This window comes from Corvus cornix, chromosome 13 (genome assembly GCF_000738735.6).
Source record: "Corvus cornix cornix isolate S_Up_H32 chromosome 13, ASM73873v5, whole genome shotgun sequence".
In the NCBI taxonomy this organism is placed as follows: domain Eukaryota; kingdom Metazoa; phylum Chordata; class Aves; order Passeriformes; family Corvidae; genus Corvus; species Corvus cornix.
The window spans coordinates 8,030,670-8,173,456 of NC_046343.1; the positions used below are offsets into that span (position 1 = coordinate 8,030,670).

At 44.2% G+C, this 142,787-nt stretch overlaps 2 protein-coding genes across 11 annotated transcripts; both read left to right on the top strand.

Moving 5' to 3' along the window:
- The first annotated feature begins 12,389 nt into the window (after positions 1 to 12,389).
- On the top strand, positions 12,390 to 88,928 carry RASGEF1C (RasGEF domain family member 1C). Of its 7 annotated transcripts, none has more exons than XM_039559490.1 (16): positions 15,030 to 15,229; positions 17,224 to 17,379; positions 55,646 to 55,828; positions 57,431 to 57,553; positions 57,784 to 57,849; positions 60,072 to 60,209; positions 66,016 to 66,228; positions 68,309 to 68,383; positions 71,750 to 71,845; positions 72,933 to 73,035; positions 73,136 to 73,215; positions 73,856 to 73,951; positions 78,369 to 78,464; positions 78,614 to 78,737; positions 80,742 to 80,814; positions 81,207 to 88,928. In XM_039559490.1, exons 3-16 carry the CDS (start codon positions 55,652 to 55,654, stop codon positions 81,229 to 81,231), a joined length of 1,485 nt encoding a protein of 494 aa, XP_039415424.1. In that variant the 5' UTR covers positions 15,030 to 15,229; positions 17,224 to 17,379; positions 55,646 to 55,651; the 3' UTR covers positions 81,232 to 88,928. The 7 variants fall into 7 exon arrangements, with proteins under 7 accessions (XP_019141606.1, XP_039415424.1, XP_039415421.1 ...); XM_039559487.1 differs by having other exon boundaries at positions 17,224 to 17,337; XM_039559488.1 differs by lacking the exon at positions 17,224 to 17,379 and adding an exon at positions 36,699 to 36,861.
- A 4,950-nt stretch (positions 88,929 to 93,878) lies between these two features.
- CLK4 (CDC like kinase 4) lies at positions 93,879 to 104,483 on the top strand. 4 transcript variants are annotated; one of them, XM_039559619.1, is made up of 14 exons: positions 93,879 to 94,003; positions 95,915 to 95,974; positions 96,587 to 96,744; positions 97,781 to 98,006; positions 99,179 to 99,269; positions 99,652 to 99,718; positions 100,975 to 101,091; positions 101,192 to 101,358; positions 101,496 to 101,590; positions 101,935 to 102,064; positions 102,389 to 102,471; positions 102,953 to 103,032; positions 103,958 to 104,045; positions 104,128 to 104,483. In XM_039559619.1, exons 2-14 carry the CDS (start codon positions 95,921 to 95,923, stop codon positions 104,263 to 104,265), a joined length of 1,494 nt encoding a protein of 497 aa, XP_039415553.1. In that variant the 5' UTR covers positions 93,879 to 94,003; positions 95,915 to 95,920; the 3' UTR covers positions 104,266 to 104,483. The 4 variants fall into 4 exon arrangements, with proteins under 4 accessions (XP_039415553.1, XP_039415554.1, XP_010398105.1 ...); XM_039559620.1 differs by having other exon boundaries at positions 93,879 to 93,996; XM_010399803.2 differs by lacking the exons at positions 93,879 to 94,003; positions 99,179 to 99,269 and having other exon boundaries at positions 95,914 to 95,974.
- Positions 104,484 to 142,787: the final 38,304 nt, after the last annotated feature.

Genomic DNA, 142,787 nt, shown 5'->3' on the forward strand with positions numbered 1-142,787 from the left:
CTTGACAGCTCTGGGCTATTTGTAAAGACAACTGTTAATTCAAAAGATTTGTTTCAATTTTCTCATCCTGAAGTAATGATAATGGCACTGTTCTTGTATCTGGTATATTGCTGGGCCAGTGCTGAGATTTCAGCATCTGAGAAAAGGTTTTCTGGTGCAGTTCCCTGCTCTGACAGCAGAGATTTGACGATACGAGTGATACTCCCTTTAGAGGTCAGACAGCCTTTATGTCTGTGTGCTCACATCCCCTTCAGAGCTGGGTGCAGAAGTCCATTTGTTATCTCCAGGCTGCCTTTGTGCCAGCAGTAGGTTGGTTTCGTAGCAAACCTTAACAGATTTGCTAAATACAAACTGAGTTCAGGTGGTATCCTGACCCACAGGCATGAAGCTGCAGTGTGAAACCACCTCCAGATTCCACCTCCTGCCAGCACTGGAGATGTGGAGCATCCTCAGTGAATGCCTCCTGTACAGCTGCTGATAAGGGAGGACAATGAGGGCCAAAGGTCTCACTGAATGCTGATAGAGTGTGTGAACCAAAACCCCAACAGGGTGAGTGTCCCCCACGATCTGCTGAGGCAGCAGGAATTTGAGGTTACTCACTGTTCACTGGCACACCAGACAATTATAAAAGCCAGGATCTCCATTAATTCCCAAATCTTGCCTATAGACTGCCCTGCTCCTCCCAAACAACAGCAACAGCCCTTAGGTGACCACCTCACCTCTATTACATGTTGGACTGGCAGATTCAATGCTTATGGCTTTTTTTTTTTCCCCTCCACTCTCTATCTTATTTATCAAATAAGTGTTCAGATGCAGATTTGGGAATACCCTGTGTTTACTTTTAAATGCACTTGGTAACATTTGTTTTCTTAAAAGCCTATCCAAGGACTGAACAAATGGGCTCCTGAGCCAGTCTACAGAAGGAGGTGGCTAGGGTCAGTTTAATATTTGCCATGAAAAAACACACACTGCTGAGTAAATACAGAAAGGAATTATATGTTATTTGACTAGCTGCTAATTACGGTGAGCTCTTCCTGACTGTGCTTGCTTTTCAAAAGATGAAAGTCAGATCCCTCAAAATTCTTTTATTTAGTTCCTTTGGAAAAAATGGTCTGGTAAATAAAACAAGTATTACTTCTCTAGTTTGTATCATGCTTCTTTTGCATGCTAATCCGAAGTTCCCCTGAGATAATTTGACAAGAAGGCCATTAATGCAAATTTAAGCATGACCTAGAAAGGACTTATTTTTCATGTACCACATTGATTCTCTGCTATTGTTATTTGTTCTTCTTTGTTTTAAAGTGCCTGGTGGTTTGGAGTTGCCTTTCCTTCTTTTTGTTTCCCTTTTTTTCTTATGATTTTAGTAGCACAACGTGGAAGAAATACATTTCAAATAAAATGCTTAAGTCAGATATGAAAGTGCTGCATGTAAAGAACAGAATTTATCTGGCAAACACGAGATACAGTTTGGGAAAACTGTTTTTGTAGGCAATTAATAAAAGTTGACTTTAATTTCTTTCATTTTACTGGAGAACTTGTGTGTAAATTTGCGTTATAGATACCTGAGCTCTCCCAGCAGGTGTGGTCTCAAAGCCCTTCATTGCCCAACCCTGCCAATTGGCCAGCAGAATGAAGTAAATGCTAACAAACCAAAACTATTGCAGATGTAAGGACTAAACATTCTCTTTTCTTCAATTGTTTGTTTCAGTAATTTCTAGGCATAACATAATTTTGGGGAACTCTAGCTCTGGCACTCATGTAAGTTATCTAATGCAGAAGAAAGCAAGGAATAGACCCAAACACTTGAGAATCTCAATGCTTCTGGATTTGCTTATACCTTGTAAGGAATAAAAAGGTCAGAGCTACCTGCTTCCCTTTAGCCCTTTACAGGTCACTTCAGGACTCTTGCTATTTTTATAATAGAATATATATGGAAATAAAGTATGTAATGTTTCCCAAGGGATCTCAAAGCTCCGTGCCCTCTTCTTTCACTAAGTCCTTGAAAAATACACCATCGCTTATGGTCAGGAAAAGTAGATCTAGCTGGTTTCCAGATAAAATGTGGCTTGTTAGTCTGTCTCAGTCGGTGGGGCTTTCCTGCCTGGGACAGGTAGTGGCAGAAGGAGAACGTTTTCCTTCCCTATAGCTCCCAGCTGCGCTGGGAGGGCACTGCTGGTGCTGGCCCCGGGAGCGCGCACACAACTCGCTCCCGGGCTAGTTAATATTTTTGCTTTCCAGGTCGATACATCTGCTTAATATTCGGCTGGAGAGAATGCAAAACACTTCCTCGTGTGGCGCAATGGGGACAGCGCTCAGTCCTGAGGCGGAGGGAAGTTCAATGCCTCGGGGTTACGGGGTAATTGAAGCGAAGGCTGGCGGAGGTGCAGCCCCGCTGGAGCCGGGGCCGAGCCGCCCCTGCCCTGCCCCGGGAGCGGAGCCAGGCAGCGACACCGCTGACACCGTGCCAGCTGCTGCTGCCGGAGAACGCATCCAGTGTCCAGCCCGCTTGACCCCCTGTCTGAGTAACTTGTTTTGCCATTTGTCACTGCCAAATGTTTCTTTATTCTGCCTCAGTCACTTGGTGTGCCACTCATTTGACTCCCTGCATAATTAACTTTGCCAGCCAATTGACTCGCTGTGTAATTATCTTTGCCAGTCACTTTGGTCTCTGCATATTAATCACGGTGTGTAATGGGCCTCGGGGCAGGCTGCAGCTCGGTGGGCTGGCAGCAGGTGCTGGCCAGCCCTCGCACCCACCGGCGCTGCCTGGTGCAGGGAGAGAGCCCGAGGGCTGCCGGCACAGACGGGACCTGGCGGGGCTGGGACAGCTGCAGAGACATGCTGCCACTTGCTGCTTGTCTTCCCTGACCCGAATTTAACTCCGCTTCCCAGCAGTGCCCCCTTCCAGCCCTGCCCCTCCTCATTTAATTGCTCTCATTTCGTATCTCATCCGTCCGCCTTTGTTGGCGTCCCTGACACACTTCCCCATATGCTTTATCACACTCTGGTTGTGCAGCCTTAGCCCTTTGCTCCCCCAACAACCTGCAAGGCGTCCACAAATTCTTTGTTCAGCTTCAACTGGGGGGCCGTTTCGGCAGGATGCCTTGGAAAAATTATCTGACCTAGAGTGACAAGTGTGAAGAGCAGTTGCAGACAGTTTATACATCCTCCTCGGGGAAAATAAACCTGTTAGTGTGCTCCATATGCTACAAAGAAGTGGCTCTCGGCCACGAAGCTGAAACACTGGAGCCCTTCCTTGACTCTTTGTCTGCTTGTCTATTTGTCTTCAAAGCAGGAGCCCCTTACAGCAGACACTTCTTAAGTCCTGAGTACCAAATAGCTGCAGACTTTGTAAATAATGCAGATGAAAGTTTTGGATGTTGTGGGGAATAAATAACATCATGTCTAGATTAATCACAGGATAAGGTCCTTTGGAAAACTATGTTGCCTGCCTACCTTTCAGAAAGGGCTGTTTTTCTCCACTGGTACGTGGAGAAAAAATCTCTCTAGTCTGTGCTTTGTTCTGCCCTTTCCGAACATCTTCAGTCTAGCCCCTGTATTGCGTGATTAAATTTTGTACAACTTCATTCCCTACTGGATATGCTTCCGCTCTAAAAACACAATTCAGCATCAAAACCAAAGGCTTCCAATCTAATTTTCCCGGACAACGTTTTCTAGTTTGCCTGGACTGATAAAAATCCATTTCTAGGATTTTGGCCTCTCTGCGTCATTTTGTATTGACTGGTTATTTCATAGTCCAGTTATCCTCCTTGCTTAGAGGATCTATAACAAATTCTTGTAAGAGCTTTTTAAAATCCTCTCCCATTGCTCAGAGTTTTGCATCTCTATGTAAACAACAATGTTGCGCAGAGCTTATTTTTCTCAAGTGTCAAGGAAGTTAAACTCCCAAATGCATTTCTGAGATACAAAGGCACAGGCCCATACGGTGCAATCAAGAGTGGTGGTGTTATCTCACCGAATTTTAGTTCAGGTGGCTCCCCAACAGGAGCTTTCCAGCTGCTGGGTTAGTGTGGCTCCAACCTGAGGTGCTTCAGCCCCTCTGTCCAGCCCTGTGCAGCCTTGCTCAGAGGTTTCTGATGGGCCTGGACATGGTGCCCTGTGGGGTGAGTGATGTGAATGTTTTGCTCATGTCAAAGGGAGGAAAGTGTTCCCTCTCCTCCCAGCTTGTCTTTCAGTCTCCAGCCTTTACATTCCCTGACATGTTCCTTGGAGAGCCTGAATTATTGTTGGTAGTGGTTTTGTTTTGCAAGAGCAGAGTTCCTTGGCTGACTAATGCACAGACAAATCATCTGTCCTGCCTTGGTCTTCCCATAACTTCTGCATAACAAAAGGAAAAGGAGCGATCCCATCTCAGCTGTCCTGTGCTCCCATGCCTGTGTTTCAGTCTGGGGCAAGATAAAGGAACTTTGTTGGGAAGAGATCTGAAGTTCACAATCTGGAGTCTTTCTTCTGAGGCTTAGCAGGTTTTTTTCTTTTTCAGAAGAAAAAATGAGTTCATGTGTGAAGTATGACTGCTGTTTATTACTATTTTTTTTCCTGGAGTGTCTCTCCTCTGCCTCTCCTGACAGCTTTGAGCTGCAATAAACCCACTCAGAACTGCACCAAGAGCCAGTTCTGACTGGTGCAGACAGTGAGGCTGCTGAAATTCAATTTCAGCACAGGAAGTGACATGACTGGAGCAAATTCCTCAGCTTGACATTTAAGAGCAAATATAACATCATTGGTGGTTTGACTGGGGCTGCTGTTGTTTTGGACGAGGCTTGGGTCAGTGGGAAACACAGTGACAGAGGGGACGAGCTAATGCAGCCTTGTTACCTGCTCAGGGACAATCTGGGGGACAAGGGCACAGCTTTGCATTTTCCCCAGGTCAGTCCCTGCCTTTACGGATACACAAACTCAAGGCTCCGTGCACAAGGAACTCCAGCAGAAAGGAAGAAAGAAACCCAGTCCTGGCACCGAGCTGTGGCTAAAGATTAACCTTGCTGACTAATTGAATGCTGGGTATGAAAAATCTTAAAACAAATAGACTAAAAACACAGGGCTGTATTTTTCCTCTCCACTGGCTGATGGAGGGCAGTGTTGCCACCTGTTTGGGCCAGCATTTTTAGATATTAAATAAACCTGGTCTCCTTCTGTGATACAGTACTGAGATGTTGATTCAGCTCTATTAAAAGTCTACAGCACAAAGTGAGCCAATAACAACTTTGAGTATGTCCTTAAAGCTATGTTTCACACCCACCCAGAACACAGAGATAACAGTGTTTACTATCACTTTGTAACTCTGGGTGACTAAATCAAAAAGTAATGAAATGCAGCTGCCTGCTGTGTTCCTCTTTTCTCTTTCATTTATTCATCTTTCTGTAAGAGAGCCCAGGGTCTGTGATCCCCTCCTCTGGGAAAAGCAGGAGTAGGTTCCCCTCTGGGGAAAGCCTGGCTACTGCTGGGGAGATGTGGAGGCACAGAATGCTGCTCTTGAGGGATTTCAGCTGTGGTGACAGATTGGGCTTTGCTCAGGACTCTGAGTTTAGCCTCCTCATTGAACAATCCTGCCACCCTCCAAACTCAGTGCAAGATCTCTCTCTTTACCTGTATTGACAACAGATTGTCAGAGCGAGGGAGGAAAATGATACAACAGTAGAGGAAGGAAACAGGGATGCTGTTGGAAATCATTGGCCTTTTAAGACCTTTTTTAAGTCTTTCTATTATTGCAAAGATGAGCTTGTTATAAACTCCAGAATGGACAGACAGAGCCTGATGTGCAAGAGAATGGGCCTGAGACAGTTTTCTATTATCTGGGAGATTTCTGTCTTAATAGAAGCTTTCAGAGCCAGCATGAGAGTTGAGCTCTAAAATTATGCCCCCACAGGAACATAGTGTGTTCTGATGGAAAAAGCAAATAAATTGTGTTTTATGATATTGGACACACACAGTATTATTCTGCTGGTTCTCAAGTCACGCAGACTCCATCACAGACATCGAGCCTAAATGTCCTCTGTGGCAAAAATCAAAATAACTTTCTGTTCTCACTGAGAAAATACTCACATGAGGCACTGCCTAGTGAAGGTGGCTGCTGTGTTCATCTCGCAAAGCTCTTCAGAGAGTTTTCTTCTCTGCTGCTCAGCCCTTTCTATTCTTATGCACACATTTTTCTTCTAATTTTTCTTTTCACAGTGTCTACTTACTCAACCTGTAAGTGTGAAAATCAACATTTACATAATTTGAACCAGTTAAAACTAATTAAAGCAAACTGTCACTTTCCAGGCTGGGCTGAAATGGAGAACAGTCCGTGCCCCAATGCACACCCACCCTTTCAGTCCCCTGCCTGTCACACAGCAGGATAAAATGGTAACAAATCAGAATGTCAACTCAAATGAAGTTCTGCTACCACACTGCTACTCTGTCCTGTGGTTTCAGCCATCAGAACAGAACTCCCTCCACATTCAAACCTGTGGTTTATGAAATAGATTTTGCACTTCCAGTCTTGCCACTACTTTATTTACTTTACTACTTTCTTTACTTGCCACTTGTGGGTGGTGCCTCCTTTGGGAATGCTGGCATAGCTTCCATTACTGGCTGCACTGTTTATCATAATTCCACATTATTTTATTTTCTGCCAATGGCAATCATATTATAGCAATGGATTATTTACCTCCTTTCAGCTTAAATATGATCTATATATTTCAGCCTGGCTTAATAGCTCTTACATTTACAGTGCATTTTTTGAAGATTTTAATCAGATGTATGTTCCAATAATTCCTACAACAATATATATTTTTCTGCCAAAACCCAGAATTCAATAAAGAGGCTGTCTTCATGTTTTACAGGTTTTTAAAAGGAAAGAATCTCATTAACAATTTTTGGTGTTATACTTGCTTTTAATCTGCAACTAAGGGAATATAATTACTTTTCACCTTGTGTTCTGTTTGCTTTTTGCATTCCACTTCTGTGCTTGGAGTATGAATCATGTTTTATTTCATAGTTGGAAAGCAGGCATGGGTGTGCTGCTGATTCCATGTCTGGGCTGTATTTTTGGTAGAGACACTCAGCTGCTACAAATCAACAAAGGAGTCACTGAAGCCAAGTTGGTTTAGATGAGCAAAGGATGTAACCTTTGATCTTCTGCAAGAAAAAGCTCTTGACCCTACTCCTTTGAAAAATCTAATTTCAAACAAAAAGTACATGACTGTCAATCAAACACATACTATTCTCTGGGTGAGGGTTTGCCCTTGCAGGCTTTTTGCCTCCTCCTAGGAATGCAGTCGATAGAATTCAGATAAAAACCTGATAGCTGAGAAAGACCCTTCAGCAAAATGTTTGTCCAGCAGTGTTAGAACTTGCCCCTGGATGATGAGTTAGATCCACCTTTGTCATTCCCTCATAGCTTTCATGCAATTAGGCAGCTGATTCCAGCACTCGTTGGAATTCACTGAGAATTTCCAGCCTGGATCTGCTTCTGCTACAATCAGTTTGACACTGTTGGAGCAGAGTGGGCCTGGGCCCATCTCTCCCAGGTTACCTGCCTATCTTCTGTTCCCCCTTCCAAACCTCAGGCTGTCACTGATGCAATAACTCTGTAGGCTCAGCCGAGCTTTCCCTTGAACCTGCTCTGTAATTAACTCTGCTTTAGGTTCTTATCTGTAGATTAACTTACTGCAGAAACATTCTGCATTTCCATAGCTTCCACGCCACATAGGAACTTGGCCACAGCCTTGGCATTACTCAATATGTCAGCTGAAGTCTTAGAAGTTTTCCAGACCTTTTAATCTTTACTCCTCACATAATATTGTTCCCTTCAAATAGATGTCATTCCACCCACAGACACTTTGCCTCGTGGGGCTCTTAATCAAGCTGGGTTGAGTAAAGACCCATTTCACACATGGAGGAAAACACAAGAAAGAGAAGGCTTCTAAATATAAACCTCCATTTAGGAGGACAATAAAGCCCATGCTTAAATCCATTCCTGTTGTAATTATTGGTGTTATGAGAGCTATAGAAACTACAGCCCTGTTTGTACTTGATGTTGTACGAATATATAATGAGGAGGAAGTGGTGTGCCCTGAAAGTCTGCCTGGCACTCTAAGGATGAAGGCAACAGGGAGATCCAAGCAACAGACGGGAGCACGGGAAAGTTGACAAAACCTTTATCTACAGAGGGATTCACTGGCCAAAACAAATTACCTGTTGAACAGCACTGTGATCTCTGTGGGTATTGTGGCATATCCTCAGCCCTATGCATGTATTTAAGGCTAATTGAAGAAATTGAAGTTCAGCATGTGCTTCAGTGCTCTGCTGAATCAGGGCCATAAAAAAGACTGTGTGATATCAGTGACATTCCTCAGCGGCTCCCAAATTGGGGACGTTGTGTCCAGCCAGGACAACTGAAGCCCCTTTCTGTGCTGTGATTTTCAACTCTGATTAAACCATCTCAATATACATTCCCAAGGCCACTGATGTAATAAATTCCCTCCAGAGAAAAAACTGTGCAAAGCAACACTGCCAGGAAACGGGAGCCCTCACACTTAGTGCCTGTATTTATTGTAAATATCCTGACTGAAGTCTTTTGTGTGACAGTTTGAGAAGCAGCTTGTTGTTGTCACCCTCTTCAACTGCACCATTGTCCAAGTCTGAAAAGAAATTGGGATCTCATCTGTGGTGAAAAAAAATCCATCCTAGAAAAGGAGATGAAATACAGTAAAGACAAAAATAGCCTGAAAATGGGTTTTCAGTGGGAATGTAAGTTTCCTGGAGTTCCTGTCAAAATAATCTTCATCAACAAAGAGCTCTTAAATGCTATGGGATTTTCAGCTTTTTTTTTTCTGTAATAGTAGATTCAACACATGAATGCTCATTCCCAAAAGTGGTGCTCTCCCTGACCGTATGGTCACAACATGACCCCCAGTTTGCTGCCGCAAACAAACTCAGCAGCTTGGCAGCCTTCTGTGCAAGGGGGCAGCTCACCTCACCCTTAGTCAGTTCCCAGAAGCAGCAAAATTGAAGGAGAGTTTTGCAACTGAGGTGGATAAAACCCTTGAGTGTTTGTGCTGGGCACTCCACCATGGTCATACCACAGGCTCGAGAGCTCTTCTGCTGGAATCAACAAGCCCCTTGTCTCAGTACTCCAAATGTGCAAGGCTCCTGCATGCATTAAAGCAGCTAAAATTTAGACAAAAGAAGCAGCCGGGTTTTTGGCATACTAATAGTATTAAATGTCATTATACCGTTAAACATCAAAGAAACCAAGCTTGGACCAGAGTTCTCCCCTGCTGAAACCAGTTAGTGACTGCAGGCTACGGCATCTGGGCAGGCCAGCACTAACCAGAGAGGTACGTCTGCTGGCTGTGCCTGGCTGGGAGTCCTCAGCCACAGAATCAGCATCCACAGCTGCTTTCCAGCTACTGCTGAAACTTGTGGGCTTTCCCACAGCCCTGACCACTCGCCAGATCCTCGTTAAGGTGTCAGAGCTAAAGGCAAGGAATGTCAGGTAAAATGTGGGGCAAGGATAGGGCTTAGTCACCACGAAGTGCTCCAGACTTTGACCCTGGGGGCACGTGGGGACACTGCTCCAGGGACGGTAACTGCTGTGGTGGCTGTGGACAGCCACACCGCCCTGTGGCTGCCGACAGGCCTCACCTGGTAAAAATTATCACAATTAACAAAAGAGTACAGCTATTTACTAAAATAGAGAGGGGAATGTCTCAGTGAAACCACACAGCTCACTGGGTGTGCCTTTCTATTTATAATAAATCCCTCAGTGGAAGCATCATCAATCTGCCACCACAGGTACCTTTCTAATTAAAGTGAGAACATCCCACACACATTTCTCAGTGTCCAGTGTTCTTTCTTCACTTGCAGTGCTGGTTTTGACCTAGGAGCTCCTTGTGTGATTTGGTTGAGGGCTGCCTTGGAGTATGCTCCTTCCCCCTCCAGCCACCACAGCAGCAGAAACCAGGGATGCTGTGACAGGGACTTGCTGAAGCCAAACTTCTGATAGAGTTTTGGGCACTTCTATCTTACTGGAATTCATTCCCCTATTGAGTCAATAAAATCTGGATGTTGAAGTTAGCACAGAGTGTAACACTGAGCCATGTGAGTGAGAATCAAAGTGTGTATCTTAACTGAGGAAACCATGCTGGTGACTGCCAGAGGACACATTTTCCTTTCACAAAAAAGTACGGAATGAATCAGCTGCTGATGAAGAAAATATACCCCTTTGCCACCTTTTTTCTTTCTATCTGAGTCACATCTGCATGTCAAATGATGATAAGCGATAACCCTACCCTTCCTTCTGCAGCCTGCTGGCAACGGGGGAAATGTGGCTCAGTTGTCTAGAGAGACAGAAGTGATGAAGATGTAGAACATCTGAAGTCCAGAGACGTTTCTCTGGATTCCTTCCATGGTGTTTTACAGATTCTACCACCATCCTCCCTCGCCTGTGGGAGAAGGTTATGATGTGACAGGGAACGATGTTGTCACACAGCTGGGCAAAGCTGCACCTTCATGTGCTACTACCAAAAAGTTCTTTTGTAGGAAGGCAGAACTAAGGAGAGATTGGGAAACCAATTCAAAAGTATTCTGGGATTTTTGTGGTTTTGTGATGTTTCTTCATTCTCCCAGGTGTCTCATTAAAAATGAATTAAAATGAGACAATTAGCTGCTACAGAGAATTTACAATGCTGCTGCATCAAAGTACTTTGGAGTACTCACTAAATAAGAGCTAAGTAATTGGTACCTATCTCTACTGCCTGTCATAAAAACAATGGACATGGCCAGAGTCCTGGAGAGATGTGGTCTTTATTGAAGAAAGAAAATGAAGGCTTAAAAACACTAATTATAAACAACATATATAAATTAATATGATTAGCAGTAGCTTGACTGGCTTTTTCTTTTATCTTTTTTTTTTTCCCCTGCTTCCTTCCACACATTTTTGTTCTGGCTGGCTGTAGAATGAGTTTCCTGGTGAACAAATAAGGAAAGGCAGAAATAATATCACTTTCACAAAACTAAGGTCGAAATGCCCTTGTGCTTCTTAAAAATGGAGGCATGTCAGCTGAAACCACTGCCTGACTGGCCGCAGGACAGTTGCAGTCTGTCCCCCTCCCACCTTGCTGCTTCTCCTGTTAGTTCTTGAGCAGAATTCAGGTCTTGACTACTATCAGGACCAAAATTAAAGGCCAACATTTCCCATGTCAAACGTACTGTGAGTGCACCAGCAGTCCCCCTGTGTGTGGGGCACACACAGCCTGGATGGGTCCCCCCTCTGGCACAGGCATGTTTGATCCCTGCAGGCAGAGCCACCAGCCTGGGCTGAGGGATCCTGCCAACCCTCTGCTGTGAGCCAGGATTTACTGCTTTTCCACATCTTCAGAATGGTATGGCTGCTTCTGCCTCCCCAGCTCTCTCCTCTGGAGGATTTCACCCCAGGAAAAGGAGGAAAGAAACAGAAAAAGCAGTGAGGCAGGGGAGTGGCAGGAGAGAATTTCTGATTAACTCGTTTTTACAGGCTCCATTTTTACTTGAGAGTATACCAATTCCAGTTTTCATAACAATGCATTTTTCCTTTGACAAGTGCTTATTTCATTTCATATAGTTGTCTAAATAGTTATCACACTGCTAATGTTTCCAGCCAGAAATTATTCCCCAGTGTGCCAGATCCAGACCTTCCAGTAATTTGTGTATGTAAATTTAGATTATTATTATGTTCACATGTGATACTACAGGTAACAAAATGAAAGAGCAGGTACAAATTATCTGCATAAAAATCTGCATAAAATATTCACATAGGGAAACCCAATTTTTCTTGTTTGTAGAAATGTCTGAACATGTGAGATCTATTAATCAGTTGCACCCATACAGCTCATATTTATTGTGTGAGTCCTAACACCATCTTCCAATAGTTCATAAAATACGATCACTGCTAGGAGCTGAGCAGAATTCAGAACTGTATGATTATTTGGTTACTACTTTGGGTCTAAAATGTCTTTTTTTTTTTCCTCATTTGACAGCCAGCTCAACTATAGTGATCTGGGAGTTAGCAGCTGACGACTGTTCAGCACTGCAGGATGCTTAATGCAATTAGCAAAGTTAATAAAATGTTGGACAGGTGCCTTATACCAGGGGGGAAAAGGCGTTGTTCTTATTTGTTCAGGATCAAACAGTTATGTTGCCTTGTTTCTTTTAAGAAAGCATTTATTCTAAAAATGGGATGAAATAAAGAACAGAATCAATGATTGATTTGTTACCAGTTGAATTTTACAGTAAGTTTCCCTGTTTTCTGCTTCCAGGAAAATACAAGTACAATGCTTTCAGGAAACAACACCTACCTATTTGCAGAGGGGCACAGAAACAAAAAGTACACTGAAAAGGGCAAAGCCTGGAGAAGATTGCCCTGGAATATCTGAGGAACAAGTTCGAGCCAGCTCTGAACCATCTACCTTTAATAATGGGTGGAGGACAGGAAATATAAGAGAGGTCAGAGAGGAGTGAGTTCTCTGCTCCTCCTCTCTTTGACGGAGTTTATCCTTGGAAATCACACACTTATCAGCGTAACACCTGGAAAGAGGGCAGAGAAACTCAGTCAATGAGAGAGAGCTGAAAAGTACCTCTCTGTAGAACTGGGGGGAGCAGAAGGCTCCTGCTGAGAAGTCAGCCCATGAAGCATAAGAAAATCAAGGATGTTGCCAATAAGGTAAGTGTGAGAGTCTGCTTGTAACCTCACTGGAGAGCTCACAAGCTGGAGGACTCCCCCATTTAAGGTAAAAGTTCTGCTGCATCTGCCCTTGAGGGAAAACTAAACTAGGGTTAGTTAAACTAGGTAGTTCTCCGAAGTAATTTCTGTGTTGGTTTTAATGGAAGATTGGGAAGTCTAAGTAAGAGCCTGTAATTATGATGGGCTGGATTTTTAAATTAAAAAAATTAATATTTAAAGAAAAGAGCTTGAAAGAGAAATTGCAGAGTCAGTCTGTCAGGTTGCTTGTCCTCCGTTTCGAGTCATGTTGTTCCAGGTTGTATTGCTTTTGTGCTTCCCTCACCTCTTCTATATTTACATCCTTCTAAGAAAAGATTCTATTATGGCTGAAGTGAAACCAGAGGAAAAGATAGTCTCAGTTTCTTTATCCCCATCCTGCCTCCTAAGACACCCCCTGCAGAGGCATCTGCTCTCAAGGAATGCACACAGCTGCCTTTGGCACTACACTTTCCCCATGCCTTCACCTCTGGGGATCAGAACTGAATCAACAACAAAAAGCAGACATGAAAAAGAGTGGCTGGAAGACATAGTATCACTTATATCTATGTGATTGTGTTGGATTCTCTGTCTTCTGAGCAGCCATGGGGGTATTAGAGGGTGAACAAAACCTCAGAGGTCCGGCTGAAGGCAAACTAAGGATGCTCCAGGCCCTGCCCACCTTGTGAAATCCTCTGTCTGCTTTGGTCCCTCAGAAATCTGCAGAGCACAGGTGTGATAACAAGGAGCATTTTACTGTTCCTGCTGAGGCACAGGCAGAGCTCCTTGTGCTGGGACCAGGATTAATGCTGATGTAGCTCCAGTCTCTGGGCGGAGCCACATCTTTTACCCTTTCCATAGGTACAAAATGGTTCTCAGTTCACAGGTGTCATCTTGGTACCACTGGTAAATATAAAATGGGAGCGTGACTATCTTTGTGGGCTTGGGCTGAGAAGCTGGTAATTGCCTGAAAGAACTGTAGTCGCTTGCCTTCACTTAAATTGATAAGAGCTGGTGGTTAAGACCCTGGACTGGGCAAGAGGAGTGGTCAGGACAAGCTCTCTTTTGGGCATGGGGGAGATGACTTCCAACCTGCACTCAGTGTTAACAAGGAGGACTGCCCATCCCCCTTAGACACTTATTTATGAGAGAGGTACAGATGCATCAGCTCTCTGCGACTCCCCTCTGCAACCCTGGGCTAAAAGAATTCCCTAATCCTGCTTATCTGAAGTAGTTACACACCTCATAGTGTCCAGGTGTCAGCAGGAATCGCATGGCTGGGTTTCAGCTTTGAGTCATCGGGTGAAAGCAGTGTGGTCTAGGGCCTGTAGTGACTAGAAATCATTACCTTGTGTTGGCTGCTTGTCCTCTGCAAGATGAATTTGTGGGCTTGATCCATTTTCCCCGCATAGATGCATAAAACACCCACACATCTGGCTTGTATTAGCGTGTCCTCATTGGCAATTTCCCTAAAGACAAGCCAAGCTGGGGAGAACTGGAGTGTTTTAACCATCTGCAGCTCACGTGGCCAGTTGAGAGCACAGGTACAGCCAGGGAGCTACACAGGGGGTGCTGGTCCTGCTCAGCCGGCCAGGCCATCCTCTGCTGCTGTGCTCCTGTTCAATAACAAGGTCCTTCCCCAATGTGTGCAATAACCTTTCAGTCCTTACAACCACGGTGTTTCATCCTCCCTGCTACGGGCAGCCCAGTTAGAAAGCAAGCCCATGCTCTCTAAGGACATGCACTTTAAGAATCAAGTCAATAAGCGTTGCCCCTCATCTTCACCTGCTGTGAGCCAAAAGCTTCTACTGAAATCGCAGGTCTCTGAACGCGGCTTTTCGGGAGCAGGGCCCCGGCCATGCGGGGTCCCCAGGGCAGTGCCCGGGCGCGGCGTCGGGGGCGGCCCCGGCTCTGCGGTGCCGGCGGGGGCAGCGCACGGCAGCCGCGCGGGGGGATTCGATCAGCCCGGCTGCCAAAGCCAATTATCGGGGAGAGGACGATATAATTATATTAGGGAACATCTGTACTTCATTAAAAGCCCTCGCGGGGCGGATTCGCGCCCGGCCACGTTACGCACAGGCGCTTCCAGCCGCTCCTCGCCCCTCGCTCCGGCAGCTGCGCCGCCCCGGGGCCGCGCCCGGCTCCGGCTCCGCGCCGCCCCCCGCCCCGAGCGGCTGCACCTGCCCCCGCGGCCGGCCCCCCCTGCGCCCGCCGGGAGCCCAGCCCATCCCATCCCATCCCATCCTAACCCATCCCATCCCGGCGCGGCGGGCAGGCGGCGCTCTGCGGCCAGGCTGCGCGGGGCTCCGGGGCGGTGCGCTCTGCTCTTCCTCCTCCTCCTCCTCGTCCTCCTCGTCCTCCTCCTCCGCGGCGGCGGCGCCGGGCAGATGCGGCGGATCGTGGGGCGGCTGTGGCCCGCAGCGGGCTCCCGTCCCCCCGCCGCCCCCATGGACGGCAGCGGGGGCAGCAGCAGCCGCGCGTAGCTCGGTGAGTGCCGGTGCCGTCCCCTCCCCCGCGCCCTGCCCGCACCGCGCTGCCGCAGCCGCGGGTGCTGCTCCTCTCCTGCGCTGCTCCGTCTCCTTCTCTCCTCCGAAAAACCACCCCCGGCCCGGCGCCCCACGCGTGCTGGCGGCGCGGCCCCGGCTGGCGGCGGCGCCGGGGCTGGGCTGCGGGGACCGGCTCTGCCACCTGCTCCCTGCGGCGGCTCCGGCTCCCCTCGGGCTGCGGGAGCGCCGCCACCGCCGGCTGCTCCCTCCCGCCGGGACGGGCTTTGGGGGAGCGCTCCCCGCTCGTGCCGCGCCAGCGTCCTGCCTTCCTCTCTATCGAGAGTCCCGGGCTGGCGTTGCAGCTGGGCTCCCGAACATTTGTTTCAGGGTAGGACTTTACCAATATCAATTTTGGAGTTATTTTGTTTCAGTTAAATTTGATTTCAATTGACTCAGCGGTTGTGAGACGCTGAGAGGAAAATGTCAGTTTGAGGATTGTTTTCTTTACCTTCCATTTAAAGATCTCTCTCTGTATATTCGGTAATGATTTATTTTTGTAAAATGATTTTGTTGTGCTTTATTAACTCCTGGAGTTTAACAGTCCTCCAAGACAGACAGGCTTGTTAGAGGCTGAAATAATCAGCTCCAAGGTGCAGCAGTGCCCTTGGTTGTAACAGGTGCAGCGTACATATTCTTATGAACAATGAAATGGTTTCAGCATTCAGGTTTATTTGTATGCTCTGCATTTCTGTGACTCTGAAAAAATTGTCATGCCGTGTTATGTCAAAGATGTGCTTACGGCGTGAGCGTGTCCACAGTACCCAATTACCAGGACAGTGGAGCAGCTGCACAGACCTCCTCAGTCCGTGGTGCCTTTAATGCCCAGGGTACTCCTGGGTGACATCGCATAGCGTTGGGTGTTTTGGTGGCTGTTTGAGGACCCACAATGGTCACTGCTCCCTCTGGCACAGCATTAAACACTGGGAGATGACGAGGAAAAAGAGAAGTGCAGAGGAACCATTTATGCTTTGATTGTGTTCTCTAGGCTTTATGGTCCCTGTCCATGTGTTGAGTAGGGTGGTGATGGTACATCATATGGTGTTACTGAAACTTAAAATACTGACATTTGTATTCCACGGGAGAAATTTCCTGGGCAGGTATTTTCCAGATAAAAAGACTGTCATTGTTTTAGTAGCTTCTTGGGCTCCTTATTTAATGCAAGCATCCAGAGTGATACCACAGTTGGGAATTGGCTTAATGGGAGTTATCCAGGAGTTAGAGCTGTAGATCAGAAGGAAATTAGACTGGAATTTAATTATTGTTCTCAAGCCAATGTAGCTGAAAAGGTGTATTCCAGCAGTCCTTGCCCAGGTTCAGCTCTTGCTGTGGGATACCTGTGCTCTATGGTGCACCCAGTGGCACCTCGTGCCTTGAGGTGTGTCTGCCCTCCTGAGCACTGAAAGATGCCCCTTGCTGGTCCTCTGTTTCCCAGGACTCTTTTAATCTCACTGTTTTGTTAGGGATGGGAGAAGGAGTGGACTGCCTTGGTGGGATGGGGGAGGATGACTGGGTAAAGGAGTGAGGATGGGGGGTGCATTTCTTTGTTACACTCTGGCTCTTTATGTACTTCAGCAAAGAAGTAGTAGAGCAAAGGAAGAGTCAAGGCACTAGCCAGGGGAAAGTGCCTGGTAATAAAGTCCTGGGTGATATTAATGGAGGCACTGAACAAAGCAAAGGCACCAGAGATGTCTAAGAGGTCTGAGCTTACTGTAAGAGATGCCCTACACTGCACAGGCTTGGAGTTACTGCCTTGTAGCTTACCCTATCATAGGAGACAGTGCTTCTTCCTCCAGGAAACTGGTGAGAAAGAAAGTCATGGAGGTGTCCTCTGGTGCTTTCAGCCCTCTCCAGAGAGTTTCCTCAGTGGTGGGTGGGGTGGTCTGCCAGGTTATGCTGATAAGCTGCAACAGCAGTGAACTTTGTGTTGTTTTGTAGTGTCTACAAACCTTGGGACAGCAAAGTGTCTTGCAGAGGAGGTGGAGAAATATAACCAGGATTCCTTGTGATGTCTTAACTTCCCTTGGACTTCTTACAGCCTCACCCAGCAATGTAATTCCATCCCTCGTGCTTCTTGGTTTACAGCAGGTGAAGGTAGGGATATGTTCTGCCTCCTTTGAGTCAGGGCATTTTGTGTAGTTCTAATTCAGCCAAACAAGGAAGATAAACACCTTGTTAATCCTTTGTAAGGTGTGACTAGTACAGCTCCCTCTGGTTTAGTATTTGCTGTGTACTGGTAAGATACAACACGCTTCTCAAAAAGCCATTACTTAAGAAAATGGTTCTTTCATACCATCAAGTAAATGTCATCTAACGATGTTTAATTGAAAATATTTATAGCATTTTTTAAATCAAATTTGAGGTCAGTAATCTTAAAGGATTCTTTAAAAATCCTTAGAAATAATTAGCAGCCTTGTTTAACTTCTTGGACAATTTATGCTGGTGAGAGAGGGATTTGTCCTTTTCACGTTGCTGTGAGTAAGCTGGATAATGTTTACAGGTCTGCAACAGCAATGAAGCTCTGCACAGTGGCCCTTTGGTTGCCTGAGGCTTTTCTTCCTATACATGCTTGTTTAACAGGGTTTTGAAAATCATCTCTGGAAGCCAGTTACATGTTTATGCTGCAGATGCTTGTCTGGCCAGGGCTGCGTCCACGCTGCAGCTGTGGTTGTAGCTGGAAGTGCTCTGTTCTGCAGAAGTGTCTGTGACTGCGTGGAGCTCGCTGCATCCTAATGCTGCAGGTCCCTGCTCTTGCTCTGCTGAGCTCACCTGCACAGGAGGAGCTGTGTCCTCACTCCACAGACCTGATCCATCTGCAGGAAAGGGCTCAGGATGACCAGGGTCAAGGTGGGGTTGATGCAAGAGCAGAGACTCCTGGACACTCTGGCCAGCTGATTTAGCAGACGGGTAGCCTCAAGCCATTACTTAGCCCAGGAGTTTAGCAGGATGTAAATTGAGTTAGATGTTTCAGATAGTGAGGATGAGAGAGCAGCATGTGCTGAAAATGAACAAAGCTTTAAGGGGATCCATTGCCTTTTGCTCAGTATTGTTCCTTTCTGATGCAGAATTATGAGAAGATGCTTTCTAGGTGCTGCTGATGCCATATGGAATTTGTGAGGACTGGGTGGCAGTGCCTGTCCTCTGAGAAAGGCCTCTTCTCTCACAGTAGACAGTTAATAAACGAATGCATTCATTTGCAACTATAAATTCCTAGTCAGAAGTTCAAATCTGTGTGGTGAATTTCTTAATAAACTTCATTTATTCTGTTTTCTGATTTCCTTGCTCAAGGACTGCTCTGCCTGTGTAAGAATAGTAGGTCACATGCTCTGGGGTGCTTCTTTCAAATATCACCATGTTGGTTATTTTAGAAAGGTTTTGTCTAAGCAAACTCATTCTGGACACTTTTCCCACCTGCAGGTTTCCTCAGGGATGCAGGAGCTTAGCAGGTGTATAGTAAAGGCTTTTCCTTTGCTGGCCAAATGTTTGCTCATGTCCTAAATATAACTTCTGGGAATTTGTGTTTGTTTTGGAGCTGGGGAACACTTTTCTCTTTTACTCTCTTTATAGATTCAGAGAATTTAAGCATATGATTAACATTAAACATGTGAATATTCTCTGTGGACTCCTTTTTTGGATCAAAGGCAGAGTGCTCAGTCTGTTGAGAGGATGGAGCCCACAACCACTAAATGCAGGGAGCTGATCTGCTGCTATGCTTGTCTAAAAGGAGTATATGATATGAGTGCTTTGGATTTGTGTCTGTCTGTGCCCCAAATCCCTCTGCTAACTACTGTCTTGATGTTCCTTATCTACAAAGTGCTTACAAGCGTTAACAAACCTTTTTGATGCTGCTGAGACATGTTGTTATCCCCCTTTTCCATAAGGGGATGCTGAGAGAGTTTGGTGATCTCCTGAGACCACTGTGGGTTCAAAGCTGGGCATTGAACCCGGGGCTTTGAATTCCCAGCCCGGTAAGGCAGCAGGAAGGGGAAGCAGCACAGCTCTCTGGCAGTGCTGGGTTTAACATTGTCTTTCACACTGTCAGAATGCTTCCCAGATTTTCATCCTGACAGAGAGGCTTCTCATATCATCTGCTGGATCAGGCTGCAATGCAAAATACAGCCTGTCTGCAAGAGTGAGCAGTGGCCTGTTAAGGGAAGGAATCTCAGAGCAAATTGTGTGTCCGTGCTGGCTCTCAGCCTTGCTGGGTGCTACAGGCAGAGCTGATGCGTCAAGATTCCTCTAATATGAACTTAGAGAAAAGGGAAATTTTCCATCTTCTTTAAGTACAGTGATTCTTGATTTCTTGCTGATTTAAAAATACTCAGAATGCCTCTACAGAGCAGAGAGCCTAAGTCCATGCATATAAATACAGACACATTAGGTGTGTGTGCCTATGAGCTGGCAAATGAATCAGTTTCCAAATCTGAAGTTGGCATGGTGTCACTTTTGGCTCCGAGGTGCTTTTCTTCTTCTTCCTGGTTTTATTGTGTTTCACTTGCTTAAATTAGAAGAATTTCTTGAAAGAGAATGGGCAAACTTCGAACATGGAAGAACACGCTTTGTGCTGATCTCACTGTGCTTGTGCAGAGGTGAGAGGCCAGCACCTGCCTCCCTCCTTTGGCCCTGGTCCATAACACCCTCCTGGACCACTGCAAGATGCCAGGACACTGGGAAACTGTGGTGTCCAGGCAAGCTTATGCTGGGTCCAACAAACTGTGACAAAGGAAAGCTTCTGTGGTTTTTGAATTTTTCCTTTAGGAAATGCGTTTCATCAAAATCCAGAGTTTTGTAATATAAGGCTGGTGACAAATTTGCACCGATTCTCAAGTTTTCCACAAGACAGTCATCTGCTGTACCTGCACACACAAACATGTGAGGGACAGACAAGCCCTAATTGGGAATTTACTACCTTTGTGTGCTGGGTGAATGAACCCTCCTGAGCTTTTGCATGTATATAATGGCATCTTTCCTTTTATCCTCTGTAGGGAACCTGTGTTCTTCTGAACTAATGTTCCCTTCCATAAATGACCCAACCAGCCTTCATCACTGCTTGTTAGATCAGAAACCTTATTAGTTAATAGCAGTACTGTTCTTCCTTTTAGTGCCTACTACAGCTAAGCTCATGGCATTTACAGACAGACTTGTTAGTCATTAATATTCTTTGTATTCTTCATCTTTGGCTTCAGAAGAGAAGGCCTTTCATCTTTTGCCTTGCTTTGTTTTTTAGAAGAAGCCAAGTTTGACTGGAGGAAAAAAGAAACCAAAAAAACATTTCTCTACTGCTTTCTTCCAAGCTTCCAAGCAGTCTCCCCTGCTGACTTTGTACTTTTGCAGTAGACAAACATTGACTTTGTTTTCACAGAATATAGCTGATTTTTTTTTTTTTTTCTAGTTTACCTTTTTGGTTATGCCTCAGTAGCTTGACAGGACAGGATTAATTAGTCAATGACTGCGTCTTTAGCTGAAATTCTCATTTGTTACTCAGTTTTTCCATCAGGTTTATTGTACCTGAAATCAAGTTGGTGTAGGGAGAACCTAAGATGTGTCTAAATTTAGCAAACTTGTGAAGGGTTTCCCTGGTTTGGAGACTAAAAGATTACTGAGATCGATCTGTGGATTCTTGTTCTTATCTTTAAAAGAAACCCAAATGCTGATACCCAGGAATGTGTTTTAAGTCTGTGTACTGGGGGTGACATGTGCGTGGGCAGGACGATAGCAAGCCGTGTTTCTCAGATGGGGAAGACTTTGTTAACATCACTAAATTCTAACCACTTGTAAGTGGTCAAATCCTTTGTTAATCTGCAGTGCTAACTAAAAGGAAAATACAGAGAACAGCATTTGTTGTCTGTGATCACATGAAATCTCACGCCTCATTTCTGAAGAGCAGGATCAGAAGATAAAAAACTTGGTGCCTGAGTTGTGTGTTTTGTTCTTGAGGTTCGATAAATGCTTTTTTGAGCGTGCCAGTAGTTCATATCCATTCTGCTCAGGTTTCCTCACTCCCAGCTCAAATGTGGTGCACATCACAGTGTGATCATTAAGTGTGATTACTGCATTTTTGACCTATTTAAAAGTGTCTGGCTGTGAAATTCCAAAGATTCTAATTTAAGCTATAAAACAGATTATTAATGTGCTGCTGCTTACACATTTCATGGCTCATTTCCTGATTACAGCAATTTTGAACTTGTACGTGTAGGCTGTTCCAATGCATGTGTATAAACATCCTACACCATGTTCAGCCTGGTCACCTGGCTTGGGGATCACGTTCCACGTACCTTCCACAGCTTAAAAACAAATAGAAGAGAAAGCCACAAGTTCAGGAAGCTGGGATGTTCCACATCGGTGCTGTCAAAAGGCCTGATGCTTTCTGCAGGGCTGGAGCTCAGGACAGGATGTAGGAATGAGGATCGTGCAGGGGTATGGAAGCTGGGCAAGGAATGTCTTCAGACAATCCCTTGCTGTGCCCTGTGGACTGGAGAAGGTGCCCCCTGAAAGTGTCAGGGCTCGATGGCTGTCCCTGGATTGCTGCCAGGAGACTTCAGCTGTGCTGAAACTGGAACACAGACAAGATGCTGTGTGTAGTCAGTGGATGTGCAGAGAGAAAAGATGACTGTTGGGATCTTCAATCTTTTCCATCACTTCATTCAAATCTGTCAACTTGTTCATGGAACTGAAACTCTGAAGAGCTTCTTTATCTAGGTGCGCAGAAAGGAGTTTGGGGTTACGGTTACGTGAGTCCCTTATGATTCAGCCATTGGGATGACCCAGCATGGAATAATTCACCAGGGTTACAGGTGCAACTGCAAACAGCGGGTCCAGTAGAGAAATTCAGGTAGAAAGATCAAGAGTAGGTGAAAGTGTTGTAGAGAATATCCTGTGAGGCAGTTCTGTGCGCTTACATTGAGTCTCCTCCTGGTGAGGACATAAAGAAAAACTTGGCTTGCTGTGTTTCATAGAGGATTAGTTACGTGCTGAAAACTGCACCTTGAGATTTCTTCCTGAGCTGGGAGCATGTGTAAAGCTAAGTAAGTGTGTGTCTGGCTGAGTTTGGTGCTTTGTTACAGAGGGGCTGACCCTGGTCCTACATGAGCTGCCAGATAGGGATATCTGCCTCTGTGTGAAATTAGCAGTGATTTTACACAAATTTGGGATGCAGGATGAGAGCAAGGTCTGGAGAAGGTGTGATGCTCTTCTGCATCAGGGGTGGGATTTGTGCTTCTGCTCCTGGCATGTGCACACACTAAGCAGCATTTCAGTGTGCATTGCTTCAGAACTTCATGAAGGCAAAGCTGCTGCGATTCGTTACTCATTTGCTGGAACTGCTTTGGATCCTTTGGATCCTTTTGTCTGTCTCTCAACTGGGAGGCTGGAAGCGAAGCTGGCTAAGTGCTGGTGGAAAGTATCATTGCATAGGGTACACAGCTGGGAGAGCATCAGCTTGTCGTTTGCAGTTGTCTTATTTCTTAATGTGGTGTAGTAAATTATAAATGTACACAAACACCTACGGAGTGTTTCATTGATGAGCTGCCAGACGGCAGTGTGCTTTTTGAAAGTGCGGGTTTGGGGGTTATTTTTGTTTTGTGGGGTAATTTCATTATCTGATACCAGGCATTTCCTAAAAGCAAATTGATCACATGAGGACCATGTGGCCATTAGTGATTCCACTAACAAAATTTTGGGGTTTTTTCATTCCATGAAAGACCTTCTGCACCACAGCCTTTTTATGCTCTATGGCAGTTACTAGCTTTTGTTATGTCATTTTAGGAAGGTCATTATTTGCTAATGGGTGTGATGTGGGGCTTGGAAGCATGTGCCACAACATCCTGTAGGCCAGCAGAAGTATTTGAAAGTATAGATTGTTAGGAAAATGTGCAGGAGGGTTGTATAAATAGGGATGGTTATGAGGAGTCCCTCTCGTGGCATTACTCACATGCCTCTCTCCTGGGCTGTAGCAGTGCTAACAGCGATCCCATTTGTGTATTAAAGCAAGGATCTTCTGAAGTGGAACCACAAATGACAGCAGAATTATGATTAAAGGGCGGTCAGTACTGATGGCAAGGCCAACATAACATACAAGCCTGGCTGCGGTTAGGAGAATGTGCCCATCTAATAAACAGCTGAACTTGGTGTATTACTGTGAAATAGAAAGAACCATGGAATATGTGATGTGAATAGTAGGCTGGATTTCCCTGTCACTTCGTATTTATGTTCCTGGAACTGCCCTGGTTTTGCCACGGTTACTTCTGAATTGCACCCGAGGGAATGAGAGGTGGCAACACTTTTCTTTTTAATCTGGAAACCGTACTATAATTTCTTTGGTTTAGCCCTAGATTTGAAGTTTTCATAAAAGATGAAATGTGTGCTAAATACCTTAGCAGTAAGAGTAATTGGTCCAAATGTTTTATTTTTCCAGATCAGCTGCTAACTGATACAACTTCATCCAACTCTATTGAAGAAAATGGGCGTTGTTCTTTTCTCACTAATTGGAGTTGAATTGGGGCATTAAAGGTCAATTCCAGGAGAGATATTAGCAAATACTAAGGCTTGATCCACAGCACTTTGCACTCAATAAATCAGCAATTGCCGTCTGCACAATAGCAGATCGAGTGTCTTTGAGATTGAGAGCCCTCGTCTTGAGTATTGCTTAAGTTTCCTGGAATCAGTTAAATTGAGATAAAGCCAGTGACTTCTTCATGTCTGTTGGAGTTGCTGAAAATTTATGTTCCTCACTGAGAATAGACTGTGCTCTGCTGTGCCTTGGGGAAAGTGGAAACTTTTTCCCTTGGACTGTTAATAGCCTGCTGAATATTTGTATTCTAAAGGTGTTCAACCAGCCACTAAAACGGTATTTCCAAATTGCCTCAAGTCACTTCCTGATCGTTTCTGTAACAGGTATCCAGGTTTTACTTTTTGTAGGCTTTTACATGCGTGAAGTTTCCTTTTAAGACTGTTGCGTCTCCTTCCCCTCCCGTCAGGATTCTTCTTTACATGCCACGTCCAAATATCTCAGTGGTATGTTGTGGAAAGAAAAGCCTGTTGAACCAGGCTGTGTGTTTGGGTGTTTCAGCAAAAACCACAAGAAACCAGAGGTTCTATCCTGCACACCTTCCATCTTGATGTTTTGACAAGCCCCATTTAAAAGCTCTTATGACAAGTGATTTTTATGAGCACGTGTGGAGGGGAATGTGTAAAGCGCTTGAGATGGTAGGGACTGGAAGAAGCATGACAACTGCTTTGTGTAAGATGATCTGTGTTCGGAGGAACAAATGGTGCATTGAGATGGCAAATGGAGCGGCAGAGGTGCAGCTGGGCTGTTCCGTAGCGGCGGTACCGCCAGGCAGCTCCATGGAAGGAGTTTGTAGTCGATACCAAAAATTTCCTGCTAGCTTTGAGCTTTCTGATGAATTAATGATATAATTCTCATTGATTTAATTAAATCAGGTTCCAGGGTCTTGATTTGCAGAGTTTTCTGGTAGTAGTATTGCAACTAGGTGGACAAATAAATGGCCTTTATTTTCTTGCTTGCTGGGTGGGGTGTCTGGTGATAATTACTGCATTTATCAAAGCGTCCTTCCACGTTGGAGACGGGCTGGTTTCCACTTGTGATAGACAGAAGCAGGGACAGTGAGATTATGGGACTCGTCCAGCGGCTGCTGTGTGACGTGTCAGAGCACGAGAGTTAAATGCCTGGCACCCTAAAAGCCAGACGGGTCCCCCGAGTCGGGCATCCTTTGGACCGCACTGCGCCTTTGGGCGCGCAAACACCGCGCAGAGCCGGCGCTGCTCCCGCCCCAGGGCGTTATCGCCAATTCAAGCTCAAGTGCAAGGACTCGAGGTTTCGGTACCATCCCAGCTTGGCTTTTCACCTGCTGAGACGACGTGCTAATGTCACATTGCTCTGATGAGTTTTGGTTTCTCTCACACGAGTTTGAATGTGCGTTGGCTTTTGTCAGGAGACCAGGAAGGAATTAAAGCTGCATTCTACTTAATTGTTCCTCAACAGTTAAATCATGACAAAATTGCTCCACCCCAACTAGTAAAATAACAATTAAGACGACTTAATTAGAGTCAATATCTGAATGTTATTAGTATCTATCTTTTTATTTCTACTAATTGCTGTGCTGAGTAACAAATTTAATAAGACCAGCTTGTAAGATGAATGACAGTAAAATCATGGGAAGAAAAGAATATTTGGGTTTTTCCTTTAACAGGATTGGAGGAATTTGTATCCGTGGGTTAGATTTGCAAAGCCTCTGACCCTCCCCATTGGTATTTTTTTTTCTAAAAACAAAGATGCTGTCAGCACAAGTCACCATGTCTCCAAGTGGGTCGTTTACCTTCCATAAAAAATAATAAAGGCCTGTATAAATACTCTCCGTATGCTGCTGCTGGATTGTATTAGTGAAATATGTCCGTGTTTGTGGCGTGTGCAGCCCCACATTTCATGGCACCAACTTGAAAAATGCAAGACATTCCAGTGAGTTATTTGGAAGACAGTGACAAACCTATTTGGCAAAGCTGTGTCCTAAGGAGAGCATTTCCAAGCACCCAGCAGAGACAGACGTGTGTGACCAGTGCTGGGGGAGCTTCAGCCCATGTGCTGCTGCAAGGATAAGCTGTGGGGCTTTCCAGTTTGCTGGGTTTTCCCAGTGTGACCTATGGGACCAGGTGCTTACAGGCACCAAAGCAGATGGCCATGAAGATCTTTCTGCATGGCTTCCAGAAATTTGAAAGCAGGGTGGTTGTTTTGGGGATTTTTTTGACAGCTTATGTGCTGTTGGGTCTCTACCGTACCTTGGCATTTCTTAGCCATGTCTTGACTGAGCTTCTTGGATAATCTGTGTGTTGCCAAGATGTGCTGCAGAGCTCAGCAGACACCGCAGAATCCAAGGTTGTGGTCAACCTCTTAAGAAACTTCCACCTGACAGTGCTGGCTGGAGCAGATCAAACCCCTGTACATCTGGTGCCTCCTACACCTGGGTGCAGAGGTTTGCATTGGTGACCAGAGTTGTTTTTTCTTGAGCCAGAGGAACGAGGGTGCTGAGGGATAAGCTGGATTTGGATTTGGGTTGCAAGAGTGTGCCATGGGCAGTTGAGGAGGAGGTTACCCCAGCCACCCTTCCTGCTGAGGCAGTTGTGCTCTGCCTTCCCCATCCAATACAAGAGTGACAACTGATAGTAGAGAGCAAGCAAGAAGCAGATTTTGCCTGCATCTTTTTATTATTTTATCTAGTCCCTGAGCCTTCACTGTATTATCTCCTTAAATCTCTGTGCCTGACACTTTTGCTTTAGCACAGTTGAATGTATTACTGTCCTGGGTTGTAAAAGAAAAGCGTGTGCTTGCAAGCTTCCCTAGGCTTCCTGGGAGGGTTCGGAGTAAATCTCCCAACATGCAGCTGCCCGCTTCAATGCTCCCTTTTCATGTAGCTCTTTTTTTAGCAGTGACCAGTTGCAAGGATAAGTTGCTATATGCAAATTCGAGATTAAACCTTTTGTCTTTCCAGCATTTTCTGTTTGAATTGCTCAAAAAGGGGTTGCAGGTTCCCAGCTTTGGGCTCTGGCTGTGCAAATGCCCCAGCTGAGGGCTGGGAGTGTTGGTGCATTCGGGGCTCAGTGTTCCTGGGACAGTGAGGGATGGAATTGATAAAACCCGTGGGTGAGTGATTTGTGCTGCAAAGTGGGGACTCTTTTGGCTAATGAATATTGAACTTCTCCTGTCTAACAGCACGTTGTGTCCTGCTCTGCAAATGAGCATCCTTGCGAGAGGCTGAGCTGCAGGCACAGGGGCTGCTGGGGAATTCATTAATTCCTGTCTGGGTGACGAGTGTGCTCCAAACAGGGCTCTGCTGGTCACCCAACAGTTGGTGCCATGCAAGATGACTTTTTCTTTTTTCAGTTGTTCAGTTCTAATTATTTTCCTCTCAAAAGTCTTTTCTCAGGGCTGGCTGCTTTTCTCTGGATGCTTTTCTTTAGCTGCCCACATTGCATTTTCTACATGACAACGTCCTCAAAGAATTGATGTAATGAATTTGTGCACTCGGCAGTCCCTAAATTCAGCTCTATTTGTGGCAGGAGTTCCAAAGGGCAAATGCATCTCAGAAGCATTGTGACTGTTGCATGAAATGGTAATTGTAATGCATGGAAGATCAGCTGCTGATTTATTTTTATTAGTGCAGATGAAAATTACTATGATGTTTCAAGTAGGGCGTAAAATAATATCTTTAATCTCATTCCAGGAGGAATATTAACTTCACATTTTGTATTTCTTTTCTTTCCCAAACCACTGAAAAATGCTTAGTATGTGACTTGAGTGTCTGTTCTATCATGTTTATGTAGGAAGGTTTCTCTATTTTTTTTTCATGCTCATAATAGGAAAAGTGTATTTTGATTCCTGTTGTGTTTTATGTAGTGTAGAAGTTCCAGTTCCTTTGATCAGAAAAGTCTCAGTTTTTAAGCAGAAATGTGCATCTGTCCCCGTAGACAAAAGTAGGAATTAGGAAATGCTTTTCCAAACAGAACACTGCAGGTGAACTTCAATTTAAAATCCACCTGGAGTCAAACATTTGCTATCAGCAAGAATAGCTGGGTAGCCAGAGCTTGTGGAAGGGACAGTTTCTACTTCTGGTTTCCTACAGGTGAGAACTAATTTGATCCTGGAGATTTGGTAGTTACACAAGTAGTTTCTTGGAAGGCTGACTGTAAATGGAGGGTCTGAGCAATGTCTGGGTGCTTGAGTCTTCTCTTTTGGAGTTTCCCCAGCTATCTTGGCACAAGTTTCAGGGAGGATAAGCCCTTTGTAGACTTCAGCTGTATCCTGTCTGTGATGGGTTAATCTGCTGCCCGTGCCTCGAGGTGGTTGGCAGCATGAGACCAGCCCTGGAAATGGGAAGTAGTGCTCCTTCCTGCTGCCATTTCGGGGGTGGCACATTACAGGAGGTCAGGGCCATGATGTGTCCCAGCAGCTCTAGCACCCCTGCCTGCTGTGCTGCTGCTGTACAGCCCAGGCCATTCTGGTAGTGTTAACTGATGGCACTGGCCATGCCAAACATCACTGAATAAAGAGTGATGATTCTGCTGGCATGACTCAGCACTCCTGCTCTGATCTACCTCAACAGAGGAGGGTAAGTAAAGTTGTGAATATCTAAGGGTTTTCATCCCTGGATAAGTTAGCAAAAACATGGTTATGGGCAAGCCAGGACTTCGTACCTGCATGTGAGAAGGTCAGTGTATATTTCTGTGACATTGTCCTGTCTCTGAGTGCTGTTGTAAGAGCATTAGGTAGCAATGGTGTTTCGGAGGGGGTTAATTGCTAGTCTAGATAAGCATTGTGGGGAAAATTGTAAAAGGCCTTGAAGGAATCCTTAAAGGATTCAAGTATTGCTTGAAGTATTAACAGAAGATGCACATGTAGGTGTGTGCATGCATGTGTGTAATTGACAAAGCAAAGCCTTTAAATTGGAAATCATTGGTACAGAAATACAGTTAAGGGTTTAGAATGGAGTTAGTTCAAACAGCCATGGGGAGAAGTCAGGGTATTAAAGCAGTAAAAGGATGTATTGCAAGGCATTCAGTTCTTTATCAATATATTGATTATACCGAAGGTGGAGTGTGTGCACAGATGGTAGGAAAGGAAAATGTATTTTGGGAAATGGAGAAAATCACTGAAAGTGCTGTAAGATATTCTTAATACTTCTTTCTAAGAGTCTGGAGATGATCTTTGAGAGCTTTGCTCTGTGTTCCAGGAAGTTGAAGACTGTCCTCTGTCTGTGAAAAGCTTTGCACAGGTGAAGAAATCAGTGTGGTCTAAGACTCCACAGGTATAAGAGAAAGAAAGTCATGATATGAAAATATTTATAATGACAAGAAATTGTACACTACTAAAGTGACACTTCTGCAGTGAATAATTTTCCATAATAAAAGTCAAGAGCTGGGCATCCTGGTGAGTTGACTTTGACTGTTTGCAGTGAGAGGGCTCAGAGATGTTCCTGAGGAGGCAAGGTTGGTGTTTATTATTCCGTAGAACAACTCAAATAGTCTTTCTCTATTGGTAGCACATAGTCTGCTAAGGGTACTGATCAGTGGGAACAGGTGGAGAGTGTGGTCAAGATGTTGTCTATCCCAAATGCCTTACCTGCCGTGGAGCCCTCTGTATGAAGCGCTGGTGAGCGTCCCCTCACCTGGGCTGAGCGCCCTGTGGGTGTAAAGCTTTTTGTAGGCAAACTTTTGGGAGGAATTTGGAGGAAGTGGCTTTGGGAGTGTTACAGGTTGAGCTGTGCAGAGACCTTATAACCCACACTGCTCTTATGACTGGTCTGTCTGCTGTTGACCTTGCTAGTGTTGCCTCTGCCCTCTCGCAGCAGGTTTAGGGTGTCTGGGGGACTGTGATGGAAGGCTGCCATGTCTGTGTGCTCCAGAGTGAAGTGGGAGCAGGTATCCCTTTGTGGTCTCCACCACTGCTGTTTGTTCAAGCCATGCACTCGCCCACTTGTTGGTGGTGCCCAAGTCCACTGTGGATTTCTGCATAGCACTAGGGATGCCGAGCCTGTCCTGTCCATACCCTGCAGAGGACACACTGCGCAGGTGCTGTTAACTCCATCCAAACCAGCTCACAGTGCTCACATGAAGGTACACAGTGGCCCCCAGGTACTGAGACAGTGTGAGAGATGTGATGTCTGTGCAGTGCAGGGTATGGAGCCAGTTCATTGCTTTTTACTGCAGAGCATAAACCTGCCCCGAGAGCCTTCTGGTCTCAGGAGGCAGCTCATCCCTCTGTCTCTTGAGCTTTTGTATAACCAATAGGCTGAGCTACTGTGGGGTTTTTTACTACTAAGTGCTAAATCTTTGAATGTACCAGCTCCTGTAGGAGGTATTGGTATTTTTAAGGATTGCTTGGTTTCCGCTTGCAAATACACTGCTTGTATTCCTGGATGAAGATATTCTTGGAATACTTCAGTGTGAACCCTCCAGTGGGCAATCTTTTATTCCAGAATAATGGGCCTTTGTCCAATTTAACATAATGTACTTTGGAAGTGGAAGCCTGTGGTTTGTTGTGCAGGAAATGCACTCATTTACCAAATCTCATTAATTAACTGGCACCTATTTAAGGGAAGTCTCTTCTTTCATGCAGTGTTTAAAACCTCATCTATCATAAAAAGTAGCTCTTTAGTTTTTTTGAACTCATCTTTGATTTTACAAATGATTCCTTCTGCATATTAAAAGTAATTTTTCTGCTGCTGCTTGTTATGAAGAAGGGACCTCAGCTTTGAGAATTACAGTTTGAGCTGTTCAGAGTTGTGCGGCAGCTCTGTGCTTGCTGCCAGAAGCTGGGACTGTGCTCAGGACACTGCGTCTCTGCTGTTCGACATAATATTCTACGTGATGAAAAACTAAAGTAGCTATTTTTTCTTCTGTGTGTAGCCCCCACCACCTCTGAAAGGCACGAGATTAATCTTGTGGCTGCCAATCTACAGAGCTTTGCCCACAGCAGAGACATCCAGCAGTGCCTGCACTGCACCGACTGTGTCAGACAAACCTCGTTGCTTCTCCTCAGCGGGCTCTGTAGAAATAACCGTGCAGACGTTTCTCCTCAGCCACCTCGTCTTTGCTCCTTCCCTTGCATCACTTTGTCATTTCCAGGTCACTTCCCTTGCCTTTGTCAGCATGTTTAGCATTGCTCCGTGTGGGCGCTGCCCTCAGGAACACCGTCATGCATACTAAATCCACGTCTGGGGCCACGGCGTGGAGTGGCCCATCCACTCGGGAGTGAGACACAGCCATAGGGAAGAATAGGCAAGCTGCTGACCTTCTGGAGGTCAGCTCTGTGCAGCCACACGGGCACCTTCTCCTGTCCTCCCAGAGTCAGAGTGCCAGGGTGGCCCTTGTGTGGGTGGGTGCACTGCTTCTGCCACCCCTGGCTGCTCTGACTTGTCTTCAGTGGTGCCTGAGCCAATCTATTTCAGTAATGCAATTATTCACATTGAGCTTAATCAATGAGCCACAGAGCAATCTACTGGTGGCTTCAATCAGTGGAATTACTCTGAAGGATCAAAATGAGCTTCTCTTTCTGAAAATGAAGCTGTCGTTCACACAGAAATGAGTTCAAGGGAATCCTGTTCTTTATGCAGGGCATGCTGTGACTCAGAGTACCTGTTCATGTAAGTCCTTGTCTTGCTGTAACGTAGGAGTAGGGGTCTGTGTATGTTTGGGAGGATGTGGATCCCAAAGCAGAAAGGCCAGGGTGATAACCTTACTGAAAGAATATGAGTAAAGGGCTGCAGAGAATCCTGCAGTTTGCTGTCTCCCTGCCAGCAGCACCGGTGCAGTAGATTAAAGATTGTTTCAGTGGGGCCCAGCTGAGTGTCTTGAGGACCATGTGGCACAGCTCAGACTGTGATCACCACCCAGGGTGGAAATTTGTGCAGCTGTCCAGCTGTGAGCTGCTGTGTCTGGTACTGCTGCCATGAGCCTGCTGTCCCCATGCGAGTGTTCCACACACCCTCAGCACCAACCACTGAACACACAGCATGTGGGTAGCTCCTCCTGCCTCTTTCACATGTGCTATTCCTTCCAAATTACAGGGATACATGGAGGATTTCAGGGAGTGGGCAGGGATTTGGTGTGAAAGCTGGCACTCCTCTGGGCTTGGCAGGACCTCGTCCAGGCTCACAGCTGTACTAGGGGAGGCCAAATGTGCACCCCTGTCTGAGCGTGCCTCGGCACAGCTGTGGGGAGGAATCCCGCAGATTGTCAGCCCCGTGCTGTGATTTTTATGTGCACATCTCTGCCTGCACTGGTTGTGTGTTGCTCTGCAAACCTGCCTGTGTCTGCTGAGTAGACCCGAAATGCCACAGCGTTGTCTCCTCCCCCACATGTGTTGGATGCCACTTGCTCACTGAGAGCATGGCTTGAGGGTTTTACCCTCCCCGTGAACTGATGCCAAAAGGGAGTCTCTTTCCTCTTTTGGAGCTGTGAATATCCTCCCTCTCCCTTGCCTCAGGTTTGCACATGGTGGGATTGACAGGAGTGGGCTCCCTGGGCTCATTCTGTGGGCAGTGTTCGGTTTTGATAAGGGGCAGGGCAGTCCTTGGAGGGGTTTTTACCTCTCAGTGTGTTCATTTTCTGCCAGATCAGATTGAACAGACTCATCCCACTTTCTGCCAGTTGCTGTCTCTGTTGCAAGGGAAGCAACAGGCAGCAGTGGGAGAGCAGGATTTCTTCTTCACTCTCTGCATGGTCACACCACATTATGTTTAACATCCAACTGCTGTCTTGCCTCCTTCTTACCTTGGATGTGCCTGCAAGTGGAAACTGCTGAGCTATTATATGATTATTTTTGAGTTCTGAGTTTCAAAATGCAGCTGCAAATAGCTGTCTAGCTCTATAAAGCTAAAATGTTGGGTGCATGTAGTGATTATTTATTGTCAGATTCTTAATGTGACTGAAGTAAGTGAGAAGCTGATGGTGGGATCCAAATACTTCCACGCTTTCAGAGACTTCAGTTCCCAAGTTGGAGATTAGGTCCAAATGTTCATGGTGATCCTTCCCAAAATGCCTAATCCCAAAGGGCATAACACTCCCTGCCCATCTTTGGGCCTTCAGCTCAAGTTCTTGAGTTCACTTCCTGTCCCTGGTCATCCGATGCTGTCCTGCAGAGAGGTAAGGGGAAGACAAACCTGAAGGTATTTTGAATTGCCAGAGCCATTTGTATTTTGTATATTTGAAATCTAGCTGGGGAGGAGGGTTTGCTCTACACTACATTACTGTTATTTTAAGGTATTGGTTTGGGTGCTTTGGACAGTTTCATGCTTTATTTGTAATCTTCTCAATATATGTTTATGTGATACAGAAAACCTAGTCTAGGATTCCTGCTGCTCAGTAAAAATAAGGGCATAATTGGAAAACGTCCAGCTGGGTTCAATTTTTCAACTTAAATCAGATCCCTGATTAGGGAGCACAGAATGTGGATGAGAAAGCCAAAGTGCACAAGTAACCAATGTCTCCAAGACACCAGGCTGTCTCTGAGCATGTCTCTGGCATTGGCGTTTCTCTTGATTTATAGGAATAAGCGTGGTCACGCTGTGATATTTGTTGGCAAAATGGTAACTTCTCGTGGCAGCCTCTGCAGGCTTCAGGCATCAGTTCAGGAAAACACAGAACCATCTGAGCAACTCCATCTCTGCTGGATGGGACATGTATATGTTTACTAAATTTTGAGCACGAGTAGCTTTGTTGGCTGGTGCATTTTGAAGCACACATTTAAGTGATTTACTGACCTGGGGCCTGCATGCAGATGTGAATATTAGAAATGAAAATTAAAGCATCCAGTCCAGATTGCAAATCCAAAATACATCTTTTCAAGGCAGTCTTGAGGATTTAAACAAACATTTTCCATTAAGTTTAATGGAAGATACATGCCTTAACTCCTGTAGACTGCTTTGAAAAGCATCAGTTGGGTGTTCCAGTGTGAAGCCCTGAATGCTGGATGCCTTTGCATTCCAGATATGTTCTCAGCTCTAAGGGTCTTGTAACATCTCCTGGTCACTATTTTGCACCAGGATTCTCACTGCCCTTGTCACACTGTGTTGCCAGCCCCTGCAGTTTTGTCTTTAGCTTCATGGTACTTAGTTAGTTTTATCTGAAATAACAATTCCTCATTCTGAATCAGTACAGCTTCAGTTTCTAGTCTTATTTCTACTTAGCATGTGTTGCAGGGGGAGATGAACATTTACAGCCTTTTAAGTTCCTGAAGGAAGCACTTGAAACACTTGACAGCATTAAGCATAAGTGCTCAGAATCCCGAAGGGAATAGGGATTTGGTAGACTTGTGCATGTGTTTTTAAATCTGGGGGCTTTAACATTGGTCTCCCGACCTGTTGCATTGCTGGGGGAGCATTTGGTGCCAACCTGGCACACACAGTCTCACAGCCTCCCACATGGGCATCAACCAGACACATGCACTGGGAGACTGGGTCTGTCCTGCTGTTTTTAGCATGAACCCCAACTGGATGATTCTCTTACCTGTCTTTCTGGAAAGCACTTACAGTTGTCCCAGCTTCTCATGATGGTCTGCCTTCTTTTTAGTGGTGCTCCAGGGATCCCAGATTGGTGCAGCAAGTGTCATTTCTGTGTGCTATTTGTAGAACTGCTTTGGTTTTTTGGAGGTAAAACTGTTTTCCTTCAACTCTGCCTTTTGTTCATAGGCACGGTGCTTGAGGCAGAGCATTTCATTAAAGATTTATGTAAAGCAGGGGCTGGTCTCTGAAGCAGGAGGATAAAGCTGTGCTTCAGAATGCTAATGGAGAGCTGGAGACGTGCATAATGCAGCACCAGTTGGCACGACCTGATGTCTCATGCAGGAGAGGGAAACTTGCACCATGTTGATCAGTAACTTTGAGGATCATTCAGGATTCAGTGTAGGTGAGGGAACAGAAACACCCTGCAAGCAGGCCCTGCCAGGAGCCCTGAGAGTGCACAGGCTGGGAGGAGTGAAGGGGGTTTGGCTCTGGAGCTGGGGTGGCAGCAGCCACTGCACTGAGCTGTAGTTGTTGGGAGGAAACCACAACCATGTCATTTAGTTCTCTCTCTGCCTGATCCTCCCTTTTCCAGCTGGCATGAGCAGGATGTGGAGGTGAAGCTCAGCTTATGTTTCCTTCACTGAAATCTCTCTGATAACTTCTGCAGTGGCTGAAATATATGGAGAGTGGCCTTTCTTGTGTCTCTGGTTCCCCAGTGCTGTCTTGGTAGGGAATCCAGGGAGTCTGTCAAACATTGAGACACTCGTGAAAATTTACAATGCACCCAAAAGTGCTGGTGTGGGTGGCTTCATTGAGTACCTGGCAGCTGCTGCAGTGCTGCTGGAAACCTGCCTTGTGGGAGAGCACACGTGTTCCTGCAGAGCCAGGAGCAGGCACTGTCCCAGCCCCATCCCCAGCAGCTTGTGCAGAGCCAAGCAGCCTCTGTCTGACAGCACTAACCAGATATCCTACAGCATATGGAGCTTCCCCTGGGCTCCACAGCTGTGCATAGGAACCCATCGTACTCTTTCAGAACAGTGTTGTTTACTGTTCATGGCAGGTGCAGCTCCTGTTCCCCACTTTGCAGGCAAAGCTCCTTCCTATCAGGAGGCACCCAAAGCTCCCAGGGACTTGCCAGCCTTCAGCCATGCATTAATGTGTTGCTGAGCTGTTTCTTTGGATGTAAAGGCACGACAGGAAATGGGGCTTGTATTCATGGAAATGTAATTATGTATGTTGTGTAAACTAACTAGTAAAAGTAATTCTGGAACTCATAACAGGACAAGATTTGAATACTTATTAACCAAAACAATGGCAGTTGCTGTGTAGGTTGGAATAAACATCTCTATCCAATAGGAGAGGCTGTGTTGTCCCATCCTCCTTTATAGCCCTGGCAGCTGGAAATGACCATCCTGCAGGCCTTGTGTAGGAGGCTTTGGCAATTGTAGTCTTGGATTTTCTCTGCTGTATGGAGACCCTGCAAGTTACAGGATAAAAGACTGGAACAAGCTTGCCTGCACAGGCGGTGCCCTTCCAGCTAATCTCCTGAAGATAGGATCTATATATCCCTTTGAAGTCATTCATGGAGAGCCATGATAATGTGGAAATCTCTTGGACTGTCTCCTTCTGCCAGCAGCTCCAGCCGGGATTGCAGGCCAGACTGCTGCCTTGAATGTGTAAGAAGCAAATGCTGCTGGAGGACTCTAGGCATGCAGAGGGTGGTGGTGGCAAGCAGCCTTGTTAAGGGATGAGTGGGGTAGGGTTTGACTTGAGGCTGACATGTCAGGCAGAGCAGCGTTAACAGCTCAAGTGTGAAACAACTCTAAGTTGGAGAGCCCAAGGGTGTGAGCTCCCAGTTTACATCAGCTGTGTGAAACAATTGCACTGCCTGTCACTGGTGTGTCAGACCCCAGGACTGAGTTGGTTTCACTGATTTCACCATGTAGCTGAATTAATATAGTAGACTGCGACCACTCTCATTTGCAGTTTGTTTTTGAGGTAAGGCTGTCACAAATTGTAAAGTCCAAGCCCCAGTCCTCTTCACATCAATCATCTGCATGGAGGACACCAGCCAAGTGTGTATTTTAACAAGAACACACCTGGAGAAGCGTCTAGTGGTTTTTGTTCTGCATTTGCCAGAGGCAGGTAATGCCAGCTGATAGCTTTTATAAGGGAAAGTTCTGAGAAACTTGAGTTATTCTGGTGCAGACCAACTTGGTTGCAGTGTGAGTAGAGCTATAGATAAAGATTGGCCAATGTTGCTAATCCTAAGCAAGGGATAGTTTTCTATATAGTTCATTTCAAATCACTCTTTCTATATAGTTCTCCTAAACTGTGGAATATGAATTGAAAAAAAACCAAATCTATTTCTTCATTTTTGTGGTTTCCATTTTTTGGCAGTGCCTGTGATGTAGGACAGCTGAATGTCACCTGGCTTACTTGTTGTGTCTTCAGCCATGAATGCAGGCAGCCATCAGCTCCCAGTGACTTTCAGCATCTCTGCAAACAAGCACTGGAAATAGCTTTGCTGATGTACAGACAATGTCGGATCTACAACTAACAGGTTGGCAGTGACAAGTTGTTGTTTCCCAGCAGCTTTGGAGGACAGGGTATACTTGAAATAAATCTATCAGGTAGGATTTCAAATTGGCCAGGGCTGTAAGTAACGGTTTATTGAGCTTATTTATGATGTGGCACCTAGGAAATGAAATGGAGAAATGTCAAGTGCTTTCAACACCAGCCAGCACAGTTTAATGCCCCCTCCCCCTTGCTTGGAAGCTCTGTCTTGGCTTCATGCCGGAAGCATATTATTGTAATAAAACACATTCACATTCTAGGTGGTAAATGGAATTTACCCGATAATTAAAACTAGAAGTAAAATAAATTCATTCATCATCATCATCTCCATTCCCAGCATAGCTGACATTCTTATCACTATATATGGTATAAAAATGTGCACCTTGGGCTTTTTAGCTGTTCATGGTGTAATGACCAAATCCATCTGTGACAGTCTTGGGAATTGAAGCTGAAGCAAAACCACACAAAAGCTAGATCTGAGCAGTTCCCATAAATGATGTTTCCATAGTCTCTTCTCCTGAATTTGGACTTTGGCCCGGGCTGAAGCCCGTCTTCCTTCCAGACTGCTGGTTGTTACCATTGTGTAAAGAACAGCCTCAAGTTCCTCAGCTGAGTAACCATCTGTCTGCCCTCCCACACAGACACCTGAAGATGAGATAATGTTGAAAAGAAAACAAATAATTTAAATAATTTTAAAGCCTCAAATGCATCTTTCTGCAGTCTTTAAAGTTTCCAATGTATTTTTTTTTTAATGTGTTAATAGGATAGGTATATTCTTAGAGGTTAAGTTTGCTTGTTACATTAGAATTATGCATTCAGTTTGATGGAGTTGTTTCATAATTGTGCAAAGGGTCTGTGCAAACGCACAAATGAGTTGGATTCAGTCCTGAGGGCCAGCAGCCCTTCTGCAAACCTGGGGACTGGGAAGAGTGATGTGAGCCCGGCAGTCTGCTTTGCAAGTTATATCTCTTTGTGCAGTCTTACTGAGTAAAGCCTTAGTAAGCAGTCGTATAATCCAGTACCAAGCAGCACAACTGAGCACAGCAATTTCTTTTCAGAGGAGTGCTTGCTAATATTAGGATAAACTCACACAAAATAGAAAAATTAAAGACAACTTTGAAATGAATCCTGAAATGCAGCTAGAGGGGTCTTGGATTAAAAACCTCTTGTGTGCTGCTTTATGAACAAACAACTTCATCCATGATAGATTGTGAGCCCTGAGCGTACATAACAAGGCAATTAAGAGAAGGCACAGTCAATGGAATAATATTGCAGTATCTTTTTGTTTCATGTAAATCCTGTATCTCCTTTCCACTGCCAGTGTGCTGTAAATTGCACCTTGTCATTAATAGGATTATTGATAACTCTGCCAAACAGAGATTCTGCAGAATTTAGTGTTTGCTAAAATGCCTCCTTCACCATTTAACAGTGTTACTAATATGCTTTAAACATAAATCTTGTACAGTTAATACTCGAGGTTACAGCCAGCAGCAAGTAGAGCTCTGTGGATTACTAAAGCTGAAAGACAGGGACGCATGCCTGCTGAGGGATGCAGTGTGTCCAGCTGGTGGAATTTTTTTCAAGTCTGTAAATGCTTAAAAGTGAATTTGCCCTTCTCCCATGGGGCAAATTCAGGGGCGAATTCCACCCTGGATAAATTGGCTTGTGCCACAATCGCCAGACAAGTGGCATTTTCCTTGCTTTCACTCTCTCCTGCAGCTTCCTTGGAGGCAGCAGCTGTGGTGCAGGTGGCCCCAGGCTGTGCTGCTGGTGTTGGCTCCGTGGGTGGCTTGTGCTGGCCTTGGCCATAGGGACACAGGTTCAAAGTCTGATAGCCTCTGGGTTGGCTGAAGGACGTGGGTTCATGTTCAGCAACACAAAGCTCTTCATCTCCTGCCAGTAGTGGGGCTGCGTGTCACACATGTCACATGCTGTCCCTCTGCCTGGACCCAAGGTGGATGACTGCAGGGCATGGGCTCATTTGGGGATAAAAGACAGAACTGTGGCTGGAACTTTGTCCAAACCACTTGTCTTTGCAGAGTAGCATCACATCTCTACAGCTTGGGTCTGGGCTTCAGCCAGTCGCTTCCCGCCTTTCGTCATCCTGTCCTGTGAGGGTGTCATCGTGGCACCTGTAGTGTGGCTGTGCAGGAAAAAGGGCCAGCGGTGCTGGGTCTCCTCTGCCCTTTGACAGCTCCCCAAATCCTCCCTGCATGTTGTGGTCCCACAGGTGCTGAGTGGGATTCTAGGACGGGGCTTGATAGTAAAGGTGCCATTGCCCATCACTCCTGTTTATTAGGAAAAGTTATCTTGCAGGATTATCCTGGAGTACTTTGCTCCTGCTGGGAAGTGCTTTATTACTGACAGGTCTGAAAGCTGCAGAGGATTTGTAGGAATGAAAATAAATTATTCTCCCATCTCTGGTGAGAGTCAGAGATCACCTGTCATTGCTTTTGGTGTCCCACCTCCAGCTTCAATCCAGGTTGTTGTCTGGACTGTGGTCTCATTCAGGTGATCATTGCTGCACCCAGCGTGCCCTGTCTCTGTGTGGTACTCCAGTGCACAGTCCAGCTCAGACTGAAATAACACAACTGGATTTAATCGTTATTTGCTGGAGCTGTGTGGTATCAATCTGGCATCGTAACAAGACACAAACAGATGTGCTGTGGGACCATCCTGATGTCTTCAGGAGAGTGACCAAATTCAGGCCAAGCAAGGATGGTGCAGAGCAATTCCTTGAGATTTTCATTACCAATGTGGTGATGTTCAGATACGGTTGAATTCTGTGGCCTGCATGGGGTTAGAGCAGTGACCACCACGTGCTCCCATGGCCCCTTCTCTAGCTCATGTAAAGCAGCCATTGAGGCCTCCTGCTCAGTCATTTAGAAGATGGTTGTTCTCTCAAAGCAGCAGTTTGTCAGACTGTAATTTTAAAATTACACTGTGTTTTTCTAGGACTTGGCAGAATTTCTCCAGGACTTTTAAAATAGTACACCAGAAAAGCTCATTCCTGGTGCAATAAAAAATGAAAAGGAGGAAGAGTGATTTGAAATGAACCATTTGTTTGGGAGCTGGATTTTTGTTTTGGTTCTTTCTAAGAGAATGCTGCCTGAAACTCTTGCTTTTGAAGATGTATTCCCATGCTGAGGTGCAGGGTTCCTACAGAAGAGCCTGGCTGGTGTTTTAGAGGTCGATATTTGTTGACTATTTCAGTGATGTTGCCGGTGCACGGCAGTGGTGTCTTGCAGATGAGGGCTGCAGGCATGCCCTGAGATAAATTGATTCAAAAGGTAGGCACTGCCTCTTGGCTGCTTTAATTTTCCTCCCGCTGGGTTCACTGTGCTGGTGTGATTGCAGCACACACCAGGCTGGAGTTGCCATCTTTCACTGGGTGACAAGGACAAACATTTTTGCTTTCAGAGAGACTGAAGGTTTCTCTATTGTGTGTCACTGTGTCTGGGGAGCACATAACTGCATGTCACCTGTGACAAACACAGCATTAGAAATAAGTCTGCTGTGGGTTAAGAGCCTCTATCTGGAGGTTATGTGGCTGTTATGCTACTAAATGTCACTTTAACTTACAGAGTCTCACTCCAGCCTTATTTCTCAGTGCTTCGGTTGGTGAGCACATGGTTTTGTTGCTGCTCCTCATGGAGTGCATAACTCAGTGTGAGTAAAGACGCCCATCTGAAACCATAATGTACAACTACATTAAGCCCCATTAGTTAAGAGTCAGACTGGTTACAAATGAGGCTAAAATGCCCAGTTCATTGCTGCATCTGCCTCTTCTCTGTGTGTGTGTGTGTGTTTAATTCTTTGAACAAAGGGTGGGGAATTAAGAGACACCTCTGTGATACATTTGGTGCCATTTTGAGCCAGCCCAGATCTGGGAGAGCAATCGTATTTTAATCATCTTTGTGAGTCATCACAAAAAGTGCCAGCTCAGGTTTGATTGCTGAGATCGCATTGTTGCTGAAGTGCGAGACATGGAGTAGAACACAACGTGGCATTTAGCTGCAAGACTGTGCTCAAGATGCTGACAGTTTGAAAAAGCTCGGTTTTGACTTTGTGTGCCAAACAAATTTACTGTCGGAAGAACACATTGGCCACGCGATGATGTCATTTTCGTAGAGTCACTTTACAGATGGTGCCCATGGCTCAGCAGAAGGCTGAGTACAAAGACCTCTTCGGGATTCTTCTAAGTCTCCTGGTTGGAAGAAAGCCAGTACTGATGTGATACTGAGATGCAGGTAGTGAAACTGCTCATCCCGTAAAATTCCTGCCTGAAGTCACTTGCAAATCAAAAGTGTCATTGGACTACCTAGAGAAGGTGAAAATTATCAAAGATTTGCAGATGTGTGAGAGAGGAAAAAATATCTGAGGATTCTACAGAGGCTGGAGACATGGTGCTGGACCAAACCCTTTCTTTGTGGAAGGGTCATTTGAAACTTGGAAGCACCTGGAGACTTTTGTAGAAATGAGCATTGAATAATGATGGACTGAGCTCCAGAATAACCTCTTGACTCTGGCTTCTCATGGTGTGTGGTGTGGCAGTGAAGCAGAATGAAGAGCTGGTGTGACATGAAAGGCTTTAAAAGTGGAGGATTTGGGAATTTTGAAACTGAGTTCTCACAGAGGAGTCACTCAGCTGGCAAAATGGACTACAGTCCTGAAAAATGGTGGTGGATTGTACCAGACGTGAGATGGAACTTTTCCCCCCCCAGGTTATTGTGGTAGCCATCTAAATGCTCACTATGGTAATACAATTTTTAAACAAGAAAGCAATTATATATTTATGAATGGCAGGCACACACTGAAAAATGCCCTGGACAATCAAGAAGAATGTTGGTCATTAGTGTGGTAAAAGATGTATAATAGGCTAAATCACTTAATTTCCCACACATTTCTGGATTTGGCCAGTGGGAAAGATTTCACTGAAATGATCACAAAACAGACTGAGATAATCTTGGCCAATATCCTCCTTTTTGACAAAACAGATTCTAATAATAAAATCCTGTGTTTGATCACTTATCCCAGTGAAAGGCTTTTCGTGGTCCTTCCTTTTCATGGTGTTTAATAGGCTGTAACACCACTGCCAACCAGCCCGGAGCAGGAAGGGAAGGAGAGCTTTGTGCTGGCCTTGGCAGGAGGGTCAGGGCACAGATCTGGCCAGAGTGCAGTGGCATTTGCAGGGACCAGCTGGGGGCTTTGTTAAATGTGTGGGATGGAAGTGAATGGGAGCACTGGTGTGAAGGGGGGGATCTTCACAGATATCTCTATTTAGAAGATAGTTCTTGAACAAAATGCTTATTACAGCATGGAGGGCATTCAGATGTGGGTGAATTCCTTGTATTTCCCAAAAGGGTTCCCGGGCTGGGACTGACAGGGACTCTTGGCCCCACTGAGATACACTGAGCTCTCCAGGTGAGATGATGTGACTTGCAGGTGTGCACTGCTGAGCAGATAAATAGCTGTACATCTCTGCTTTTGGACACTGCAGCTTCTCGGGAGTTTAATCTGCTAAACCTCTTTGAAGAACTTAAATATCCAGAGCTCTGTCTAAAACTGAATTATGTCTTGTCCTGTTCATGTAGCACAGCGTGGTGTTTTCGAGCACTCTCTGAGTTGCTGGGTTGGTTTTTTTTTTTCACTGACTATTAATGGCACCCTGTCCTACCATGTTGTTTTAAAGCTTGAGTATTCCAATTTTGTGGATATTTTAAGCAGGGATCCTTGAAATCCCTAAGAAACCAGCCTGTTTCTCTGAGTCCCAGGCATGTCTTCTGAAAACACTGTAAATGTCATAAGAAGCGATTTTACTGTACGGCTGCCCAGAGCAGACATATTGATGTTATTTAGCCTTCACTTGCCAAGCTGAGTGTTAGGATTGGGTTTTCACATGCGAGGCAGCTATCAGCTTTACAGATAGCCATATTTTCATAAGCTGCATTTGGCTGTCACACCTTCTTCTGTAGTTTCTTGATATGCAAACAAGTCTCAGTTATATATGCTCCTGGCGTATAAACTGATATCCCTGAAGAGTTCCTGATTATCCTTCCATTAACTTTTACTCTCCTCTGTCTCCCTCGGGGAGGTAACAACTAGTCGTTCCTCCATCGTGGGTTTCCAGCTGGTTACCTCCCCGCTTCCCTCCTAAATAGATTCTCTCAGTAGGGATGTACAGTCTGTGAAATTTCAGTGCCATCTAAAAGTACAGCAGGGACTGCTGAAATGGGAATTTGAAAATTTGAAATGCAAGGAGAGCATCCTGGATCTGAAGGTGCCCTCCCAAAGAACAGAATAACCATACACCACATCTAAATGCAGAGTTGTAGTGAAGCCAGGAGCAGGGGCTTTGCTGTTTGTCTGTGGTATTTCAGCTCCTGAGCTGTACTGCTGGAAGCTTTAGTGGAGGCTTGTGTGAGGCTCTGCCATTTTTACATTTTCTGGTCTAATTAGTATTGTTTCCAAACCAACATTCAGCCCCACCTCTTGGTTTCACTCAACACCACACACTTCACAACATTCCTCACTGCCATGGTTTTCCCTTTGTGGAGTTCAGATTGTTTCTTAATAGGATTCCCATACGCCATGTCCATCAAAGCTGCAGCTGGGGACATCCTAGTGCAGCATTCAGCAATGAAATCTTCACCTGTCCTTGTCCATCCTCCTGCAAACTCCTGCAACAGGAAATGTTTGTGTGAGTACAGCCTGAGTCCTCTTCCCAAAGACCCAGGTCCATGGAGGGTGCATTGCACCGGGAACCCACCCATACAGGTTTTGGCACATGCTGCTGGTTTGACCCCCTATCTCTATGATAATTTAAATTCTAAGTATTCCTAAAGTAGTCCTTGAGGCCACTCTGTGCTATCACATATTCCTACTTGGTTTATATCCAGTTGATGAAGGGCTGTGTGTATCTTCTAGTTACTGCTTTAAATTGAGCATAAAGCAGAATTCTTGTCAATATTCTTTGTTTACAGCAGGATGCTGGCTCAGCTTCTTTAGAATTATTCAAACTGAAATAATTTAGTTGAATAAATGTTTCAAGACAAGTTGCACATTTCTGGTTTTGCTATTAGCACTCTTAGAAAATTTGCAAATACCGGAGACTGGGTTTTTAAATGTGATCTCTAACCTTGTTGCTGTAAATGTTGAGGTGAGCCATCAGTTGCATTTGGGGAGCAAAGATGACTCCCCTTACCCACATGAGCAGAAGCATACTTGTGGAATACTCACACTGATTTCAAGAGCTTTTTGAGGCCACAGAGCAGAATTAAGATGGCAAGAATCTGGCCCCAGCTATGAAGTGATGCCAGACCTAATTTGAGCATGTGATTCATCCGATTTCCCATGCAGAGTGGAAAGTCGAGGGTTTTCTTCAATTGCATGTGTAAATCTACAGGCTTGAGAGATTACAGGTGACATTAGGCTCTTCCTTTTGCAAATACTCTGTGTTTGCATATCTATGGATGCATAGTTTTACCAGAAACTCCCCTGTGGAGTTTAAAGTCCTATGTCTGTGTCTGTCTGTGCAGGTCTGGAGCCTGAGAAGATTAAGTAAGGGTGAGACATTTAGCCACAGGGTAACAACTCTGGTGTACATTCAAATTTTGTATCAGCCAGTTTGTTATATTATTAAAATAGTACCATTTCATAACAGTGAGAGTTGCTGCTTTTAAAACCTCCCTGTTCCTCAAACATTATGCAAAATGAAGGAATGAATATAGTTTTTATATATTGGGTGCTATCTCTAGACACAAATCAGGATTTTCACTGTCCCTGTACAGCATATTCTTTTCCAAGCACTCCAGGGGGTGTCTGTGTCCCCATCTGGGCTGCCTAAACCTTAGGCAAGCTGCTGCCCTGCAACCTTGGAGGCTGCGGGGAAGAAAAACCCATGTGTGTTGTTTGGGGCTTCTCAGGGCACCAGAATAATGAGTAATTAAAGCTCTTTGCCTTCTGACGGGTCACATATCTTTTTGATCTATAGGATTTGCACCCTTGACACCATCTTTTGAGGAGCACTTCCAAAAACTATGGAATGAATGTAGATTATGTGGGAAATATCTCAGTAGTGTGCTCACACAGCTCGAGTCAGCACAGTCTCCCACTGTTAACTGGACATGTCCTTTTTGGAAATTGGCTTTGTAGCCCACATTTCAACTGCTGAAGAGTTATGAGGTCAGCAAGTGCAGTTCAGAATTTAGCTCATTTTGTGTATATCTTGGACCATGTTCACCCCTGGGTTTTATACCACAAAATTCAGTGGAATGATGCCAAGAAAAGAATTCATCTCCTAGTATTCAGAATCAGCTCCTCTGACATGAGTGTAATTTCACTGAGCTCCCTACCATAGCTCTAGGAAGGGTTCTGGTGCTGGTTCCTGAAGGTTATGATTTCTGCATGGGCACTGAGAATCACTAACAAGAGCAGGTTTTGGATGGATATTAAATCTTGTGCTTCAGGGTACGAACTATTCCCCTTATTCCCCTAACTGGGGAGCAGAAAGAGGCTGCTGTTGTGGGCAGTGTTGTGTTTCTGCCCCCTGCAGTGCTCTTGCCCTGTCTAAGATGCACCCAGTGGTGCCCAGCATGAGAGGCAGGTGGGTGAGCTGGATGGACCACAGGCAGTTCCCATGTTTCTGTGAGAGCCAATTGTCGATCCCAAAGCTGAGGCATCACATTGCTGGTGCTTTGATTGGAAGCTAAGAACTAATGTCTGCAGTCCTTTTTAATGACAGACTTCTAGCAGTGATCACAGAATTGTCTTGCAGAGTTAATTTTGGCTAATGAGCAATTAGTTAGCTCAGCAGTGACTCTCCCTTGCTCGTGTCCCCTGGGGAAGGGGTGGTCAGGGCCGAGCATGGTGCTTCCCTGGGGTGTTGGGAGCCCCCAGCATGTGGGCCCAGCACCCTCACTTGCACTGCTGCTTGGGCTGCAGCTCAGATTTCTTCCTTCTGAAGCAGAGGGATTTATTTTCCAGCTACAGACTTGCAGTGTTATCCTAAATGTCAGGCAGTCTCTTCTTTTTTTTTTTTCCTTTTTTTTTTTTTTAAATACTTAATGCAGCCAGAGAAAATCTGTCAGCCAAAGACTCCTTGCCTGCCCAAATGAAGGTTGAACTTGTATGGGCTTGAGCATATTCCAGCGTGAATGTGCTTAAATTTGGGGACAGCTATGGATGCTGCTGCTGCTTCCTGGGCTCGTGCGGGAGGCGCGGGGCTGCCTCGGGTCACGCTGCAGCAGCGGGTGGTGGGACTGGGAGCAGACACAGATGGTGCTCCAGAAGGGGAAATCCAGAAGCTCACGAGCTCATTTCTTTTAAGGAGATGTGTCCATATGTCACCCATAGAGGATGAGAGCCTGCTCATCAGTCTGGAGCACTCTGAGGCTGCTGGGATGAAATAACCTGAATCTGTGTCTAAGCTGGGCTGTACTGATGGAGCCCCTGTGCTCTGTCCACCTTCTCTGCCAGGGAGGGAAGTCCTGAGTGTCTGAGTGTCACCAGTGCCTCTCCTGCCCAGGGCTGAGAGGGGGGACTTTGCTAGAGAGCCTGCATGGCTGGATCCATCACTGACAGGCTCAGCTCTGACCTCTCAGTTTTCCTGCCCACAGTCCTGCACACAGCTCCTGGAGCTGAGTTGAGGCTCGGGGATGTGAGCACCATAAATCAGGTGCTTGGCAGTCTGTCCCCTCAGCCAGGCACTGCACACCAGAGCACAGAGATGCTCCACACAAAGGATACCTTGCAGCTGGACATAAATCTCGGGGATGCCTCCAGACCCTGGCAATTGGCACAAATGTCTCTTAAATGTTTGTTCCTTATCTGGTAACTGAGCATTGCTTGAATACAGTGTTAATGAACAGTGGTGATAAATTGACACTGGTGACAGTCAGAGCTTATGCTGCTCTTCAGAATGTGTTGATGTTTTCTGAGATAAAAATGAGACCCTCTTCCATTTAATATTTTAGCAAATCTGGGGAAGAAAAGAGGTCAACAGAAATGTTGTCCCACTCAAACTGGAGCAGTGATAAGGAAGTTACTTGAATTTCTGTATTTACATATTGAGGAGGAGGGGTGCACTTACATAAATATGTGTGTCTCTATATAAATGCATTTACGTATGTAACACCCAAAATACATCATTATGCATTCATATTCACATGTGGAGTCTGTCTGAGGATGTATGTGTATGTACAAAAATATGATTTATAGGTTTTTAAACCTCCCTGATAGACTCCAGGAGACCAATTTCTAAATGCCAAGATTTTTGACTAAGAGACAGGTAGCAGTAGGTGCTAATAAATGAAAGAACTGCAAGTAAAATGTTGTGACATCCACCTCTGAACAACCTGCAGAGCGCTGGCAGAATCATCAAACCGAGCTGAGAGTAATCAGCAGGGACTGATAAAGCTGCTCTTGTAATTATTTGTTTGATATACAGCTTTCCTTCTTCCTTCTGCATAAATAGCAGGATTGCTTTGCTTAGTGTGGGAGGTTTTTTGATTCCTGTCAGGGCTTGTTCTCACCAAGATGTCGTGAGAGGAGGACTGAGATCTGCATTTTTGTTTTATTTACGGGCTTTCCATTGTAATTCTGACAGCATGAGGTGGAGACAGCGTTCATTTAGCTGGGGAGAGGCGTCCTCGCTCCTGCAAAGCTGTCGGTGTTGCGGGGGCCAGACTCTGCCATGCTGCTTTTAAGGCTCTCTGATTCCTCCAGGTTTGGCCTGGAGGAAGCTGTTCCTGGGAGGAGGCGGCTGCTGAGGCCTGAGGGCGGTCGCGATGTTGCGCTCGTGTATTTGGATATTAAATACAATTCCCACAGTAGCTTTCTTGTTTTCAAGTGTGAGTTTGATGATGCCACAGCCCAGGCTGCCCAACGAAACCACACAGCCCTGCAGTTTGACAAGTATTTGTTATCCTTAAATAACTTCCTCTCCTCACCACTTCCACTACTGAAGCAAGAAAATCCAAGCATTGACTGATTTCCAGGCAGTCACAGTGGTGGCCCGTCAGCGACAACTGAACTGAGCCAAAAGGCTCCTGTTGATGTCAGTGGTTTCTGGGAATGCTGCCTGCATGGTTTTGTTCCGGGATTTCCCTCTCTGTCCATGCCTGCTTGAGCTCTGACTTCACTCAGGGCAAAGTTTGCAATTTTGTGTTCAACAAAAGGTGCAGTAATTCATTCCCACCCTAAGCACTCTCATGTTCCTTTTCCCATTTGTGTTCTATTTAGCCTCTTTTTTTCCTTAAAAAAGGGAGGGAAAGGATAGAGGATATTTCCTTAGCAGAAAAAGAAAGGATAACTTTTACTCTGAAAAAAAAACAAACCTGTACACCAAAATAGTTTTAATATTGTCCAAGGGTTTTGCCAGGATAACAGGAACTCAGGAGGAAGAGGAGGCGTACAGGCAGAGAGAAGCACATTAGAGCAGAAAATAGATTTCCTAGCCTAAAGAGAGAAATCCAGACTTGCTGCCTTTGGCATGCATTTGAATATTGTCAAGGGCATCTGGAATATAGCTGTTCTAATAATTCTAAATTTCTGCTAATGATGAGGCACAGATTTGCCACCGGCCGTGTCTGCCATGTGCACACACAGCACTGGGAAAGGGTCTGAGACATCAGAGGCTGCTCTGCTCTCCTGGCAGGGTCAGCACCAACTCCCTGTTACTCAGGAGAAATACTTCAGACTTGAACCAGATTAATGAAAATAGAAATTGCTCTGAGACTAAGAAAAAAGCTTTACACCCATTGCAGTGTTGTGGGGGGTTGTTCTTGAGCGATTACAGCTCATCCTTTCAATGCCTTCTGATTCCAGGCAATGATGGCATTTTCAGATAAATAACGTGTTCATGGCTCTGCTTGTTATTGAAGGGCTTTTATTATTGCTGATGTTACATGAAAAAGAAAGTTATTAAAAAAATGTGGCACTAACAAATTGAAGCCCCCAGGGAACTGTTGCCTGAATGGGATTTTGATTGGAGTTCAATTTAATTGGCCATAAATCTTCTCTTTTCTGATTTACATTCTACTTCAGACCAGTCTACCAAACTCATGATAATCAGGTTTTCATTTTTCTCTATTGAGCAGAATACTCTGACATGAGCATAAACAGAAATATTCCTTCAGCAAGGTGACCTTGTTCTTGCTTGCACCGTGCTGGTAATTGATTTAATGCCTCCTTACCTGTAAATTGGACCTCTTTCTGAGGCATGTCCATCAGATTTTGAGGTAATTGGTTAGCATGGTTGTTTTCCTGACTGCAAGGTATTTCTCATAAACCTCTAGTACAAGATCATTTTACCTCTAGGATCATTTTACCGACGTGATGGAATAAATTCATCAGGCAAACGTACACTGGCTCTGCTGCAGCTTTGAATGCACCTATATGCCTTTCTTGGAGAATTACAAAAGATCTTGTTCTAGCCTGGAGTAAATCTGTGAAGTTGTAGAGCCCAGTAATTTCTGTGGAGTTCAATTTTGCAGAAGAAAAAGAAGAAAAGTTTTCCAGGCACCCTGAGGCTCCTGGCCCACATCCCCTTCTCTGTCGTGTTGTGCACCACAACACATCATAGAGCTGTCCTCTCCACTCAGCTCCCCTTCCTCTACCCAAGGTTGCTTTTTATGGTTGCTGCTTTAGATTTGTGAGTTTTCCTTCCCCTCCTCTCAAAGAAGGCTCCACTGGGTGAACTCTTTAGGGAACTGATATGTGTGGGCAGATGAGTCAGAGGTGAGAACCAGGTGGGATCAAAGGAAACAGAATTGTCATCTAATTCTGATTAGATATCCAAAGCCATAAATTCACTTGCTGCTCTTGCAATCTCATGCATGGGAATCTCAATAAAGTCCTCAGCTGCTGCAAGGAGTGGGTAGGAAAGGGAGGGAACTCCTTTTTTTTTTGAGATGTAATCATTATTATTGAGGTTGCAGAATATTGCAGTTAAATGTTTTTCCCCACTGTTCTTATCCCTTGTGCTTCCTTTGTGTTTCTAACTCATGTAGGTACTTCATTGTATTGCTCATTTAACCATTTCCAACAGTACTGGGATTGACAGGTTGAGTTTTCAGCAATCTCACAACTTCATAAACTGTAAGTTGAATGTTTCAGGACCTGGTGAAAAGGTGATAAGAAAGTTACATCTGCTACCAGTTTCCTAATTACATCAGCATCAAATACATTGAGCTTGTTAATGCCAGGTACTCTCACTGAAAATACGTTTATAACCATGGCCTTGGCAACTGGAAGCAATTACTTTGCAGTGGTTTTCCTTTTGTATTCTGAAACACCAGAATTCTTTTCTCCTTTCTTCTGCTTCCCTCCCTACAAAAGAAGCAGAGAAAAATCTGAATTTTAACTTGTTATGATTATGTTCTGAATTTTTTTTTTTGTCAGCAAAGATGAATAGCTGGAAAATTACTGAAAGTAATGTAAAGAAAAATGAGCATCTGTTACTGAAGTTTCTGCTGAGCTCAGTGGTATTTAGGGCTTGTGTGACAGCAGTGGGCAGGTACTGAGGCTGATGAGATAGTGTGTCTTGTGCTGTCCTGACAGGGACTGTGGACAGGGTTTGTGTCCCATGTAATGATGGCTGGGTAGTAGACCTGGTTACTAAAATTGGTCAAGATGTTTTTTCCAAAATGTTTTATTGGGAGCCATCTTCCTTTAGCTATGGTTTTTGTGATTGTTTGATCAGAAAAGACTTTTTCAGGATTGAGATGGGATGGGAGATGTCTCCTATCTTGATTCCCGGCTCCCTCTGGATTAGGTGTGTTTGTTAAAGTCTGTGCCTTGCCAAATTAATGCTTGACCTTGGGTCTCCCATACCCTTGGTTTGTCCCCTGCCCCTGCTCCCTGAATGCTGGCTTGCTTGAGTGACACTGGACCCTCCCTCATGGCACATATGGGTACCCCAGCCTCCACACCTTCCCTTACCACCCTCTCTTCCTCCTGTAATTTTGCTGAGAGATTGTCAAGATCTTGTGCCTTTCATCCCTGAAGTGGGAAGGCTTTTATTTATTTGGTTAATCCGAAAGTTGAGTGGGTGGGAAGATAAGTCGGCAGCCCCACTCCTTTCGTCACATGTTACCAGCTCTTTTTTCCCCTTGAGAGAGGCAGAGCAGATGGAAGGCAGAGATGAAATGAAGATCAAAAGTAAACAGTGTGATTAAGTTTTTGATAAAGGATAAAACACTTATCACATCAAAGGCACTGAAAACCACATTAAATGTTTCCTGAACATTTCGTGTCCACGTAAGCATTAACTGCACTTGCCATGGGGACGCTTGTAACAGCAAGTGGTGGAGCTGGGGGATGCTGGTGGGTATGTACCCTCGTGGCTGTGCTGCAGGTCACCTGCCTGGCCCAGAAAGCAGCCTGCAGCCATCCTCTGGCTCCTTGAACCTCTCTTGCCACAGATCAGTGGGCCCATGTTATGTGCATGCTTAGGACTTCTGTAAGCCTCCTCAGTCTTCCAGGTTTCACTGGTCTTCCAGAGGTTTCAAGGCACTTGCAGAGGTAGATAGGTGCAGAGTTAATGGTTAGCTTTTCTCCCAAGCATTGGTGATCCTTCGGTTGCATGCTTTAGCTCACTGAATCAAGTCCTGAAATATTTTTGTGTAAGCAGCATAATTTGTGGTGAGAAGTGTCTATGCCTCTTTTCAACACTGTGTTGAAATACTGAGCGGTGCTGGCCAATGGAGAAAGATGAAAAGGTGTATATTGCCATTATTTTTAAATGGTGGTGCTGATTGCTCTGGGCCACTGCTGGTGGACATAACATTTTGGTAAAATTAATACAAAATGTTACCAGCCCAGCAGCATTTGGTGTTCCTTTTTCCAGGTAGTGCTGAGTCCAATCTGCTTTTGTTTCCAATTTATCACCTTGTTTTTCTGTAGGCAAGGAAGGAGGCACATGCCCTGCCTTTTGCCACATGGGAGGTTCTGTGTAACAGAGACCAGTCCCAGAAACAGTCTGCCCCTGGATTTTCTTTTTGGTTTTTTTAACCAATGCAGAAACATTTTCCTATCTCCAGGTCTCAGCCCTTCAGAGCACAGAGGTAGTTTAAATGCCATGTGTGTGCAGCCACCTGTATCATCAGTCATTATGCATGTTGGGGGTGGAAGTTTGCCCTTCACTAACGTCTCACCAGCAGCACTTCCTCCAGAGCACCATTTATCAATTGAAATTGGCATCTGATTTGCTTCTGAAATGAGAGGAACAGCAAAACATTGTGTGTTGAATTGGTTGAAAGTTCATGGAAGCAGCTGCTGAATGTTCACATGCTTAAATCTCATTGACTTCAGGTTAAGTCCAAGAGGTTTTCAAGTGAGGTTTTGAGTCATTTTTACCACATTTGAGCTGTTGTTTCCAGGAAATGTGGAAAAAACTTTTTATGCCAAGATGGACTTCTTTACAAATATTTAATAATCTGGACTCATTTTTTACTTGCCAGGGTTTATATTAAAAAGCTCAGAAATGGGGCAATACTATGAATGGAAATATGCTAGAATCACAGAGAAGCTAATCAGAAGGGACCTCTTGCGGTCATTAGTCCAAGCTCCCGCTTGAAGCAGGGCTTGAAGTTTGCTCAGTGTCTTGTCCAGTTGAGTTTTGAAATTCTCCCAGGATGGCAATTGAACATCCTTTCCAGCTCCCTCTTCCAATTTCACGCAGTGCACAGGGGATGATTCTTGCTCAGCTGTAATTTCTCTGCTGCAGCCTGGGAGTGCTGCCTGACATTCTGTCACTGTGCTCTTCGGGGAAGGGTCTGCCTCTGTCTGTGGTGCCTGCCTTTTCCATCATCCAAAGAGTTCAGTAAGACAAATCTCCTTGGTTGTTTACTTGTTTGTTTTCCTCTCAGTGCTTCCCTTGTTTCTGTGTTCTGTGAGCAGAACCTTGTCTGTGTATTTGGGACCTTTCAAAGAAAGATCTTGTTTCTATTTAGTACTCTTGAAAAGAGAACTTTGGAAATGTATGAACAGAAAAAGAAGTTAGGTGGTGCAAGCAGAGAAGTCCCTGTCCCAAATTCATGTCTGCCAAGTGCTAATGCTAGTTATTTTCAAGCTTAGTAGTGCAAGAGGCTTTTATCCTTTGTACAGCTGGCCTCATCCTGCTGTGAACGTCACAGTATCAGTAAAAGCAAGCAAAAAGACATCTGTTAAAACCTTCAAGTCTTCTTTGGTGGCAAGTAAGGTGGCAATCATGCACCAGCTCAGATATGACACAGGCCTTGCCTGAAAACTTGAGGTTAGACCAGGAACTTCGTAATAAAAAAGTCAAATTTAATTTCTTGACAATACCCAAGACAGATATCCCAGTCACAGTTGTACAGCTGTTTTATTTCCTTTTAAAAAATGTAACTTTTTCTTAAAAAGCATTACCTTGTATTTCAGCAAGATTTCTAATTTAATAAGATGCAAAAGTTCAGGCAATATCCTGTTTAGATGGTTTCTATTTGATAATAAAAATGGCATTGACAGTGAGGGATTGCACCGAATAAATCATTACTTGTGTGTTCTGTTTTATGCTGCAGCCAGGATATGTCCTGTAAGTTCACAGCTGTTTTAACTTTTTCTTTTCCTCATCTAGACAGCTGTATGTCCATGAGATTTATTTCTTGATCTGTGTGGACATGAAATCCTTCTTGGGATTATTGCCATAGAAACAAGCCATAACATAGAGCGTGTTAGAAGTAACAAATGGGATTTGGCAGTCCTTCCCATTTACTACACAGAGTCTGAGCTATGTAGTACAAAAAGCAGCAATTACTTGCTCTCAGAGCTTTATTAACAGGCACATCTGCACATTCATTAAAACTAGATGCTTCAACTTCCATCCTGGCTGGGATGGCATTTACATATTCTGGTCTTTAAACTAAAATCCAGCATCTAGTTTATTTTCCAGTCAAGGTAGGAATGGTCAGGCTTGACTTTTTGGTTGCTTTTGTTGGTTGCAAATCCCAGAGGCAGCCCATGTGAGCCTTCCAGAAGTAGATAAGTGATCGAACTGCTGGCTCCAGGGAACGGTCCCTCCTTTGAAGGATGAAGTCACCCAAGTTTTGCTTGTAAAGCCTGATCTCCCACGGAGCTGGGGCTCAGCTCCCAGCCTCTCCCAGGGCTTCCCTCCCTGCCTGGCTTATGGGAATGATTCCCTTCTCGGTGGCCCAGGGTGGCTCTGAGCTGGTGAGGTGCAGCAGCCTGAGCTGGGGGAGTAGATGGGTTGTGCCAGGCAGGGAAGGGTTTTTTGCAGGAGTGAGCACAACAAGCTGTACCTGGAGCTGAAGCTGAGCTGGCTGTCTGGGTCACAGCACAGCTGCGGATACACGAGGGAGAAAGGCAAACTCTAAGGCAAATTCTAAGCCAAATCCATGGGTCAGCTTTTGAAATTGTATGGGATAGTAGAGGCAGAAAAGCAGAGGGAACAGAATACAGAAAAGGGCAGAGAAATATATTAAAACCCGGGGTGTGTCTGCTGGCTGTGTGTGCCCGAGCCCCGGCACTGCTGTCCCCATGGCCCTGTGCCTTCTGCTGTGGGAGGTCCATGCTGGCTCAGCAGGGCACAGGGTGCAGATCTTGCTTGGCTCTGGTGCTCTTCTCTTATCTCTTTCCTATCCTCCCTTTTATGAGGTAAAATCTGACATGGAAACAAATAGGTCACGGAGGGGTCCCTTTCTCTGGATGATGCATTTGCAGACCTGGAAGGGAGCACACACTGTTCTTTTCCCTGACCATATCCTGTAATGCTGTCTCTAGCTGAGAGAGGAACAGCTTCCAGGGGGGATTTCAGAGGCAGCTGGAGATGCTTTAAAGCTTTCAGGGAAAAATCTCTCATCCCTCTACAGCAATACAAAAACAAAACAACTTTGCTCAACAGGGGGAGCATTCAAAGCTGATTGTAAACCATGAAATCAAGATGAAACCTAGAATGCAACCTGAAAAACCCAGAGAACTGAAATATAGGGAGCTTGAAATTGGGCTGCGTGCTCAGTCTGCCTGGCCTCCTTTTCAGAAGTGCTGAGAACTTGCAACTCCAGTGAAGGCGATGAGTGCTCAGGATCTCTTTGAAACATTTATTTAGTACCTAAGTATAGATCTAGGACTGACTAACTTCAGGCTCCAAAAATAGGTCAGGTGTCTGTCTTCTCACTCTTCCTCATTTCTCTTTTCCTTGCTATTTAATCTCTTCATCAGCTCCCACATTCTCTGTTTCCTCCAACTTCCTTAACTTTTCCATCCTCCCCCAGTTGACTTCTGCTCCTGTTTCTATCTCCTCACTCACTCTGACACCTCTGCTGTCCTGTGGGACCCATTCTCCAAGGTCCATCCCAAGCAAGCTCCAGGTGGCACCCCTTTTCTCTCCCTCTCACCCTAAATTCTCCCTGTCTTATTCTCAGGAGGGCAGAGGTTCAAACAAGCTGCTTCATCCTGTACAGGAACCTGCTGAATTCCAGTCCCGAGTATCTCTCCTCTCCTGCATGTGCCTGACCAGAGATGGCAGTGAAAAGGGAATCATCACAGACACTTTTGACTGGGGGGGAGCCCAAAGTAGCTGCCATCACTTTCTGGCCCAAAAGCATAAATCAAAATGTCCCATTTTCTGTGTTCTGCCAGTGCCAGCAATGAGAGAGACGTGAAGGTTATCAAGAAGGGATCATGTTAATTTTGTGAACAGGAAGCTCTCGCTAGTGGCTGTGTTGTTCAAGTCAGCCAGAGGACAGATGTGGCTGTGGATCTGATGGATCTTGTCCTTGTCTCTGTTGCAGGAAGGCATGCCCCAAACGCTGAGTTCTACCAGTATGTTTACCCCATGTGGCTTCAGCCCTCATCTACATACTTCGAAAGAAGGTGAACAAGGAGGACTGATCTTCCAGGATGGAAACCTTACCTCAGCATCTCTGGATGCTCTAATCCAGCATCTAATACCTACCACTGATTACTACCCTGAAGTAAGCAATTCACAGTATAATAAATGGTTTAATTTTGATGAATTGGGGAAGCACTTTATGCAAAAGTGCAAATGTGTTAAATTTTGAATTAAGAGGGCTAATTTAAAACCTGCATACAATTAAAGCTTGGTAAATTGATGCATTACTTTAAATGCTGTTTCACTGCTCTATAATTGTTCCCATGAAAAAGCAGATCCCAAAGATGATACTGCCTTTAAATAAGAGAATGAGGTAGGGGGGATGTCATGGTGATGAATTAGTGATGTAGCAGTTGGAGCACTTCAAAAATAGCAGTGCTTCCCAGAGAGGTTTAGAGGAAACCTGAAGCAAAAAACTCCCAAGTCTGAACTGGCATTAAATTAGCTGAATTTCAGTGGCTGCTGAAGTCATCCAGGTTTGCCTGTATGTACAGAGCATTCCCTTGATGACAACAGAGATGCTTCTTCTGGTGGGTTTATAATTTACGTGGGGTTGTATTCACAACTGTGCAGTCACTGGACAGCATAGTCTAGATGCTGGTCCTTGCTCCATCAGTGGAAATTAAGTGTTTCCTTACCAAGAGTGTGAGGATCTAAACTGGAAGCAGGGTTATGGTCCTGCAGTCTATTGACTTCACTGGATTTTGCACATCCTCAGTGGAATTCAGACAGAGTTTCACTGGAAGACTTTTAAGTGCTAATATATCTCCACGGCTTGTATTTCAAAGCACAGAGGAGCGTTGACTTCTGGGTACTTTAGGAGACTGGGAAAGTTATCAATGCAGAGCAGGCAGCATGTTTTAAATTACCTGGAGCTCAGTTTCTGATCAGCTAAAAATAAATAATAAAGAAGCATCTCAATTAAAAAAAAGAGAAACAGAAAGGCAATAAAAATAGGTAATGGATAGATCAGGCTGTGAGATTTTTATTAGGCAATGTGTGATATGCAATATTATACCTGCTGCTCAGGAGCATGGCTAGGGCTGGGGGAAAGGAGATAATCCAGGTGCAAGGAGGGGTCAGGATGCAGACAACTGAGACTTCATGCATGTATTTTAAATTCACTGCTGGAATAATTTCAATAATCCAAGGATTTATCCAGCAGACCTGCTTCCCACAGCTTCACAGATGTGGAACTGCACATGATATGACTTGGCTGATAGAAATGAAATTTGGGGAGTTAATAGAATAAATGCAATATTGCTTAAAATAGACTGGGTGAGATTTGCAGTGCAATAGCAAGATGTGGCTGACACGGGAATGTCTGCAGCTGACAACCCAGCACAACACAGAGATTCCTGCCCATTTGGCTTTACTGTCTCCAGCATCCCGGCTGGGCTGTCTCCTGTACCTGGGCTTGCTCCTGCACACTGGCTTCACTGGATGTTTGCCCAGGGTTTAGGCAACCAAGGGCTGGAAGAGGATGCTGTGGAGGAAGGAGATGCTGCTGCCTCCTGCACCCAGTGTAACCAGTTCCATACTCAAGGTCAGGAATTGTTAGGTCTTTTAGGTAAAAAGGACTTGCCAAGTAAAAATGAAAAAATTGTGAAGTTCAGGGCTTTTACAGTCAATATTACCCACTGTGTGGCTGCTTACAGTAGGTTTACTTGTCTTTCTCCTGCAGAAAGCCTATATCTTTACATTCCTGCTGAGTTCCAGACTCTTCATCGAACCCCATGAGCTTTTGTCCCGAGTTTGTCACAAGTGCATTGAGCAGCAGCGGCTGGATGACCCCGTGCTGGACAAGGTTAGTTTATCCTTAGAGCAGAAAAATGTAAGGTATTTTCAATGGGGAGAGGATTCTGGGCCTCTGGTGTGTGTCCCTTGCCTCTCTTTAGATTGAATGAAGCTTTCTCATAAAGGATTTGCCACTGAGATCCTGACATTGAGGTATCCTGGTATCCGTGTCTGAGAGCAATGCTTCAGGCAGTAGTCGCTTCAAATCTTCTTCTAATTTTCCCTTTCCCCCTGTCTCAGTCTTCCCAGGTGACTTTCCTTCTTAACTTCTTTAAGGCTCTGATGAAGCCTGCAGGATGCAAGGAGGTAGGACGTAACCCTCACACACTGTCAAGTGCAGATGTCCACACACCACTCTCTCTCCCATTTTTACTTAATGTCTCTCTGCCCCTTTGCTTTCTTGCTCCCAGTACAGTAATATTTCCTTGTGGTCTTCCCTGTCACTTAGAGCACCAGGTAACAGGGGGCAGGTACCCACCACCCTCCTGCCCTCTGTTCTGCTGAGTCGCACCAATGGAGCACTGGGAATGGGCAGGAGCAGCAGTGGGGCCCTGACAGGTGAACAGAATGAGAAAATCCAAGCTGTTCCTGCCTTGGCACTCCTTCCCTTTTGCCCCAGGGACTGTGCAGACTGAGACAGTGTATAGCAACACGTGTGCATCCACTGGCGGTGCCACAGACGGTGCAGTGGTGATGGATCCCACTGGATCCTGTTCAGTGCTGGATTCTGTCCAAAGTCTCCTTGCTGCATTGATGGACACTTATTCAGTACATTATCTGGAGCAGAAGATGCACCTTCAGAGCAGTGGAGGGGGAAAGAATGTGAATTTGTTGCAACTTTCCAGAAACCCCAAAATTCTGAAATGGTTCTCAGGATCAGCCCTTCCAGCTTTGAAACAGTGAGTTTAGCATCAAATACTGAGTCACCAACATCTGAATGTGTGCTTGTTTTTGCACAGGCAACTGGTTTCATGAGTAACAGGAGCTCTGCCTTCACTGTGGTGAGCCATTCTCCAGAATGCTCAGCAATCCCAGACTTGGGTTACCCATACAGTTAGTGTTAATAGAAATATCTGTATGGGGTGAACCATGCAGAACAAGTTTTCTAAGGTGTGAGGTTCTGTTCTCCAGTTCTCTGAAAGATACAAGTTTGGGAGGATTAAAATGTGAGTGCTGCAAAGTTTTGCTGCTCATTAAACTTCCAAGAAATGAGGAACACTGTCTTATTATGAAGATTTCTTATCTGCCTGAAGTGCATCTGGGTTTTGTAGCAACACAGGGTTGGTGGGACCACAGCTGATTTTGTGTTCCGGAGAGTGGGGCTGATTTTGAGACTTTGTACACAAGCAACCTCCCATCCCATGTCCTGTGACTTGCACAAAGTCCTCTCCATCAATTCGTAATGCAGTTTACACAGCTGGAGCAAATGTCTCCCCAGACCTTTGTAGTTTCCAATAAAGCTTTCCCTTTAGCAGCCACCTGCTGGTCTTTGAGCCTGAGCTTAATGCTAGCTGACAGCAGTTATTTTTAGAGATGTGGTTCATTGAAACCTGTTGTTGGTGGAAAGCTGAAATATGCATTTTAACCACCTTGGTTGAAAAACAAAGAGCTGGGGAGCTTAAGAGTATAATTTTTCCTGATTACAGGGTACACTTCAGCTGCAGTACGTGGGATGCAGAAGGCTGTTTGTTTCGGTCTGTGTTTTCTGTAAATAAAAACGCAGTTTGTTGTTTAACACCATTTCCTTTTCACATAATGGAGGATGAAAGCTTTGGGAGCAGCCGCACTGGCTGTCTTTTGAGAACACTAACGCACCAACTGTGCCATTCCCCGCATTTCCCTCCTTGCCCCATCCTGTCTATTCCCACTGCCACGTCCTCAGATACACCTACACCAGAAGTGGGCATCAGCTGTGTGCTGTGTGAGTGAGTGTCCTTGTCCCATCATGACCTTGAGCTCATGTGGGAAGAGAGCAACATTATCAGCAGCCCAGGTAAAATTGCAAAAGTGCTGCTGTTTTGTCCATCTTTTCTTCATTGTGCATCTGCCACTGGTCACTAAGCAGTTTTTTTGGTACAGCCAGAAAGCAAAGGAGCAAAAAACCTCTTTGTTGGTCAAGAAATGCATTCCAGTTTTTCAGAGAAGGGTGAAAATATAGAAGAGTTGAAAGTACAAAAGGGAAGAACAAATTATTTGAATCATCAAAAAAGGCCAGATGTTTTTAAAAAAGGTATAAAGCTTGCACCAACAAAATGTTCATCCAACCATAAACAGGCCAATTGCATGTGCAGAATACTTAAATCTGCATGTAAAACAGGCAGTTGTGCATGCACCTAAGTTCTGGTATATTTTGCATGCCAAAACATATTGTTTGTGCACCACTCTCTTTGTATGCATGTGTGCAGGTTTTGCAGGTGCAACGTAAATGCCTTCTTTGAAAACCTGGCCCCACGTTCAGTGACACACACAGTGAGAGACTTTAGTGAGTAAATATGTTTCAGTCCCTCATTCAACGATTTTCATTTCAGGCTCGAATCAGAAAATTTGGACCCAAAATCTTACAGTTGCTAACAGAGTGGACAGAGACATTCCCGTATGACTTTCAGGAAGAGCGGATGATTGGCCACCTGAAAGACATGATTCACAGGATAGCCCCATGTGATGAGGTGAGGATGCCTGACTTGGGATGTTCTGCTGATACGTTGTTTTTCCCACTTGGTTCCTCCTTTTCCTTCTTTTCCTCCTTTTCCCACATTCTGTTCCTGGCTACTCTTGAGTTTCGCTCTCCAAAAATGGTGAAAACCTGTAGTAGCTTCCCTGAAAGCCTCATCTCTCTTTAGGTGCTCCTGGGACAGTGACATGGGGAGACACCAGAGTGAGCATTGGAATTTATCTCCTGCACACTGAATTTTCCATTTTACAGAAGGAATATATGAAGGCATAGCATAGACTGAATGTGCTGGTGACAATTCAAATAGCAGCAGGGCTTTGATCTCCCAAGTTAGAATCATAGAATCACAGACTAGTTTGGGTTGGAAGGGACCTTAAAGACCATCTTGTTCCACATCCCTGCCATGGGCAGAGACACCTTCCACTAGACCAGGTTGCTCCAAGCCCTGTCCAACCTGGCCTTGAACACTTCCAAGGGTGGGGCATCCACAGCTTCTCTGGATCCAAGTTCTTACATTTAAAGATAATACTAATACATGTAGCTTGTCTGGGAGCATGGAAGTGGCAGAAGACAGCAGTGCGTGGCCTGCTGAGCACAAACTCAGGCTAGATGTCTGTATGATCCTGGTGGTCAAATATGTGAGCTCTGTGTGTGGCACAGTGGGTCACAGTGAATGGAGCCTCTGGGAGACCTGCTTGCAAATTCAGGTGGGTGAACCCCATAAATTAATTTGGAAACATTAAAAAGACCACAAAGTTCATGAAAATAATAAGCAAATAGTAGAGAGTCTCTAATTACTTCTAGGTTAACCATGGGATGTGGAAGAATTCAGTTCCACTGGCTACATCAAGGCCTGGCCTCAAGTCACAGAGGGGTGCAGTCCAGTAGGACAACAAGAACATACCCATGAGGATGAGAGAGGGAAGGGTGGAGAGATGACAGAAGGAATTAGCAGGGCTGCAGCACAACAAGAATGAAATTGGGCTCTCCTATGCACGTGAAATATGTCATAAATGGGAACAGCTGCTCTTGGGGCTGGGCTGGCATCATGTCTGGTACTTTCAGGGAGCTTTAGGCTGCCATGGATTGACTGGCTGGGCTGGACAGCCCATGGGAGAGAAGGGGCAGGAAGGGGAAGCTGTGGGACACAGTGGTGAAGGTGAAGGCAACAAAAAAACTCGGAAAGAGCCAAAGTGGCTTTAGTTCCATTAATGAGAGCAGTAAAATTCCCTCAAGGGAAAGAGGCAATGGACTTGCTCCTGGCCAGCCACCACAAAAGATGCCTTGCAGCCCTTCAGCATCAGAAGTGAGGGAACCCTATACAGACCCACCAAAATCGTGTCCTCAGGAAAGAAGGAACCAGCCCAGAGGGCGGAGAACAGGAACTTAGTGTGTGCTCTTTAACAGCAGTAGCTGCCGTGCTGAAGAATCATAAATGCTATAAATCAACTTTCTGCATGCAAAGCGGTGGTTTATTTGCCTAACCTGAACAAGCACTGCACACCTTTGCTCTGGAGCCTGCACAGCTGTGTACAAATGCTTGTGGATGCCCTGGGGGGCCTCAGACTACATTAGTTTCAAATCACTGTTTTTCAGATATTACTAGGCACTGTAATTGCAAGTGATTATGCCTGAGCAAAATCAATAATTAATTTAAGAAACAGCTCATATCCTCCAGATGCAAATTTCCTTTTTTTAAGGGACAGCACAGAAGAGTGATGGTGGCTGTTAGTTTTTTGGAAGAAAGTTGTTCTCACTGTGAACCACAGAAATTAAAGACTGAAAGATTTGTGATGTCATCCAGTCCATGTAGGTCAGTGCAGGATTCTCCCCTGCAGTGTCTGTTCCTATCCTTTGTAGAGTCCACTTTCTAAAGGCTGAGATGTGCTTATAAAGGTGTCCATGCTGAGAAGCATTTCTTAGTAAGTGCTGTGATTTGCATTTAGAGTTAGAAATTTTAATTAAAATTTGAGCTCCTAAGCCACCTGCTGAGGCCTGCTGTCTTCAGAGGAACTTTCCTAGTTAAGAACGAAACATTTTCTTTAAATATTAAACAGTAGTGTGCTTCTTTTGACTGTTAATGTGGCAGTGAAGTGAAATTGGTTGATAAAGTCCAGCGTGCAGCCCCTGTATGGTGGGGGGTCACTTTGTGGCAAGATAATTACCAGCATGTTGAAGGTAATGAACAATGTTGTTTTCAGTTAGTGGATGTAGTTCAAAGAAGGCAGGAAATTATTTTTGAAGGGCAAAAGCAGGATTTTATGTTTTTTTATTTCTCCCCCAATGTGCACAGAAAAGATTTCTAGGCAAGGTGCACCCAACCGATTTCCAGTGAGTCTCTTCAAGAGCTCTGATTTCTGTGTAATTGTTTGTTTCCTTTAAGTGTCTCTCTTTTTCCTTCTTTATTAGGTGGTTGGCCTACCTGAGTCTTTGTTTACTGTTGTCTGTATCTATTTTTTGTGCCATATGCCCTACCAAATGAGGTGAAACTCGATCTCTTGATAAAGATTTATTGAAAGACTGGCTAATATGCATGTCTTTCAAGCAATTTTATGCAGCTTTGTGGCTTTTCATCCAAACTATGAAGAATTTGATACTGCACAGACATGGCAGGTCCAAGATTTCTCATGCAAACTCCTTTTAGAAAGAGGAGCTGGGTTTCCAACTAAGTCTTTTAGCCAGATGTTTTATATTCATTAGAAGGCCTGGCTTTCAGTGCTGTCCCCCCAGCCCCAAAAAACTGAGTTCCCTGTTTACAAAATAAGTTCACAAAATACCGAATATTTGAGTTTTTACTAAAAAATAACTGTGTTCAGAGAGCTTCATAGGCTGTGCTGTGATTTGCAAACACACCTGAATGTTAAACAGAGAAATATTTACATGGTGGTCAGTAGTTTGGGTCCAGAACAGTCTTTGTAAATCAAAAGTGTGACCATCTGTTGACACGAGGATTTACATGAAGAAGGCCTTCCTTGGAGCTAATATACATCAGTAACAGATAAAAACTGAAAGAGTGGGGTTTTCTTTTCCTCACTCAATTTTCACTCCACCTGTGGGATTTGATTCCAAATACATTGTGTGTTGTCATTCTCCAAGACAAGTCCCTCGTGCCTTCTGGGTACTGGCTTCATGTCAGACTTAACAGCTCTGTTTTACAAAAAAAAAAGCCTGACTACGTCCTGTTTACCTGGTCCATGTTCTAGCCCAGCTCAAGAGAGCATCTTCCTTAAGTGAAAGGAAAGCAATGTGAGTCCAAGTGAGCAATGTGAAACCTTTTATTAGAAGAGTTGCATCAAAGTTACAAAGTGTTGCAACAAAAGTTGAAGCACTTGGGATGTTCTGAATGTCTCCAGCCTTTCCTACCTGTAATGAAGACAGAGTAGATGTGGGAAGTTACTCTTCACTGTGAAGTAGGAGAAGGTGCTATCTCCAGTGTGCAGATGGAATTCTGTGCAGGTGAGAAGAGCACGGAGTCTGGTTTCTGGTTCCTTGAACACTTCAAACATGAATGCTGTCAATGCCTAACACTGAAGACTCTGAAGAAGACAGGGGCTGGATCTAAACCATGGGATTGCTTCCTGTAGTGGTTTGATCTAAAATACTCATTACTATTTACCTTCTGTGAGATAAGAATTAGGAGAAACGCAAAGCAGGCACCAAACTTGAAAGAATATAAGGAAATTTATTAACAGACCTAAAAGAGGGAAAAAGAAAAAAATAAAATCATACCACACCTTCAGAACTCTTCTCCTCCCCCCACCTTCCTCCCTTCTCCCACTGACAATGTAAAAAAGACAGCCCTTGGGATGTTCAGTCTGTTTACCACTTCCATAACAACCTTGTTCAGTCCATTTAGGAGGAGGAATCTCTCTTGCTCATGCTATGGAGAAACTATCACAATGAGACAGCCGCCCGGGTTGGTTCTCTGCTCGCATCATGTGAGAGTCCCCCTCCCACAACTTGCAGCTTTTCCCACAACTGCTTTCGAGGGTCCAATCTTGAGCTACTGGGGTACAATTTTAAGGTTGAGCCGTTCAGAAACAAAAGTTCTCTTCACTCATCTCTGGGAGCATTTCATCTCTAAGAACAGAGGCCCTTCTCCTTCCCTGGGAGCAAAGGGTCCTCCTCATCTTCATCTTTAGGACTATCTCTGGGAGCATTTCTAGGAACAGAGGTCTTCCCCTTTCCACGTGGAGTAAGAGTCCTCATCGCTTCCATCTCTCCCTGTTCAAACTTCTCATCAAATTACAGCTGCTTCAGCATCTGCCTATCTCAGCGCAGGTGCTTTTGCTCACAAGTACAAGTTGAACGCTCCACCCCCCCATGCCTTCATGAGATTACAACGGGTACTCTGATACATCATAGCTTTACAACAGAATTTCAGCTTTAAGCATCTCCTCTTTCTCTTCCCTCAGGTTTTCAGCTCTTCACAGCACTAAAAGGGTTAATCTCACCCAGGCCTTGCAGCTAGAATTTCCCTTATCGCTGTTGCTCACATGATCTTTGCTGGACAGCGGTGCAGCTTTCGGCTGAATCTTGGCCGCACTGGAGAGGGGGAGCTGGGCCGCTCTGGCTGCCCACAGCAGGGCTGTGGGGGGGTTCTGTGGGTGGAACAGGGCCCATTGGCTCCAGGATGGCCGTGGCCCGGCCTGGCCTGGCCCGAGCAGGGCCTGGGCCGGGCCCACCGACCCCCACATGGGGACCTGCAGCCACCTGTGCCAGCATCAGAAACGAGAGAGAGCCTCTGCCCGGGGTTTGTCTATTCTTAAGTGTGGACCACAGAGGCGGTCACAATTTTAAGTGGCTCAAAGAATTGTCCATATTCAAACTGGCCATCTGATAGGTTCTGTCAGGTCACAGAGGAGGCTGTTAGAACCCCTTTGCAAGAACATCACTTCTGAGACTATGCTTTGCTAACCCATGACACTTCCCAAAGACTCACTTGAACTGCTTCCAGCTTGGGACGTGACACAGGTGTGTGTTGTTCTTTGTGGTGAGGCACAGTCTAGCTAAGGACATTTCCAATTAACCTTTGTCTTTAGAGCCCATCCACCAGGTCTGTTAGTTCTGTGATGTTTGCATCTGTTAGTTGTGAAGAAGTGAAGTAATTTCTTTCTGCCCATCCTCCATGGCTAGAGACTCCACTCATTGTCTGTAAAGAGTTGCTTCAGCTCTGAGAACAACCTGGGCAAGTTGGTAATGATGATCCTGCTGAGCACATGGCTGTGCTTGGAATACACTATGAGCTTCCTTCAGTAGCAATTAACATTTGGATATTAAATACTCAAAGCTACACAATGCTCCAGCCACTCCAGCTGGGTAGCAAGCAGCTGCAGGCTTTTTCTGCATTCAGGTCAAAAAGATGGAGAAAATAGCATTAGAAACATTTCTTATTCCTAATAAATAAGAGTTGACAAGGCACCATTAACAGGTAGAGTTCTCAGCCAACATGTAGCTGACATAAAAGATAGGTACCCAAAAGCTGCTGTGCTCCAGAAAGCTGCAGTAACTCATATTGTAGCATTGCCTCTCCTTTGAACCTGATGTTGGCAGGAATCTGGAGTATCAGTGCCAGCCCAACCCACCAGTCCTGCCTGCCTCTTCTCTTGACTGCAGTCTCTGTGTCCAGAGCACAGAACTGTAATTAAGCCAACTAGTTATTCTGAAATAGGCTTGTTGGAAATAAAATGGTAACCTGTTGCTGGCTTAGGAGTATTTTGCAGAAAGGAAAATTCAGCATAAAAAAGCACTCCTATGTCAAGTTTTCTGGGTGGCTTATATTTCTCTCCCTGTCTCTCCAGGCTTACTGGAAAAAGATGAATCAGCTTTTGCAAGCCCTGAATCAGAAGCTTGCAACCCTCAGCCATGGGCAAGAAGGGATTGTCAAGATCAGTACTGCTGTCTCTGATAAGCTGGTTGCCTTTAAAACTAAACCTCCATCAATTCAGAGAGAAATCCTGAGCGTCTGCAGTGACCCTTACACCCTGGCTCAGCAGCTGACACATGTGGAGCTGGTAAGTGGGAATGGTTCCCAACTTCTGCAGCCAGAGATGTTATTTTAAGCTATCAGCTGCTAAGTATTCCAGACATAACCAAAAAATGTCTGCACTGCTGCAGCACATCCCATGCTGTATCAGCACTGCAGCAGGAGGCAGGGTATGACAGTTTAAGAGATGCTTGGGAAGCAAACTATATATTAGAGTGTCCCTGTGCATCTTGGAGCAGTTCACTGTAGTTCAGCTTGCTTGTTTGTGGAATGAGAACCCTATCCCAGCAGTCAAGTCCCAGGAATGTCACTTCTAATAAGGTGCTCAGAGCCCCACAAGCTCTGCAGGTGCTATTGAAATGGCTGATCATTAACCCTTTTATCAATCTGGAAGGAATTTTAGCAGTTCAAATCCATTTCTCCAGATATACAAAGCATGTGAGTTGTCTTATGTGGCTTTCATTCTTCCCTTTGGGATTTTGTGCATGGACACATAAGGATGTGCAGATAGCACCCCCACAAAACCCTGCTGTTCCCCCTGTGCTGGGCTGCAGTCTGCTCCCAAACAGGCTCTTGTGTGAAAAATTGCAGTGCTGAAACCTTGGATGTGCTGTTGTGCTGCACACCCTTCTCCCAGGGTTAGGTCCTCCTCGTGGACCTCCTGGATGTGCACAGGAGAATGTAAAACATTGCTGCCATCTGCAGATCTCTTGTTGCTCTGGTGCCCTGCTGCCTGTCCTCCTGTGGACACTGCTCATCCTTGAGGGGAAGCATGGGAAAACAAAGCATGAAATGCACTGTGGATTGGAACGAGTATTAGGAAATCAACCTTTGGAATTCTGAAGATAATTGGTATTCTATTTGTCAAGAAGTAGAATGGTTAGTTTTCAGAACATGCAGCTTTGGCTCTCTTTGTTTTATATAACCTAAGCCAGAGAGTAGAAGTCCTTTTGCATGGAGTTTTTTCTTGCTTTTGTTTTTTTCCTCTTCCACAGTACATCTGTCTTCCAAGGGAAAATTCCCTGTAACTGAGGCATCACTGCCTTTTTAAAACAAATGCAGCTAGAGATTTTAATTTCACTGTGCTGTAATCAATGTTCTCTACCTTCTCTTCCATTGCTATGTCCAATACATCGAGTGCTTTGCACTGAAACTGTCTGATGCTTATTTGTTAGTAAGAATTATTTGCTACTTGTTTAAAACAGTTATTGATCAGTAAGAGTTACAGATACAGTTATCAGTGTTAAGGTGATAGGCTCAGAGAAAAAGCATAGGAGTGGACATAAAATTTTTCCTTGAGCAGAATTACCATTTATTTTATTGTTGCTTGGGTGTCCTAAGTTTGGGCTGTAGGAATTCCAAAATACCTCCTCTGAAATACATTTGTGGCCTACAACCTACTGAAAACATTTATTTTTCTAATAAACATATTCAAGGGGAGTGAAAAGCCTAGCAGGAAGGTCATTGTGTGGTTGGAGCTGCCACGTTTTTTCAGAAGCTGTCTTTTACTAAGAGAGATTTGGATACTTCATTTATTCTTGTTTTGCTCAGTGCCTGGGACACTCTCCAGTGTAAGCAAAGCCTTTAAAGTGTCACATGCATTCTCAGTGCCTTCCTTACCCAGTGACCCAGAGCCACCACCCCGGGGCAGCACCTGAGGGTCAGTGGGCAGGGAGCCAGGGCAGAGCCCTGTGTGGGCAGCTGAGCAGTGGATTGCTGTGGATGCCAGATAACAGCATTACTGCCATTTAGCAGCTGGGAAACAAGGCTTTTGAGAATGCTGGACCACAGCAGGTCTAAGGCAGCACCAGGCACAGAACTGATGCCTGCTGGCTCCAAGGTGAAGCCCTGTGCATCCAGCGCAGTGGAGGGGACTCTTACTGTGGCTTGTCAGTAATAAGACATATTTATTCTAATTTTCATCTTTCTGCTGACATAGTTCTAATTGTTATTATGAATTTTAATGTCTGGTTAGTTGGCTGTCTACCAGTTTGGTGACACCACTCAGAGCTGACAGAAAATGACAATGTCTTACCAAGAGGAACAGAAGATACTCTGGGGTGCTTTCTTATTTTTCCCTCTCTCTTCCCACTCCTTACCCTCAACAGGAAAGACTAAGTCACATTGGACCCGAGGAATTTGTTCAGGCGTTTGTACATAAAGACCCTCTGGATGGCACCAAGGTATGGTTTCTCCACATACAAAGTGTCACCTGTGACCACAGTTTGTCCAGATGTGATGAGGCCCCCAAGAGCAGGGCCTGAGTCATGAGCTGACCAGGGCCAGGCCAACTGGTGACTTGTATTGTCATGGCAAGGATGGGAACCTGTTGGCAGAGCTTGCACTAGCAGGTCACTGCCATTCCTTCCTGGGGACAAGCTGGCCACCGTCCTGATGTTGTGCTTTCAGGCTTGTTCCTCCCAAGCTGCTTTGACTGGGACAGATGGTTGTGGCTGTGCACAGCCAGGGAATGTCTGTTGCTCTGCTGAAGGAGTAAAGGCTCTGGATGTGATGTAATGCCCTCAGTGTGTGCCCAGACACCACAGCAGTGAGTCAGTGCGTCATGAATCAACTCTTCTCTCCCTACACAATAGCTTTTAACCCAAAGCACCACAGGGAACAGAGTGCCTGATCAAGGCTTCATCCAAAGGCTGTGAAAGCCACTTGGAGTCTTTCCACTGATTCCATTGAGGTTTAAAGCAGCATTTCAGTGAGTGCCTCAATAAGGAAAGAGCTAGGAGAGCTAGGAAATTCAGAGATTTCACATACTGTCTGAAAAGAAAGAGGGTGGAAAATTCTTCCCCTGAACTGTGTATGGGTTCCCACTGAGATCATACATCAATGGCTGAATTTCCTCATTGGATGCCAAAGGTATCAGGAAGACCTGTGTTTGTAGTGCTACACAGAGAGCCCCGAAATAGCTTGCAGTGGTGAAAAGATGGATGGATGGATGGATGGATGGATGGATGGATGGATGGATGAAATGTGCAACATTGGGCCCTTTCCTTCTCTTTTTGGACTTAGGGAAATTCTGCAGTTTGTTTCAGGATGAGGGAAACAGTCAGGGATGGAGTTTCAGGTATTCTGGGCATTGATAGCATTCTTTAGAAAGGAACCCCAAGGCAGCAAATGTGTGTCAGAAACACCAGATGCCAAACCAGCCATGGTGAGATTTCAGCCACCTGGGCTTCAAGTCAGCAAGGCTGATCAAAGTGGGGTAGTTTGGAACTTTTCTTCATGCTCTGCATGGTTGATTTAGAAAAGCTTCTGTGCCAAGACACAGCCCAGGGGGAGAGCATTGTACACAGAATCACAGAATAGTTTAGGTTGGAAGAGACCTCGAAGATCATCGACTCCAACCCTTAACCCAGCACTGCCAAGGCCACCACTAAACCATGTCCCCAAGTGCCACATCCATACATTTTTTGAACGCTTCTAGGGATGGTGATTCCACCACTACCCTGGGCAGCCTGTTCCAATGCCTGACTGTCAGTGAAGAAATTTTTCCTAATATCCAATCTAAACCTCTTCTGGCACAATTTGAGGCCAATTCCCCTTGTCCTGCTGCTTGTTACGTGGGAGAAGAGACCAAGCCCCCTTGCCCTACAACCTTCTTTCATGGAGCTGTAGAGAGCAAGAAGGTTCCCCCTCAGCCTCTTTGTCTCCAAGCTGAGCTCCCTCAGCTGCTCCTCATCAGATTGGTGCTTCAGACCCTTCCCCAGCTCCTTTGCCCTTCTCTGGACACATCTTTGGACAAAGCAGCACAAACCTTATGTGGAGTCACATATTCCCTGACCCATGCAGAACACCCCTATCAAGCACCGGGAAGTTGGCTCAGGTCTGAATTCCTCCAGCTGGAGATCATATTAAACATCTTTCTTGCGTGAGGGCTTCAAAAGGCTTCACTTATGAATGTTTATCAAGCATTCTGAGCTGCAGATGGAAGATGCTTGGGAGGTGCTAAATATTGCTGCCATTTATAAAGCTTAACCTTTAAAAAGCAGTCTGTCTCAACTTCACTGTTGCACATTTTTCACAAGTTTTGCGTTATTAGCTGTGGCTCTTATGCCCTGGCACAGGACAGCAGTTCTGAGATGGAAATACTATTTTCAGAACAAAACCTGGGGTTTGTGTACTTTCTGTTGTAATAGGGAACAAGAAACAGAGCACATGTAAAGCAGCTGCTATGGTTAGACTGGGGCTGATTTGGGTTTCCTTTGGGTTTTTTGATATTTACATGCTGCTTGCTAACATTTACTTTTGAGATGCTTTAAAAATACACTTTTATTGTGTTTGTAGTCTATTCATAAAGTGGCTCAGACTTTCAGTCCTGTTAAGCTTTGATCCTCCATAGCATGGTACTGTGATTTCTGTTTCTAAACACGTCTGTATACAGAATCACAGGTGAATGTTTTCTTACTTTGAATTACCTTGGGAATCATATTAAGCCCCATTTCTGAAGGGGTTCTTAGTCACTGGTTTACCTTACATAATATGGGTGATCTCATTGACATTAATCGATCTTTGCTTATGCATTATGATTTTCTTCTTAGTGGCATGTGTTTACAGTACCTCCGGGAAATGATCATCCTAATAAAACAAAAATCAGTATTCTCTGGTACCCTCTAGTGGAAGTTACTGAATGTTCAGACAAATCTCTTGAACTCCAGAGAGCTGAGTGTCCTAGATAGACTGTCAAAGACTTTAAAGCTGGAAAAGGGACTTGAGGTCTTACCATCCCAAGCAACATACTCAGGCTGTGTGAACTGCCCTATCACTCCTCTGAAGTCAAATTTTCTGTTGATGACAAAGGAATTGGAAGAGTTCAGCCAAGTATCTGCTCGCACAGCCTGTATCAGTTATGGGAATTTATGTTAAGTTTTGTATAAATAAGTGAAAAATATGCTTCTTGTAATGGCTCTTATCAGTGAAGTGTCTCTGGCATGTTAAGTGACCTGTTCAAGCATAGCCATCCAGGCAGAGCTGATTGTTAAGAACCTGTTTTTCTGAAAATTCACTAAGGAAAATAGTGGGCTTTTTTCATGAAGAATCAATCAGAACTGTGTTTTCTCTTGTTTATCTCATGTACACTTCACTAAATTCTGGTCCCTCCCCTCCAGAAAAGGACTGTGGGTGATTGTATTTACTGAAGTGGAGGAAGTCCTGGAATCAAAGTCACAAACTGAGCCTGCTGTGGAAGACTGTGCCTGTCTTATTTTGTCTGCATGTCCTTGTTGATGTCAGAATCCTGCAATGCCCCAGCTGTTCATATCCCAGTGAACAAGGCTCAGTGCAGACTGTCAGTGAACACTTGCTGCAGGCAAAATAGGGCTGTTTTCTGGAAACCAGTGTGAATTGTGCATTGTGACACACCCAGCTAGACCCCCATCTGCCACTTGCAGGCTTTTTAAAAGGGGCCCTTAGATGCACAGTCTTCCATGACCATGAGAGAGATGTCGCCAGTAATTACCTTTGTGCAATATTTATCTTAGTGATCAGGTAGCTGACTGGAACACAATTATATCTTTCTGTGCTTTTTTCTCCCCCAGACGTGTTTCAGTGAACAGAAGAAGACAAGTAACCTTGAAGCCTATGTGAAATGGTTCAATAGACTCTGCTATCTCGTAGCAACAGAAATTTGCATGGTAAGTTACAAGCATGTGCCATGTTTTACCACATGCCTGAAGTACCTCTCTGAGATTTTATATTAATAAGCAGTCCTGGGGATTTATTTCTTATGACCCAGCTAAGCATCTGATGGTAAGTTTTAGCAGTATTGCACTTGCAGAAGCGACCTGATAAATGACAAACATATTGCAAAACAAAGGCGGTGGCACACGGGGGAATGCACTGTTCTCTTGATGTAGTAGGGGCACAGTGTGGAATAATGAACCCTGCAGGGAAAAAGAGAGGGAAAAATGCCTTGAGTTATCCTGAGATTTCTGCCAGCAAAGATTCTAGTGGAGCCATATTTGTTATCTGTCATTCTAAAGATCTGCTCTGTGTGTGAATTCCCACTGCATGGCTCTCTGTCCTGCTGCCCATTAGTGTAGCTGTGGCTGTTGTTTCTTAACTTGGTAGTGGTTTTAATTTGTTTAACTTGGTCCATCAAAATGAAATTAATGTTTTCCCCCTTGAAAAGGGTGGGGAAGGGAGGAATAATAATAGTTTAAAGAGCTTGGATAGCCTGTGATATGTAAGAATTACCATTTGAAGATCATCTTTGGAAAAGATGGGGTGATTCCAGTCCAATTAAAATGTGTATTTAAAATGCTATCATTGGCCTGGCCATATTGCTAAAGGGACAGAAGAGGGGAAAGGGAGTAATGCAATGAAACAAGCTCTTTCTGGGACAAAGATGCTGCTGTTATAGGGGTGTGAAATCCTGCCCTTAGGAAAGTCTGTGCTGATGTGCCCACAGACTCGAGGGAGGCCAGCAGGGAGCTGAGGCTCTGCTTCAGGGCTGCTTGGGCTGCCTGTTCCAGCACTGAGACAATCACTGAGGCTGGGAATTGCCATGAATTTCTTCTGTGTCACTGCAGTGAAAGCTTTGATTTCAGAGGCTGCCAGTCACCAGCATCCACTGGATTGCTGGAACAGAATTAGGGCCAGTGACTAAAAGCAGATGGCCCAAGCTGTGCATGAAGCCATGCTATGCATGCAACAAATGCTTAGGATGACCTCCAATTCTGCATATGCTCATTACAGATACTCATTTATTTTAATTCACAGCCTGCAAAAAAGAAACAGCGAGCACAAGTCATCGAATTCTTCATTGACGTTGCCCGAGAGTGCTTTAACATAGGGAATTTTAATTCACTGATGGCAATCATTTGTAAGTACAGCTTCTAGCTGGGTCTTCCATCAGCTGTCACAGATGAAAAAGGAATCCCAGCTCTTATCAATGGCTCTCTTTTTTTCTCTCTCACTCATAGCTGGAATGAATATGAGTCCAGTTTCCAGGCTAAAGAAGACTTGGTCAAAAGTGAAAACAGCCAAATTTTTCATTCTTGAGGTAAAAAAAAATAAATTCCTGATGCACTTTAATTATATTCAGGATCTTTTTGTTTGGGAATTTTACATTGTTATCCAGGTGTGAGATGTCTGGAGACACATTTCACAGGCAGAGGGCCTGATTCTAAGCTGAAATATCCCAGGTGTAGTGAGGAGGATGTAAAGCTGCTGATATGCAGAGGGAATTCAAAGTACTCAAATAAATAAGAGGAATTAAAAAAAAAATCAAAATATGAGCCTGTATGCACGCCATAGTGCATCCACTGATGCATGTTTTGTTTAGCCATGGACACAATGCTGAATGTAAAGCTCCCAGTTTATTCCTTGGATGTTGAATGAAGACCCAAGGTTGTATTTTGTATTGAGGATTCCAGGATTTGGCACACATAAAATGTGCAGTGCTTATTCTTCACATAAAAGCTCAGTAAGCTGTTAGTAGAAAAACCAAAGGTATAGGCAGCCATGGACTGTAGAGCTCTCATTGTGCATGGAGTGCACAATGGTGCATGGACTTCTGCAGGTATGTGGATTTTGAAGATGGAGGCTCAGCTCTGCTCAAGGTTTCCTACAACTGAGCATAAAATTGTCTTTAGAGGACCCAGGCCACTTTCTAACCTAGGTGTGTTGTTTTGTGCATGTAGCACCAGATGGACCCCACTGGCAACTTCTACAACTACCGGACAGCGCTGCGGGGGGCTGCTCACAGGTCCCTCACCGCACACAGCAACAGGGAGAAGGTAGGTGTGACCACATCCCATCTAACTCCACATGGGTGGGGTGCATTTCTGCTAGGAGGCAGTGGCTCAAACACTTGATGCAGATGCTCTCCTCCCTTCCATGGTCACCAGTGCAAGGCCTGCGTGCTTCAAGATGCAACTGGAAATGTAAAATGTAAAAAAAAAAAAAAAAAAAGTGATTGAAGGAGTCTGGATAGGATCCAATGTCAGACATTGGGAGGGTTAGAGAGGGCAGGACACACAGCATGGAGGACTTAGTTGCAAGTGTCTCTACATCCCTGGAAAATTCACATTGTTTAGATTGATAAACCTGATGGAACAGGTATTCCAGACTGAAACGACTTTTATTTTGGCGATGGAACATGAGCCTGGCAGACGCAGGTGGAGCTGTGCTTTGTTACAACTGTGCCCCGAGGCTCTGGCACAGAAGCCCCTATTGTGTGATGTGGGAGGTGAGATGGAGAGCAAAGGGCACAGCAGTGAAGAGGAGGTGGATCTCCATTTACATTACGGAAGGATGATTTACCACAAGTCCTGCAAGGGAATCTAGTCTGAATCCACTGCAGCAAACTTGGGATGATATTCTGTCCTTGTGAATTTTCATTTCATTTGGTTGTTGCTGCCATCTCAGTGAGCAAGAATTGAAGTGTTTTATCAGTGTTCAGGGCAGATGTGGAGCTTCCTGACATGTCACTGATGCTGCAAAAATCAGACGGACAAGATGTTAGAGTGTAGGATCCTCCTGTTTTGTGCCCCAATATGCTTCTTGTTAATTTTCTTATTCCTTCATTCAATTCTTTATTTTTTTGTTCTATGAAAGAGGGTTTGTGTTTTACACTGCAATTGCCCATAGTCATAAATGGGTAATCTTTGAGCATGGCAAAGCTGAAGTAGATACTGCATGAACAAGCACAATATGGAATTCAGTATTCATTCACTAGAGGAGCCAGGCCAGATGCTAATCTCACACCCCTGTAAATTTGATGTAAATCTGCTGAAGCTAATGGAATCTCACAGCATTTACAGTGAAATGAGATCAGCATCTGGTGGCAGGCTGACTCAGCTGCAATGGGAGTACACTGAGTTGTTCTGAAAAGCACTTCTCTATGCAAAGGAGAGATGATTTGGATGTTTGTGACTGGAAAAGCAATTCTTTCAACTCTCACACACTGCAGCGAGGACCTGTCAGTCTGAGATGCTTTTGCAGTTTAGTTCTTCTGCAGCCATCATAGATATTCAAACCAGTTGCTTTATTGTTTGACTTAATTTCCTGTGAAGTTAGCAATCTCTCTCATATCTCTACCCCCAGCTGGTTAATACTGATGGCAGAGAGGTTATTAGATTGAAAGGAGTCTATTTTACATCAGAAAAAGCCCATATTCTGTTTTCCTTGTGTAGACAACATTAGTTCAGGAAAATGTGCCAGGATATGATTTGGTAGCTACTCATACTGGGTATTTTACAGTGTCAGATACAGCAGATCGTGTAATGCTTTCTGTAGGATTAAGGAATTTTGTTTCTTTTTATAAGCAAGATTATAATTTATTTGTTTTAATGGACTTGAACACATCTGAAAGAACATGATCACTTCTTTTTGATAGAAAATGTTACATTGTTCCTTGGCAAACCCATAGCAAAGCTCACTCTGAAGAAAATTTTTATCTTCAAACTGAATTGTGCTTGCAGAGGGGTGTACTGGTTAGTAAGTAAGTCTGGTTTTATCTGTGTAGTCAAGTGACCTGTGACAGCTCCAAAATGAAGTTATTCCACTGGGAAACTCTGCACTGTACTTATGGCATGTCTCTGGCTTTGAAATGTTGGGAGTATGTACAGCACAGCACTGCGTGTTGTTGCTGTCTGATACTGTGGAGCAAGAACACGTTGGATCTCATTAACTTTCTTCTTTCTGCAGGAGGCAATTGTCCTTCGGCATGTGGGTGGGTTGGACGGCATGGAGGGGGGATAAAAATGGAGAGAAATATCAGTTTCTGGCACTAACCCAGGTTTTATGCTAGCAAAGTGCCTGGATTGAAGCCAGTATTAGAGTATAATTGTAACCACTTTCGTTGCTTTTCCTACAGAAATTTGGAAAGCAAAACATACACAGTAATATATTTTTATTGGGGAAATAAATGGTGACCGAAATACAGCAATTCCATGGAAATGTGTAGAGAATTTGTATCTTCGGGTATGTCTCTGGTGCCTTTTGGATGAGATGAGAACAAGCTCTGCCATGTTCTGAGCTGACTGGGGGCTCTGTAGCTGTATTAGCCTGGCATCCAGCCCACGTTTGTGTACCTTGCCTCTCAGCAAGCCTTTTCCTTCATGTTTAGTACCACTAATGGTGCTGACCTTGCTCCCAGGCAGTGGAGCAGGGCAGAACAAGCTCACATCTGCCTGCAAAAAAATATGTAGACAGAACCTGGCGGTGATTTCTAGCTGGGGATCAGTGTGTGGCTCCAGCTCTCTGTATCTTTCCACCTTTTAAGACCGCACTGGTTAGGGAGTCATCATCATTTTTGGTAGAAAACAAATCACATGGAGTTGTATTCTTTGCTGCAGGTCGATTGCTCTATTTGGGTAATAGGAAAATAAATCCTGAAACACACTTAGCTCAGTGTGACTAGAAATTGCTCCTCCTGACCCTAATAGGAGGGCTCAGCATTTTGGGAGGATAGGCTGTGGTTTATTTTCATTCCTGAGTTTTGTCAGTGGAATGTGTCAGGATAAGTATCCAGTGGCTCTTGGAGTGTCAGTCCAGGCTTTTTTATGGCTGTTGCAGTGACATTACAGAGTTTATCCATGGCTGTCCCATAAGAAAGCCAGCAGAGATGCAGATCTTTAACAGTTTACTAGATGTGGTATTTTAGCTGGAACAGAATTTGGTTTCCATTTTCACAACACGCACTGGCAGTAGCGTGTGGATTCCTTGCCTCAGTGTTTTCACTTCTATGGCTCGTTCACACTCATTATAGCATCACAACGTTGTAGCATCCATGTAGACTGGATAATAACAGCTGCCAATCCTGTTCTGGGTCCATTTCATATCCTGTTACAGCTGATGTACAGCATGAGATGGAATAACATTAAATACTTAACTAAAGGATTGCTCTCTTGGCTGTTCTTGCTTGCCATGAAGGTGCTTTAGCTTTGATGCTGCTTAACAAGCTCCACTTCAGTTAATATACAAACAGCCCAGTGGAAACTTTGGACACTCTGCCATGCAGTGTTTTGCTTTATGTTCATGGTGGCCAAGTTTGTACTTGGTGGTTTAAAAGACAGATGTTGCTGCCACAGGAAAATTCTCAAAGGGGCAGCTGCTGACCTTCAGCTCAAACCCCCCAAGTGGCCCTTTGCTGTCACAGTGGCACTGCTGGAGAGGTGGGCACACTGAGGTTTGGCTGCCGAATCCCAGAGCCCTGGGAGTCAGCTTTCAGGGACTGGTCCTTTGTGTTATCTTTCTTTTCCCTTTGAGTTGTAAGACAAAGGACCCTGAGGGAGTCTGCTTCACTCTGGATCTCTGCTGAGGTTCTGAGGATGCACTTCAGGAGTGCTGCTACTGCTTTCTGCTGTAGAACATCTGGCAGCAAATTTATTTATCCCTGCTTGTAATTCCATTAATTTCAAGAGTTCTACCCAGAAATAGAATTCTTTTATAGCAAATTGACCCAACTCTAATGGGTTCGAGGGAAGGCTTGGATCACTGTTATATGCCACTCTGCCCTGGATGATGTCCAGGGCTAATTTTGAGAATTGCAATGGTCTCTCTGGCTACTGTTGGCAGTTTCCTGTCAACCAGCTTAATATTTTCAATCCTGTTGTCTGCAGGTTAATTTGGAGAAGCAGGTTGTACTAATCAGACACCAGGAAGGAAATTACATGCTTCAAGAGCTAGCCATGCATGGAGCTGTTGAAAATGAAACAGCTCCTGATTAACTGTTTGTAGACAAGTCCTTGGTCATCAAATTTGATTCTGTCTTTCCTTGTCTAGGGACAATACTGGTTCTTTGGTTCCCACCTGTGTTTAAATTGCTCGATTTGTGTATTCAACATCTCTGCTTATAAGGAAAGGGAAGAGTTCTGCAATGTTATTTTGCTCTTTGCTGTCTGATGTTGTCATCAGACAGTGATGCTGTTGATAATAAACTGGGCTTTTAGCATTTTCTTAGTCATGGTATTCTGCCCAGTGAACATTTGGTTCAGTTCACTTTCATCTCAGCATACATTCTGCTGGTGGCTGAAGGTCTCTCTAGACACTACTGCCCTTTGGCCTGCCTGTCGTTGTACTGCTTTTTAAGTGCACAGCACACTGGAAAGTTAATACTTCTTTATTCTCATCTCTCCCAGTTGAGTTGTTCTTTCATGCAGAGAAAATACTGAACTGAAAAGATAATGGTTATGTCATTTCTGTCCACAGATTGTGATCCCCTTCTTCAGCCTGTTGATCAAAGACATTTATTTTTTGAATGAGGGATGTGCTAATCGCCTTCCAAATGGACACGTCAACTTTGAAGTAAGATCTAAAAAACGTTTTTACCTATCCCATTCCAATAGCTGAGGGGCTGCCTGAGACTATTGGCCTGCAATTTTCCATGCAGACCATCAAACACTGAAAATGAGATAATCTTACTGTATCTGAGTGGAATGATTTTATGTTTACAGAAATTTCTGGAATTGGCTAAGCAAGTAGGAGAATTTATAACATGGAAGCAAGTGGAGTGTCCATTTGAGCAAGACCCTAACATCATCCACTACTTGCACACTGCTCCCATTTTTACGGAAGATGGTAAGACTGTACAATCACTAATCACTGCAAATGTCTCTCTTCATCACTGCTAATTAACACCCTGATCGTGCTTTGGTGATCTCTCTCACTGACTAGTCCCAGTTCTTTCCTAGCTTTCCTGCCAAACAGCTTGTTTATCCCCAGTCTATCAATGTGTTTTTGCAAATACAACCTTCTAGCAGATGAAGCTGCTGCCTGATGGCGTTTCTCTTGTCTGTAGCGTCTCTATAAGGCACTGTCTAGGAAGCTGCCATTGTGGCCCTCTTTTTGTAGTCACAAAAAGGGGCCACACAAGCATGTCATGGGCTGCTGTGAATGTCAGCTGTCCCTTAGCCACTCATTCTGTGATTGATGGAACCAGAGCTAATCTCTTTCACAAACCAACACTGTCATCTCTTCAGTAAACACAGCCCAGGGTGATGGAGTCCAGCTGACCTTTTCCTCTACAACAAAGACACGTGTTATCTACAGAAAAGAATTTTTAAGAAAACCTTTTCTATTAATTCCAGCTGTAGCTATGAAAGTCCTGTTCTGAAATTATTTCTCTGATTGTCTTTTTTTTACTTATCTGTCCTCGTCAGTTTGGTATCCAGCATGTCAGACTGTGTCATTTCATATTGGTTCGTGTCAGCTGCCTCTCTATACATTGTCACACACAGAATTGTCTATAGCAACCTTCCCGTAAGACATTCTGGTGCTGGATTTATTTTTCCTTCATTCTATAGGCAGTTTTCTGTACTAATCCAAGGTAATCAGACCAGACAGCTTGAATTTTACAGACTACTTCAGAAAGCAAAATACTGCTTCTAAAATCCTGCCTAAATCCTAAGAATGACTGCCAAAATAGAATAATTAATGTGATTAATATGTATCAAAAGGAGATAGGATGAAAGAATTTCATCTTGTTTTAGGCTCTAAAGGGACAGAAAATGAAGGGTAAAAGTACAGTTTTCAGGCTACTGGACTGAAAAAGAGTGACCTCAACCCACTAATTGTTTGCAGATTTTCTTCCTCATGTCCTCCCCTATATTCATACTGCTTTTGTGAAATGCCCTTTGCAGAAGCCACAGGAAGCCTCCCCCATTACCCAGGGGCAGTGCAGAGTAGAAAGAACTGCCCTGAATGAAAGGTGGGAGGATATCTGAGAGAGATGCAGCAGTGGCATGTGAAATGCAGCTGTACTGTGTTTGTCTCGATGTGGAGACATGGTGGCCAACACTTGAATATTAAAAGACAATGCATTTGTAGCACAGACTTGAATGCTGAGGTGGTCCCTGCATTAGAGAATAAAAGCATCATGAAACAGTCAAATGAGGAAATGTGTGTGAACACAGATTACAGCCTGTGATTCTGAGAAGACAGTGAGATATTAATGCACTGCCAGCTTTTGCAGAGAAGACTACAATCTAGACTCATTTTGGTGTCATAAAATGCATCCTACAGTGTAAAGATTTCCAGGGGGGGAAGACATTTATTTTCTTCCACTGCATTCCTTCTCTGGTTTCTGTAACTTACTCTTACCTTGAGGGTATTGTGTATCCTTTTAAGCTACCATGTTCCCATAGACTTTAAAAAGATTGAGGAACATAAAGTTGTGTTAAATGATGAGAATATCCTTAGTTTCTAAAAGCTTATGTGTTTAGGTGTCAGGTCTCACTGTCTCATTTTTAATGTTCATATAACTCTTGAGTAGCAGTGCTGTGATGGAGGAAATGGGCCCAGATCTCTAGATGCAAAACCAGAGACCATTCAACTGCTTAATACTGTTATGAGAAGGTCATGCTAATATATTTTAATTCTGGGCTCCTTTACTGTTCCATCAAAATTAACATAACAGCTTTCCACGGTAGATACGTGAGCTAAACATCAGTGTCCCACTATTACCAGCTACCTGATGGACCATGAAGTTTTAAAATTTCTGTGTGGTACAAAAGAATATACAGGAATGCAGAGAGATGGGGCTTAACAATGCTATTGGAAATAACACATATTTACTGTTTCCAGGTTTGTATCTGGCTTCCTATGAAAGTGAAAGTCCGGAAAACCAGACAGAAAAAGACAGGTGGAAATCCTTAAGGTAACATCTCATTTTATCAGCTCATTTCTAAAGAATGTCCAAACTGCACTGATACCAAAGCTTGTGAAGTGCAGGTATTTAAACTGTGACCTCTGAGGGAGGTCTCTTCCATTTAAAACTAATTTGCAGAACCGAGGCTGCACTGATAAAAGCTCATTTTAATCTCAAATTATCCTCCATGTAAAGAATACCCTCAGCTTGCTGTACCCATGCAAAAGCCTGATGCAGATGAAGAATGCCCCAGGCTAACTGGATCTTCCAACAGTTTACAGCTCTTCTAAGAGATGTATAATGGTTTGATATAAGTGGGAATATGAAGAGAGTGATTGAAACAACCGAAACCTTTAAATTTGCTTCTTTTTTTTCATTGTCCTTATGTTTTACATTTACAGATCCACTATTTTAGGGAAGACTTGAAGATTAAGAGATTATTGCAGTAGGTCAAGGAAAAGAAATCCGCAAACATTTTGCACTACTGATTCCAAAGATGCCTGTTTGGGATTTAGACAATTTCTTTTGTTTGAGTTTTTTTGTTGGGTTTTTTTTGACTGCCTAACATGATGGATGAACTGGATTCATCCACTGAAATCAACAGAACTGTGTGCACAATGATGCTTTTCTAACTATGAGACAGAGAGAGGACGGACAAACAGACTATTTGCGGCTGTGCCCAAACTGCGTCAGGATCACTGTAATTTTGCCTCTGAAGGAAAACACAAGAAAACCAGGAGCAGGGAGAATCGTGGTACTGCAACAGAGGATGGAAAAGTATAAAAAAGGAAAGCAAAAATACACGAGAAGTATTTCAGAAGCAGGTGCTTCGGACAGCAGTTCTTTAAACCCTCTGAGGATTGTAAAATTAAATCAAAGACACACACAACAGCAATCTGGTTAATTGCTGAATGAAGAAAAAAGAACTTAATCTTGCATTAGCAGTCCCCCAGCCTTGTTGAACAAAGCACTGACTGCTGCAGGTATGAGCTTGCAGGGACGAGGACTGACACTGCTCACATACAAGTCTGTCGCGTTAGGCCACGTCAGCATGGGACAGTCGTCCTGACCCCATGGGTTTTTACAGAGAACAACCTGGAGTGTGACTCTTGCTTAGTTAATCTTCCCACCGCTGTTGTTGCTTTCCTTACTGTGAATCTGGGCTGGTCTGAGGAGGGCAGAGGGCAGCCAGTGCTGCTCAAAGACACCCCCACCACTTCTGAGGTTGAATGAAGAAGCAAATGACTCTGGACTCAACTTACCTCTATTTAATGTATGTAGTGTATTCCCTAAATTTATTGATGCTGAGTTGCATCTTTTAAGGGGTTTTATCACACTCAAAGAAAAAAGGTACTTCATTACCATTTCTGTCAGGTTCCAATTAACACAGTACTGTTTACTTTGCAACATGATACGTAGGAGGATGGGGGGTAATTGCTCTGAATTTGGGAAGTATGTGGTATGCTTTAAAAAGACAAAGGGTTTCAGACGAGAATGAATGCACTAAAGAATTTGTCATTCATGAGCAGATAACCATTTTTGTCTTTTTTACTTTTAGGCTGTAAAGGTCACTGTTTCCTTACAGGTAATAGGAAATAGGGACTGTGTCTTGTGTTTAAAGTTGTACAATAATCAAGGTGCTACTGTAATAGATATATTAAATGATAATGAACTATATTAGATTCAAAACTAAGACCTAACAGTAGACTTACTGTTTGTGTGTGGAAGGAATGTTCCTAACTGCCCCAGAAAATATCTCAAAAAACTTAAATGAAATCTAAATGCCACATCATACTGAACTTTGCATTTTTGTTACTGACTTGGTGCTACCTTTTCAGATGTTCCAGTCCTTCTCTCCCTAGAAAAGGATGTAACCCTTTCTGTGAAATCAGTAATAATTTTATTTCAGCACAGAGTGATTCCAAGTGGCTGTAGTGTTTTGAAAAATTCGGGTTATCACAAAACCTGGCTGTGTTGGCCTATTCAGCCAGAAAACTGGAACTGTTCCTGTCCTCTGCCAGGCCTCGAAGTTGTCTGTGCCTGAGTGAGCTGTTGACCTGGAGGCATTGGTGGGCTGGTGTTTGAGGGCAGCAGCCTGAGAATGCTCTGTGTGGTGCACTCCAGGTTTGATGTGTCTGCAGAGCAGTTTTGTGTTAGGTTATGGCCTGTGGGAGCCCAGTCTGGCTCACTGAATCCACTGCTCCTGTGCTTGCTGAGCTGAGCAGGATGGATTTTTCTGGATTTGCAAACAGGGGCTTGAGGCAGAACTTCAGGTCTCCTTTTCCTGTAGATCTATCAGCACATGAATTCAAACAGGGGGCACATAAAACTCTAATGTGTTTATTCAAGCTTTGTATGGAAGAACTAAGTGTAAAGATGGCACAGTATCATTGCAGCCATGGAATGATGACTATTCTGCTGATACTGTGAATATGCTGTTTGTTAATTTTTGTACATGAGCTGAGAGCTACACAGAGAAACTATACACATATAGCTGTTCCTTCAGGCAGAACCATTTCCAAAATGAAGCCATTAAAAGCCTGTTAAATTTCAGATTAATCCAGAGCAATAACCATAAACGTATCTACAACAATGCTAATGTTTAAGTGTGTTTGCTAAATGGTCATTCTTTCTTACTACCCGCATCTTTTTAACAGGCACAGTGTGACTTCACATTGGAAATATGGGGGTTTTGTTTAACTGAAACCCAGTGCAGGTGGAGGGACCCTTTCTTAAAACCTGCTTTTAAAATGGAAATCCTCACTCCTTTTCAAGTTAGCCACTAGAGGCTGGTACAGATGAGATTATACAACCGTGACAATTAAAATGTGATATCTCATTATAATTCCGTGTATTTTGGGGCACCTTCCATGAATTTGGGCAATTTTGTAAGTGTAAGTTAAATTAGATCTCCTAAAGTTTATCATTGTTGCAAACGAAACCATTTTCGTAGTCCAAAACTTTCAAAGCTCAGTGCTTATAGTAGAAGCATAAAGGTCAGATTTAGGTGGGTATTAAGGGCTTAGTGGGACTGTCAGAAGCACTAAATTATTCTTAATCCTTTATGTAGTCACACATTTAAAAGGTCTTTTTTCAGAGGTGTTAAACATCCTCATCTCTTGGGGAGTAGTGAGGCAATTATTGCTTTATAGAGGTGCATGGCACATTAATCTGTAGTATTTGATCTCCAGAGACACTCACTGCTCTTTGCAAAATGACTTGGAGATGAGAGTGTGAACTACTTAAAATGAGAAGACAGTGCTTCTAAAAAACGGACTTCAGCAGTCATAGCTTGTCTTCACATAATTTTGTAGCTATTTAAACAGAAACAATGTAAGCCTTAAGTTGCAGCTGTCGGTTGCATTTCTAATTGACCGGTGGCCTAACCAGGGTGAACAGCTCCTGGCAGGAGCATGGCTAGAGCCTTGCTTCACCAACAAGCACCAGTACAACTGAAAACAAAGAATGACAACTCGGGCAATCAATTTCTTCTAAAAATGTATTAATATTACATGAAAATGAGAACATAAACATGTCCAGTAATTCATTTTTCTTGCTATAAAGGCATAAGGAACTCCTGCCATGCTGAAAAGAAAGGAGGATCACTTCCCACCAAGCACTAAACCACTGTAAGGCTTGCAGTCATTAGACCAACATCTAGACAAGTTACTAGGAGTAATGTTGTGGCTTTCTAATTCTGCTTCTTTGAGTGGATTCACTCCCCGACAGCTGCTTGAGCTAAGACTACACAGAGAGCAGAGCAAAACCAGACCTGTATGTCTGCAGTGTTGGTATCAAACCCCTAAGCTGGTAAGATGTGAATATGACACAGTCTTGCAGAAGCATTAACTTAACTTCTGGTATACAGCAGTATTTTAAAAGACCCAAATACATGAAATCACTTCTGCACCTCCTCCAGTGTAATCAAAATGGTAGCAAAAGTCCCCATTTTTTCATTTCTTGAGTGTGCCAGCAGGGCTAGGTATAAAGCTCAGTGGAAAGCAAGGAGGGAATTGTGTGCCTTCAGCTTGTGTGAGGTCAGTAGATGAACTTGCTCAATGCCTTTAAAAAGACACTTAATCATACAATGTTGCCCTCAATTTCACATCAGCATCAATCACATTACTGAATTAAAGGTGCATGGATGTTGGTCAGTTGGGCGTGACTAGATTTTCAGGGCAGAAACTCAAAATGAGTCAAGCACTCAAGAACCCTGTGCACCAGAGTACACTGATTAGACTATCATTATTCCCTCTCTTAGGCAATGAACACAATCCTGTTGTACATCTCTGGAAGCTCCCCATGTGGATAGGGCAAACTGTGATTGCAGCTTCTGCTGAGGTGTCACTTTAAAAAAGTGTGGACAGCTGCTAAAGCACTTCAAATAAGAAACAATTTAAATGTAGAGATATTTTTCTCAGCTTGAGAATATTTTATGACGTGGTCATTGGTGGTAAGATAATCACTCACTTAAAATTAAGCCTGTCCCTTCCTGCTATCTTGGTTATTTCATCATGTTGTATTGCAATAGTTTATGCACCTTTTCTTAAAGCACATGAGCGCTGGTTTGCACATGACTGTAAATCCAGTTTAGAACAGAGCTCAGATCACTGAAAATGTAATTGGAATTTTCAACAAAAAGACATGTTAGTAGAAAATATAGTTATGCATATCAATGTAAAAATGTTACACAGTTAACAGTCTCTGGCCTAGCAATGACTGTGTTCCATGGAATGAGACTGATTCCAAGCATAGCAATGTGCCAGAGGAAAAACTTCAATTAATTTTGATGGGCTTTGGAGCAGTACTGCAATTATTAACTGTAGTACAGTTTTTAGTTATTCATAGGTATTAAACTGTATTGACAACTGATGTAGTCTTTGTGCCAGGTGCAACTCTCAGATGGGAGGTGCACTTAATAGGGTGAAAATCCAGCCTTAACAAAAGTTTTCTTTGACATTGTTGAAGTTTCAGCAGCAAATTCAAGGACTAAATCTGATTAATTAATGTCTGAGAGCAAAATTTGACTTCCTGGCTTTAAGAACCTTTTTCTCTTTTTATACTGGTAGAAATTAGCCATACTGTCTCAAATTACTCTCTCATTGGAAATTAAACCCCCTTTGATTGTGAACTGATTATTTCCATTGTTGTAGTTGCAGAATGGGGTTAGGGAGTGACAAGGAAACAGGGAAAAGCCCCTTTGTTACTGCTCAGAGACTCAACTGTGGGCCAAAGCTGTCTTTTCTTTTGTCCTTTCTAACATTACCTGTCGAGTGAAATTACCTGCGTAGGTGGTGCAGGGCATTACTGAAGTGTGGCTGGGGAACAGCACACATACCTGGGCTCAGGATGGCAGCACAGGCACCATCAGGGACACTGAGGGGTGATGAGATGATCCTGGACAAAGCTGATGTGCACATTCATGTCTGAGGCTGCACTCAGCTCTCTGATGCTGGGACACATCCCTTTTGAAAGAGAGAAAGTTCTTGGAAGTTCACCTGAGGCAAAGCCTACTACACTTCCTTATCCACCCAACAGAATGATTACAAGAAAATTCTTTGAACTAAAAGAGGTTTCTCTAGTGGACTTAAAGCAGTAAAGAATTTGTTTCTTAGTTGACAGAGATTTTAAGATCTAAGCAACATGGAAAAATAAATATTTTAAAATTATGAGAAATACATTGATGGTTGTTAACTTTCATATTTCACAGCATGGCAGCAGAGTGGAACAATATCTTCTATTAATACCAGTGGCAGCTGGGCAGGCGAAGGCAGGAGAGAATTTCTGGTGCAGAAGATGTTACCAATAATTGTGTTTTAATATTGGCTAGAGTGCATCCCTTCCCCTAAAACCACTGCTCCCTGCTCTGTGGAGCAGCTGAACCAGTTACATTTTTAGATGGTACAGATCTGGAGTTTAATCTGGTTTGTATTAATTTCTTTTACAATTCTTTCTGCATATTTTCAGATAGGCAAAAAATACTGAGTACATTAAAGCTAATGCTCATACAAGGCATCACATCCTGCATTGTTACATTATGCAAGTGTAGATAGGGAGCAAATAGCTTGTATGGGTGGTATTTCATACACTCAGCACAGGTGCAAGACACTGAAACTCAGGCTACAGCCTCAGCTGCAGAAAAAAGTTAAGTATGAGTAACTCCTGCCTAGATCCCCTGCCCTGCTCCATGGCCAGCACAGACTATAGTGCTGTAAATTCTGAGTGGCTTAGCCTGTTCGCTCTTCCCTTGATGCCTTTCCCTCCACAGAAGTGGTGTTTTGCTCCATAAACAGCTCTTGCAAAATGCCAAAGGAACATTTTTTTCTAGCTCTCTGCCATACAAAGGCTCTGTAATCATACTCCAGATCTGTCATAACAGAATAGGAATTCTCCGTTTTCATCCCCATGGCCTTAAAACTGCCAACCCAGATTAATATTGCAGTGCAGCAATGTTCCCAAGCCTCCTAGAATGCAGAAGACTTGACAGTTCAGAGCTCAGGAGTCCTACAAGTTATGTGTTTGTAAAGGAACCTTCCTTCTAAAAGGTGCAAAGCTCATTTAATGGAATTCTGAACAAAAAATTCCATATTCCAGCTACCTTTCAGAGAAGCATGGCTTCCTCAGTGAACTGTTACTGGTCAGTACTGTATCACTGCTTTCATTATTTAATTATGCTTCTAAAATTCCAGTGTTTTTGAAATGAACATATGATGGTTTTTTGATGATTGGTCCATGGGCAAACAGAATAGAGAAAATGGGGGCTGTAGTTTAGACTGTTGACATCATCTGTATTTCTTTAGCAGCCCAAGTTGGGTTATCACTTACTGTCTGTCCTTGCCTTGAACCAGAAGGAATTGTTCCGATACAATTGTCCAAATTATTAAAACTTAGTGAAAGACGCACACACAGAGCTATTAAATTCAAGTGTTTCACAGTCTGATCCTTACAAATGTACAAGTACTTCCCTTAGGGGTCTGTCTGTAAAAACACCATTACTAGTACAACACAGATGGAAAATAAATTATTCTCTGGGTTTCAGAACTCTTAGCAAGCGTTCATCAGCTTATGAAGGTGAAAAACCAGATTTTAAGACTTTTTTTTCACTTTTAGCAACAGTGACTATCAACTGTCTTAAACCTAAATTCCAAGAATATAGGATTCTAAAACTATTAGAATGATACTGTTTAGTCACAGACCTAAAAGCACAGAGTAGAAATGGATAAGCAGAACTGTCTTTATTTTCACCCTGAGAAATTCAAAGGTTGACAGGACCAGGGTTACCTGGGAAGCACGTCCTTTCAAACAATTACCCCAAAAAGATATCCAAATTTTAGTTTTACGTTTCTTCTGGTGTTACTCCTTTTTACAGCTGTGCTTAGATAAATGGGAGCTAAATTATCACTTTAGATTTTAAAAAGAACCAAGCTAAGAGATAAATATGGCTTAAAAGAACGGTATATATTAATCATGTGAGTGATAGCAATGAGGAACTGTGCTTTTCCTGTATCTTTTTCATTAAATTAAACAATTCATGTTGTGATTAGCATTTTCGGGTCAAATTGAAATCCCTCTACCATAGAATCATAAAATTGTAGAATCATTTAGTTTGGAAAGGACCTTTAAGATCATCAAGTCCAACTTTTAACTCATCCATAATACTCAAACCATGTGGCTTTGTTAGAAGTTCCCAGAACAAATACCAACACTTTATTAATTGCACAGGCAGGAAACAGTAAAGTTACTTGAAAGTGGCTGTTATGATTTTGTGACTGTACATAGATCTTGCAAAATGTTATTGGTAATATGCATCCTATACCCTACATAAACACTGCGAGAATAGCATGGTCATTGTTACGCTGTATAGCTGTTGTGGAAAATGTCTTAACCTGCATTCATGATGATAGTGCCCATCCTACTCCCATGCCTTTTTATACAGTTGTGGTAAGATTGTTATGAAATCCTTTTGTCAGTCATGTTCCAGCTAACTTACCTATGTATAGAATTTATATATTAAACCCCCCTAATTTATACTGTGTTTTAACAGTTTGCCTGAACTGTCTATGGTTTCTAAATTTTGTAATGTGAGTGTCAAATAAGAATAATAATTAAAAAAAAAAAAGACTCGGCTGCGTGGAATTTTTTCTTTTGTTTTATATGTAGTAAAGATTTCAACAACTGCAAATCTAGAGGATAGGCTGAGAAGAAACTCACATTGCTTTGAAACTCCAAAAATACGAAGATGTCCCTGACTCTGCCCAACAATGCATGAATATGTGTGTAGGCAGAAACCTGTGGTTTCTGCTCTTTCTCATTTCCACTTTACTGCTTCTCTCTTCATCCTCACACATTCAGAACATTGCACTGCATGTGTACTGCAAGGAAGGGAGGCAGATTCACAGTTCCCATAATAAAATATTTTCCCAAATAGGAGCTGTAGAATGGGAACTTCATAATAATAGGAGGAAAAAGCTGAGACTGGGTCTGAGTATTTTTAGTTTGTTTCTATAAAACTCCACGGTACAACTGATGTTTAAATGTGTTGTTTTAATTCTTGTATTGCTGATGGCAATACAAATAATAAAGTGAGAGGTACTACTGAGAGGAGGGACCCATTTCAGTAACAATGTACAGTAAGAGACATCCTTGGTTCAAGCAGCTTAAAACTCTTAAATAAAGAAGAAAGAGGCTCAGAGGTGAAACTTGTGTTGACGTAAGTGGTGGAGTTCCCTTGATGTAACATTTGGCACCTGCACCACATTGCTTCTGTGAGTGTGTAACTGCAGCACAGCTGGTCCTGCCTGTTGTCACCAAGGGAGAACTGCCCGATGTGAGTGGTGTCACTGACTCCAAAGCCTGCGGAAGTGGGACGTGCAACCTCCTTTCTCAGCACAGTATTCTTATGGTGCCAGAGCTCTTGCCAAAAGGAACTGTTGAGTCATCTGGCTGAATTTCCTGTAAACTGTGGCTTATTCAGGCTTCCCCTGTCAAGCCCCCAATTCATTATTAGGCTAAAACATTTCAATCCTCAGGAGGCCCAGTTGTGCCACAGAGAGTGAGAAAAGTCCAAGTTTCAACCATCCCTGTGAGCCTTTCAATTAAAGGGGGTGGATCAGCTCAGCTCAGCCCAAGGCAATCCCAGCTGGCCCACGGATCACCTAAATGAAACCCAGTCTGCCCACTGCAGGGAACACTCCTTGGCCCCGGTGACCTGCCAGCTGTTCAGGGCACGGTGTCCCCGTCGCCCTCAGTACAATGGGAACACGCTGAGGGCAGCAGAGGCCGTTCCAGACTGCCACTGGACACAGCTCAGAGAGAACCATCCTATTACCTGGCCACAACTGTTCCCCAGTGCACATGGGAATGAACACAAATGCCCACACTGACACAAAGTTTCTGGGCCACTGCTTTTCTAAGAAAAATTCTAATAACTCTTTAACAAGGAAAATGTGTCTCTAAGCCATAACCATACCTTGTTCTTTTTTACCCGGCTGAATATTTGCATTTTTTTCTATTCTGCTGTATAATCTCAAAAGAAAAAAAAAATCTATTTTAAATTTTTCCTCCATAAAAATAAACTCCTGTGGAATGGAAATACAACTGTCAGTGGGTGCTCACTTTCCTTTTTGCTGATCCATACATCCAAGCTCCTATTATCTCTTTGAATTTACATATGCCACAACAATCTGGGACAGTGGCTCCCTTGATCAGTAGTTATAGTGATTTGTGAAATGAATAATATATTTTGCCTGATACATCTTAGAAATTCTCCTGATGGTTTTTCCATCCCCATTCAGTTCAGTCCCTTATAAAGAGACAGTATTGTCATTACTCTGTCCCTGAGCTCCCAAGCAAAGACAGCTACTCCCACACGGTCAAGGGAACCTAAGAAAATCTGTCAGTATAAAAATCAAACCATGGAAATGTAGAAATCCATAAACAACTAAAGGCAAAGCACAACTGCTAATCGGCCACCCTTTAACACTAACCAGAGGGAGGAAAAACAAAACCAATACATCTGTAACTAAGAAAAAGCAAGCATAGCACTGGAAGTACTGAAAGCCAGGAATTTTTGGCTCTGCCTGAGTTCTTAGGCTTTGGGCAAGGCAGATGACCCTTGCTTTAAATTCTCATCCAAACAATGAGAAAACCAGGTAAGATCTATATCTCCTGAGGAGCTGTTGTGAGGATGGATCACCTCCTATGGTAAGGCATTTGAAAGAGGAACCTTACAAAACTGCATTTTGAAGCAAATGGTTTGAATGTATCTCTTCATACACTCACAAATGTGTCCCACCAGCACAGTAACACTGAATTGTAATGTACTCTGCTGTACAAAGCAATCTAAAACATAGTTGCATTGTGTGTTACTCACTCCACAAGCTGTGCATACATTTGGTGTTGCAAGTCTAATTAAAGAAGGATCTATCTCACATAAACAAAAGTAAATACCATAAGGGCTGACAGCAGAAGCAGCTGTAACTACACTCAAATGAATTTCCTGAGTTTTGTAAAGACTAGATTTCTCTAGTTTGATTCTTCAGTGTTCTTCACCTCATTTCTGACTTAAAAATGGCCATTTCTAGAGGGACTGTCACTTTGATACATAACCTGGTCATGGCCAGCAAATTTCTCCTGACTTTATCGTTCTCTGAGACATCACTTAAATTCCAGCTGACATTCCTCCACTGCTGTGTCTCCACTGCCACCTCCCGAACAGGAAGGAAAATCAACTGCTTCCAATTCTGCTTTTCTTTTGAATGTCTGCAGAGGTGGTTTTGAAAGCACTTTGTTCAGCACACAGAGCAGGAGCCGAAACTGCTTTGCAATCTGTCTAGAGAGGCTACGTTCTATAAAATCCATTGTAAGACTTTTGCTTCAGAGGGAAATTTCTTTATGTATGTTTGATATGAAGGTGGTACAACCTTTATACACTGCTTTTCTTCTTCAAAAAGGTCCAATTATTAACTTCTGATAGGTTTATTCCTCTTTCAGCTGTCAGCTGAAAACCTCTGACTGAAACCAGTACATTTTTACAGCTCCCATTCATTGTGTTTTCATAATGTACAATAGTTATTTCTACCTTTTCTATTCCAGGCTGAAGATCCTTACTCCCAACAGGAGAGAACCAAAATATCCTAGAACCAAAATTTTCCTGCTTCCAAAGGTAGTCAGTTCTGGACGGTCTCTTCTGCATTAATTTCCTTTTTTCCTATTAAATGTGGTTTCCCAAAATTGTCTCTGAACTGCTATACCCAGTTAGAGGCTCTGTCATCCATTAAAGCTTCTCTTTATAAGGGGAGAGGAAAATAGCAAAGGTAAAACCCAGTAAAAACCTAGAAGAGGCATCCAGGCAAGAAGGGCAGATAGCGTGACCCTGTCACATCACATCTGCTCTGCCCTGCCAGGAATACCAGGCACTGGTTTGTCATCAGCCTTCAAGCAAGAAACTTTCCATAAAATCCAGATGGTCTTCCTAGACACACCTCTTGTAATAAGAAATTAGTGAAAAATTGTAATCATGTGGTACAGTTGGCTAATGTCAGGTACATGAGTATTTTCTGCCTCCTCACCTGTGCATGTTCATTCTCTGTAAATGTAATTTTATGCTTGTTTTTTCTGCTGCTTGCAGTCTGAGACAATTCCCCAGAATCAGTGGATGTTGGGGAAACTTGTAACACTTCACAGATATTACTAATTTTTTATAAATAATAACCAATAATTTAGGTGCTAAATGAGAAACAGTGAAGCACTGGCACCAAATACGTATTTGGCGATAACAGATTTGGTATACAACACGAATTATGAAGGTAAAAGGTTTTTAAAAATACAGGATGCAACAAAAAGGTGTCAATGCTCCATATCTTAGTTTGTCTTCTTTAAAAAAAAAAACCAAAAAAACAAACAAGAAAAAAACCCAAGAAGAGGAACAGGATTTCCCCTCTAGTGCAAACCGTGTTTAAATGGTTATCTTAAGCTTGTTGGCAAACAAATTTTAATGAAAATTTTAAAACCACACATGCAAAAGTATGTACGCATTTTAGAACAATTTACTGTTATTGGGGACTGACATTAAAAAGACAACAGCACCCATTAAATTAAAAGTACATTACACCTTAGCTATTCTGGATTTTGCTTCAGCTGCAAAACCTCGCTGTATTAGAGGTAAAACTTGCTAACATTATTCTGGGAGAGTCACTGAGTTCAGGAGTTTTTCAATTTATCCATTAACCTTCAGAGATTGTGATTTTCCCCAGATAAAACACTGTGAGCTACTAAATCTGAAGCTTGCGTTTCAGTTCCACTTTTCCCCGCTTTGGGGTTTGCTTTACTTTGTAACAATCTCTTTGGGCTGATTAAATTCTGTCCGAATGATACCTGGAGAAGTTGGTGGTAAGTTTCCCCCGTGCAGTCCAGCATTAACCCCTCAGTAGGGTTCAGGCCTGGGACGCTGGGTTTTACCTCTGCCAGGACACGACTCAGCTGCACCCGCCGTCCCACACGTGCTCCGGAGTGAATCCGCAACCGCGCAGCAATCCGTGCATTGCGCACGGCGGAGGGGGCAGTTCCGAGTTACAGACACCGCAGATAATATATTTTATTGCGTTTTTACCGTGAGCATCGCACAGGAACGGCTCACACAGAGAACCGTGAGCCTGAAGCCAGGCCTATCTGCGGAATCAACCCGCTCACCAAACTGCTTAAACGCTACGTTTGGCGGATTCATTAGAAGGAATTAATTGTTTGGGACTAATTGGTGATTTCCGCACTGCTACACGCGTTTGATGAGGCACGAGAGGAGGGCAAGCGCGCAGCTCGGGGGTGGCATCCGAACTCGCCCTCGCTGCTTGAACCCCTCCATGGAACTGGCTCACAAAGCCATGAAGGATTTGGGGAAAGTCGATGCCCAGGATGTGGGGTGGGACGGGACGGGACGGGCAGAGCAGACACCACCCGACCCCGTCAGAGCGGCCGCCATGGCGGAGGCACCGCCTCAGAGGCGCGGCGCCAGGGGCGGGGCCTCTCCTCGGGCGTTCCCGCCCTGCCGGTCCTTACGCTGTGCGTCTGACGTCACAGCGCACAGACGCCGCGAGAGCGAGGGAGAAGGGGGAAGCAGCTTCTCTGCGCTCGCCGCCGCCATTTTGTCTGTACGCGCAGGGCGGACACGGAGCTCGCTGGTTTTCTGTTCCAGTTGTAAGTGGTGAGGGCGGCCCTCCTTGGTTCTTTTTTCACCTTCGCTTTTTGCCTCACTTCTTTCTGTTTCCAGAGGGGACGAAACAGCAGGGAGACGGAAGGCACGGCGGGCGGGGGGGGTGGGTGGGGTGGGTGGGAGAGCTGCTTGCGTTGTCTCCGCGGCGCGGGGCGCATCAAGCGCTGCTTCGGGAGATGTGAGAGGGAGGAGAATTGTCGGCACAGGAGCTCTGTCGGGGTGTCTGCGGAGTTGCGGAGGGCTGGGGCGGGCGGAGCTGGGCTCACCCGACGCGGCCGTGCCTGGCGCCCGCCCAGGTGGCAGCGGGGACCGGCCCTTCCTCCCCCGCCGGCCCCGGAGGCCTCCCGGGGGAACGTGGTGTGGAAATGGGCTTGGTGCCCCATTTGGTGGGTGGCGGGTGTCCCCTCCAGGACCTGCGGTGTCGGACTTTGGCCATCCCAAAGGAGTAAGCCTTTGACCTCCTCGGCCTGCCAAGTTTTTGACGAGAGGCATTTAGAAATTGCTGTGTAGGCAGCTTACGGCAGGGCTTTCGTGGCCCTTATGTGTATGGATCTGTTCAAAAGGGGAACGGCTCCTGCTTGAGAAGCCGTATGGTAAAATGTGGGAGTGAAAACTGCCTGCGATATGGATTAGTTCCACATGCTACAGGAATGCATATGTTCGTGGCAGCTGTCAGTATTACATAAGTGAAGTTCTTCGGCGCATAAAATCAGAGGGAGAGCACAGTAGTCAAAAATCTTAAGGTGGCTCCTACCTTAAAATGGACTCAGACCGATTCTGGGCCTTTCCTCCTCATTTAAATTTACTTGGCTCCTTTAGGGACAGAATTTGCAATTTTTATCTTAATCTCACTAATGCTATGTGCGCTTGATTGTAGTTAAGCAGCAGTTAGTCTTCAACAAAGCATTTTCTCCAGTTTCCTGTGTCAAATATCCATCCTTCTGCTCCCAAGCTCTACTCTGCAGGACAGTTTAATAGTGATTTTATTTAGATAGTTGTTCATTACAGAGCCTTAGTCAGCCTGCCTTCTTCCAGGTGGGGAAAGAAAAACAAATTCCAAGCAACCATAAGTAGAAATTTCCATTCACCTATAACTGTGTGTGTGTAGCTCTGCACCTCAAGAGTAAGTTAAACCTGAGTGTGCTTCAGAACCTGAGTTATGTAAGGTGAAAATAGAGGAAAATGGCTTTGGAGCTGTGTAAGAAGAGAGGAAATTAAAGCACGTAAATGAAACACCAAGTCGGTTTTAATTTTTCGGGTGTTTTTGTTTGTTGTTTACTACATTAGTATTTTTATTTTTTATTAGAATCTCACAACTGAATACGATTTTGTGAATCATGACTCACCCAAAATGTATATAAGGCACTTATTTTGCACAGTTTGTCACTCTTTCTTGTCGTCGTTTTTGTATTTGTGTTTTAAAAACCAGTTTCCTTAAAAAACATTGTTGCAGGTGTCTGGGGGGGGGGGGAGGTTTGGGTTTTTTTAATTACCAGCCTCTCACAGATCTTCTGAAAGTATTAGAAAAAATAGTTTTTTCAGAATAGCCTTATCATTTGCATGTTCTAGGAGTTTCCATCTTAATGCCTTCTCTTTGTATGAAGGCATTGTTCTCTGTAAATTTACACAGATTTGCACAATTTACACATGATTTACAGTCATGATTTTTCTACTCTCTTGCTTTCATTGTCTCTAAACTGCTTTTCTCACTGTCACTAGTTGCTGCAAAAACTTTTTATTATTTTGTATAAATTCATTCTTTGGAACATACTGGAATTGATATAGAAAGTTATTCTTACTTTCAAAAAACTCCTGCTGCAGATGAGTAAACAAATAACAGTTGGTTTTGTTACACTCTTTAATTCTACAGCCGTGTTTTACTTTGCCTTTTTTTTTTTTCAGTTGTGCATGTACCTGTTTGAACAAAGAATTCCTGCACCAAACATCCAGCAACAGAAGCTGGTGGGTTTTGTCTTTGGTAAATCAGCTGAACTGTAGAACATGCACAGTCCTGCATGCTAATAGGGTGCAAAAGTTGTGACTTGGCTCCAGGTGCTCCAAAGTTGTGTTAATCCATCAGAGTTCACAGTGGTTGTTGCTGAAAGTGACTGTTTCCTGGTGGTTTGTAAATAGTTTAGTGAGAGAAGTTTTTAGACTGATTGTACATGCTCGATTTTCATGTAGTAACTTTACAATACAGTAGGAAGACCTAAATCCAGGTTTTCTTGTTAGAGGATGTTTGGAGAGGAAGGTTTCTTCCAATAAAAGGCTCTTTAAGGAAACTATTCTGTTTAGTCACTTGAGAGTTTGTTTAAAACAGCCTTTAATGACATGTTTGAAGCTATTAAATGGAGATGAGTTGGCCTATTTAATCGTGATTTGTGTTTCATAACAGCGTTAGTGTTGGGATGAGGGAGCTGTGCCTGCTTGCCAAACTGAAATAATGGGGGGAGGGAGCTGAGGAAAAATGAGTTCTTAGTTCTGTCATACTTGATCAAACTACCATTGCTAACTTGCACCTACCTGTGTGTTTGTTGATTTTTAAAAAATTATTATTATTATTATGTTTTCCAGTGGGAAATGAGGCATTCAAAGCAATCTCATTGTCCTGAGTGGGATGACAGAAGGAGCTGGGATCAAAGGAAGCACAGTAGCAGCCGCAAACGCAGAAGGAGGTCCCACAGCAGTGGCCAAGAGAGCAAGCACTATAAACCCAGTCGCATTTCAGAAAGGTATAAGACTCTGAACTGAGTAGTGCAAATGTTTCTTACTGTATCAAAAGTAAATGTGTTTTCAGGGTAGGAGTTTTTGAATGCCCAGAGTTGTCAGTTCCTTATGGTTTGGCTCACTTAAGCCTAATAGGTAGTTGTTAACACTGCACCTGAACCATTAAATAGAAATTCTTCAATGAAAACAAGTAAATGTTACTAGTTTGTCTCACTGGTGTCAGTTAAATTTTGGTATTGAATACAATCAATATTAAATTTCAACTAAAAAGAATGCCTTTTGATTTAATGTGAACAAAAGGAGGAGAAGGTTTGTTTAATCATTTAATACAATGGTAAGTATGAATTTCTCTTTAATAATCTGGGACTGGTTTGTGTTTTCCCTCACACTGCTTTCAGTGGAAAGATGTGTTTATCTGTTTTGTGTTGGTTTTTTTTCCCTTGAGAAGATCCAGTGGAATTCTTTTAAGAGCTTACACTCATGCTTATAAGATGCTGGAAGGAGTAGGTGTACAGCAGTAAGGGAATTCTGTGCCTCAGCAGCTTTCTTAATGGTCTGTTTTCTGTGCAAAAGATCCTTGTTCCATATGATCTCTGAGTTTTTAATGTTCGTTGCAGAGCACTTAGAATGATGGTACTTCTCTCAGTCTCTAGGTTTTATTTAACACCTGGAGCTTTAAAAGCATAGAAGGGATGATTTCTGTATTGAAAGTGGTTTATCATGTGTCTTTTAAGGTTGTAATGAAGTTTCTCAGTATATTTTAGGAAGTGTTTCTCCTTTTTAAGTCTGAATTTCTTACTATGCAAACTGTGGACAGATCATACATTGTTCATGTGGATGGCTGCCATGTATTTGAGACTGACAATGTTGTTAAATCCCTAATAAAGTAACATCAAAAGCTCCACTATTTTTGGGGAGGGATTCAATTAAAAAACATTTTTGCTGTAAAGACAGATACTGTGTAACTCAGCTCAGGTCACTTATCTTGTTGGAACCTCAAGTTTTTGAAGTGGAGAACATTCACTTAAAATATATTTTCAGTCATTATTTGGACGATAGAGCCATAAATGAAAGAGACCATCATGACCGGAGATATGTTGAGGAATACAGAAATGACTTCTGTGAAGTGTATGACCACAGGCATTATCACAGAGACTATGAAAAGAGTCACCATCATCACTATAGCAAATCCTCTGGTCGGAGCAGGAAAAGTAGTCATAAAAGGAAGCATAAGAGACATCATTGCTCCAGTCACCAATCGCATTCGGTATGAGTAATTTTTAACTTTATTATTAATGAATTAGTGGTAATAGACTTCTTAAATGACTGCTAGAGCTGCAATTCCTGATCCACGGTACTTTAAGAACTACATTATTAAAAAAGGATTTGTGTTTATTTGAGTCCATTTGTGGAGCATGTGAATATGTTGTTAGTTGAGATTCTCGGATCAGTGTCGGGTGGGGGGTGGGATTATCATCAGTACAGTTGTACACTGGGAATGTAGGAGGTTGGTAGTCAAAATCACTGGGATTGATCTGAAAAATGTTGTCTTGAAATTAAAGACAGGTAGCTATCCTGTTTTAAAGTACAGTTGTCACTTAGCTTTGCAGCATAGTGAACTGTGTTTTTTCAGGTAGATTGTGGATGCCATCCATCCTATTGCTGAAAGTAATTGAGATGACATGCCTTTTTAACATGAATTGAAAGTATGAATGTGCATGTCTGGTAAATTGATATGAACAATTCTGCACCTAATTTCAGAAGCTTTGATAAGCTCTGTGCCTAGCTAATGGCATCTAATGTCTTAGTGAGATGGGATAAGTTTGCTGCTTCCCTTTTGAAGGTGTGCTCCCTGAATTTCGCATGGTTGTTGTGATGCCCACTGATGCATCTACAGCTCCAGGTGTTTTATACCACTTTCCTGCAGTAGAAACAGCAAGGTGTATTAGATTATATAATGCAAATTAAGGACTTCAGAGTAGTTTTTCTTCTCTCTCTAAACGTGGGGGAAGTAAAAGTGTTTACATGAGTGGATGTTTTAAGAATAGAAACATTTCACCTGACTGAGCGCTTAGGTATGTAAATAAATGCTGTTTTTTGCTATTTGCTAGCAAATTATTAGAAATAGCAGTGTTGCAGTCTTAATCTGTCTTCAATTAAGCCACTGTTTGAGAGACAAAATTGTGTTGTTTTTTTTCTGTTGCTTGTATCACTTTAAGTATTTATCTGAAAATCTGTTCCTTGCCATGTTTTTCTTCTGTAACATAAACTGTGCCCTGTGAATTTCTGGGGACTGAATTTGAAATTGCTCCTGCCAACTGTTCGTGGCCTGGTGTGTAACTGAATGCCTGAATATCTCCCCGCTGAATGAATTGCGTATTCTGCCCTGAATTCACTCTGATATATTGATTGGCTGGACGATCTTGGTGCCGTTTCCAGAAGAGTCACCGAAGGAAAAGATCCAGGAGTGTAGAGGATGATGAGGAGGGTCACCTGATCTGTGAAAGTGGAGACGTTCTAAGAGCAAGATGTATAGAATATTTTTCAACACTTTTAAAAAACTTTTCAGAAAAAAATCTGTTTAGAATAGTATGTCAGAGGAGGGGGGCTAAAGAAATCTCATTGCTCTTTTTGTTCTGTTTTTTTTTGTGCTTTTTTGTTTTTTTGCATATCTTCTTTTCTGTAGAGTTTAAATACTGTGTTCAAAAAGTTCCAATTAGTAAATGAGATTAGAACAAGAGATAGTTTTTTGGCTAACTGTTTTCATGACTCCTGTCCAATAAAATAATGCATTCTGATGCTGAAATTTAAAGTAATTATGCTTTTGTAATGGCACATTTTTAAATCTACATTAATATGTTCATTCTCCTTTAAGTAGTTGTATAATTCTAACTTATCTTTGTTCTTTTTAGATGAAATTGTTGCGACTTTAGGAGAAGGAGCTTTTGGAAAAGTAGTGGAGTGCATAGATCATGATATGTAAGTGTTGGGTTATCTTTATCAGTGGATCTCATGATAAAAGATACTTAGAAATTAAAGCTCAAGGACATTTTATTTAAAAGAAAGTTGCAGTTTAAATGCCCTTTTTAATGATAGAGAGCTCTGGTTTATTTAATTACATTTCTCTGGTTTTTGCAAGTGCTGCTGCTGTAACTGGAGAATGTGAAAGCAGCTAAAGAGTGCAGAATTCGTTTGGGAGACTTTTAGAAGATGATGCAGTGAGATACTGAGAAAGTAGTTTTGACTCTTAGTGAAAGCAATTTCTGGAAAGCAGTTGCTTGGAATTGGTTGAGCTGTAAATTGCTTTCCTCAGTTCTCATAATCAAAATTATCCTTTAAAGTTTTTTTTGAATCAACAGTAATCTAGTATCCAGTACTTTCTTAATGGAATGATTACTTCCATGTGATGATACGTCTGGTGAAGAAGAAACTTACTGTATTTCCACTACCTTCTGTATGCTCTAACAGTTGTTAGAACACAGACTATTTTAACTGTATGTTTTATATCAGCAGTTCTATGACATGGTTTTAGTATATTTTCCTCTACCTTTGGTTTGTTTGTTCTGTCATTTCATAAGTTAAGTCTGTTCTGGATTTTGGGATCGCGTTGTGAGGGCAGAGAGTGTTCTGAAATTGTTAGAATTGGAAGAGCTCTACAGAGACATAAATTGTCTGAGAGCAGATGTGACAGAAGGATCTGTGTGTCTGTGTTCCATTTAAGAAACAGCCTTACAGTGAATGCATGCAGACACTCAGTGCAGAGCAGTTCTCACTGGTATAAAATGCTCATAATCCAAACTTCAGAAATTACTCAATTCCTGTGATTCCGTAAGAGCACTGGAGAAGAGCCAGGACAAGTTGTGCAAGTTGCAGGAAAAAAAAACCTATCAAATTTTTGCCGTGTTTTTGTTCAAATGAGAGCTTTGTTAATTTTTAATCATTCTGCTGCTGGATTCTCAATGTTTATTCTACTTTAGATGAGATAATAACACTGAGAAGTCACTAATGAAGCATATACTATAAGTACTTGAGAAAGGAAAGATCAGGATTACTTCTTTTTTTATAAAAACTGTTCTGGTTGAGTGCAGCATGCTTAAATCAATTCCCCTAATCCAACTCATAATTTTCCATGACCTTTAATCTTCCTGTGTTTCCTTTATTAAAATCAAGCTGCTTTGGTGTTGTGGGTATTTAACAATAATTGATCCAGTTTGCTGTCCTTTACTTTCTTCAAGGAGAGGAATGCATGTAGCAGTTAAAATAGTGAAAAATGTTGGTCGATACCGGGAGGCTGCCCGTTCAGAAATACAGGTGTTGGAACACTTGAACAACATGGATCCAAGCAGCAATTTGTAAGTATGAAATTTGAGTAGTCAGCATACCAAGGATTTGAGGAAAGTAATTATTGAATAGATTTTCATCTGTTTTCTTTTTCTTGTTTTCTGTTTTAAGCCGCTGTGTCCAGATGCTGGAGTGGTTTGATCACCATGGCCATGTTTGTATTGTTTTTGAGCTACTGGGACTTAGTACTTATGACTTTATTAAGGAAAACAGCTTTCTGCCATTTCATATTAATGACATTAGGAACATGGCTTATCAAATTTGCCAGTCTATAAACTGTAAGTAAATGTCAATAGTTCTTTTATCAATTAAAAGATTGATAAAGATTTTAAACAATCTTTATGGTTGTGGTTTTGTTTTTCCTGTAGGAATTCTATGTGTAAATTATGGAATAATTTTTTCTTTTTCCTTGTAGTTCTACACCATAATAAACTAACTCACACAGATTTAAAGCCTGAAAATATCTTGTTTGTGGAGTCTGATTACATAGTGAAGTACAATGCCAAAATGGTAAGTTTGTTCTTTGTTTCTCCCAACTTGAATTGCACCACTTCTGTCTTCACTGGAGCTTCTCTTAAAAAAAAAACAGAGACAAGTAACTGAAGTTAACGTAAGGTTAACAGAAGAGGAAGAGAGCTCAGAATGGTGTTTACTCAGCTGTTTTGGGTATTGAGATTGTCACTTTGTTACCTGCTCTTCTTTCTTGAAGCATCGAGCTGAATAGGAATTAAAGTATTTGGAGGAAGTGTTTTGTTACACATTTTATGCTAGCTGGTACTTTGAAGATAATGTGATAATGCCTTTTGCCTAAGCATGCTTTTAAAAAGTATTAACAGCATTTTGATTTCTTGCAGAAGCGAGATGAACGCACTTTAAAAAACACAGACATCAAAGTTGTTGATTTTGGAAGTGCAACTTTTGATGATGAGCATCACAGCACATTAGTGTCTACAAGACATTATAGAGCTCCTGAGGTTATTTTAGGTCAGTAAAGACTTTTAAACATTCTGGAAGTTAATTGCAGTTCATTCAAATGTCTTTACTTCATAAACTGGAGTAGTTGACTGTTTATCAGAACCATGAGCATCTCTCAGATGGTGGTGGCGAAATTCTTAAGAGTAAACAGTAAAAGAAATACTCTAAAAACAGAAGTCCAAACATTGCCTTCCCTCTCTCACCCCAGGGTTTGAGGAGGGCGTGGGGGGTAAGTTGGGCATCAGTAAATGTGTGGAAACTGGGCATGTACTTTGTGGGTTACAGATTTTGAGAATATATTAAAAAGTAAAACAAACTTTGCCTATTTTGCAGCATTGGGATGGTCTCAGCCGTGTGATGTGTGGAGTATTGGTTGTATTCTGATTGAGTATTACCTGGGATTTACAGTGTTTCAGGTGTGTACCTAAGCTTACATAGAATGTGTTTGTTACAGACTGATTTTAATCTTCTAATGACATACACCTAACTATGTAAAAGGCATAACCTCATGGGCTTTTTAAGGATTATATAGATGAGATTGTCAAGCCAACATCCATACAGGAAAATGTTACGTCTTGGATATCTTCTTCAGAGTATCTAAGATTACCTTTTCTGGCATTTTGAGTGAAGCCACCTGTCATGATACTGCCGGAATTAAGAGTAAAGAAAACACTTGTACGATATTTGGTTTATGAACTGTTGTTCAAGGGTCATTGTAACTGTGGAAAATGTTGTATAATCTGCATTGCATAATCTGTTTTTAATAATTGAAGGTGGCAGTGTTTAAAGATACTGTAACAGTGCTCTGGCAAGATCTTGTTTGCAGTTTGAGTGTTGTTACCAAGTAGCTCAGAGGAGAAAAATGTGCTAAGTGCTTTCATTGCTTTTTCCACACAGACTCATGATAGTAAAGAACACCTGGCAATGATGGAAAGAATACTGGGGCCTCTGCCCACTCACATGATCAAGAAATCCAGGTATGTTCATCACAGAAGTGATAAGTTGCCTTATATTTTCTATTACAAGAGAAATTGCAAAGTTGCCATTTTAAGCTATGAACTGCTGCAGATCAACAGAGACTCATGGGCTTTTTGTTACCTTAAGTAGTTGACATTAGTCCTCTTCTGATTTTAGTATGAATTGTCAGCCTCTTGAACTTGAGTATGAATGTTTCTAAGTCTTTAAAGCTAAGTTTGGTGTGGTCACCAGAACAGTATTAGACATCAATTTTTCTTTAAATTCTAAATATAAAGAACATGATGTCATCACAATAATTATATTGAGAGGAGGAAGAGGGTCCTTGCTAATACAGCTGTCATCCTCTTGCAGTGCCCCTCCGTATCCCTCAGACATGTGCTTCAGTGATCTTTCTCTCTTCCTCAAAGATAACTACATGCAGCAGGAGTTTCTCACTTTCATTGCAAGGAGAAACAGCCAGCACAGGGTTCTCCCCTGACCCCTATGTCTAAGATTTAGTGGTCCTGGGATTTGATGGTCCATTTTCTTTCCTTACATAAGCTGTCCTCTTGCCAGCTCTTGTAGATAATTCTGTAACTCAAATTACAGTAGAATAATTCTGGGTTGGGTAATGGATATTGTTTGTTACAGTTGTCCAGTTGATTATAGTACATTTTGAAAAACAGGGAAAAGCTTGGAAAGCAGCAATTGCAATAGATTGAAGTAATACTCAAAAAATAAAATGTTACTGTTTTCTAATGATTGTGGCAGCAGTAATAAAAAAGGAGCAGATCTCTGTGAATAAATATGCACTTAAAAAAGTGTTAGCTCCCAAATGCAGAGATACATGCAGGAACACTTAATGGTGTTTTAAAACCTCTTGGGAAAGCATCTGCTTGCTATGTGCACTGACACCATCTTACTGTTATTTCCCTTGTCATGCAGAAAACATTATTTTCACCATGACCAGTTGGACTGGGATGAGCACAGCTCTGCAGGCCGGTATGTCAGGAGACGCTGTAAGCCTCTAAAGGTAGGAGACGGCATTTTTATTGCTCTGTTAGACTGCAGTTGTGAAAGCTCTCTCTAAAATACCTCCTGCTTTTTTCTTTCAGGAATTCATGCATTGCCAAGACACAGATCATCAAAGTCTGTTTGACCTTGTTCGCAGAATGCTGGAATATGACCCAGCCAAAAGAATTACTCTTGATGAAGCCTTGCAGCATCCTTTTTTTGATCCATTAAATAAATAAATTCAAAGATCTTCTATGCTTCTTCAAGGAGATTTCCTAGACTGTGTCAGTCAGTCAGCAGAGGTTGCATGAAACTTTTGTAAGCTTTAAATTATTTTGTACAGTTAAGTCTGTAAATAATTACATATGTTTTGTATAACTGTTACGTTTACCTTGTTGAGCAGTTGTAGTCTTATGGGTATCAAAGTGAAAAATAAAAGTAATTTTCATTTTTGAAAGCCTGTACCACTCTCCTTTTACAGGTATTGAACGCTTAGACTGTAGGTGAGGAGTCTGGGCTAGCTGAAGGAGTTGTGGAAACATTCCCCAAAAAATGGTTCCTTTTATTAGTCATGAAGAAAAGATCCACCTAGTTATGCTGTATATAACAGCTTGATGGCATTCTGAAGCATGGTTGGAAACAGTGTCTATCCTAAGTAGGTAGCTTTTGTGAGTTGCCTTTTTCTCAGATTTTCTGTTATGCACTGTGCGTTGCTCCCCAGTCAGCTAATTAGCCCTTGGAAACTTGTCTGGTGCTTTCAGAGTTGAGTATTCGTAGCTAATCTTTTTAGTTAAGGTCTGAAAAGTAGCGTTTCCTACTTTCAATATTGTTTCTAGTCATTAAAGATGAGCATTTTTGTGATAAGTTTTTAGACTGTACTACTACACAGAAACACAGCATACCACAGAATTGTGGCATATTTAAGCTCTTGCAGTAATGAGATCATTCTGAACTCTTCAATGTGTATTTCTATGGAGCTTGATTTGTAGTTGCTGGTAGAAATGCTGGCATTGAGACTATGCAGGATGGAGGTGGCTGGGTTCTCCATTGTGACTCGTGAACTCGGGTACTGGGCTGAGAAGGAAATGGTACAACTTGCCAAGGCCCATTAATGTCCTTTGGAAGTTTTGGGGTTTCCATGTCTAAGTTGATGATCTTTTGTTCTTACTCCAACTCTTAATCCATTTGACACCACATGGGTGACTTGCTGAGCAGTAGGAAGGGAGCCTTCCATGGAAGGGTTTGTCCTGGCTGCAGTAAGCAAGTTTGGGCCATTTATTTCAATCTTGACTTTACTGCATGAGCCTTTATTCAAAGGAAGGAAACAAAATTGTTTCAGCTCCACAGGAGCCCAACTTCAGGTTTTGTGCTTGCTGAGTTAGTCCTAATGCACAGTAAGATTTTAAACTGATGTCCCTGTTCCACTGATACGGAGGAGGCTTCATTTGCAAGAGGCTCCAGACGTGCATATCTCTGAGCTGAGGGTAGAATAGAGCTGGGACAGGCTTTGAAAGCTTATCTTCTGTTACCAGTGCCACCTCCTGGGCTTGATTACAGTTCATCATAGCCACCTCCTGTCCTTGGATGTTGGTGTTGATGACATTATTTCTGCTCTGCATGACAGAAAATGTAACAGTCTGTGCCATGCAGGTCAGCTCGGTAGGGCTGAGCAGGGCAAAAGTAAATTCCTTCTCTTCCCACAGAGCTTTCCATCCCACAGTTTCAGAGGCAAAGCAAGGACTTGGCTGAGTGTATCAGCTAAGCAATGCAAATCAAAGGCAGATGGGGGGAGAAAAGTTTATATGCTGCTATAACAATAAAACTGTAACTATAAAACAGTTCTGTAGAAATTAGGGAAAGATGGTGTGCTCTTGCTTACATTCTAGCTGTTGATGTAGGTACTGACATCCATTGTGCTTGGTAAAGGAGGTACAGTTTAGCCCTACTTTCCTCCTTCCAGTAAATTTAAAAGTTCTGTCAGGATTAATGTGGCATCTGCAGCAAGGTGCCAAGTGCTTTTGCAGGCCTTATAGCATCTGCACCGGTGTTGGTTTGCACGCACATGAGCCCGAGGCCCCTGGGCTCCCCAGGGAAGCTGTGTGGGGCTCTGAGCAGCACCCTGGGGTGGGGGTCTGGTGCTGCAGGGCACTGCCCTCAGTGATTCTGTCTTTAGTAGGGGATGGATTTTTATGTGCACACACCACTACCTCCCGTTGTCATCTTCATACTTGAAATTTGTAATGTTTATGTGTTTAGATCAAGCTATAGCTGTTAAATAACTAGAAGAGTATTCACACCTATTTCTGCACAGATTTTCAGCTATTGTACCTTCAAAATACGCTCTGTGACTGGCTCATCATTTCCATAATGAGCCAGTCACACTTTTTACTAGGTAAGACAGAATAAAGCTGTCTTTTAAGTGAACAGACCAGGTTTCATCACTGAAGTTCAAAGAGGGATCGATGGGAGGGAAGAGTTGAGCTTGGGACTAAACTGCATGAGAGAGGGGTTTGGACTTCTGCAGCAGGACTGGTCAGTCCTGCCTGTTCCTTCACTGTCTGGATGTCAGGGTTGCCAGGAGGGCTCAGGTCACACAGGACAAGGATGCTTTGCACCTGAGCATCTCCCCCAAAATGATGGCACTGTGTGTATTCTGCTGCTTTCATGGAGCTTGCAAGGAAAGTTTTGGCAAGCTCATACAAAGGAGAGAGGGAAAAGGAGGTACGAAGAGGGTCTCACAGAAACTGGGAGTTTTCTTTTTGTCTTCAGGCTATGCAAGAGAGCAGGAACTGGTTGTCAGCAAATGCTATGGATTTGCCTGGTTTAACTGCTTTGGAAATAGTAGCTACAGGAAGCCTGTGTCTATCCACTGCGGCTGTGTCCCTGTGCGCATGTGTGTGTTTTATTAACAAACTTAATTAGAATCTGACATTGGTAATGTTACTTACCATTATAGCATTTCCTAACCCTGTCCTAGGCTTCAATCATCTATTCTAGAAATAAGAATTACTCCTCGAAGGGCAAGTGTCTGTGTCCAGGAGGCAAAGGATACACTGGAATTTGTGTGCTATGTGCTTAGAATCTAGACAGGCATTAAGATGCAGGAGGATGCTTTCTAGGTAAGTTAACAGTTGTGATGCTCTGTGTAACAACAAGGAAAAGGCAAGACAGAATAGGTGGATGCTCGGTGCTTATCTGTGAGTACAGTTTTTTTTCGTTCAAGGGCTCACCGAAGTGGCTGGAGCACTTCAGTGAGATAACAGTGAGTTACGGTGCGTGGTGGGGTTCCAGGTACGGTCTCTTCTCTAAAACAGGTCGCGGTCCAGCCGGGCTGTAGGGCAGAAGGTACAAAACCCCCGGCCGGTGCCACCTCTCGCAGGTCGCACTCTCCGGAGGAGCCGGGGCCGGGCGCAGCCGCCGCCCGCCCGCTCTCCCGGCGGGGGGAGCCCGCTGGAGGGCGCCCGGCCCGCGCCGCCGCCGCCCCCGCCGCGGGCAGAGCTGCTGCCGGCACCGGAGCGGGGACCGGAGCGGGGCCGCCGCGCCAGCACCCTGCGCTCTGGAGTGGGCTCTCGCAATGCCCCGCCTGTGCAGCACCGCCGGGACCCCGGGGGGCGTGGGGTCCGCTGGCGGGCGGGGGATGGGGCCGGGGGGGAGCGGTCCCCGCGGGGGCCGGGCAGCGGGGGTGGGATCTGCTCCGCGTAATCCCCCATGGGGGGGCGGCGGGCCGCGCTCGGAGCATCCCCCCTTCCCCAGCGCGGGGGGAGGCGGCGGAGGAGCCGCCACCCCCCGCTTCCTCCGTTTAAGACCCGGGCTGGCGCGGCGAGCGCAGGAGAGCGGCCGCTCCGCAGCTCCGGCCCCACGCCCGCGGCGCACACGGGGCGGCGCTGGATGCGCCGGCGGCGGGAGGCGGGCGGCAGCCGAGCGGGACCCCGCGCAGCGGCGCGGAGCGCGGCGCGATGAGCGCGGGGCAGCGGCGCCGCCGGCGCGGGCGGGCACCGCCACCTCCGTGCTGTGCCTGCTGCTCTCGCTCACCGCCGTGGCCGTGTGCCTGCTGCTGGGCGCCAAGACGGCGGAGCTGCAGGGCCGGCTGGCCGCGCTGGAGGAGCGGGGCGCCGCCGGCCACGGGCCGCTGCTGGACGCGCTGCAGCCCCGCGTGGAGCAGCTGTTCCGCGAGGTGAGTGAGAGGCGGCGCGGGCAGCCCCGCAGCACCGGCCGCACCGCGGCGGGGCGACAGGCTCGGGGAAGGCGCTCCGGCCCCGCTCCAGCGCGGGGCTCGCTCCGTGTGTCACCGGCTTCTCCTTCTCTTTGGAAAAACTTCTACCAAACTTTCCCCTTTTTGCTGCCGTTTCCGTGAATCAGGCGTAGGGCGAGGCGTGGCAGAGCCCAGCCTTGTTTAGAAGAGAAAATGCCCCAGGTGAAGGGCCAGAAGTCGAAGGTTTGAGGACATGCGACTTTCCCCCTTATTCTATTCACTGACACAAGTAACCCGAGTACTTAAATAACTATTTATCTTGGGATTTAATGAACCATAATTTCCTTGTTAGAAATTATGAACATGATCCCCGCTATCTGGACTGTGTGCCACAGAGTATTGTGGTTTAGCAGTGCAGAATTGATTTATGGAAGGCAGAGGAGACCCGCCACTAGTTACTTCACTTTTAGTCCTGGGGTTTTCTGAAATTATTCAATAAATATTTCTGTGATGAACAATTTCCCCTACTTGGAGAACTGTTATCCACACTGATGCCCTGCTCGGTGCCTAACTAAACCGAATCTCTGGGAGAAGTTACCCTTTATCCCAGGGTTATCTTTTTCCCAATTCTGGTGTTTACTTTTGGGGCTTTTTACATGCAAGGGGGACGTGAAGGGCTCCATCACTCATAGGAAATGCTTGAGGATCCCACAGTTGGTTTGCTGGATTTGTATAAACAGTAGTTCATAAAGTTCAGCAAGATTCAACGCGGCTTATGGGGCTGCTGAAGAGCACCCCTAAGTGATCAATTCTGACATCTGGGGAAGGTTTCACACTGGGAATTTAGTAGTGGCCTGACTGGGGTGCAAAACATGCATTAAAATCATGACGAAGCCTAAATCATGTGAAAATGGATTTGTACGTGGAGCTCTGTGAAAGCTCTGGGGCTGTGAGCAGGGATGGAGGCAGTGCCTGGGGGCATGGGGAGACAATTCCTCATGCTGTGTGTTGCTGTTGGAGTTAGGGTGAGGGTATTGCTGGCACCACCACAGCGTGTCCTTTTGCCTGGAAACTTGGTTGCATTGATGTGCCTCGATAAAAGTGAAATGTTAAAATATTTTTGTGAAAACCCTGAATACCAGACCAGGGGGGGTGCCTGTGAGGCATAATCACAGACTCTAGTTAACGTCTTTTCTCCAGGCAGGAATTAGCCTGCTGGTTGTGGCAGTGGTTCTGTTCCAATTACTCCAATAAATATGCTTAGCAATGGGAATGGTTTCTGAGGCACTGCCTAAGATCATGTGCAACCTCTTGCTGAGATTTAGTTAAGTGTGGAAAGCTTGTTTTGTACTGGGAATGCTCGGATGGGGTTTGTACGGGGGAAAATAAAGCAAAACCACATAATTGGGTTTCTAATGGAAGAGTGAGCTTGTTGAAACATTTAGTATGACCAAACTTTTGTCAATACTAAAGCAAATTTTGATTCAAGCAACAAATTTGAGGAATCCGTAGTAGTGATTGCACTATCTATTAACGGTCATTTTAAATGAACCTCAATTTATGGTAAAGTTTCAGAAAGTGTTTCTTGCCCAAACTCTGTTACATAAGACCGCTCGCTTGTCAAGCAACTCCTGCCCTTTCTGTGCTTGAGAGTTTCTGGAGAGCGAGAGAGTATTTCCATCGTCATGAACATCAACTGATGCCTGGGGTCAGTTTTTTTGTTAAATTCTGTGTTGGTCCTCCTTTGAAGTTTACCACAGTATTTCAGAAGTGAAACCAAAGCTCCATACGCTCTCTGTGCATGACCCAGCATCCTTTGTTCTCTGCCACAACCCGAAAGCTTTAGTCCATGTACCAGTCAAGGGGTTTGCTGGCATAATTTATGGCAGAGCCGTGTACAGAGAGCAGCAAACACAGCACCAACACACTGGCTCTGTTCCTTTTAGTACTGTTTAAATGTTTGGCAAGTAAAAGAGGATAGGAAATAATAAAGGAAGGGTAAGTGTGTAACTAAGGTAGTGGAAGCCAATTTGGACAGCTAGGATTTCGTTTCTGGCTCTGTGACAGGCATCCGTGTAACTCTGGAGAAATTGCTGATTTGACTGTGGCAGGACCTTGCCCTTCCCTTGGCTTGTCCCATTAGTGGGACGTGCTGTAGGCTCCTGCTTTGATGCCCTCTGAAACATTGCCAACAGCACAATCCAGACATGGCAGCATCTCCACTTGCTCTGTGTCAAAAGCCCCAACTCTAAGTGTGTAGTTTTCACACTGGAGGGAAAATATTAACGGGAGGATTATAGAAACATCCAGTTGTTGTAAACAAAGCTGGACCGTTTTGTTCACAAAGGATTTATTGTCCGCAGTGTCCAGATTAATCAGTTTCATGACAAGAACAATTCAATGGGAGAACAGAGGACTTGCTCCAGGATTCAGATCTCTGCTGTTCCCACTGATGCCTGCTGAACTAAAAATGTGGGAGAGCTTATTTTCATTTCCTCGAGCATCTTCATCGTCCAAATTACATTAAAAGTAAACAGATGAAACTTGAGCAACTCTGTAACATTTAGACTGCAGGTGGCTGTCATAAAAATCTCCTTAGATGTTTTTTTGCCACATTTTCTCAAGGAAAGTATATGTTTTGCAGAAGGCAGCTGGACTGTTCTGGTATTTGTACTTCCCTCAGCACAACTTCTTTGTCAGGTGCTATGAAACCGTGTTGATATTTTCAGGACCCCTTAGTGTCACATCCAAGCAGATAGAAGAGGCATAGAATTTCAACAACAGATAAAAACTGTTTAATCCTCAGAATAAAAAGAAAATAACCTAATTCACAGGTAGCCTAATTCCTGAATAGTCCACAGTGTTCAAATATTTGAACAGGGACTGGGTCATCAGCTGTATAATGTCAGGTCTTAACACCCTAGACTGAATAAGTACTTTGAATTTTGTCTCTTTGAAATGTAGGGACTCCAGTTATCAGATTACTGGTTTGTCTTTTGGCAAGTACTTTAGGTAGAACAGGGCATTCCTGGAGGACTGAGAGAGTGAAGATTGTGGTGAAGATGAGCTGTTCCCACCCTTGCTGGGCTATCCCAGGCAGGGACTATGCCTGAGCTAATGTAATGTACCTGTCATCAGGCTCATTAACTTGGGCTTGGCAGTGTCCTAAATGCAGGCACAAACAGTCTCGTTGGGTTAGGGAGCAGGCAGAGTGTGCTCACATCTGCCTGCAATATGCCACGTAGACACTGCTCTAGTTTTGTGAATTTTTATCTCTTCTAGTTGTCCCCTTGGTGAGTTTTTCACTTTGGAGATGGAAACACTGGGCTTGGCGTAGGCCTGAGGGTGGGTGAGCACTCCAGTCTTGACTGTCCCTCACTTCAGGCCTCTCTTAAAGAAACCTCTAATACTCCACAGTGCATGAATTTTAAGCACAAAATCAACCAAATCAGGCCACATCTGAACGTGGGGCTTGTGAAGGAGCACAGGATGAATCCTGCCAATGAAGCTTGGCTCTCAAGGGACTTTGAGATGTGCAGGGGGAGTGTCTGCCTGCTCCATGTGAGGGCTGTAGGCTGCCACGTGCTCAGAAATGTTTAATATTTATGTGCTACTATAGCATGGGGTATTATCCGAGGAGGCTGAATGCCACAGGATGAAACCATTACCTCTCCCTGGAAGGAAGCTGGATGGTTTGGATGTTGGCATGCGTGCACGGTCCGTGTTTAGGTATAATGTACTCTCTAAAGGGCTGTTTTCTTTCCCTCTCCGAACAGAAACTTGGTGACGGATTTGCGAAGCTGCGGACGGTGCGAGAGGCCCCGTCAGACTGCGTGTGCCCCCCAGGTAGGTGCCAAGGTACCAGCACAGCCAGCGCCACAGGGGCCGCCTGCTCGCTGCACCCACGCCACTGAGCTCCTCCCCTCCTGTATTTTATGTTCCTTTTTATCAAGGAAAATGTGTTAAGAAGTGTTTTTTCCCAAGCTGAAGCACTCTGTTGTGCTTGAGACTGTCAGCTTCTCTCAGTGCCTTGCTTTGGCCTATTCACAGATCAAGGAGTTTGAGGTTTGGACAAAAGCGATGTTTGGCTATAAGAATAAAAGACTGAAGAACTTGACTGGGTTGTGAGCCCTGGGTGTTGGGCCAAAACAATTTAGAAGTAGTAACAAAATCACTGGGGTTTAATGCAAGTGTGATAATTAAAAGCTGCAGCCTCTCTGCCTTTTCGGAGGGCAGCGACTTCTTTTGCTGTAGGAAAGCTGTCACCGATTGTTTAAATTTCCTCCCAGAGTTTAATGAACTTCTAAAACTGTCAAAACTTCCTGTTCTGCTGTGGAAGTGCATGCTCCTTGGAAACAATAAACAGCTTAGATTAGTTTGTAAAGGAACCTCGTTTATGGAAATGCTCTGTGAAGTGCTCTGCTGTCACACTGAATGGTGCGAGTGACTTTGAGCTGGGGCACTTTGAGCCTTTCTTTTCTTGTTTTCTTTCCTCAAAAGTAGCGAAAGATGGGTGAAAGATGTGCAGTGCTTTGATGCCGGACGATTCACAGGCGTGTTACAAGGACTTCCAAGCAGCAGTGTTCCATTCTAGTTTTAAAGAAAATAAACAAACCATAAATGCTACATGGGGATGGCAGAATAGGCAAAGGGGCAGGGTCGATTTTTCCTGCCACGCTGGATATGAATCCTACCAAAACACACAGTGTTAGTCCATACTCACAGGATGAAAAAAAAAAATGGACTTTTTTTCGCCATAAGATTGTGTTTAATCTCAGAAACATTTCACTAATGATGCTCCTAAATATACTCGCTGCTTTTCCAGCGGAAGGCTCCCTGTGTGCCTCACTGCCTGGTAACAAAACCCACCAGCTGAGAAACAAATACTGCTTATTTTCAGCTCTTTGCAAGGTGGTCAAATCAGATTTCTCTCTTATGATGCCCAGACCCAACAAGTCCACCGACCTCACAGGATTCTGGGGCTGCATCTTTCTCTGGTCTGGGTAAACAGGGTGCTATTGGTGTGCTTAAGTGATCAAGAGGCTTTTCCTTTCCTCTGCGGAAAGCAATTGGGATTGAAGAGGCTTCTTTTGTCCAGGAAAGTCCCAATTCTGTTCCAGGTCACTGGGTTTGCTGGTTGCTGTGTTTGGGAGATGGGGGGAAGAGAGGAAGGGGAAGGTTTTCCCACGTGCTGATGAAATGCTCGCTACAATCATTAGTAACGAATGTCAAAGTAATTGGTGAGCCCAGGGAAGGAGAAGTGATTTCCTGGTGGGTAGGAAATGTCCCATAGGTGGCTGCTCCTGGCCACCACTGCAGGGAGCTGAGCACTGTGCTATGGTGAGGATGTTCTGCTGGACTGTCCTGGAGCCTTTCGGCTGTTTTGGAGCAAATCAAAGACATCTTTAGATGTGTTTCATTTTTTAGCTCGTTCTCCTGAAAAAGGCTGAATTACCTTCTGCTCTGTAGTTAAAGAGCTTGGTCTGGAAACATCTGAGAGCTTGTGGCCCTCACTGGCATATGCTGCTGAGCTATGCCAGGTTGCAAAACAACGGCTCAGCTTCAATTTGCCTCTGCACTGAAAAAGCAGCCCCACTAAAAATTTCCTTGTGTAGGGGATGGGAAGAGGCTGCCAGCCCCTCTCCTGCTTCCCATGGGCAGCTGGTGGGTATTCTGAATACCTGGGCTGGGGGGGCTTTGCCAATAACCCTTCTAAGCTTAAGAATTCCTTCTTACAATTGGATTTAAAGCAAGCTGGAGAGCCGCTGGAGGGCCGAGGATGAGGATGCTCTCTGCATTGTCATGCCAGGGTGGTCCCTCCCTCGGTGCCTCCTTGGGAAAATGGGACTGGCTGCCCTGCAGACCCACCCGTGGCAGGAGCAAACACATGCTCAGAGCTGGCCCTGCCAGCTGAGCTTGTTTTAAACAAGCCCTGATTTTTCCTAGAAGTGAGTCAGTTTGGTGTTTGTTTGGATTTGAGGGGGTGGGGGTTGTTTTTAGGGCACTGTTTTGATACAATTGACTTGCTACACATTCAAAGCAGTTTGGAACAAGACGACTACGATCCGCTTAAAAGTTAAATGAGGGTCAAGTTATTCTGACTACAGCGAAATCCTAAATCGCTGCTTGTAAAACACAAAAAAAAACCCCAAACACCCTTCCCTCCCAAAAAAGCCCCAACCCAAACTGACCCATTTTGTGCTTTGTGCTCTGCAGGAAGTCACCTATTTGGCTGCAGGGCACAGCTGGGTTGGCTTCTAGAATGGGACCCTCGGGGCTTTCCGCGGCGGCGGGGCCGGCTTGGGGCCGGTGGCCGGCAGAGGGGGCCCGGCCGTTTCGCCAGGGCCACGGCGAGATCGCGATCGTCAGGAGATACCACAGAAGGAATCTTTTAAAATCCTCTAGTCCAACTGCCCTGCAGTAAGCAGGGACATCTCCAGCCAGATCAGGTTTCTCGGAGCCCCATCCAACCCGACCTTGAAAAAAAAAGATAATTTAAAGAATATATTTTTAAAAGCTTAAAAAGTAACTTTTCTGTCTCTAATGCTAAGCATACTGCAAGAAGTTGCCTCTGCAGTTGCTCTGAGCATCTGTGTGCTGCTTTGAGTTGACTTGGTTTGCTTTCTTCATTCAACCAAGGCGATGCAGGGGATGATGACAAGAACTTTGTGTCACTTTGAGTCCTTTGTGGTTTGGGCATTTTTGTGGCTGAGGGAGAGGAGAGCATTCTTCAGGGGGGTTGAGGCAGCTGGACTGAGTGTGGGTCAGGCTCGGGAACGCTGTGACAGGCTGGTGACCCCACTCTGGGGACGAGCATGGCCTTTGAGTCCCCTCAGCTATTTGGGATGGGGCAGCAGTGGTTGGATGCTGCGGGCGCCGGGCAGGGCCTGGACAGGCTGTCCCCATATGTTGTCTCGCAGGGAAACAGCAGCTTAATACTTGTATTATTGTCATTCCCTAAGCCAGGCCTGTAATACTTTACAGAGAGGCCCCTCGTCCACTGTGCTCAGTCTCCTTCTCTGTGGGATCCTTACAAAGCCTTTGCTGCAGGATGAAACGCAGCAGGTGCAGGAACACTAGTGTATGTGGCATTTGGGACAGCCTTCAGCTGATGAGCACTGGGAGGTGGGTTGAAGGCAAGACTAAAACTTCACACTGGTGAACAATTTGTTTATCAGTCGTGTGGGATCTGGCTGCCTTCTCATATACATGCTTTTTAAGGATTATTTTTTATTTTTCCCACTCACTTTTTAACAGTCTTTTAAAACCTCAGGTGCAAAAGGCGCTTGTTAAAGGTGGTATTTGCCGTGCCAAAAGTCTTCAAGCTCTGTGAGAACAGGTTCCTTGAGAGCTCAAGGTGCTGGATGCACCATGCTAGAGTCTGAGAGCAAATGTTTCCTTAAATCCAGTAAAAATAGGCTTAAACCAGCCCCAGTCCACAGAGCGTGCCTTGCCCAGCAGCTGGTCCTTGCTGAATTGTGGACTGAGGGTGTGAAACAGAGCTCCAGCTCTGTTGGCTGCTCTTGCACTGCGTATTTCAACGCATGCATTGTGTTTCCATGTGCCTTTTTATTTGACAGTACCTCTGGAGCCTTAACTCTGAATTTCCTGGCCACTGGGTGATGCATATCCCTGTTCTCATCTTGAATTCACGCTGGGACGGTGTCACATGCTTTTGAACGTATGGATATATTACAAAACAGCATTAAATGTTCAGTGTAGTAATCTGATGTTCCAGCTAATATGTGACAAATATTTCCCAATAATGGCTTGGCAGCAGCAGGAGCACAGTGGTGCTGCAGCCGGCAGGACGACGGATTGCTCCATTTCTCGGCAATTCAAACCATGTGTACTCGGGGAAGCCGAGCATTTCAAACCCTCCCCACCTCTGAAGACTCGGCAGCTCCAGAGGTTCTCTTGCTTAGATTATTTACATAATTTAAATTTTTTAAATTATTATTATTTTAATATTTACCCTACCTTTATACCCGGGGATCAGCATTCTCCAGCTTGCCCTGGAAGGTTGGTGCAGCACTTTTTGTGGTTTCCAGTGACTTGAAATAGCTGCCTGATTTTTACTGGTTGTAAACACTGCCTTCAAGTGTCACTCGCTATGCTATCTGCCTTCTCCCCGTATTGTCTCCCCAGGTAATTAGCACAACAGAATTTCCCTGATTGCTGGAGATCAAGGGGGAGAGGGCTCTGCTGGCTTTGTAGTCCTGACAAACGGCAGATGTTTTCCAGGAGGCCAAATGGGATGCACCCAGCTCTGCTAATGCTGGCTCTTTGTTTTGTGCTGTCCCGTGATAGCAGCTCTGTTATTGCCTCTTCAGGATCTGGGCCGAAGTGGCACATTTTTGAGTCCCTCAGGGTAGTTCAACAGATACTGAAAAATACCAAATATAAACAAGTTTGTTTTTTTTTTTTTTAATTAACAGTGATCTCTGCTTTTCTGAGTTGCTTTGCGTCTACTGAGCTTAAACCTCTGAGGTATTCCTTACACTCACCTCAAGATACCCTTTTCTGCCTACTGAAGTCATGAAAACTCAGTATTTTTCTGTAATTTCTGTGATTTAGAGTGAGACAAGGAGCTTTACAAAATCTTCAGATTTTAAAATGCCTTCTGAATCCCCCTTTGCCTCAGTTCTCCATACCCTGCCAGTCACTTCCCTTCAGCAGGGTTTGCTTTCTCCATCTGCCTTTGCCCGCGGGAGGCTGGGACGTTGGAATTATGGATTAGTGTAAACAGGATTTTTTTCACTAAACTTACAAATGCAATCAGAATTCTCTCCTGCACAGAAAAGGCTGTGCCAGGATTTTAAAAATGAGCCAGAAGCCAAGTATCTAAATAACGAAGAACAACTGGCTGGGAAGGACTTTGAACAAATGGTGCCATTTAAATGCAGGCACTTACTTTCTGTTTCACGTGTTTTCAAATCTTACCCCTTCAAAAAGCCAATCTGCAGACCTTAGCAACTTTTGGAAAAATGCTCTTTGAGCCTAGAAATGACTGCTGGCTACCTTCCATCAGCTCCTTCCTGGCGACCATTCCCCAGTCCCTTTTGGATGTCTGTGGAAGGCCCCAAGGACATCTGGAGCTGTGTCTGCACACCACATGTGTAGGAGCTGCCAGTTCCTTCTCCCAGGAGCTACCTGGGATGGGCACAGACACCCTCCATCACCTTACTGGAAGGTGCTGGAAAGCAGCTGCCGCAGAGTGATGGGGCCCCACCTCATCCTTGGGACCTCGAAGCTCTGGCTTCAGGATTCTTTGTTGACTGAAACCTTTAGGTCAGGGGTTGCTTTCTTGAGTGGTTGCAATAGATGGAAATAAATGGAAGAGTCTTGCTTGGTTTGGCATCTCCTCCCAGCCACGTGTTGTGCACTGCAGGGTGCCAGCCAGCCACGGGGGAGGAGCCCAAAATCCCCCTGGAAAGAGGAATGATTTTTCTGGTGGTCCTGTGGATTGCTGTGTGTCCAGAGGGAGCTGCTGGAGTGGTGGCAGCAGCCAGGTGTGTAAGGGGAGTGTCAGGGGGCTCTGCTCATGATTTTGGCATGCTCTGCACTCCTGCTGAGGAGCTCGTGGTGGTGGTGATGGGAGCAGGAGGCGACAGCCAGGTGTGCAGCAAAGGGGAGGTTTGAATCTGGGAATTTGGGGACTGCTCCCAGAGTTCCCCCCTGTGCTGGCGTGTGAAGGAGGGCACGTCCTCTGTTCCACACCCTCCCAGATCAGCTGCTGTGTCAGCCAGCAGTGACATTTAACGTCCTACTGAGGTGACTTTAAATGCTGGATGTGGTCAGGACTTTCTGAGGCAGGAAATAGCACGGTACCAGTGTTATTCCCAGAGCTGCCAGCGCCTCTGACACAGAGGCAGAGCATGAGCTAAAAGGCAGTCTGGCCTCAAAACCACTGTCGCAGGGAAATGGGCTGGAGGCATCTTCCAGTGAGGCTGAGGCAGGATTCATCGTGGTGGTGTTTGGTGCAGCCCCAGCATTTGAACACGGAGGCCTGTAGCAGTACACCAGGAAACAGCCCATCCCAGCAGCATTTGCCTTTAGACCACTTCAGCAAAAATTAATTAAAACTGGTGACATCAATAAGAGAAGGCTTTGAAAATTTATTTTTTCTAAGTCTGCCAAAGTTATTTTGAGTGTAATGAGAACTACAAAAATAAACCTGATGACCATGTCCTCTGCAAGAGGCTCTGTGTAACTTTATCTTTGTTTCGACATATGAAGTCATTTATCCAGGCACAGATATTTTTTGCTGCCAAGCCGTTCAGTGCTGCCTTTTCAGAGAGGAGTCTCTGGAGCAGGTTGGTTCAGTACTCATGGACTGACTCACCTGGGAAGTTCCCGTGACTTTCCAGTTGTTTTCCTCCTCTTTCTTGTTCAAATGATGGATCAACACCACCCAAGCGAGCAGTGACTTGGCTGTGCAGAGCTGATTATTGAAAATAGACAGTGGCATGGTATCTACTGGACCTCCACGTACCTCATCGAGCCAGTAGTGCTGTCGTCTCCTGTCCACCCTGTGTGTAACAGGGTGGGAATGTGTCTCACCCCAGCAGGCTTTAGGTTGAGCTTATCAGTCATGCAGTGTTGATAGAAGCAGGTTTTAGCACAGAAATGATTTTGGGACAGTGAGCTACCACTGATGTACTCCTGAAGCAAGAGCCACCTTATTTCTCTGGTACAAGAAGCTCCAGACTGACATTTCCTGACTTGCACTGCACAAATACACTCTGCACAGGAAGCCCCATCACCTGTGCCTGAGGCTGGGAGCGTGTAGGTGACAGCAACCAAAACTAAACCCGAGCAGAGAGGCCATATAACTGTTTTTAATCTGCTCTGGCTGCACTGGGTGGGTGCCACGTCATTTACCAACAGGTACCATTAATTAACCTTCCCTCTGGCCTCTTGCTGGGAGTGCCAGCCCAGACAAAGGCTGGACAAATAGCCCCATCTGCCCCCCCCAGCTTCTTGCCACGGCTTCCCATTTGAGAAATCCTAGGCTATCTGTAAACCTGGTGTTATCTCCTGATTTCCATGACTAGAAACACTGCTTTTCACCCGGTGCTGTTTGTTTGCTCCTGTTTTGTTGCTCTAAGACACGATCATTTGTTTGACTCTGTAGGGCTGCAGGGACAGTAGGTGTAGTGCCCTTTAAAGGATCCAAATATAACTCCATCACTCCTGACGCTCCAGTAAAGGCTGGAACAGGGAATGGCTGAGTGGTACTTAGTTGCCAGCTGGGGTCAAAACATGAGAAAAGCTATCAAAAGCTTTTTTTGGTTATTTTACAGATTTCTGGGAAAGACAGTCCCTTTCAACAGTTGTTAAATAGAGTTTGCCTAAAGGAAAGTGTTCTGAGCTCCAGCCCCTGAGCAGTGGTGCCTTTGCATTGCAAATTTGCTCCTGCTTTGACCACCACATTTTCATGGGAGGGAGGAAGGTGAACTGGAGAGCGATACCCATAGTTGGCCATAGCTAAGAGTCATAACAGGTTTTTAACCAAGTAATTATGTTGCAACAGTTGTTCAGTGAGAAGCCTGGCTTGCCTGGATTACAGAGATGAGGGTGTGAATCCAAATACCAGCCACAAGCGTGGATTGCTTACCCTTCCACTACCACCCAAACCAACACAAGCCCAGCACTCATCATGCCAGCTGGGATCATATTTAAGACTCCAGGTGTTATTTCAGATGTAAAAGCAGAGAAAGATCAGGAAACTTTTGTCTGTTACTTTTATTGCAGTAGTTGTCTGTCTGGATCAGCAGTGAAATTATTTATCAAGTCTGATACGCAGAGCACCCAGACCTTGCTCCAAGGGAAGGTGGTGTGACACCAGCAGGTTTGTCCCCCATGTGCTAAGGGAGAGGCAGTTCTCACACTGTGTGATGGAGTGCTCCTGCACCTTGTTTCTCATGAAGCCAAGCTGGTTGTAGAAAATCACTGAACAGCCATTTTAAAAGCAGCCAGTGCGAAGAATTTGGCCACAGGTTTGTCCGCCCATGGTTGTGAGGAGTCTGCAAACAGTATGGCTGCAGTGGTGTCCCTGGGGGCCCTTGGCCTGGGAGCGCTGGGTGGGGTGGCAGGGATGAATGCAGTGGCTGTACCTGGCTGGAGTTGGTGCTGCGTGTGCAGGAACCATTGAATGAACTTACCACACCCTGGCACAAGGTACACCAGTGTGAGTGACAGGTCCTTGTGGTGACACACTGCAAGGAGGAGCAGCAGGAGGAGACAGATTCAGTTGCTCATCTCTCTTCGTTGCACCTGTCCTGCCACGATAAACTAGACTGTAAAAAGGCTGGATTTCTTTCTGCTTTTCTACATCAGACCCAGGAGGCAACAATTCTCGTCACTTCCCAACATGATTCCAGGGTAATCCCACCCAGCATCTGGCCCAGGGGGAGGTGATGGTCTCTGCAGGCTGTGCTGTCCCACCCCAGCGTGGTCTGGTGCGTATGAGCACTGGGGTTAATGCCGCTTTACAGGATGCACTCACGTGGTTAATGACCTAATTAAGCCTCCACCTGTTCTTTGTTGTCACCATCAGTCTCTGTTTTATCATGTGGCAGAAGAGGTGCTGGTGCCAAGATGCCCCCGAACACCGGGCTCTGGCAGCCTGTGCAGCACAATGTGTGTCTTGGGTTTCATCCCTGCGGCAGATGGAGCGAGCTCACGGCCTTGTGTAGGAGCAGGGCACGGAGCTGCTGGAAATGCAGGGAACGACAGGTCCCCAGTGTCCCCCTGTCCCCCCCAGCATGTGCTTGTTTGCTTTTTAAAATGTGACCATGTGGGGCAAGAGGGAGAAAAAGCTGCATGTGCAGGAGGAATTGAGCGTAGCCAGAGGACTGACAGAAGGGGGCTCTGGAGAGCCCATCACTGCCTTGAATGCTGATTTGGTGGCAGGAATCCACATTTTTTTTCTACTAATTTGAGTTGGGGATGTGTTTGTGAAAGACCTCACATTCATCTTGTATGCCGTACAGAATCTTGGTTGGGGTAGGGATGTGGGGCTATGTTGGTTGCATTTGAAGCTGTTCATGTTTCTGGCTCACTTTTAAATTGGGTCTATTTATGTAATTACATATTGAAGGCATTAGGAGAACTTGGCTTCTGCTGAATGGGGGTTGCCCTTGATGGGTTATTTTTTCACAATGATTGCAGTCATGGCAAGACATGTAGGCCAAGAAAAGCCAGTCTTTACCTGGGGCTGGCTGTGTGACACAAATTACTTTTTAACCCACCTGAGCAACAGTATGGCAAGAGCCACTGACTTTGGGACTTTGTTCATCTGAAGGTTCCGTTCAGTGCAAGTTTATTGGGACCATTTATGTCAAGACAACTCCAGCGGTGGACTTGGCTCCAGCCCATGTGTGATGGTTCCTGTACATTGCAAGAAATCCCACGTTTCTTCCTTTGCTTCTGGCTATCAGTGGCACAACTGTGGATGTTGGCTGTGCAAGCAACAGATAGAGGCCATTTGCCCCTGGGTGGACCTATTAAATTCTGTGCACCACATAACAATTTTATCCTTCGTGTCCCAGGCTCTTGGGTGGCTTCCCAGCAAGTGTGACATGATGGAGAGAGAAGTATTCACAAAGAAAAACTAAATAGGTTCGATGATGTTCCCGACCATCTGTGTTTTTGTGGTCAGACTTCTAAAAAAATACTGGTAGAGATGAGATCTGTCAGTGCAGTACATCTGGAAATGTTTCTGGCTTGAGTTTGTCTGGGTTTTCTCCCCATTTTGTGCTGTCTCTGAGCTGTCCCCGTTCGTGCTATTCCAGTGCACTCTGTGCAGGAGGATCGAGCAGGTTTGTGCTGCTTCACTGCTCAGAGAGATTGAAGAACTTGGAGGAGATGTTGAACAGATTTTTCTTTTTCTTTTTTTTCTTTTTCCCCACCAGATCTGTCTGGAGGATGAGAACAGTTGGTATTGATATGATCTGCTTCATATTTTGGGAAGCCTTGGCAGTAACTACCACCAAATAATGATGCTTCTGGGGCCCTATTGTGCAAACATTTAAATATGTTCAACCGTGTTGCGCAGAAACCCTGTCAAGAGACTAACACGCCATCCCAGAGGGACTCGAGGGCATGGCTGATGGCAAAAATGGGCCCTGATAGGGAATTGGGAATGTATGTTCCCATTTCTTAGAAGAAATCCTGGCTTTTTGGCTACTGGCAGCTGCTGTTAGCTTGCCTGAAGGCTGCTGGTTATTTGTTGGAGGTGGATTAGATGGGGAGCACGCTGTTGCCAGAGGATTGGCTACTGTTGGTGTGGGCAATACTGCTCATCTGTGCCGTGCATGCAGGGACTTCTCATGTTCATTTGCTTCTTTCAATTTTTCTCCTAAACTTTGCATCCTAAACCACAGCTTGTCCAGCCTGTGCACCTCATTACTGGGGTGAGCACTGTGTGTGGGTCTGCCACATCCCTCATCCTGGGCAGGGAGTGTGAGGGGAAGACAGTGATGGTCTGAACCTGGCCAGAAGCTGCACATGCTTTTCTTTTCTGTTGCATTTTCTCTTTCTTTTTTTTTTTTTTTTTTTTTTAAATCTATCCATTTTGTAGATCAGGACTGTATAAAAGTGTTTTATTTTAGTTCCAAAGATATGGTTAAATTCCCCAAGAAGTGCTGTTCAACTCCACTTGGGAGCTTATGCAGACCAGTTGACTTTACTTTTGGTAAAAGCACTATATTTGAGCTCCTTGAGGGTTGCTTTTATGCGACTTTAGCCAGACTTTAAGGAGCTCTGCTTTTCATGGTGACAAGGTTCCCAGTCTTGAAACTATTTCTTCACACAGACATGAGGTCAGAGTGCATCAGTGCCTCGCAGCATCCCCGGTGCTCGGCCGTGCCCCGGTGCTGGAGATGATCACACACACGAGGTCTGCACTGTGTGGAGGAACAGCAGCACAGCCACCCCCCTGGTTTGGTTCCCTTTGGTTATAGCGACACAAAGACACATTCAGGCCTTTGATAAAAGCCAGGCTTGGCTGCTTTTACACACACACACAAACAAAACAAAACAGAAAAACAGCAGAGGAGGGGAGGCTGTGTTTTGTTAAAGTGAGGACTTGGGATTTAGCAAGAAAAGAAAACTCAAAACCCCACTTTTTAAATTAACAAGGGAGTCTGAAGTTGGAAGCACCCTTCTCCATCCCTCCCACCCTATTAGGTCAGTGGACATTTCCAACCCCCTCCCTGGGAACATCCTCTTCCTCTTCACCCCTATGGTAGTGTTTATAAGGAAGAAGGAGTTTTATAGAAATACATCTCTCTCTCTCTCTCTGTGTCTCTCTTTCTATATATATTCACATGTGTATGTGTATATATATCCCTTCCCCTATATAATCCCATATATATTTATATTTAGTGCTTGTTAAGTGGCAAAGCAAAATGCAATCAACACCAGCAAGTGACAAACACATTCCTTCTCCTGGTAACTAAATGCCCACTCTCTTTTACTGGGGTTTATTCTGGGCTTTGCTGATTGCACGTTTTAGCTCCTCTTTGCTTCAGACTGGTGCTGACTGGTGGCTCAGTGCAGAGAGCTCACACCCAGGGGATTCCACTGGTGGGAATGGGTGAAATTAGATGGCTTCATCCTGGTTTGGTTTAAGATGGTAATTATGTGTTGCTTGAACCCAACAGTCTGTTGAACTGTATTGCTTTAAAATTTATTTAATACCTCTTTTTAGAAGTTTTGCCTGCTGTATCTGGGGGTCCCTTACAGCTGTTCTACTGCTGTGTGTCTATATTCCATTACTACCCTGAATTCCAGCCCCTAGACAGAGTGAATTCACTGCTGGCAGGAATTCCCCTGTGCAGAGACACCGTAACAAACTGGCAATGTCAAACCTTGCACTGATGCCCTGAGGAGTGTGGCCTTTGCCACCAAATGCTGAAAATGTTCCCTTTTCCCTGGGTATAAAACTGTGCATTGAAGGCAGAGGGAACACACACATTGAAGTTGTGTCACTTAAGATGTGACAGCTCATCTCAGAGAGTGCTGAGGCCCTGGCACAGGTTGCCCAGAGAGGCTGTGGCTGCCCCATCCCTGGAAGTGTTCAAGGGCAGGTTGGACCAGGCTTGGAGCCACCTGGGATAGTGGAAGGTGTCCCTGCCCATGGCAGGAGTGAGATGAGCTTTAAGGTCCCTTCCAGCCCAAACCATTCTGTAATTCTACAAAAACTCTTCTTTGCTGAGTTCCCTGAGGGAGATTGTTCATGGCACTGCATCTCTGAGAGGCAGAAACCATAACAATGAACCTGTATTGGCAGATCCTTCCCTCAGCCACATCCCCTCTGCCGCCAGGAATGACCCCAAAACTGGCCTCTGCCCTGCTGCCTGAGGAGCCAGGAAGGATACCAGGAACATCTCTCCCTGTTCTGAGTATCTTAGGGAGGGGAACAGAAAAGGCAATGGGGCTGTTCATCTCTTCCTGCTGAAGAGAGCACTGCTTGGTTCGTGCTCTCTGTCCTTACAGACACAGCCTGGGCAGAATCAGGGCTGCCAGGTGCCTTCCTGGTACCTGGGCTCAGCTGCTGCTCCTGGTGCACCACTCACCACAGGTGTGTCTGCGGGGCTCCTCCCCTTCAATAAAGCCTGGGTCAGGGACTGGGCTGCAGTTTTTCGCTGAGTCCTTGTGGAGTGTCTTAGTAGCAAGAATGGGGCTCCAGGCCGGTGGGATACAGCTCTGTGCTCTCTGTGGCTGAGGTGAGTCTTGTGCCCTTCACTCTTTCTCAGTTCTCTGTAAGCTGCAGCAAAGAGACAATTTGGAAGTGTGTGTCTATTCTGGTGTGAGCTGGGATTGCTGGTCAGCCTGGGGATGAGAGTTATGTGCAGGTGACTTGAAAATATCAGCATCCCCTTGCCTTTTGAGCTGCAGGGCAGGGATTAAGATGTACTGGAGTGAAGCAGACATGCAGAGGTGTGTGTATATTTATGCACGTGTGTGAGGGAGAGCTCGTGTAAGGCCTGTGTGGGGATGGCTGCTGAGGAAGCCTGGCTGCCCTCTTGAGAAGTCCTTTACGATTTTGTTGTTGGAGATGTGGGGCTGTAGCAGAACTCTCTGTGCAGCCTTTGTTGTAGGAGGTGGTATAATGCTCTAGTGGGGCTTTTTGTCTGACCACAGGTACAAATGTGTTATTTTGAAGTTGGTTTTAACTCATCTGCCCTGGAACTGGATGTCTGCTTGACTGTGCTGTAACTGGTGAACGTGGGGAATGTCAAACAAACGTGCAACTTAAGGAGAAATCCTGTGCAGAAGGGTGAAATGGCCTAGCTTCAAGATGTTAAACCACAGGATGCTTCTGAGGGGTTCTCATCTTTCTGGCTGTTGTTTTTAGTCCTTTTTTTTTTTTTTTTTTTTTTTTTATAAAGTACTGCTTTTATGTACAGGCTGTGCAGCTATTCCAGTGCAATTGAGGCTTGGTGGGGAGAAGGGGCTGAACCTGGTTGCTGGCCCTGGTCAGACACCAGCATGGTGTTGTGTGAGAATGGCAGGTGACATACCGGGATGTAATCCTGAAAAGGTGACTTCTGGAGATGAAAAGATTCAGCAGGCAGTGGGGGAAGGTTAGAGATGACACTAATTGGCTTCTGCCTGTAGGAGTCTTTCCAGCCCAATTCTGTGACTGCACTATTGTCTTTAGCGCTTTTTCCCCTGCGGTGTTTGTTTGTTTTTTTATTTTTGTGGAATGCCTGTATTGGGGCAGGGTGGAGGCAGACCTTTATGGATGAAGGAAACATATTCTTGGGTAGGTGTTACAGAATGCAAAGAGAGAGGAACCCCAAAATTCCTCCAAGCAAGCCCTGATTTGGAGAGGTATCTTGCCCTGTTCTGGCAAGAACATCACTGCTGGTGGTTCTGCTGCTCCGAGAAGCATGAGCTGGTGGCTTTTGGTGGGGCTGGGGGATGCTGAGGTCACTGCTGATGGGCCCCAGCTTTTGTAGGGTTGGTGCCAAATTCTGCTTTTAGACCTTAGTGCTTGGTAGAATTTAGCAATAGCCTGGCTTGATGTGAAATAGGGCCCCGGGTTTGAGCCATTCATCTCTGCTGCTTGGGGCTGTGCCCTTGCCAAGGAGTCACCAACAGCTTGAGGATTGGGGCCAGCTGAGATAGGACCTTCAGCTGGGAGGCAGAGGGGGATCCCCTCTCATCAAGGCCACTTGCTGAAGCTGTTTCCACTCAAATTAGGCCATCCCTGATAGCACCTGGGATGCTGAGTAATAACGCCTGTTACAGGCAATTTGTCCTTATCTGATAGCCTGAAGTGCAAAAGCTGGAAGATGGAAGATGAAGGGACAGAGGCTTAGCCCAGGACCAGAGGGTTTGATTTCCCTCTCCTGGCTGCCAGCATTTTGATGGAGAGCCAGGAATGCTGTGGGCTGTGAAATGTTTTTGTTTTGCTTCGTCGGGTTTGTGCAGCCAAGTCCTAATCGAGGCTGTCGTTTCCAGAGAGGGGAAATGGGAGGTCTGTGTTTGGAACACCTCTGTGGGACTGTTGTAGGGGAAGGGTCCTTCCTGGCAGTTTTAAGAGAGTGAAACTTTACTTGATGTTTGAGGGGGTTTTTGTTGTTGTTTTCTGGTTTGGTTTGGCTTTGTTTTCCTTCTTAAAAAGTTTTTTTAAGCAACACTAAATTGCTGTTTAGAGCCGAAGTGGTATGAAATGGGACTGAACTGATGCTTTCCAGTGCCAAGCATCACACACAGCTCTGATCAGATGGAGAGCTGCAGCCACAACTTGTTCTTTTCAGCTCAGCCAGGTAAAAACACATCAGTGATTAACATGACCCACTGTCTGCTTCTTTCTTAGGGATCAGCCTAGCATGTGAACATCACTAATGTGTTATTATTTAAGTCTCTAATTTCTGTTCACATGCAGTTCTCCAGCTCTCATCTGTGAATAATTCATCTGAAATTTGGAATAGCAAACTGACTTTATTTGTTTGCAGATATTCTTGGAGGAGCCCTCCTTGGTTTGCTTGTCTTCCTTACCAGTTTATGTATCTTGACATGTCACTTCCTTCATGGTCTTCCCCCCTCCCAAAATGATTTGCATATGAATAATTAAAAACAGAAGGAGACAAATCACCATCATCAATGTCTTTCACATTGGGTTAGACACGATTTTTGGGGAAAGATAACTGATGTAGCTGTAATTCAAACATCACAAACAGCCTATCTGTGCATGAAAGGGAACTTGCTCCTCTCAGCTCCTGCCTCTCTTCCATCTCATCCTCTCTTGCTGAATGCTCTGCTGCCCTTTCTTGCATCCTCTCTCAAAAGAGCAGGAGAGAGCCTTAACAATTAAATTAGACAGGAATACATAATTTTGCAGCAGGTTACTTAAGGACCTTGATTTAGTCATCAAGCCCATCCTCCTCCCACAAGCTTCAGTGCAGCCCCTACTTGCTTACACTTACCCTACACTGCAAGTGAATCCCTGGTCTCTCTGCTGTATGCAACAAGACAGTTGTGATTTTAAGGTAGCTCTTAAAAGGAATGTAACTTTAAATCCCTGGGTTGCAGTCAGTTCTAGTTTTTGTTGGTCAGTATTATTTTGGTTATTGTTACCAGATTTCTTTTTTCTTTATTATGATTGAAAGATTTTTGTTAGGACACAGATATTTTTACTAGGCTTGTGTATGCATTGATTTGCCCAATGTTGCAAACAGGTTATCCAGAAGATGATCTTATTTCCTGCAGGTGGTTTAACTGTAGATTCTGTAGTGTTGTGGTACCACTCCTTAAATAGATTGACCTTTCAGTTTCAGTTCTGCCAAAATTATTTCCTCCTTACTCTGGTTCACATTATCAAATAGCAAAGCCATTAGTTCGAGTTCTTGGTAAGGATGCTGCTGTCCAAATTTGGCCTCCACTGAGGCTGAGTGAAACTTGTGATTATTTACTCAGCCTGAGGCAAAGTACCTGGAAAATGAGATACAGGATTGGATTGAACAAGTCCCATCAGTAAGAAATTTGTGTACTCCTTAAATTATTTCATTTTTTTTAACTACAGCAATGTGTGCTGGAGAGCTTGGAAGGTGGTGCCCACAGAGACAAAGACAAGACAGCCTGTGAATCCTCTTTAAGAAGCTGCAGTGGTGCTGGCTGTCACTGGTTGCCCTTGTGGGGGGCTGGAGGGCGTCTGCTGTGTCCCTTCTAGTGTGGAGACAGCAATGATTTGCTTTTCAGGAGGAAATAAATTGATTGCACTGACATAAGGAAATTTTCTTGAGCTTGAGTTCATCACTGCCCTACTGCTTCGTGCAAGCACACCCAAAATGAACAATGGTCCTGTGGGAGCCCAGCCTGCTCTTGTGCTCTGGGTTTTTCTGGCCTTGAAGGTCACTGAGTCACATCACTGGAGCAGAGGTGCTGCTGGTGTGACCTAACATTGCACCTCCTTTGTAGCTCATAGAAGAGCCTGTGGAAACTGTGAGCCTGCTGGGATCTAAGGTGTCCCTTTGACTGATTTGTTTATTTTAAAAAACCCAAATGTACTACCCATGAAACAGCCCCCTCCCCCAATTCCACACTCATGAGTATTCACTTTCTTTGGCTCTGAATGCATTATTCTGATGCTGTCAGCATCCTTGTGCAAGTCTGCAGGCTCCAGTGCCGATCTGCAAAACGTGGGTGGGAACCTGCTGCACTGAACAGCTGAACTTGTTTCTTTTGCATGGCAATAGCTCTGATCTAAAATTGTTAGTGGGAGTTCAAGAAACACAGTCCCAGTGATCCAAGAGTGAATAACACAGATGCAGTTCTTCAGCTCACATCAGACAGACACCAGAATTTTTGCAGGTGTTCACCTCCTGAATCCAAATTTCTCACCCAGCAAAGCCAAAGGTGTGTGCTGGTGGCAGATTTGGTGGCACTGTGTGTTGTGCTGAGGGATGCTCGAGGTGTTGCTGCAGATGGGGCAGAGGAAGAAATCTGGGGTGGGAAGGGGGCAAAGTTGCTAAAAGAGATTAAAAACTGGCTAGATCCTGGTGATCGTAACAGTACATGAAATACTGGCTCACACTGAACAAGGAGATAGTCTTGACATAATTCAGCAAAACATGGCTCTTAAAAATGTGTGGCTCATCTTTAGATTTATTCTTAATACTCTAAATAATCTCCAGCTTTGACATTTTAATTGTACAGCGCAGATGTGAAAGCTTTCCACCAGGTCCTGGCAGAAATCCCAGCAAACTGCTTCAACTAGAAGAGTTGAAAAGGGAGAAAAAAAATGTTTCTTGCACTTGTAAACCCTATTGTTTCAGAATTTATCAGGTAATATTGACTTCTCCAGGCTTTATAAAGAGCAGAATAAAAGTATTTCAAGTGATGGTGTGAAGGCGATGTGATGAAGGCACTTCTTGAACGTGAAATTGTGTATTTGGTGCTGAGGAAATAGGAAGTTTTTGACATTTGTTTGGTTTTTGTAAGATCAGAGGGAGGCAGAGATCCAGTCGTTGGTGCTCAGTTCTGGCCTAGATGTCAAGGGTTTAGCACTGCTGCTTTGAATTTTAGTCTTTCTTGCAGGGGACAGACTTTTCCATCTGTTTAGCAAGTAATACTGGACCTGATTCCTGTTGTATCCACTCTGCTGCCAGGAAAGATAGGAAATATTCATAAAATCTACAGAATATGCATAAAATCAATTATGTAGGGATTGGGGATTCTTTTGAGTCTGTCTGCTGTAATGGACAAGCTCCTTGAGAGGGGCCAGTACGGCTCCAGAGCTCCTCTTCTTGTGTCTGGAGCATGTCTGGGGAGGTGGAGGGAGCTCCTGCGGCTACTTCTTCCCTTAAAGCAGTGTCCTGACCCTGTGTGTGCATGGTGAGGCCCTCCCCTGCCAGAGGCCTCTACTTTGGGAGATGAAAATGGAGTTTTAATGCAATGCATGGATTGGTTTTGCCAGTTTCTGTGCTGGATCCTTTTGGCATTGAAGACTGGCGGGATGGAGGGGGCAGATGGTCACATCTGACAGCCACATATTGGCTGATCTGTGACACCTTTGGGGTCAGTGGTCAATGACTTGGTGTGCAGAGCAGGGGAGGGCTGTGGTACTGGTGGAAGCAGCTGTGTCAGCCCAGCACCCATAACCTGCATCTCCCAGCCTTCCTCTGCTCATGGGAGGTCAGCCCTGTCCCTTTGCTCCTCTTGTACCCCCTCCTGGGTGCTGGGGTAAAAGCAGAGCCTGCCTCCACCCCCCAAAGTGCTCATTAATATCAGCTCAGTTGTGATTACAGGAGCGTGGGGATGGCCTTCCCTGTCTCCTGAGGGGAAGCTTGTGTTGGGCTGAGCCCAGCAAGACTTTGCCTGGAGTGTGATGTCTTTTAAGTGCTGGGTCAAATCAGTTCAGTGGCTCCTGGGGGAATTGTAGGCATCCACAGACTGAGCCTTTGTTGTCCAAGTATCTCCCCTGTCCCAGTGGAAAACCATTACAGACAGATAGAGAACATGGAACCCTTGCAACTGGGCTCAAAGAGGATCCAAACTTCACCCAGACATCTTCCCCTTATCACACAGAGTTTGAACTGATGAATTAATTGAGTTTGCAGAAGAGGGATGGGTGAGCACAGAGGGGCTGTAAATTAAATTCCCACGTGAGAATGTGAATGCTGGAATAAACTGGCAGGGAGGATTGGTGCACACATGGCCACTGCTGTAGGTGAGGGGGTCTGGAGCTCGTGAGGGCTCAATTACTGAAGCAAAGAAACACTGCTGGGAGTACAGGGCTGTTGTAGCAGGGAAGAGACAACGGGGATAAATCTGAGCCATCAGATCTCCAGTGGCATGGCCAGCCTGCTCATGATGGTTCTCCACTGTCGTTCTGGCACACTGGAGCTCATCACATCCCTTTCAGGGGGCTGCACTTGGACCAGCAGCACTATTTATGGAAGCAGAAGCACCAGCAGTGCCCTTTGGCTTGTCTGTCTCTGCTCTATACCATGTGGTTTGCCTTTGATGCCAGTAAAATATTTTTCTAAAATTTGGTGGGTTTTTTGTGGCTGCTGGGCTCTTCCACAAAGTTCCAACATCTGAAATTACAGCAAGGCATCTCTGGAGCTTTGCTGATGTCTCAGAATTTCATTAGCTTGGAATTGCTGTTAGTACACTAATTGTATTTCCCCTACCCTTTATTTTTTTTCTTTTTGCCTGCAGGAAAATGTATGGTTTTTACAAACACTGTTTGTTATTTAGCTCTGGCTTCACAGAATGCCTGTGAAGATTAGTCTCCATGAGAATCAATTGCAGATAATTTTCATTGCAAACAGGATCCTGCAGCACATACATGTGCAGCTGGGTTGGCTTCTCCTTGGAGCATATGTAATGGTTTCTAGATGGAAAGGAAAGTCTGAGATGAAATAGATCATGACATGACATTTTGAAAGTTTATGAAACAATAAAACACAATAATCATGGTTAAAATTTGATAAATGTGTGGTGGTGTTTTTCTAGCACAGAATACAGTTCTGCAATAAACTCTAATTAATACAGTCTGTGGTAAACAGATTAATTCCTGTTAAAATCAAACTTTCCATGCCCTGAACTGAGACAAGCATGCATTTTAGCAGCCAGTGTCTAAACCAGGGAGTAAAAATATTTCTGTTCTTTTTTTTTTAATTGTTGTTATATTCATTGTATGCCTTGAGCAAGACCAAAAAAAAAAGCAGCTCTGAAACTGCCCTGGGTGACATCGGGCTCTGGCTGTGTGTGCACAAACCCATCTCCCTTGCTGTGAGACTCTTACAACTTCATGTCTGCCTATGCTGGATTGTGTGGGTTTATTTTTTTCAGGGAAGAAGTGATTTCTTTACCAGTTGGGATACATTTTCCCCAGTGGGCACAATTTCCCTTTTTCACTGGGCTGAAGGTGTGTGGCTGTGGGAAGGGGCACAAACGTCCTCAGAAAGCACCACCCCGAATGGGGAAGTGCTGGAATACTTTGAACTGAATTTAATGTTGACTTCGGCTGGGAAGATGCATTCTTGCTTTTGTTAGAATTAATTAACTTGGTGAGTCATCCTCCGGTAAGTCAGGATTTGGGCATCTGAGATGCACTGAGTGTCAGTCTGTGGTGGTGCCTGTATGAGGGACCCATGTTTTGGGAGCAGGAGAAACTTTGCCTTCCCAGGTCTGAATTTCCAAGGCTACTTGTGAATCAACATAATGATTCCTGGATGATTACATCTAAAATTGCTGTTGTATCAAGCTTTTAATGCCTTGAAAAGCAGAAAATGGCCTAAGTCTTTCCATTTTGATAAAACATACTTCATCCTTGCTGCAGAGAATCTGCACTGAAAATGCACCTTTTCACCTCTGTCCAGCTGTGGTTTTCCTAATGTGTTTCTGAAACAGACCTGACTGCCAAAGAAAACATCAACTATTACACTTGCTGGGAAGAGGGGATTAAATTCTGCTTCCTGGTGGTTGGATTTCACACAGGTAGTTTAGGCCTAATAAAATTTCATTCTGGTGTTTACAAAAAAGGAGGGATTTTTATATTGGCACTGACTTGTGGCTTGGAGAGTGTGTACTTTGGCTCTGTTCATGTGGATTCTGTTTCACTGGAGACGGGATGCCCAGCCTCCTGCACCACCAGCACAAGAAACCTCTCAAAGCCTCTTGTGCAGCTGCTGCTCTGGTCTCCGGAGAGGATGTGCTGCTGAGAAATTCATCAGCAGTGCTGCTTTTTAAAAGTAAAAAGATTATTAAATTCACTGAGGTGACTTTAAAACCTGGCAGAATTAGGGTATATTTATCTAAGTTTTATGCTCTCACAGTTTTATTGTGATTATTGAAAGCAGCAATAGCAAATTGTGGTGCATCTTCCATGTGTCAGCAGTGCCTGGAGTGTAACTCTTGGAAAAATCCAGACCAGACAGTAGAGTTGGGCATGATGGGGTCTTTCCCCCAGTTTAGCAACTTAAGTGGAGCTGAATAATGCCCTGGCTCATGGGGCTGTGGGCACAGCAGCAGTGGCTGCTCACCCTCAGCCAGGAGCCCCAGCAGCCTGAGGGGCAGCTGATGCCTGTGGTGGAGAGCCAAAGGCAGGATCCCTGCTGGGAGCAGGGATTGGAAATAACAATTTAAATGAATGTTCCTGTGAAGTTCAGCTTACTGAGCTGGCTCTGGGCTGTCTCTGCTCCACAGGCTTAATTATTAAGTTGTCCCGAGAGCATGGGATTTGCTGCAGAGGAATTCCGGGTAGCTGTGGGGTTAAAGAGGAGGGTGTGAATCTTTACATGCAAAAACATGTGTTGGTTAATGGAGGATATGTGACCCAAAACGTGATAACGTGCCACTGAACATTTCCTAAGTGAATATATCAGTGACTTGTTTACTGAACTAATTGAGTTTATCATGTCCACAGTGTTTATGGCTGTCCCTGGAATCTTTCTGGCAGACATATTAAAGTGTTTTCACATACCTAAAATTTGTAAAACCAATTGTTTATTGTGCATTTGAACATAAACAATTGTGCCAGACTGAGTTTTAACACTGATGTTTGTAGATACCATGAGCATTTGTGCTGTAAATACCTTCCCTGTTACAGCACTTCTTAGCCTGGATTAATTTTTCTGTCTTTAAGATATAGTTACTTCCTCTCACAACTCCTTGCATGGAATTGCCTTTGGATGGGGTGTGTATAATGCATAATGCACGTGTGTGAGCATATATATGTCCATTATCATATTAAAAAATAAGAAATACATGATTTTCCCTTTTGAGAGAGTGCTGCTTGAGTCAGGCTGTTTCAAAAATGGGAGAGAATCCACACCTGGGTAGGTGCATAAGAAGTGTATTTCAGTAGCAAGTTAAACTCAGCAAGTAGGCCTTGCTTCTAAACTGCCCTCCTTTCTTTCTTGTGTAATGCCCTGCAAATGCAATGGGCAGGCATCCAGGTGTATAGTCCAAAATATTTCAGACTGGACTGTTTTAGCAACTGATATGTATTGGTATTTGTAACTGGGGTGGAGGAGATCCAACGTTCTTAAATACCTGCATACTCAAGGCCAGAGCCCTGGGTGAGCGGTGTGCATGCTGGGCTTTGGGAGGGCATGGCAAGGTCTATGGGCCAGGAGGAGTTTGCTAAATTAGGATCTTTGTGCATACAACCATCTCCTGAGCCACCGAGGCTGAAGGAAAAAGCAGTCACCTGGCCTGCTATGGGGACTGCAGAAATGAGCCAAGATGTGCAAGTCTCAGACTGTCTGTGAGCAGTTATCCCCAGGAAGCAACAGGTAGTGAGAAATCCAGTGACTGAATAATTCCTCTGCTTAAGAAGGTTTCCAGTTTTCTCTTTTCTCTGAGCACCAGAAGACCTTCAAGTAATTCTGACCTGAGTTAAATGAGTGCTTTAATTAATGTGTGTGTCGGTTGCTTAACCATGAGGAAAATCAGCTTGAAAAAAGGTTTGGGGTTGTTTGGAAGACTCTAAATGGCCACAATAATTTCAGCCTGAAAACATCCCTGTTCACATTATCACAGCTCTTATTTCCCCAGCCCCCTGTTCCTTTTCCTTAGGAAGTGCAGAACTAGAGAGGGAATTTGGAAATGAAATGGGTGACAATGCAGGACCTTTACCTGTTGGGACAGAACAGAGCCCTGAATTTCGTGATGAAAGGGATGCTGATGTGGGGCTGCACCCCACGGCCGGACGTCCATCTGCCTGTCCGTGCACACGTGTGGGCAGTGGCAGAGCACGGCGCTGCCGAGGACCTGCGGGTGGGACTGAAAAGCCGCTCAGCACGGCAGAACTCCTGCCAGGAGGTTAACACCCCGCTCCCGGAGTCCCTTTAGGAGGTTTCACACATTCAGCTGCAAAGCAGGTGGGGTTGTTTGAAATGCATGAAAGCAGCTTTGATCACCAGGAAGGTTTCACAGTGGTGAATAAATGTTCCTTCAGTCCTGCAGCGGTTGGCTATCGCAAATTTGAAAAGCAAGTGGCTTATCCAGCCTTCAAATCGCTCCTTCTCCCTGGGTGAACTCGAAAAGGAGGTGGAGAAGTCTCACCATCACAACCTCCTATGCCTTGAACTTGCCCACCTGAACTGAAATTTTTCAAGTGTTAAGTGATGGATCTACTTGAGGGACTTTGCCCTGATTGTATTGACGGGACCAGTATCATTCTCTAGCCGAAGTCCTTTTTCTCCCTATATTTCTGTAGTTAAGAGATGAATAACAAAATTATTTTATGCCTGAAAAGGGACTACTTTTGAGTAATTTTTACTGAAGAGCAGATTGTTTAAGTAACTGTTTATGGTGATTAGTTGTGACTTTTCAGACGGAATCAATAGCAGATGTTGCTTTAGAATGACCTTTGTGAAACGTGGATGTGTTTTCATGCTAGGTTGACTTGTCAGGATACCCTTGAAGTAAATCAGATGTCTTAGAACCCCCTAACCTGTGTTGTGCCAGAATGCCATGCACTTGGGAAATAAATGACAAGACAGTTCTGCTGGCCAGAGCAGCTTGGGATCTACATAAGTGATTTTATGCTCTTGCAGCCAACAAACATCAGGATGTGGTTTTATACAGGTTTTCATGCTAATTGAGTTATACATAGAAAAACCAACATGATACAGAATTAGCTTCTTTTTTCATAACCTCTGGCCAGGTTTGTTTTTTGGGGTTTTTTGTGCAGTTATCTCTGTGGTTTGTTTTAGGAACTGCTAACTTAGAAAATAGGAAGACTTTATTTCTAATATGTGTAGTTGGCTGCTCATTAACAGGTTGGTAGCTTTTTTTGGCAGTGCAATTAGCAGGCATCCATGTGAATGGAAAGATCAGATTTTTATTTAGATTAAAACCTAAAAATCTGTTCTTTGTCAAAAGTATTTGACTTTGATTTGTGTGGTTATTCTTCAGGGGTTTTTTGATGGCCCTGACAAGTGATGTGAATTTGGCTGCTCTGAAACCCAAGATCATCATCTACACCAGAAATGTGATGCCTGAGTTGGGTTAGCCTGCCTTGCAAAAACATGTTTGAACATGGATCATCAGTGAATATGAATCTCAAAATTCTCCCACTCGGTGTGTGAATACCTTGGGGACTGGGCTAGGACAAAGCACTTTGGGAGTCTTTGTCTTACTTGCAAGCAGCAGATACCACATTGGGGTCTTCATTTAGGGGTGAGACCTCTCGGTATGTTGCACTCAGTCAGCAGTTACCTGAATTTCTGGCAGGCTGCAGTGACTTTTATCGGTGTGTGTGTCCCACCTTCATGCCCCCTGTGGAGCTCTGTCTCAAACCAGAGAAGAAATCCCATTTTCAAATCAATAGTTATTTTTCTGAATCAGTCGTTAGGCTTTGTTTTGACTTCATTGCAAGATTTACTCCCAGTTTCAGGTAATTATTAATATCTTCCTTTGAATGATATAAAAATTTCAGTCGTGTCTTTGTTTATGGATTTTTTTTTTTCCTCCTGTCTCTAATGTTGTTGAACAGAAAACATTCATAATCTTTAGTAGGGGAAGATATTTCCTGCCCAGTACCCTTTTCTTGGTAGAAAAATATCCAGATGGGCTGTAAAACATGGATGGAATCACAGGTCCATTTCCTCTGGAATGACCCTCTTTTATGATGAGCATTGAACATATTTGCAGTACGGTACCAACTGGCTCCCATTTGCAGAGCACATCCATGCCTGTGCATGGTTCACTTCCACTGAGAAATTTTCCAGACACGTTTTTTCCTTGGCTGTGTGATACATTAACATGCTCAGCAAAAGCTGTCCATGATAGAGGTTAGAGAGCGTGGGGGATATCCCAAGACAGTTCATGAGGCACTTAAATCTCAGCTATGGAGGGAAGGAATAAAGGGAAAATACAAATAAGTCCCATGGAATGGTTTTTCTGCAAACTTCTTGGTCTCGGTTTGATGGGCTGGACTGCTGTGTCTGAATGTAGAGATGCAGAAGCGCTCAGAGCTCAAGGGGTATTTCTGAACCTGAAGAAAAAGACAATAGAGTAATTTAAACTGTTACTGAAGCTTTTGGTGAGATCAGTAACTGAAGTGACTCATCTTGAAGCTCTGGCATTTTTCTGTAGAGTGCGGGTGTGTGTTTTGGGAGAGGCAAGGTATGCATTGTTATTTCCTCTTTGCTTCTTGCACATCTAGTGATATCTATGTAGCACCCAGAAACCTCAGTTAAGGACCATTATTATCCACAGCCTGGAAATGAAATGCCCTGAGGGTTTGTAGCTCACCTGCCTGTTACTTAGGCAGGTAAAAAAAAAAAAAAAAGGCGTGACTAATAGTTCCTGACATTTTTGGTTGTGTGACATAGCAATACAGAAAGCACTTGACAAAATAATTCTGACATAAACGGCGGAAGAGGATAATGAGGCCTGTCAGACGCACGTGTGGGTGTTTCACTCCTGTCTGTCCTGAGCATGTACACTTTGGTTCACAGTGTAATTGTGTGTAAGAGCAAGATGTTTCAGTGTACTTGTTCTCTGACAGTCTGGCCTATCCTCTCAGCCTGCATGGATAGCAGGGAAGGAAATCCATCTGGGTCTCATTTAGAAGGTGTGTGTTGTAGTGCTTGGCTGCCTCTCCCCAGCACAGGCTGCTGGGCATCTCCTGCTGCCCTGGCCTGTCTCCTGGCTGGCTTTTCCTTTCTTTCTCACTATGTACATCAAGTCTGTGATGTTAAAATCCATTTTCAAAAGCTCAGTTTTAACCCAAATGTCTAGAGAGAAATAATGGTGCTACAAGTGGGACTAAGTGAAAAGTGGATTTTTAAAGCACAGTGAATTCTGATGTTGTTTCAGTCTCAGTCCCTCTCTGTTCTAGTTAAGAGAAGTTGTGAACCATGGAGAAAGTTGTGCTGTTGTGATTGCAAGATTTAAGAATCAATGAGATGCACAAAATACATGCTTTTGGCTCTGTCTCTTGCAGTTTTATATTCTATTTTATATGTATTTTGGAAAAAAATTTGCCTCACCTTTTTCTTTGAGGAAATATAGCAATGTGACTTTCACATCTACTTGGGGTGACTTGCTGAACCCCTGCCCTGTGATGTAAGACCCACTTCACATAAATTAAAGTGAAAGCAGGTATATTTGAGGAATTTGAATTTTTTAAAGAAGCATTGTCTTAAGAATAAGTGAAATTAGTTAAGTGGAAGATGGATTTTTTAAAATTTCTTTATTTTTCTTGGGCTCATGTACCATTAGCAGGGTTTTTTTTCCCCACCCTGTAGGAAGAACCTAACTTGGCTTCTCAATCTTGGGGTGATCTTGGGGGACTGAGAGCTGAATCACTTTTTCTTCTTGATCCATAACTCTGAAATGGAGTCAAAACCCCCAGATAAGCTTTAAGTATCTCCTCTTCACGCACTTCAGTAAAACTGAGGGATAATGGAGAAGCTTCTAAAGCCTTGCTGATAGGAGCAACTCAGTAGGTCCAGTTCTAATCAAGACATACAGGTGTAGAAATCATCTCGTTCTGGCTTGGCAGTACCAATATTTAGAATAAGTTCTCCAAAATAAGCCACATGAGACCATCCTGAATGAGACTGCAGCAGTGTGAACTGAAGCATTATGGTAACAGCTGCACTGTCCAGATTGTCACACTTGGGCAGAGTGATGAGCATCCCCAAAGTGCTGTTAAATGTTTTTTTATTGGTTTGGTTAAAGCCCTGGTAGTTGTAACTACAGTGACAAAACACTTCAAAAGTGAACAATCACTTTATGGCAATAAAATCGAGGAGCAGGCCCGCCCCTCTGCGAGGGCACAGGCTGCACGCTTGCCACAGGGCAGTGCCTTTGAAGCGCCTTAAATGAGTCTGTTAAGAAAACTGCAGAAGAGTTTTGTCACCCCAGGAAAACTCCTGGCTCACTTTTTGAACTGCGATTGTTTCTTCCTAAGAGAACGTTGAATCGTAGGAATATTGGTGGGAAGGGGTTGATGAAGGGCTTTTGTGCAGGCTCCAGTGCAGAAGGGTTTGATCAACATCCCCCTTGATTTGGGGCCCAAAGCGGGGTCCAGCCCCTATCTGCAGCTGTGCCAGCCTTGGGAGAGAGGGGGTAGTGCTGCTTTCAATCCACTACTCTCTCTATTGAGCAATGCAAACCAATATATATCCACAGTGGATGTGGCTCCTCCAGCTAGCCCCACCCTGTGCCTCCCTGGGTTGGGGTATTGGTTTGTCAAGCTAAGCCTTGCTGTTGAAGGATGTGACATTTAGCAGTCTGCCTTGTAAAATCCATCATTTGTGTTTGGACATCCTCAAATGCCTGTGGGAGAACATAAGGTCACCCATTAGGTTCACAGTTGTGCTTGCACTCATCCGGCTGTTCAGCCCCCAGTGCTGGAGGGGCTTTTTTCCCCCCCTCTTTTTTGCATATCACAAACTGCTGCAGGTCCGTGAACCCCCACCAGAGCTACTGGGTTTTATATTGTGATAAGCCACAGCAGTTTAATTCTCTTGTGAAAAGCATTGTTTAAGTGTGTTTAGGCTGAAGGAGCATTTATAATTGTTTCATGTGGTCTGATTATGAATTTCATGTGTTGAAAACATAGACTACTTTTTTTCTTTTAAACACACAACACATGGTGTGGAAGGTGGAAAGCTTTTGTCTTGTCCCACCCCAGTATATAGGGGAAAAACTTAGACTGGTCCTTGTGATAACTCTGGAGGTTCACTTTAGGTAGCTGTTCAGAGGTTTCCTTCTCATTGGCTTGTTTTTAAGAGCCTTCAGGGAAAAACTGGATGCTGCTTCATGAAACTGCACACATGAACCATTAAAACAAAACAAATGGGAAAAGGAGTACCAGTCATTCTACTAAATTTGGGCTTTGAAGTGGATACGTGCTGCATGGAAGTCTCTGCTTTTGTCAAACCCTGTGTTCTGTGTCTCTGCCCGTTTTCCCCACAGCACCAGCTTGGTTTCTTGGTCTGATTCTAGAGGGCAGGTTAGTGCCTTGTGGGTAGGGCAGTGTGTAATGGTCACCACTTTCTACAAATTATGAAATTTATTATTCAAAAGTTTGCATTTTTGCAAGAGATTAAGATAAGGGAATAAGCAGAGCGGGAGAAATTTCTCCAGGTTTTCCACTTGTGGAAAGAGGGCAACTGATACAGGTGGGCTGGAGCACCTTGACAGAGGTGGGACAGAACACTGACCCCAGGGCTGCTCAGGTTTGGTTTAATGCAATATTGCTGAGATTTACAGAAGCGTAAACCCAATGTGACTCTTTCAAGACCTGTGAATTTTTTGCAGATTAGGCCACACCTCAAATCCTGTGTTCATTTTTGGGCTCCTTGCTGCAAAAAACACGTCAAGGTGCTGGAGTGAGATGAGAGGAAATGGCCTCAAGTTGTTCCAGGGGATGTTTAGACTGGATGCAAGGAAACATTTCTTCACTGAAAGGGTTGTCATGGCCAGGGAATGGTGGAGTCCCCATCTCTGGAGGTGTTCATAAGACATGTAAATGTGGCACATGAGGACGTGGTTTAGTGGTGGATCTGGCAGTGCTGGGTTAATGGTTGGACTCTGTGATCTTAGAGGACTTTTCCAGCCTTAATAATAATGATTCTAGGTATAATTACGAGCAAAGTTGGGTCTGCTCTGCTGAATCTGTAACCTGAAGACAAGGAGAATAGCCCTGGGAAGCTTTGGTAGTGCTAAGCTACTCCCATGTTTTGGTATGCACTTAGGATATTTTAATCACTTAAAAATAATCTTTTTTATAAGGAGGTTTTTTTATAGGAAGGTACGACTTCTGCAAAAACCTACACATCAGCAAATTCCATGGAAGAATTGGTAGGTAATTCAAAACCCTGCCCTTGTTTTTGGTTGTTGAAGCTATTGTAATTGCAAAAAAAAATTTTCATTAACACAATCTCTGATTTTCAGATGGTTTTGGAAGGGAACAAGCTTCTGGGGGAAGTGAGCTCTTCCATGCTGCCTGAGCAGACCAAAGAACAGAGGGGAAATGGGGATTCTTTGGAAAAACTCTTACGATTCACTCAGATTCTGTAAACTAATGTGGGAAGGACTTGGTCTTCCTGAAATCCAGAGTGTTAACACCTGGTTTTAGTTTTTAAAGGAATTGTTGCCTATGCTGCTCCATCAGCAGAGCATGACATTTTCCATTACTTTAGGCAAGAGTTTTAGCATGTTTGTTTAGCAGATGTACTACTGAGAGTTTTTTCCAGTTTCTAAAAATACAAATATTCTGTTTTCTCGTAGGAGAGGACCAATTACACTCTACATTTTGCCTTACAACTCTCAGTAGTGTGTATACATTCTTTTTCCAAGGAAATTTCAGAGCCTAAATATCAAGGAAAGAGGCACAAGTACAAATTGCTGCTGCTCTGTTGACTATTCCCACTCTGCACACATGGAGAGACTTATGCCCACTTTTGTAATTATGATCTGATCCCTAGAATCTGCCTTAACCTATATATTACACTTAATTATATCTTTTTTTTAAACTTATAAACATCTGAAATAACTCACCATTAGACTTTGCATATGATTTGAGGGGGCTCACCAAATCCAGAGACTGAATGCTGACAGCAGGAATCAATTATGAAACCTAATATGATATTAAAAGGTTCCTGAGTATATCTGTAATTGAATTGTACAAAATGCCTGATTTGTGCGCTGGACACAGCGCACAAGAGACCACAAGCCTAAATGAAGCAAATTATAATTCAATTATATAAATGCTTCCAGAGCAGCTCAAATCTCATCTTTAAGACCACTTAGTGTGGAGAAAATGCTTTTGCTTTTTTTCTGTTAAGATATAAAAAATCAGCTCTTATCTGGAGGGTTTCCTCTGTACCACTTTTGGCAGCGAACTGGAGTGTATAACCACACTGGCTACAGTGATGATGTTGGTCTCTGAAAGAGAAAGAAAATAGATGTTTTGTAGAGAAATAGGAGAAAATTATGATAATTTGTAGTGGTGAAAAACAGGCCACTGGAGCTATCTTGCAAGCTCGGATCAAATTTTCCCATTTTCATGAGGCATTTATGAATTCAGTCCCCTTGCAGAGCTTGTCACCAAGTAAGTCCAGCCTGACTTAAATTTAATTCAATCCAATTTGTGCTTATCTTGGGATATGTTTATTTCCTCCCTAACAATCACTGCATGCTTGGCAGTTTGAGTGCTGTAATGTTAACTAACCCTTTCAGCTGCTTTGTTTAATTGCAGGAGAAGTTTAGTCCTCACTAGATGTCCATGTCTACACCTAACAGTAGCAAAACAACTAATTTTTAACAGAAATAAGAACCTAAAATGTCAGAAATTTGTAAAATATGAAGGTTTCAAGTCACTTCTGCCTCTTTTTTTTTCTTATTTTTCCAGGAAGTGATATTGGAGTCAAATATTACCACCTCAGCCAGGAAGCAAGGGTATGGCTATATTCAAAACTTGCAGAGGAATGATGGATAAGGTGTGAAATAAGTTGGGTTGGTGATTGCAGGAGTCCAGAAAGCTTAGGTGGGATTGGTACACTTGGCAAATAACAGGAGAAATAGGAGTTTGTTTGCTTGACAGAAGTCTGACACTGATTCTCATTATTT

Excerpts from the sequence above, each read along its gene's own strand:
- RASGEF1C (XM_019286061.3), top strand. The coding sequence starts at position 12,671 with ATGAAGCATAAGAAAATCAAGGATGTTGCCAATAAG. Across the intron at positions 73,216-73,855 it reads CCAAATTTTTCATTCTTGAG|CACCAGATGGACCCCACTGG; the intron begins GTAAAAAAAAAT and ends TTGTGCATGTAG. Across the intron at positions 80,815-81,206 it reads GACAGGTGGAAATCCTTAAG|ATCCACTATTTTAGGGAAGA; the intron begins GTAACATCTCAT and ends TTACATTTACAG.
- CLK4 (XM_039559619.1), top strand. The coding sequence starts at position 95,921 with ATGTACCTGTTTGAACAAAGAATTCCTGCACCAAACATCCAGCAACAG. Across the intron at positions 96,745-97,780 it reads CCCAGTCGCATTTCAGAAAG|TCATTATTTGGACGATAGAG; the intron begins GTATAAGACTCT and ends ATATATTTTCAG. Across the intron at positions 101,359-101,495 it reads AATTTGCCAGTCTATAAACT|TTCTACACCATAATAAACTA; the intron begins GTAAGTAAATGT and ends TTTTCCTTGTAG.